Source organism: Paroedura picta, chromosome 10 (genome assembly GCF_049243985.1).
Source record: "Paroedura picta isolate Pp20150507F chromosome 10, Ppicta_v3.0, whole genome shotgun sequence".
Lineage (NCBI taxonomy): Eukaryota > Metazoa > Chordata > Lepidosauria > Squamata > Gekkonidae > Paroedura > Paroedura picta.
This window is the reverse complement of record NC_135378.1, coordinates 43,573,130-43,717,308: the sequence shown is the minus strand read 5'-3', so window position 1 is coordinate 43,717,308 and position 144,179 is coordinate 43,573,130. Positions and strand designations below refer to the sequence as shown.

At 42.3% G+C, this 144,179-nt stretch overlaps 3 protein-coding genes across 12 annotated transcripts; all 3 read right to left on the bottom strand.

The window, feature by feature from the left end:
• Positions 1–14,372: 14,372 nt before the first annotated feature.
• On the bottom strand, positions 14,373–44,617 carry MFAP3L (microfibril associated protein 3 like). Of its 5 annotated transcripts, none has more exons than XM_077353600.1 (3): positions 44,198–44,617; positions 24,259–24,665; positions 14,373–21,684 (listed from the first exon to the last, which is right to left on the bottom strand). In XM_077353600.1, exons 2-3 carry the CDS (start codon positions 24,539–24,541, stop codon positions 20,804–20,806), a joined length of 1,164 nt encoding a protein of 387 aa, XP_077209715.1. In that variant the 5' UTR covers positions 24,542–24,665; positions 44,198–44,617; the 3' UTR covers positions 14,373–20,803. The 5 variants fall into 5 exon arrangements, with proteins under 5 accessions (XP_077209715.1, XP_077209714.1, XP_077209716.1 ...); XM_077353599.1 differs by lacking the exon at positions 44,198–44,617 and adding an exon at positions 43,738–44,133; XM_077353601.1 differs by lacking the exon at positions 44,198–44,617 and adding an exon at positions 43,422–43,559.
• Positions 44,618–59,775: 15,158 nt separating this feature from the next.
• Positions 59,776–87,507, bottom strand: LOC143845325 (kynurenine/alpha-aminoadipate aminotransferase, mitochondrial-like). Of its 5 annotated transcripts, none has more exons than XM_077353596.1 (15): positions 87,456–87,507; positions 86,687–86,750; positions 84,320–84,419; positions 82,599–82,764; positions 80,560–80,692; positions 80,166–80,240; positions 79,350–79,559; positions 77,580–77,645; positions 75,357–75,439; positions 73,948–74,044; positions 73,149–73,210; positions 71,467–71,531; positions 63,379–63,485; positions 62,292–62,393; positions 59,776–59,932 (listed from the first exon to the last, which is right to left on the bottom strand). In XM_077353596.1, the coding sequence occupies exons 3-15, from the start codon at positions 84,384–84,386 to the stop codon at positions 59,888–59,890; spliced, it is 1,278 nt and encodes a 425-aa protein (XP_077209711.1). In that variant the 5' UTR covers positions 84,387–84,419; positions 86,687–86,750; positions 87,456–87,507; the 3' UTR covers positions 59,776–59,887. The 5 variants fall into 5 exon arrangements, 4 of the variants coding, with proteins under 4 accessions (XP_077209711.1, XP_077209710.1, XP_077209712.1 ...); XM_077353595.1 differs by lacking the exon at positions 87,456–87,507 and adding an exon at positions 86,830–86,918; XM_077353597.1 differs by lacking the exon at positions 87,456–87,507 and having other exon boundaries at positions 84,320–84,426; positions 86,687–86,891.
• Positions 87,508–96,133: 8,626 nt separating this feature from the next.
• Positions 96,134–124,054, bottom strand: AADAT (aminoadipate aminotransferase). Of its 2 annotated transcripts, none has more exons than XM_077353593.1 (14): positions 123,849–124,054; positions 114,144–114,260; positions 112,374–112,542; positions 111,434–111,566; positions 108,960–109,034; positions 105,801–106,010; positions 103,302–103,367; positions 102,436–102,518; positions 100,820–100,916; positions 100,003–100,064; positions 99,210–99,274; positions 98,753–98,859; positions 98,295–98,396; positions 96,134–97,127 (listed from the first exon to the last, which is right to left on the bottom strand). In XM_077353593.1, the coding sequence occupies exons 2-14, from the start codon at positions 114,208–114,210 to the stop codon at positions 97,062–97,064; spliced, it is 1,302 nt and encodes a 433-aa protein (XP_077209708.1). In that variant the 5' UTR covers positions 114,211–114,260; positions 123,849–124,054; the 3' UTR covers positions 96,134–97,061. The 2 variants fall into 2 exon arrangements, with proteins under 2 accessions (XP_077209708.1, XP_077209709.1); XM_077353594.1 differs by lacking the exon at positions 123,849–124,054 and adding an exon at positions 123,652–123,797.
• Positions 124,055–144,179: the final 20,125 nt, after the last annotated feature.

The window sequence follows — 144,179 nt, the reverse complement described above, 5'->3', positions numbered from 1 at the left end:
GCCATGAGCCCCTGCCATCATTTGCTGGTTGGGGCTCATGGGAATTGTAATCCATGGACATCTGGAGGGCTGCAGTTTGACTACCCCTGGTTTACCTCGTATGGCATAAACTCTGTTCTAAGTCTAGGTTTGCAGTGCTTGTTTATTTCATCATCTTGTTTTTAATTAAGGCCTCACCCACACTTAGTACATCCTGCACATTCCATAATTAACTTTGTATTTTGTACAGATTTCCTTGATCTATAAGATAAACACATGTCTTCCTTCCAAGCAGATATTTTGAGGTGATACATGGCTTGGTTTCATCCAGGTACATTTATGCATAGCAAGAAAAGCCTTTATAAGGGGTTGTCTTGACCTTCCATAACTTTGTAGGGCAAGACTAGCCATGGTCTTGCCCATCTTGCTGCCAGTTAGAAAGCATTCTTTCTCAGTTAAGAGGGGAATATGCCAGCCCTTTGATGTGTCAATGCCTCTTGATTGGGAGGTCCAAATCCGGTGGGCTTGAGCCCCAAGACTTAACACCCAGATTGGCTAAAGCCTGGAGCACACATGGAGTGCAATCTGAAGAGATGAGCTGTTCCTTTGTTGGCATGTGTGTTTTGGAGTCAGTTGGAATTGAGTTTTAGTTCTCATCAGGGAAGCTTTGTCTCCTGTGTATTTTGCCATAAGGATGACCGAGGGGAATGGTGTGAAAGAGGGTTGCAGATGCACTAGGGATGGGAGCATCATGCAACTAACACTACCAGATATGCCATGGGTCATAAGTACCTAGTTAATAACTGTCCTTTTACATTGCTTAGAACACCTAGATTCTGTTCTAGTTTTAGTTTCTGCCTTGTTTAATTAGACAGAGTTGGAGATATACTTATGGGTGTCATCTGATCCCAGTGAATATTTTGTAATTGCGTTTCAACTTTTTAATGAACATCAAAGCGCATATTCCTTGTCTAATGCTTATCTATATAGTACACTTTTATTCTGCCCTAGCTCAAAGAGCCCAGGACAGCTTGCTTGCTTATTTATTTGTATTCTGCCTTCCCCCGAGGTGCAGGGCAGTTCACATGGAACATAAACAATACATGGAACTTTGTCTCTTCATAACATAACATATAAATGGACTGTAACAATCAATAACATACACAACCAATAACTGAAGGTAATATTCTAATTCATAACAGTTCAAACAGGTCCATGGTTCAGATGTATGGGTTCTTGGGAGGGAGGTTCAGGAGCCCTGCAGATGTTACTGATTCTGGTCAGCCTCAACCAAATGCCTGGTGGAAGAGCTCCCTGTTGCAGGCCCTGCAGAACTGGTCTCTATTTGGTTTTCTATATTTGTTCTATATTTGGTTCTGTGTTCACTTTGTTCCTTTCACAACAATTCCATGGTTGCTATAGCCCCTTAACAAACTGTATAGAGATGAGGGGTTGAGCCTGGGTCTACCATGTGTCAGTTCACTACTACCACATATTTATTTCCCATATCATATGTGTTGTGTATGTGCTACAACAGAGAGCGAAAGCTTGGATCCTAGCGCTAGCATCAAGGATCCAGCTTGCTATTGGATGTTGTAGTTACCCAATCAGAGGACTCCACTTAAGGCCAATCACAGGCTTTGGTAGAAGCCTCTGAAGTGTGTATAAGTTTGGATGGTGGACAGTGTTTTAGTTCAGTTGTGTGTGATCAGTAAAGAGCTGATGTTTTGGCATATGAGAGACTCGGTGCCTTATTGAACCCACTATTCAGTAATATATAAGTAATTTTTGTGAGAAATACCCAAGACTAAACCAGCTTAGATACTGCAATAACAAATCAGACATTGTGGGTGAAGGGGGGGGGGGGAGAGACAACTGTTTAAGTTTGTGCAACAAAACTGCAACAGGAGCATGTAACTTTCATTGTTTCCAAAACTGTTTCATTTTACTTTCAACATACTTTATGCCTTGAGCATATTTGCAGGAGATTCTTTCTGCTGTTATACAATGCTGTATAGTTTAAACTATGTCTGCCTGCAGCTATTTACAAAACAGGGCTTTGTATCCATTGGAGAAATGTGACTCAGCAGAGCTTTCACAGCCTCAGGTCTTCACCCTAAATGCTGAAGATACTCAAATCAGAATTTTGGTTATGATTCAAATATCTAAGAAGAAAATAAAGCAACCATCATTCACTTTTCTTGACCCCACTGAATCTTACCTTATTAACTACTCACCAAATCCCACTTAAATCCCTTCATGGCCCTTCCCCTTCCTCTTCCTGCTCTAGCTGAATGTAATGGATTATGCCTTATTGTGTGTGTATATTGCTTTTCCTGCCAAATATTCAACTATTGGGTTGGATCCAATCTGCTTTTCCACTAGGAAAGGAAGGGCTCTTTGACTACCAAAAAGGGTATGCTGGAGATCACGGTGAAGCTTCATAATATCAGAGATAGTAAAGGGATAAAAAATGGTATTCTTTTTGAGACATGAAGAAATTAGACTATATTGCTGCTTCTCAATGCCCAGGTCTATGACACTTTTTAACTATTCCAGTTCCAATCCAAGGACAAAGGACTTAGATATTTTCAGGTTATTTATTATTAACTCGTGTTCTTTGCTTACACTACCAACAACCTTTGTTCAGTATAGCCAGGATCTGTTCACTGAGTTTGAAGAAGTCCATAAACTTTTCTTGGTCTGAAGATTCCTGTTAATTTTTAATCCAAGGGTGCATTTTTAACGATTATGCTTTAGAACAATTTGTTTTATTGGAGAAGAAATGTAATTAGGAGATTTTTCGATATAGGAGACAGCCAAGTTTCCTGTGTAAAATAAAGACCTCTAGCAGGTAATAAGAATGTGGCTGATGAGCCCTAGGAAACTGCTTGTTTTGAAGATAAGGCAACTCCTGAATCCATGACTCAGAGAAGCTGGGAAGGAGTGTGGTTTGCCACTGTATCAGAAGGATGAGCCCAATAGAATGACACTGTTTTCTTTGTGAGAGGGGGGATGAAGGCTACATAAGCGTGGGCATCAGCTCTACCCACTTTTCTTTTTCACCATTGGTGAGGGAGCCAGATGGAGGATGGCAGGAAGGTGCAGACAAAAGTGCCATGTGGAGGGATAAATAGAGGGTATCCATAGTTCAAATAGAGCCTCTTGTGGTGCAGAGTGGTAAGGCAGCAGACATGCAGTCTGAAAGCTCTGCCCATGAGGCTGGGAGTTCAATCCCAGGAGCCAGCTCAAGGTTGACTCAGCCTTCCATCCTTTCGAGGTCGGTAAAATGCGTACCCAGCTTGCTGGGGGGTAAACGGTAATGACTGGGGAAGGCACTGGCAAACCACCCCGTATTGAGTCTGCCATGAAAACGCTGGAGGGCGTCACCCCAAGGGTCAGACATGACCCAGTGCTTGCACAGGGGATACCTTTACTAGGCTTGTGCGATTCTGCGCCTGCGTGGTTGCACCCGCTGTCACGTCGCTGCCGGCACCGCCCTCCCCCCCCCACGGCGCGGTGCTTGCTGCGCCCGGAGGGAACGGCCGCCAAAGCGGCCGAATCAGACAAGCCTAACCTTTACCTTTACCTTTTTATAGTTCAAATACACCCCAGCGTACCCCTCCTCGCTTTCTAGTGCACTGCTTGGTTCTTTCAGACCTTCTTCTTGCTCTTGCTTCCTCTGCCGGGTATGTCTTGAATACCACAAAATGTGCACGGAGGAATTTGGAGGGAGGGGGAAACAATGAGGGCAAAGGTAGTTTTAGCTCATTCAGTTTAAACCTGCCCAAGTGATCTGTTCCCCTCCCCAAATAATTCTCTTGGAAATTATTGCCAGTCAGGCCTCTTCTGTGCTGTGTGAGGCCAGTCTGCTTCTAGTCAGCTCCAGCTGAGTCCTACTGTTAGCACAGTGTTATGTCTGCTATATTTTTTAAACTGTTTTAATTGCTTTATGGAGATTTTAAATTGTATGAAAGTTTTATTTTGTTAACCGCCGCGAGCCAGTTATGGGAGTGGTGGTATAAAAATCAAATAATAATAATGATAATAGAGGGGGCAGGGCTGCTGTACTTCCCTGGTTTCTGCCAGCGTTGTGTCCTCTGCCCTTCCTCCTGTTTTTTCAATGTTGAAAGGTGGACATGGCCAGAGGAGACCTCACCCTACCCTCTGTGCACACACATGCATGATTTTCTGTTTCTAAATTTTGCACTTAAAGGAAATTAATAAGAGAGCTCCTGGAGATGCAGCTGATTTCCAGAGGACACAGGCCAGTTTCTTAGGGGGTTGACTACACTGGAGGCATTGTGCTCCATCGAGGTCCCTCCCCTAAGGCCCACCTCCCCAGGCTCCACCCCACAACACTTCTGGAATTTTCCAACCCAGAATCGGACCTTCCCTTTGTCTGGCAGCTGGCTCATTTTGCTACATATAAGGGTACAAGGATTTTGCAGAGGCTTAAATGGACACTTAAACGGACACGGCATGAGCCAGCTGCACAGCTGGTGATTTTCACTGTAACATTATAAGCCTAATTGTAGACCTGGGATGACCTGGACATGAGATGCGGTTTCAGTTGTGTTATGAACTTTGAAGTCTGCAGCCAGTGTGGCAAGATAAGATCAACAAGAATGCATCTCTTGCTTTCATATGATGAATGTTTTCAGAGATAATTGCTGATGGCAAGCTGGAGTAATTTGCCTAGGGATGGCTTATTCAGTATCAAGGAAAGGGACTTGAGATGCTGACAACAACAGGAAGTAAAGTTGAGGGAGGAAATAAACCCTGCAATTTCTTTGGAAATTGTTTGGACCCTTGTTTGGCAGTGCTGTTAATGTGCATTCTGCTTATGCCCACTGGCTAGGAGCCATTATGTGGAGTATCATTGCATACTTACAACCCATTTATTTTACAAGACATCAGTTAAATTTGGGTTTAACCTACAGTTAAATTTACACTTGCTTTGTTGTTGTTGTTAGGTGCGAAGTCGTGTCTGACCCATTGCGACCCCATGGACAATGATCCTCCAGGCCTTCCTGTCCTCTATCATTTCCCGGAGTCCATTTAAGTTTGCACCGACTGCTTCAGTGACTCCATCCAGCCACCTCATTCTCTGTCGTCCCCTTCTTCTTTTGCCCTCGATCGCTCCCAGCATTAGGCTCTTCTCCAGGGAGTCCTTCCTTCTCATGAGGTGGCCAATTTATTTGAAGTACTAATCACAGATGGAATATTGTTATTGTCAGTCTTGAAACTATTCCAACCTTTCGTCTTGAAACTATTCCAACCAAATAAGAGGGGCTTCAAGTTCTGTTTGGTTTGCAAAGAACGTTTTATCCAGAAGAAACCCATCTGCATGAATTTAAAGGAAATAGGAAAAGTCACTCCTTTACCAAACATTTTTTAAATAAAGGAATTGTCCCTATTCTGGATGGTTTTCCTTGCCATACCCTGCTGGAAATCACTAGCTGCCAGTTGTCCCAGATACTTAAATCCCAATACTGTGTTCACAAACACGATGAAACTTTGGCATTTGTTCTATGATATACATACTTTCGAAAACGACACACATCCATGTGTCAACACCCCCCCCCCCAAACATGCTATCATTTTTATTTTATGGAGAGAACAAGCTTTAAAAATAAATAACTTCTCTTCAGGGGGGAAACGATACTGGCAAACCTGAGTAATACTGCATAATAGTTGTTCTTTCCCTATCACAGATGGAGATAGAAAAGATGAATCATTAAATATGTTTGTAGCAACATAAAATGATGTTTCTTTTCTCCCTTCTCCTTCGTGGCTGCTTTCCTTTAATTGCTTCTCAGTGTGTTTGTGATTTTTCTTGAATGGCAGTGGTGCTGAATACTAAAGAGCCAGTTTTTGGTGCAGTGCCAGCTGCCATTCACCAGTCCTGCAAGTTCAGAAAACACTCAGCCAGATTTTCTGGGAACAGTCTGTGAAGGAGCTTTGTTTTGGTTTTCATTTTACCTCACTATAACGTTTTAAAAATTAGAGTCCAGTAGCATCTTTAAGACCAGCGAAGCTCACCCTTGGATTTTATTGTGCTACTTCAGACCAACACGACAAATGCTGTCAGGGGCTCATGGGAATTGTAGTCCATGGACATCTGGAGAGCCACAGGTTGACTACCCCTGGTTTATATAATGTAATTTTTAACTCCTGTTAAATGTATTATTCGTTAACCATTCTGATCATACTTATAGAGAGCCAGTTTGGTGTAGTGGTTAGGAGTGCGGACTTCTAATCTGGCATGCCAGGTTCGATTCTGTGCTCCCCCACATGCAACCAGCTGGGTGACCTTGGGCTCGCCATGGCTCTGATAAAGCTGTTCTGACTGAGCAGTGATATCAGGGCTCTCTCAGCCTCACCTACCTCACAGGATGTCTGTTGTGAGGAGAGGAATGGGAAGGTGATTGTAAGCCGCTTTGAGCCTCCTGCGGGTAGGGAAAAGCAGCATATAAGAACCAACTCTTCTTCTTGTTCTTCATAGTATTTTCATTTGACTGCCATTGGAGAGTGAGAAAATGCCCAACTCTTCAGAGATGAATTTTGACTGCCATACTTATGCCTAAAAAAGAGATTATGAAATGCATTCGTTAGTTTTTGCCATAATTTGTTAAATAATTAGATTAAATAATGGTTAAAAAGGCATGTTAGTTATATTCCAGCCTGTTTGTATAGAGCAGAGATGACATAACAAGCAGTTTTACTGCAGCATGTTTTAGACCTCTTAGATCAGCAGTATCAGATCTCATTGCCTCTTTGTTATTTAATCAATCAAAATGGCCTCAAAAATGTTTGTATGTAGATCTCTTCAGATTTGTCAACCGGTAGAACTATCTCAGCTTTGCACTTTAGTGAAAACAGATGTAAAGAAATCACTTGTGCAACCTTAAAACAGAGTTTGACTAATCCATGTAAAAAAATGCCCCTAAAATACCAAATGGGTATTTTTGGAGAATTAATTCAGCTATACGTGTGTGTAGCTATTTCTCAGCTATCTGAAATGGCTGAGACAAAAAACCAATCCTGGAAACATTTGGAATTTGGGGACTGCTGGACTGCAGTTGAAGTGCATTTAAAGAGTTCTCAGTCCACCATTGAAGCTCACTTGTATTGGTGCTGCAGCTTACAAAAGGCATTTAATTTTTCCCTTTAAAGTTTAAATGCCTTTCCCTCTCCATTGGAAATTATGGAGGATGGGGGCACCTACTTTGGGGACTCATAGAATTGGATCCCCTAGCCCAGTCTTTCTGAAACTTGGGTTATTTTGGAAGGGAGACACCAGCAGATATGGTTCCTCTATCTCAAAAAACACAAAACAAAAAAACAAAAAAAAAAACAGACCCCCTCCCAGTGTTCCAGATATCCCCCGATTGATTCTCCATTATAGATTATAGGCTATAATGGAACTGAAAAAAAAATCAGCATTCCTGAATCTTTACTGGATCTGAATACCATACCAGTATTGGGATTTGGGAATATCAGGAAATATCAATATTTTGGGGGTTCTGCATACCTGAATTCGAAAAATACTGTTTTTTTCCAGATCTCTAAATTATATCTTCCTAATCCCATTGAAGTCTATGTATCTCTACCTAGGATTGTATTGCCAGCTTCTCTTGCCCCCTCCATGGACACACTCCCACATTTCATACGTTACATTTGACTTCAGAATCTTGTCGTCATGTTTTTCCCTGATGATATTGTGGCACGTTAAGAGCTCAGCTGTTAAGTACATGACAGATGTATTCTTTGTGAGAAAAGGACAAGAAAAGAACTGCTACTGTGCCACTTAAATTGCACTATCAGCTAAATGTAGACATCTTTAAGAGAGAAAAAAGACTTCAGAAGCTGTGAGGCTGTTCCCGAGAGCATAGTGGAAGCTGGCAAATGGCATCTAATCCCTGCATTTTCAGTGCCTGACTGGCAGCACAAACAGAGCCCCCAGGCTGCTATTCATGGCTGACAGAGCATGGTAGCCTAAGAATGCAAGGTTCACCATGCTAGATTCCAAAAATGCTTTCTCTTGTCCAATGTCATCTTACATACAGCAGCCATTTAGATGCCTATAAACAGGGTGTGTAAGATGAACTCTAATCCAGTTACTGCCACTGGCACTAGCATTCAACAGGTTATTGCTCCTGAACATGGTACTGCTTCCCCCTCCCACTGTTTGATCAAGTCAGGTGGATGGGGGGTGGGGGAGTGAGAACATCCAGGCAGATGGTGGCAGTGCTGGTGGTGGCACTGCAGCTGAACAGGCTGACTGGCAAATGGCTGCCCTGCTGATGGGGGGAGGGGAGAAAGATGTTATTCCTCTCCCAAGCAGTCATCCAGATACTGAGCAGGTGAAGGAAAGAAGGAGAGAGCTGCAGCTGCATTTCCAAAACAAGCAGCAGCTATGTGGGAGTGGAACAGTGTGTGGCCCAGTGAGGCCAGGGGAGGGGGGGGAAATAATGCCCTCCCCCATACATCTCATGAGTATCTGCTTGTAGTGTATCAATTCTAAAGAAGGTGGCAGGATCTCCCAATTTGATTTGCAGGCATCCTCAGCTAAAACTTGGCTTTCATTAACAACAGCAGCTCTTTTACTGGAATAAATGGGTGTACAAAACAAAGCAGCTCATGTTTACCTGAATATCCAGTGTAAAGGACAAAACATCTGTGTAGGCACATAGCAATGAATCTCTACTAACTGAAACTAGGTTGCCTATGCTGTTAGCTAAAATGCTAAGCGGGAGGGGATATGGCCTTAAAAAAATCTAAAGGGGAAAAATGTTCTATTAGAGGCAAAGTGATAGTATGTTAAAAGAAATCTGTCTGCTTTGTTGTCAGGGACAACCTTCATCCCTGAAAAGCATTGCAGTCATGAAATTGGCCTTCTATGCTTAGTCCTCGTACTGAGCCACTACACAATTGTGATCTGGACCTCATAAAAATGTGGCTGGCACCCCTTGTACACTACATGCACTTTTAACCTTGTGTCTGCTTTATCTGCTGGTGGGCAGTTAGGGCTATAAAAAAAAAAGACAAGGAGAGGCTAGTGTGTAGGACTGGTTGGTTCAGAGAAGAGGGTAGGGATGCCACTTCCTAGGGGAGACCTGGGAATCCCTTGGAATTAAAGGTTATCTCCAGTCTGCAGAGATCTGTTCCTCTGGAGAAAATGGCTGGTTTGGAGAGTGGACTCCATAACATTATACAACACTGAGGATTCTCCTTGTCCAAAGTCCTGCCCTGTTCCACCCCCAAGATTTCCAGGTATTTCTCAACTCATAGCTGGCAACCCTAGAAGAGAGCCCCTTTACCTGCATGTGCATCTGAGGCAAAAGAGTACAGCATATTACATCTTTAAGCCCAAGGTGCTACAGCCTCAAAGTTAATTAATCCCCGATAATAGCTATATGATTGATGACAGACAATCAGGAAACATAGCAAAAGGGATGTTATTACAGGAAAAAATAGCCAATTATGTTTCAATATGTAACAATATTACTGAGTATATATGAAGGTACTTAAGGGTGAGGACTATGCTTCCAATAATGCTTAGTGACAATAATATTAGTGACTATTATGTGCCACAGAACTAAACCCAGTTTATTAAAATTTTCAATCAAATTTGTTTTGTGTCTATGCTTTTGTATAGGGCTCCTGAAAATTTCACTACTTTTTAATATACTATATCTTAACTGACTGCAGAGACGTGGAGTTTCATCTCCTGGAAGAAGCTATTCCTGTGAAATTGCAATGTGATTTTATTTTCTCAAAAGCATTTGTTTGAGGCTGACAATGAATCTACTTGAAGTAATTTAATGTGCACTTAATCCAAATTTCATCTTCTTGCTGTGAATGGAAGTCTTTTATATCTATACATGTTTTGAACTGATATGAAATTAATTCAGAGAGTATGAGGATCAGTGAAAATCCCAGTCAAGTAAAGATATTTCAAATAAATATGCTATTTTATTTTCAGCTCTGCAGTACATTTTGTGGCTGCCCAAATTATTTCCTACTTGGATATTTCCACAATCCATTCACCTCTCTAAATAGCATTTTAAATACAAGCTTTATAAATGATTAAGAAGCTATCTATAATTAAAGGAATGTACCTAAGCAAAGGTATATATCCAAAGGAGAGTACCAAAATAAGCATTTTTCTTATCTCTGCTTTTGCAGACTGGATGTATGTAACTCTGGATACAGAATAACAGAGTCAACAAGTCACCACCAGTAAATTAACTCAGGATAGTCAGTCTCTTGCTGAGATTCTTTATGTTCTTCTCTTATCTATAATTACTTTGGGATATTTCAAACCAAATGGAAACACAAAGAGTGTTCCAGCTGCCTAATACTGATAATAGATTAGCAGCAGTATGTTTACTATGATGAGCTCTGTAAGCAAAAATTTCATGTGCAATACAAATAATTCATTGCTTTTTCAGCTGAGAAAAATAATTCTTGCACACAAAGTACAGAACCTACTGAGGTACAACAGGAAATGATTTCAACAGAGGAGAAGGAATGGGGTGGGGGGGTGCATAGCTGATTTGAATGTCCAAGGTTGCATTATAAAAATATTACTCTCCATTTTAGATAGTTGTTTTTGGTTATGGTGATTGCCCAAACTTGACTGTCAGAAAAAGCTATGACCCGCCATCCCACTGTAAGCAACATGTATCTAGACTACTATGCCCTGACCCCTTTCTCAGCCTAATCAATCCAAATAGTACAAGTTTGTTCTGACCTTCCTCCAAGGAGCTCAGGACAACAGACTTCATTCTCTGTTCCCCATTTTATCCTGACAACACCACAGTGTGGTAGGTTAGGCTAAAAATGAGGGGATTTTAATCCAGCTCTCACAAGTCTGATCTCACCTCACAATATGATGGCAGATGTAGGTTGTGATTTTACAAACATCATGTAGAGCTGCCAAGCTTCAATCAAGAGATGGTCCTTCAATTTTAAAAGCTTTTCCCCACACCATGGAGGTGTTGCTATGCTTATCCTTAATTAAATTTAATCTGACACATGAAGATCTTAAATAAAATTGGAGAGAGGACTGCTCCTTGTGGTACTCTGCAAGTGAGTTGTTGGCAGCTTGATGATCTCCTATTGCTACCCTCACATGGAAAGGAGACTGATGGAAAGCAGAACATCATGACTCATGTTTTAATCCTGTGCCTATTGGAATCCAGTGACTTACACACAAAGCCATTTCTGCCATTGGCTGGATTTATATTGTAATTTCCCCATTGGCAGGATTTATAACCAGTCAGTTAATGTGAAAGAAGGCAACTTTTAACCACAGATAACATGTGGCCTACAAAGGTAGCCTCTTCCTACTTAGCTGTACTCCATTGCACTCAAGTGACTCATCCATGGTGGTCATTCCATGGCAAAAGCTGGGAGTTCTGGGGTTGGGGGCTGGGGTCTTTGTAGGCCATATGCGTCAGAGGAGGGGATTCAGTTGCATGGATGTCAGAAAAGCATGTGGGGTGGGGGGAGTAGAATAGTAAATAAAGGGATCTCCTACTTTAAGGAGACATAGCCTTTTCCATGAGAAAACCAGCCTTCACAGAAACATTTCTCAAGTGAAATAAAGTGGGTGGGAATACAAAATTATTATTGTCTAGAAATGATGAATCCACAACCTTCTAGCTACTAGCAAAGTTGGCAAAAACATGTTCTACAAAGGGATTGCCAGCTTCTTCAACCCACAATAGTGAGGCTGCCCCCAGTCTAAGCACATTGGCTATGAGGCTTTCAAACTGTCAGCCACTGAATGGTTTGTGCTCAAAGATTTTTAATAATCTAGTCTTCAGTGGGAATCCTTTGCCCATAGGGTTCACTGGACAGGAGTTATTGTGTGGGAATAAGTCCCAATTATTTCAGTGGTATTTACTTCTAATAGTTTTTTGAAAAATCAGCTCCATGTGTGGCAGCAGTGAAAAAGGTAAAGGATTTAAAATAGGATGATCAGTCTCACATAGTTTATTTGTATAGTTTTGTGGTGTAGCCATATTTGGAATACTGCATACAGTTTGGAACTGTACTCCCCTGATGTCTACAATCGCCATATAAGCTCTGTGTTGCAATGGGAGGACCTTTTGTGCTCTCTCAGGTAATTGCTTGGCAAGCTTGTCTTGAAGCTAGTAGGGAGCAGAATTAATTACATTGTGTGTGTTTGGGGGGGGGAGTATCTCTATATGAGCTGGTCCTTTCCCTTGAGGTAATTTCATAATTGGGAATCCCTGGGCATATTCAGAATAACAGCACAGGGAGCAGCTGGTTGCATACTGTGTAGGAGAAACTGTTGGCTGCTTTCTAGATACTTTGGATAATCCTTGGAAGTGTTCCAATGGAACAAGATATGGGAAAGGACAGATTTGTATTATCTTGCAGTGCTGCTTCTTTAGCTACTTTGCACATGTTGCAGGGGAATAAAGACCTCTGCCCTCAAGGAGGCATCGCCTTGTTAAAGACCAAGGTTGTTCAATGTGGTTGCATTACAAACCTCTTTTAGAGTTCATGGACAGCCAGCAGGTACTGGTGTTTCTAAACAGCCCAAAGTTACAAGCAATTTAACATCTCCTCCCTTTAGAGAGACTCTTTTTGGCCTTAAGAAAAGAAATCTAATTTCTGTGTTTAATGGTTGCAAAATTAAGACTGTATCAATGTTGCCTAAAATTGTGTCAGTAGCCCATCTCCCTATTATTCATATTGCTGTTGAAGGATTTCAATTTATTCCAGATCATCAGAACACCATAAAAGATGATGCATGTTGCTAGCTAGTCTGAGCCGGTTAAAAGCTGGCTTTAAATCCTGGAATATTTGAAGCAGTAATGAAATGTGTAGAATCTCTTGAGGGGATTTTCACATATGAGGCTTTACATAGGGCTTTACTTCAATTACAGGGCAATGCTAAGAGATCTTTCCCCACTGAATAGACCTCTGTAGGATTCTGAGTAGACCTGCTTAACATTCTTGGTCAGTCATACGTGTATAAAACCTGTGTTCGCTAAAAATCCATGATATCCAAAACCCACATGTCTGAAATAAAGACTCCAGTGTTGTTCCATCTACTCTGGCTTCCAATTTGCTTCCAGGCTCAATTCAGGGTACTGGTGAAGGTGAAGGTATCCCCTGTGCAAGCACCGGGTCATGTCTGACCCTTGGGGTGATGCCCTCTAGTGTTTTCATGGCAGACTCAATGCAGGGTGGTTTGCCAGTGCCTTCCCCAGTCAGGGTACTGGTATTGACCTTTAAACAACTGTATAGACTGAGACCAACATACATTAAGGACTACCTGGTCCCATTCAAACTTACCTGTTCAATCTAGTCTTCCTCATAGGACCTGCTTCAGTTGTTCCCACCATCTGAGGCTAGATGGGGAGCAGCCTGAGAAAGGACCCTGTCTGTCATGGCACCAAAACTTTGGAACTCCTTCCATCGGTCTGTCTGTCTCTCTGTATCAGCATCTTTTGCCACCAGGTAAAAGCTTTTTTGTTTCATCTGGCATACTCCCAATAAGGGTTATTGGCCCCACACCTAGCATTGCTTATATACTTCAATTGAATTTTATAATTTTAACTGGATGTTTAATTGTTTTTATGTTTGTTGCTTTGTGGCCCCAGATTGAGTGGAAAGGTGGCATAAAATGCTTTAAATTAATAAATGAAACACTAAATATGTCCATCAACCCACATACATTTATCTATTATTTCCACAGTGCTCCTATCTTTAAAAAATGGGATCCGTTACATTGGCATATTACGCATGCAGAGTTTACTGCAGATTTTCTGAGCAGTAACCCTTTATGCTTGACTTTGGATTCTGTGCCTGCCTTATGCACCATTCTTTTTCCTGCAGCATATTTATTATGCAGTTACAGAAGAAGAAGAAGAAAATTACTTTTCTAAATGCACTCTTCTAAATCTTCCTTCTGCCATTTTTCCATTCTCATTGCCTTGCTCTAAGCTTCTGTTTTCCTCCTGGGAGAAAACATTCAGGCAACTATATGGCTTCTCTATTTTTGATGCCCAAAGTGAAACTGACAGCCATGTAGCTGTGATGGGTCATTTAGGGCAAGAAATCAAAGATGTGCTTACTCTCAAGCACAGAAGCACAGGTCTGACTTCATGTTGTTAAAAAAATGGGCAAACATGAATATGTTATTTCCCCTCTTCCCAGAGTAAATCTCTCTCTTCCATAGCAAGGCATCCTCCATAGCCTTGCATACCCTGCATACCCTTGATACCACCCCTGCTAGAAGGGCTGTGGGATCTGAAGTTTGCACAAAGATAAGAATGCTATTGTGGTATGTTTGGAAAGACTCAATAAAGACGCTGAACAAACACCAGCACTTTCACAGCGGATCCTGTGCAAATTGTTTATTGAAATAGTTATAACTGAACAATAGAGATTGGCAACCAGCAGCTAGTCGGCTAAAACAGACACCAGGGGGAGATAATTTGTTTTTTTATACTCTCCCCCCCCCCCCCTTTGTAGCTTCTCTCAGCTTTGTTGAGTTGTGGAATCAGTCAAAAGAGCCAAGAGTGGGACCATAAAGGATATTTCCCACATGCAGCCCTTCCTTTTCCTCTCCTTTTGACTTTCTGAGTTAGGAAACAGGCAAGAAAAATAAGAGGGTAGGGGGAGTGAAAGACAGAATAATTTCCATGGTGAAAGAGGTATATTTCCTCTTGGGTAATTTCCATTGGGAACAAAGGTGTATCAGGGACTGGAAGAATTTCTCTTCTCTTGTGTACTTGTAGGGGAAGGGGCCATTACTTGGCTTGCTAATGGGCTTAAGAAGGATGGGGTGTGTCCCCTGCACAGGCCTATATAAAATGACCAATCGAGACTGTACAAAGACTAAATTTTTGCCACTGTAGCATAATTACTGTTTGTGGTTTATCACTGTCTCCTTGAAGTCCTAACACATAGCAGTCTTAAATTTATTGATAAAATGATGTACCTGCATAGTACAACATTGGTTTTTGTTAGTTTTGTTTAAATGCAAAAGTAAATATCTGACATAGAGTCAGAACAAGCTGTTTCTTTGCAGCTAATTTGCTTTAGAAATCATACAACCTATGGATTTAGAAAGTTAGCAGGCGCAGCTCTTATATATTTGTTTGTTAGAGTAGCCTAGATAATTATGGGTAGCCCTCTGCAGTCAGGCTTGAATAGCAGCTCTTTAAATACACTACACTTGATTGAGATGTAGCTCACATGCTGCTTTAAGATAGAAAAATCTGACAGCATCTTACAGGACATAAGATCTGAATTATTGATACAGAGTAGAATGACAATAGAGTACTGAATTACCATGGTATACTGAACCCACACTGATGATCCAGAAATGTGGGTAGGTGCTGAATTTTAAAACACAGTCTCTGTAAGCTCTGATGAAGACAACTCTGCTGGCAACAGAGGGCATGCACATATTTTTAAGGAGACAAAACAATGGTGAAGGAACATGGACATGTTGAAGAAAGCAGTGGTGTAATTGAAAGCAAAACCATGGAAAACCTTTTAAGAATTTATTTATCTTGGAATGGACGAAAATAATTATTTATGTAAGTATTTTACCTGCATCATGACTATTTGAATTTATTATTACTCAGCATAATGCCAGTCACTCTTGGATAAAACAAATACAAATTAAGATTCCCTTATATCTGAGGCCTGACAACATCTGTAGAATTTTAAACAAGCTTTCAGCTAGTAAACTGGCCAGGGAAAGAATACTGCTGAGATGTTAAGGGCTAATTTATGAAACAATGTTGTGCCAGTATTCTACAGGACAAGATCATGTACACAAGAATCTCTGGAAAATACTGAAATGTTCTATTAAGTAAAGGGATGTGATAAGGACAGGAGAAATTCCAATGTTCATAATGTTGGAAGAGGGTGGTTTTGCAAACCGTTATGAGTGTTGTTGTAAGGAGATATTAAGGGAGGAAAAGCTAACCCTTTTCTGAATAATTAGCCAGGATAAAGAATGGTGGGCAGTCAAGGGTTCAGATACCTTCAAGAATATGCGCACTTATGGGAGTGGAATAATAGGAGCAGAGAAGGAACCCCATACAAAGGTTCTTTAAACTTGTTTCCTTGACCAGCTGATTAAATTCTCTAGTCAGATAAAATAAGAAAGCTCATAGAACTGTTGTGCAACATCTGTGTTTATAGCATGTTGGGGGCCTTTACAGATGATCCAAATGATATTCAGTCCTAATGGCAATGTAGAATTGAACATTCAATGGACACATTGTACATCCCTAACACACTTTGTCTTATCTTTTACTAAAGCACCACATTGGAAAACAGCCTAAGCTAGAAGTACTACAGCATACATCTGATAGGTTCCCCAGACAAATTCAATTAAAAGAATTAGCTTTATGATGTGGTGCCTGAGAAGTCTCTGCAGCATTTACTTGCTCTGCTGTAGGATTCAGAAATCATCTTGGATTGGATGACAATGCTTACTGCTCGCTCTTCTGTATTCTTGCATGGAAGGGGAAACTTTTAATCAAGATACTGTAAAAATAAGCCCCAGTCTAATTTTGAAGCATCCCTAGTCTAGGCCCATAGTAAGTGTCTGATCCAAAAGGAAGGGCTTGTCATCCTTCTGCTGGCTATTGTGATTTAAAAATAAAATCACATTGATGTAATACCTTGAAGCCTTGACTAACTAGAGAGGGGAATCATTCTCCGTGCTACAGTGGGGAAACTTATTTCCAACACATTTCTCTAGTATTTCTTTTGAATAAGAGGGTAATTTGTACACAAAAGTCATTTGGGATCTCTTTTTTCATACAATTACAAAATAAAGAGATTGCTTTAGTACAGCTTCAACAAAATATTTTAGTGCACAATGGCACTCTGGCTTTAAAGAGTTACATGGGCTTCAAGAAGATGACTCCTAGTTACGGCTATGAAATAACTACAGTGTGTGGCTGAAATGAATAAGACTACTGGTACATAGGATTGAATCCTTTGTGAAAGAATAAGGAAGCAAAAATGAATCTATTTAACAAGTATCAACATCTTTCTAATACAAGAAAGCAATTTGTCATATTTTTGCTAGATTTACTTCACATGAATACAGTCATTTGTACTGGTGTCTATTAATATTTATTGCGACTACATACATTCTGTTTAGATCCATGAATACCCAAGTAGTGGGTGCAATCAGGTGGATATTGAGTTGTACATGTGACACCTTCAGAAGTTATGATACTTTTTTAAAAAGTGACTTCTTGCTCTGTCCTTTTTAGTAGCTGCTGAAATATAGTGTGTATTGTGCATTTAAAAAAAAACTTAAATTGTGGGTATACATCTTAAGCCCTCCTAGGAGCCTTCCAAGTTTAGTGCCAGAAGGATTTGTGGCCAAATTCACATGCCACTTTTCAGCCCCTCTCCCACGGTTGATGGGCCAATGTTCAAATCAGAAGGGTAGTTGTAAATGTTCTTCTGCCAGGTTTGTGAATCAGCTGATGGCCAAGTGAGCCCCTCCCCTCCCCTCTTCTCTTTTTTGTTTTGTTGTGTAGCATAACTGTTCTCAAGTGACCTGCTGTCAAATTAGGCACTGAAACTAGATGAAGCAAGCATATTCCCTGGAGGGAAAGATGGAAAAGGAGGGAGTGCAAGGCCACAAGGACTTTGTGTTTATTCAATCCATTGCTCTCTCTTTCTGAATTTGAGTAAGATGTATTAGAGTAGATACAAAATGATCTAGATGTTTGAGGATTAATATTGTAGAGAAGCCATCTACCTCCAAGAAATGTTTGGGAAGTAGAGCTTGTAGGAGCTTTGGCTGTCTGCATGACAATGATCAGAAGCCAGAGTGAAATAGAGTTTTCTTAAAAATGTATAGGCTGAGATGAGCACCTCTGCAACCCTATTGCTATTGGATCATTAATATATTAGCCACAGTATCAGCTATAAGGACTTCACATCATGGTGCAGGAGGGGGCCCATGTTTATCTTCCTTCAACAGGAGGCTCCTGTACTCCTCCTGAGAGACGGTTCCATGTGGCTGAAAATTATGTTCTCCTGAGCCAGTAAGCTGTTCTGAAGATGCACACTGGTCCTCCTGCCTTCAGTCTGGCATCCACTTTATGAAGTATAATGGCGGGGGCGGGGGCGGGAGAGAGGGAGCCTAGAACAAGTCCCCTTCCCATCAAAACTGAAAAGTGTCTCCCACGGAATCCCATCTGCTCACAGACATGAAGATAGTTGGCATTCTGCCTTGTGGCTAACTGATCTATTGAGGGCTGGCCCCACTCCTGGAAGGCTAGCTGTAATTTAATTTAATGGTCACCGAGGGACCATTCATGACATGTTCTTACCTCTCTGCTCAACATACCAGCCATGCTGCTGCATTGTCCTTCTGATTTGATGGCATACAGGAAGATGTTTCTCTGAATAGCCTACATGGAACTACACAGAAGACCACTCCACAAACTACTATTACAGGAAAGTGCTACCCTGTTTTGTCCCCCCCCCCACACACGCACACGCAAAAAGCACATTATAAAAGGTCGGGTGGTATGCCAAGATGGCACAAACTTTGATTCTTACATCCTGAGTGATTGGAACTGTAGTTGCTATACTTATTCACATCTATTTATTAAGTGAGGTTATTTGATCTCTACCAGACCAAGTATCAGCTGCCTATAAACTCTAGTGCAAATTTATGCCTATTGACCTCACAGAGCTCTAATGGCTTTTTTCCATGAAAATACCCATTAGCAATTAATTCATTTCCTTTCCCCATATATTGAAGATTGTTTCTTTACATTATAAGATTTCAGTTGCTCTGAGCGAAATGCACATTAAATGTGCATTTAATAATATTCCATGGCTCTTGCACAATTCACTCTTGTAAACAATCTCCTCTACAGAGTGATGCTATTATTATATAAATGAAATGTAAATCATTACTTCAGCTTCTAGATGCAAAGTTTAAGATGCTAATCTGCCTACTCATTCATGATCCTGAAGACTGTGGAAGGAGGCATCACATATGGCCAAGTATCTGCAAACTCCCTGCAGAGGAAGAATACGGCTGTTCTAATTAGCAAAGCAATTGCACAACCATGCCCTTGCTGATACAGTGCTTCCCATTTCTTTGTACAGTGGAACTCTTTAGGGACTTTGCTGTAAATATATGGACAGTTCTTTAACCTCATCTGGATCAAGCAAGAGAATCTACTGACCCCAACTTGATATGAACACTGTGGGAAACAGATGTCAGTGCCTTGATAACAGGTTACTATGCATGTGTACAAACATCAAATACATAAGCAGCCCTATCAGTATTGTGCACTCTGCCTAGCAGTAGCTCTAACAGGGATGGCCAAACTGTGGCTCTACAGATATTCATGTCTTGTTAGCAGGGGCTCATGGTAATTGTAGTCTAGGGACATCTGGAGAGCCACAGTTTGACCAATCCTGCTCTACAGGGTCCTTGATAGAGAAACGTTTCCCTCAATGCCTGTTCTTTGAGCTCCTTTAACTGGAGGTAGTGGGAACTGTACCTGGAACCATCTGCATGCAAAGTATGTGCTCTGTCACTGAGCTATAACAGCAAAGTCTGCACAATTACCTGTGTTCATGTCCCACTGAAATTAGTAGTCCCTCTGTGTTGACCAAATGCAATGTTCCATTTACACATTACAAAGTCCTTGTGTTTGTTAGCAAACAACAGCAAGACTTTGTAGCATGCATGCAACGGAGGTTTGTGTCTCCCAGATGCTCTTTGTGACCATGACACCCAGGGAGAAATGGCTTTAGCCACTCCTTGCCCCCACCCCCCATGGAACCACTACTAACTATATGTGGGTTTTTTTTTTTTGTTCTAAAGTTGCTTATCCCTGCAAGTGCTGCTTGTTAGGTGGGGATGAGAAAAAGGTCCTCTGCATTAATTCCCTATTCTGATTACACAAAAATATCTGCCCTCCTTTGCTCTTAGTCATCTAAGCATAGCCATGGGAGTTACACTGATTGTTTGCATTGTGGCTTTCTGGACAAACCCCTTCCTCCCAACAACAAGAAAAACAAACAAACAAACCTGGTTGTGTATGTGAGTGAACATTTTCTGTTTTTTCTCCCATCTCTTAAGGAATAGAAATGGATGTTTTTCACATGCCTTTAAACACAAACTGCCTGCCTTCCCATGAAATAAATGCATTTAGTCTTCTTTATCCTTCCACTGAAGTTCAGAGCAGACATTTGTTAAATGACATCCCTCAAGGATCTTGACTCAGCTAGAAATGCTCCCTATTGGACACTGGTTCAAAAACCATAGGAGCAAAGTCACAAAAATGCATGAGAGGGAAAGAAGTGACTGCGAAGAGCAAAATGAAGAGCAGCCCCCCCCCCCAGCTTATATAATAAAGCAATCCTGCAACCAGACATCTGAAAAAGTCATTCCATTGACTGTGGCAACCACAGAAGCTTTAGAACTGCACATGATTCCCAAGTGGCCACTGAAAGCAACACTGGCCTTAAAAAATTTCTGAGGTAAATGTTTTGTGAACTGACAAAAAAAAAATCTCCTGACCCAAAATAAGAAATTAATATGAGTGTAAGAGTAATTATTTTGTCCAGCTTTTAAACTAAGTTCTACAATGAGGAAGAAAATGCCAACTAATCCACATACATGCATTTGCTGTGATAGTCTTCAGGTAAGGCTTAGTGGCAAATACATTATCTCTTTTTTAAAAGGAGTGCTCCACCTGATTTCTTGCTATGCATAGATCCTGCAGGAAACAATGAAACAAAAAAAACCCTCCTATCATACATGGCTTTCATAAACAACACAAGTGTCCTTGTCACTTTGCAGAGCTGGGTCAGTAGGATTTGGTTCCACAGGAGGCTGGGTGTCCAAGGTGGGATCAAGAGCCTGCGCTGATCCTTCAACAATCTTCACTTCTTCAGTCTCTTCTTTAATTTCTAATGGGAGACTTTCTTGTGACTGATCATCCACACAATCCTTTTTAGTTAACTGGTGAATGGATACTTTGATGGCTATCTTGAGTGGTGGTTCATGCAGAGAAGATGCATCGGACTCAGCCGTGAGAGAATCTCTATGCTTCAGAGCACTAGGAATCATGTACATCTCTTCTGTATCGGTGGTCTCCTGGCCTACAGCTGAATGCCTTACAAAGTTGTGCCCCTGTTCTTCAAGTCCTACCACCTCCATAATTTCTTCCATGATTGTTCTGCAGTTCATGATGAGAGGGGGCAGAGGCACGCTCCTCGCCAGTTCCTCGATATAGCGGGCAAACTCCATGGTCTTGAACTGTGTTACTTTAGCAAGCTCAAGTGTTTTTGCTGAGGTGATGATTGGGATGCGTTTAGCAATTTCAAAAGCTTTCTGCAATTTCTCTGCTCCTTCTGTCCGGAAGAATTCATTGATGGCTTTCTCGGTCTTCTTCAAGTGGCTGCTCATCATGCACAGCCTTGTAATGTTTAAGATTAAAACGACGGTAAAAGCTACAAGGCATACAATCATGTAGTAGATCCCCATATCACCTGAGGTGAAGACAACCCTCAGAGTAACCGTGTTATTTACTCGGCCATAGATGTTAGAAGCAACACATGTATATTTTCCTCGATCATCGAACGATACACTAGTGATGTTTAGTTGACCGTGGTCAAGAATCCATTTTCCTTCTGAAAAGAAGGCAGAAATCATCAGTACATAAATAAAATAAAAAACTTTGAATAAAAAAAACCCATCAGTACAAATAAAGAGTTCTAAAAATTTTTATCGATGATAATCTATTCTGTGCTTAAAAACAAAGTATTTTACTTGGAAACAGAATTGGTCATTGATGGGATGTGGCCAGAGCTGATACCTACAGGTGTCATATATTATCCAGGAAGTGTTGCTTGATAATATAGTTGGTTGTGTTCCCGGGGGAAATCCCACAAATCTTTCAAGTTTGTTCAATTGTGTAGGAGAAGAAAAACCTTAAAAGCATTATTGTTAGATTCTTCAAGCTTAAAAGGAACATTGAATTTTTTAAACCCCTGCTTTTGTGTAAGCAAGAAGAATTTAAGTGCTTTGAAAATCAAGTGGGAAAATGATCCAGGCTTGTAAATAGTTATTAGGGACTCAGCATGTTCATTGCTTATTTTTAACTCTCTGTGTGTGAGTCATGGCCTTAGGGTGACTGCTTAAGTTGGTGATGTACCAGAAAACTTTCTTCTGCATTGTGGCTCAGGAAAAAAAAAACACCCTCTCATAAACAAGCAGAAAGCACGGTTCCTACAACTGTGGCATGGCTGTCACACATATACAAAAAAGAGTTTTTAGGACCAGGGTAAGTATTTGGATACAGAATGTGTGAACAAGCAGAGACAAATTCTAGAAAAACATTTCCCTTGGTTGCCATTTTCAGTTTGGGAATCCATCGAGCTCTTTAATCTGCCTACTGAGCAGGGCCCACACAAGGCCACATCTTGTAGCAACCAGCAACCCAAAACAAAAAAATGGAAACCGCCTATGATTAGTGGTATATGCTGTAAATTGCTAGCGTACAGGCACTTCAGTACACTGTTAATACTATGCTTGTGTTACAAATGTTTACATATGCTATGGTGTTGGGAAAAAATACAAAAAAAGAATACAAAAAACAACTTTATCCACAGTTTAATGGTGCTCAAACTCAATGAAACCAGCATGCTTAAGAGCACTCTACTCTGATTCAGATTTTCAAAGATGAGCGTTGCCCCCCTTCCCCCCAAGGATTGGGATAATTTTTTAAAAATAATAATGTAGGGAGTAGACTTAAAGGTGTTTAAGCAATATTCTCTGACCCTCGGTCAGAAATCCAACAAGTTAGACTTCTGAGCCAGGACAACAATGGAGATCAGGATGGATAAGCAAAGGTCTTTTGCTGTCTTTGCACTGGCTGCCCACATCAGGAAAAGCATTACTGCTCTTGGTGCTCTCACTCACCCTGCCTGGTGATTCAAAGGACTCCCCATCAGTCTTAAGGGCAGGTACTCTGTTAGTGCTTAGATTTAAGACTTGCAAATTACAGATCTTTTGAACCACCAGTGCTTTGAATAATCGAGCAGAATCATTCAGATGGCAGCAAAATCACTCTTGGTATAAATCACAAAAGCCTGAGCTTTGTGCCTCCCACACTGCTTCAGAAACTCCATTTTCCATAGTTCAGCTTGTTCCTTTCTTTGTCTTCAGATGGCAAATGAGTAAACACATTTCTGCTGTATGTATTTAGTTACATACAAAGAGAAACCAACCTGCTGCTAGCCCAGCCAGCTGCATTTTTCATTGTTATGTAATCAAATAGGTTGCTGAGGTCAGTTGTTAGTCAGAAGCTTTGCATGTTGATAGAACAAAATCATTAAAGGAGGCAAGCCACATTGTGAATGCTATTTGTATCAAACCCCTGCAAAGTAATCTTAATTTATATTTTAAAGAGACAGAGGCATAAATGGTCTAAGGGAGGACGTGCCTCTGTTTCCCCAACAGACACTCTGTGAGGTGGGTGAGGCTGAGAGAGCCCTGATATTACTGCTCGGTCAGAACAGTTTTATCAGTGCTGTGGCGAGCCCAAGGTAACCCAGCTGGTTGCATGTGGGGGAGTGCAGAATCGAACCCGGCTTGACAGATTAGAAATCTGCCCTCCTAACTAGGGTTGGATGCTTTGGCTCCCGAAGTGGCCGGTTTCTCCTGGCGCAGCCAGCGCTGTGCCTTGGGGGGAGGGGAGTCATTGGCATCAGCATGCCGGCGGGTGCACAAACGCAGGTGCGGAGCTCCTGGCTGTGCCGGAAGAGACTGGCCACTTCGGGTCCAAAGCACCCAACCCTACTCCTAATCTCTACACCAAACTGGCTCTCCATGGACAGAAGATACCACTGCAAGACAGCAATATCGGTGGAAGGGGTCATCATAGAAATGAAATCAAAGCCCACACAAGGCCACATCTTGTAGGAAGCCAAGGCTGTGAAATATGCCAGTGTGTATTTAAAGCTGGCAAGGCCTTGGCTGAGAGAGACTCCCTTGTGGCTCAACCACAGCCATAGACATGGAAAGGAGGATTGGGGCTGTGTTAAATCCCTTTGCATGGGGAGCTGATGCCCCAGATTTACTCAACAGCAGTGGCAAAACAGGGACAGTGGATTTAGACCCCACAAATCCCACCCTTCTAAGACCTTCAAGCTCTTGGATCAAACAAGACAGGATATAGCCATTACACTCTCTCAAAGCCTTACCTCCACTCTCATCTTCTTTCAGCAGATGGCCATTGGAGTTGTACCACTCATATTCTGGCCCAGGGTGACCCTGAACATTGCATTCAATCAAGGCACTGTAACCTTCTTTCACTGTAATGTGATCGACTCTGTAGATGACCACAGGCACAGATCCTAAGAGCATGTCAGTGTGGTTTAAAGTGCTGTTGGAGACATCTTCAGCAGCTGTCAAAGCTGCTAGTAGAATGAAAAGGCACAGGATAGTCCAGTAGTACAGAAAGGGATGGTTGTTGAACATATTCATCTGTCTTCAGGATAACGCTGAAGTGAGTAAATGCTGGGTCAGGAGTGATCTATAATGTATTGTCCTGAAAAAGCCACTGGAAATATTAGCCCCGATCCATTAAGACTTCAAAGCCAAGAAAATCCTAAAAAACAAAACAAGTATAATCAGCAAATTGGGGAGGGGAGCCGAACTATAAGTCTTTCTTTCTTGTTATTAATTTTAGATCCTGTTTTGTTCAAATTAATGACTGTATTCCATTAAATTTAATGAAGGAAACACAAAATATCTTCATCTCCCATTTTATGTTTTAAGATATTTCAGATGGCAAAAGAAAAGAATATTGATTGCTGCTGACATTGTTCCATTTTGCAGGACTCCTACAACCAGCCTTGTTAAAATCAATACAATATGACAGTGATGAACACTGCAAGGATCATTGATGTTTTTAACCAATCAAATTATACCAAAAACACTTTTAAATGCATATGTAAAAGTGTCTTGAGTTTCATGGTTCACTGAGGCTATTTTGCACACCTCACAAAATGTACACAAATTAGTAGCAGAATACCAAAATACACTTTAATTTATTACAACCTTTTAGCAGTCAATTACCTAAAGAGAAACTTTGTACTGTAGATGCAATTAAGGCAATGGTTTCATTAAATTCAGAATAGTTTAGCATCTGTTCCACTATGTGTGATCACATGGACCATATTTTTGTCATAGCAACACATCTGTAAGTCATTAAGTAGTTAATACCACTGACTCACCTATCATAACTTGCAGAGAGCAAAGCACTGTTGCGTAAAATGAAAGGTAGCTAACCTGTGAGGCTGCATTACGAAATGCTGAATTTAAACGCACAAGTGTAGGAGGTGGTAAAGAACAGGCTGTTAGTGGCAGAGCACATGTTCTGCATGCAGAACATCTTGGGTTCAGTTGCTGGCATCACTGGTTTAAAGGATCTTGGTTAACAGTGCTGAAAAATACCTCTCCTTGATTGATACCACGGAAAGCTTTGCTCTGCTGTAGTAAGCAATACTGGGATAGACAGATAACAAGCAGTTTCATAATCATGCTAACTTATCCAGCTGTAAGTACTGCAGTAAAACATGTTTAGGCTTGCCAAATCTGTCCCATCTGTGCTATACTTTGTCAGAACTCATATCCAGCCTTGTGCATTGCCACAAGCAGCCATCAAGCATTCAAAAGCCTTGCACTGAAAACACAGGAGCTCCAGTGACAGTACAAATTCTTCTTCTTCAAATCAAAGGATATGAGTAGGAATTAGGATTGCCAAGCTCCAGGTGATAGATGGAGATCTCATGCTATCACAGAGAACGGTTCACCTGGAGAAAATGGCTGCTTTGTCATTATGCCCCTCACCCCACTGTCCTGAGGTTCCACTCCCCCCCAAAAAATATCCAAGTATTTCCCAACCTAGACATGACGACACTAGTAGGAGTAAACAACCCTAGCCTTTTTTGTTACTATCATGGGTTTGGTTAGCTCTGTTCATTGCTCAGATGTCCAGTGAACATGCAACAACATTATATTCTGGGTGACGACACAAATGGCAGTAGGAAACTGAATCCCTGGTTAATTTACAGTTTAGTGTTCCAGATTAAGCTAATGTGGTCCAGGTTGATGAATTTAACTCATTTTAGGTATAAGGAGACCTATTTACTAGGTCGAATGTTTCAACAAAGTATAAGAACAATATTAAGCTCGCCGCCATCCATTCTCTCCTTCCTACGACTGCATTAGGGCATTCCAACCCAGGCTGAAGTTGTCTCCAGGACTTGCCTCTCAACTAGAGATGCTGTTCATTGCAAACATAACATTCAAGTTCCTGGATGTGAAAGAAGCACAAGGAAAAGCTACTCTCATTTCATGCAGCATCCATGAATTGTTGCATATGGATCCTCAAGAGTCCTCTTGATGGATACGCTTCCAGTTTCCCTGTCCAAAACCAGAGAGAACAGGACAACAGCAGAATGTGGATCAGTGCTGAAATGGTAAGAAGCTGGTGACAGGAACTCAGTGTTGGACAGGGGACAAGGAGCTTAATTCTGGAATTTAAAAATCTTGTACATATGTTCTGTATGCTTAGTCATACTTAGTCTTATGCTGGGAATCAATCTGTTAGTACCCCATTTAAAATAGCTGTAGTTTATACCTGACACATCTTGTCAGGTCTTTGAACAAGACACAATACATCAACCAGTGATGCTGCTGTTGGGCATCATAAAAATGCACTATAAATAGGATATATTTTAAGAAGGCAATGACTACACTAGAGGTTTAATTGTAATTCCACTCTGGGGATTCTTACATTATAGATTTGCAAGTTTTTTCAGCCACAAATCAGTACGATCTAAATTAGAAATAATTGCTCTTTGTAGCTACCAGAATATTATGACGGCAATACTCTTAACTTGTAGGGGGGGGAGGGGGGAGAGAAGATACATTTTGCCTTTTAAATTACTACTTGTAATGTATAGACTACATTTTGGGGAATGAATGATGAATTATTTTTGAAGAATTCCAGTAGTATTTTAAGTATTTGAGTTACCAAAGTACATAGTGACTGAAAATGAAAACAGAAATTAAAATGAATAGAATCAGCAGCACTGAATTAAACTGTTCTGTCTGCCACAACACATGCCATTCCTCAAAGTATGCATCTGATACAAGCTCAATATCTGGAAATGAACACACCTTTATGCTAGTGTTGAGTGGTGGTCAGTAGACAAGCTTTTATGTTAGATGTGTGAGAGCACTGAAGCTTATTGATTAAGCTTAATCAAGATTCTAACTCTATGGCTGCTTTGTGGGGTAGTCATAAGTGGACTTTGTGTCCTGAAAATACTATAGGTATAGCAAATCATGCAACAAACATAACTTTTAAGTGGAGACAGTGAAGACCGGAATCTCAAGACTACGTGCAAACTACAGTTTTTCTGAGTCCCAAAGTAGTATAACAGAGACATCCTGAACACATGTTCATTCGCTGTTTCTTCTTAATGGTCAAACAAGCTTTGCAAGTTTTTTTTGTGCACCACCTGTTTGCCCAGAAACCTAACCCAAACAGAAAATGATGGACACCCACAGTTCTTGTCATCAAACTACTTTTCTGTACAATTATTTGAATACCAGTTGAGGTTACCAGATTTCACAAAAAGGCATTGAAACAGGAAGGGACAACACTGGAAATGATTGGGTCTTTCACAGTTTCACCGAGAAATCAGTAATGAGCAGAAGGGAATTTTTTGGGGGTATCTATTAATAGCTACCAAATTTCATTTGCTTTCTGATTTCAAAATTTCCTGGTGCGTATGCTGAAGAAGGAAGCAGAGGCTATGAAAATCACTTGAGTCAGTGTTTCATTTTTCCCTTTGTGCTACATCCTGCCCTGTTGTCTTCTGAAAGTCTCTCTAATCAGAGTAATGTGATTGGACGGAGGGCCAATTCATATGTTACTGGGATGGTATAATAGCTGCCTGGTAGACAGACCCTCTTTTTCTGCAGTCAATTTCCACATAGCCACATGGGAGCTCTGATCATGTTATTGACTGTGAAGGCTTCCTAGAAGCACTGCCCCACCCCATCACCCCAAACACTCAGTTAAAGTGTACATAGCATTGAGACTTGACACATGACTACCTCTTAGTGCACTGCACAGAAAAACATACTGGTTAATGTAGCCCTGTGTAAATATATCTGTAGACACCTCCACCATTAAAAATCACTACAAAAAAGAGAACTGTAATTATATTTTAATGGTAATACATCCAAATAAAAGTGGACTGCACATGTCCTGTGATTTTTAAATGAGGAGAAAATGCAAACATCAGAATTAAGTGATGCAGTACAGTGGGTTCAAAAGTTCAATGAAAATTTGCCAGCTGATGGGTGTGAATTGTCCTGTCAAAGATGACATTCTGGGGGAGATCAATAGGAACAGTTCACTCTCGTTGCTGGCTGTGCCTCGTTTTCAGCAGCTATGAGCAAACATAGTCGTTAAATTTCTATATTTTATTTCTGGACACTCTCCACTTTACTAGCTGTACTAGAAGTGCAGTGTTGTAATATGCAGCTTGGTATCAGAATATTTATGACAGCACACTGAATTAAAATTCCCATCATCAAAAATGTATGCAGGCACTATAAAAGATTCCTCCTTTCTTTCCCATTGTCTTTGCCTGAGCAGAGGAGGGGGGTCTGTGTGCGTGAGAAACAAAGAGCTGCTTCTCCCCCCCTTTCATTCTCACTCTTCTTTCTTCTGTCTACACAACTTCTGCCCTTTCTTTCTCTACTTGCAGCCTGAAGCGTCAATAAGAGCTATGTAGGTACATGTGTGTGTGTGGGTGTATGTATATATATATGGATAGATAGACAGACAGACAGACAGACACACACACACACACACACACACACCTTTCTCTATGACTAGCTAACTGTCTATAGTCTAATCAGGAGTTCCTGGTCCATTCTGCGGATGAGCAATCAGACACCTTGGGTGATAACTGAGACCACTCTTCAGAAGGAATTTTTAAAATTTATTACCAAAAATACAATTTCTGTTCCTGAGCATACAAGGACATTGGAAAACTATATTAAACACAAAAAGGTGTTACAGAAGTAAGAAAAGAAATTGAGCAAGATACTAAGGTGTGCCATCATTGGTGTTACTCTAGCATTCCCTTTCCAGGAATGGATGCAGGACCACAGGAACGTGGAAAAAGACAGATTTCACTCCATTTGCTTGCCTTGTTTCCTGAACCTTGGCATGCACACTTCTGACAGGGTGTCCAGAACTTTAAAATTTTCCTAGGTTTATAGACAAACTAGACAAATATACCAGAGGTCATCATATGAAATTTAGTGATGAGTATGCAAAGCAAAGCTAAACACAGGTACAGATTTTATTACAATGTTTCTATGAAGCAGTGGGCATTTGTAAATGCTTGAAAATAAACATATTTTTATAACTAAAGGCACACAGGGCCTCTAGCTATGTTGCAGGGCCAGATATCTGGTCACCTTAGGTTAGGGCCCAGTGTACATGAGAGACTGCCTCCCTGCCCATGCCCCTCAAAGAGCTTTACACCAACTGTCTAAAGATCCCTGGCCCTAAGGAGACCCACCTAGCCTCAACCAGGAGACCCACCAGAAGACCCACCTAGCCTCAACCAGAGCCTTCTCTGTCCTGGCCCCCACCTGGTGGAATGAGCTCCCAGAGGAGATCAGGGCCCTGGCAGAGCTAAAACAGTTCTGCCGGGCCTGCAAAAGGGCATTTCGTTGAGACTGAGTGAACCAGCAACATCTACAGGGCCCCTGCTCCCTCCCTTCCTCCCAGAAATCCACTCATGTGTTCTGCTCTGGACCTGTTTGCATTGTTATAATCCGTTACCTCTGTTATAGTTTTAATGTTAATATTATTATTGTTATTATGAAAAACTAAATTCCATGTACTGTTTTCTAAGTTTTATGTAAACTTCCCTGAACCTCAGGGGAGGGCGGTATATAAATACAAATATAAATAAATATATATATATTCTATAGACATTCATGACATTTGCACAAGAGCACAATCCAAGCAGCAACTCCAGAACCAATGGGCCGACGAACAGGTGGAAGTGCCACATTTTTTTTACAGTGACAACATACTGTGGGCATTTATGTCCAGTGTATGACATGCTGAGAAGGGAGATAAGGCATCCAAGGTGGCTGGGCTGGCAGAGCAGCAGGGGAAGAAGCCTGTGGACCGAAGAGAAGAGGAAGGATGCATGTAGGTAGGAACACCTAACAAGAGACTGATGCTGTTTGCAGTGCTGGGGGGTGGGGGGTGGAGGAGTCTGCCACCTTTGGTCACTGTGTGAAATGCCCTGTAATTTGAAGACAGATTCTTGTTGAGGCCTTACATGTGTCATGAGCCTCTTCCTTTGATCTTCCCACTCAAGGATGTGTGGTTTCATTGCTTTATCCTTTATGTATTGATTCCCCAAAACTGTTTCTGTATTTTAAGTATTATATACAAATTTCACACCACTTTTCACTGCAAAATGTAGACTCAACACATTTTACAAATATATACACCGTACACAATATAAATTAATCTTATTAAAATTAGCATATATTGAACTACAGGTCACCAGATGGTAAATGACTTTCCTTCATGGCTGACTAAAATCACTTGGATAGTCTTCCACAATCCACAAGGCATCTTTCCTGAATTGTCCACTAACCAGATTTCTTCTGCTTTGCTCCAGTTTTTCCCCAAACTGGGTTTGAAATAATAGTTAGGGGGAAAAACTGCAGTTAAAGAAATGTTTGCGTACTTATGGTGAACAGGAACATATGGGTTTTTGCAGCAATAAAATGTTTAGCATTATAGTGATACAGCAATTGTGAATTTTTTAGAGTTTAAAAATCCCTTTGCTCATTGGGGTGGGGCAGGGGGCTGAAGCAAGGAAATTGCAGGGGGAATGTCCTGTTGAAAATTCCTCTTCATTTGCAATAGTGATGAGGGTCAAGAATCACAGATATGTAGAAGCAACTGAACCCAGAAGACGCCATCTCAATTCTCTTTTGAGACAAAGTGATTTGGAGGAGTGTACTTTTATCATTATCAACCACTCAGACGTTATTTTAATAGGGATTGCAGATTCAAGGAACACATGCCTTTGAGTCTTCATCAAAATAATATACAAGGCACTTGGACAAGCTATTCAGAGTCAGATTTGTATACTGGAAGACTCCCCTGCTGGGCATGGATCTAACCATGAACCTTTTGGATGTTATATTTTTAGTGGGCATTCAAAAGAACTATTAATTTCCACATCTACAGTATCCAGTGTTAATGAAGTTTATTTTTTTTTAAGCAACAGGCTTCAATAAAGGTATTTAGTGTGTGAAACTGATTTAATGGATTTTGTCTACTAAATGCATTTGCCTGCCTTTTAAGGCCTGCTTTCCTGGTGATGTTTGAATTACACATAAACAGCATGCCACTGAGGTGAAAGGTTTCGGTAAAAAACAATTATTCAGGGCTCCTTTTTAAATTCATTTAGCCTCTTGCTTGGTTTCACTGAATGTACTCTTTTATGAGGCTACTGAATGCTACAGCTACATATATCATCTGGATTGATTTAGCAGTTGCATTTATTTAGGAGGGCAGGCAAACTGTGCTCCTTAATTGGGTGCACCACACTATTACTCCAGAAACAGCTGTATCTCTTTAGCACATATTTACTTAACTCATTACATAGATGCACCAGGCTATGGTCCTGAGTGCAGCTGCCTTCTCAGCGTGGGCACACATACATATACTCAACCCAGGCTCAAATTTCTTACATTGTAAGGAATAAAGCTGGGAAGAAGGAGAGAGAGAGAGAGAGAGAGAGAGATGAAATTGGATTTATCCATCTCAATCATCTCCTTTCCTGTAATTTCCCTCATAGCTCTGCTGTTTTTTTTCCTGTGCTCGATCTGTAGACAAAGATCTGCCATTTGTGCAATTAGGCAAATGGTCTTTTTGGAGAAAGTTGGTAATCCTAATCCCCATATGAGAGGATTCTTTGTGGTCCCTTGGTGGCTAGGAAATTACAGATAGTGCCTGCTTAGATGCTTTTCTGTCTGCCTTTAGTGCTTCAGGGTCTGGCATTATAGAGGACACAGGTTTTCCAGTATACTATACAAGCACAGAGAAAATCAAATTCTGTGCCTGTACTTGACTTCTATATCCTGAGGTAATGTCCTAACTGTGTGATACACAAATCCAGCGCAGATCAATTCAAAATATGCTTGGGGAAAAGAGTACTTGCCCCCCATTGCTTCCCCCAGTTAAGTGGAAGTTTGGCCTTGCTTCTTCCAGTGTTGTCTTTGAGAACACATCAAAGCCTTTGAGGTCTACTCTTTCCTGTAAGCTTTGTTTGGTACTGGCAGTGGCAGAAAGCAGAGAAGCAGGGAAGGCTTGTGACAGGGCATCCATTGACCCCAGATGTATAATGATCAACCCTAGTTTCTGGATGAAACTGTTGTTAAGGTACTTGCACATAATAAAATATAGCCAGTTTCTTTCAAGGGGGCATCAGTGATTGTGTCAGATGAGCTGTATTCATTTTCCACCAGCGTATGTCTTTTCCATAAGAAATAATGTCTCAACTAAAGGCTATAACAAACATAACACAAGAAGAGTAAATATGTAGTTCATAGCATCTCGCTGCTAAATTTTGGTGTGTTCAGCGAAATAATTAGTTGTTGATAAATTGTCCCTCCTCCTCTCTATTGTTTTAAATTCTTATAAAAGAGATGCAAGGAGATTTACTATCACCTCTGTTAGCTAGAACTGGTTTTGAAACAGGTTGTCAGGAACTATTTATTAAGTATAATTTGGGCAAGTTAATACTTGTGATATAAAGGAATCCTTTCAAACTACTAACTGGGAAAATGAAGGAAATCTTTTGAGTTTGACACTGTGGACAGACTGAAGAAGGCAGACTGCAGACTGGCACAATAAAATTAATGAGGCTTGCAGAAGGACACAAATAGCTCTTCCTTTTCTGGCAGGATCACAGCCAGGACTTGGGAGTAGCCATGCTGGTGAAAGTGACCTGTTCTGCAATTTGTAACTGTATCAAAAGGTTACTTTGTTCACTTCAATTTATTTATTTTTAAGTTTATTGACCGCCACTCCAGGACCATGCCTCCTCATGGCAGTTTACAAACAGCCCAATAAAAGCAATAATAAAAATTACAATCCCTAGCAGCCTAGTCCAATTCTATTCTCTCCCAACACACCAGCCCACTCCCAGCACACATTGCCCACCAATCTCGAGAGGGAGCATCTCCTGCCCTAGATGGTCAGAGATCCTGGATGGATGTTACTGATGGATGTTACCAAGCCTCATATGATGCCTAAACAACTTACTTCATACATACTTGAGGCACTTCTTGGTATTGATTACAAGCCTAAAAGATCATCAGGCTTGGCACCAAGAATCCTTTTTGATTTGCACCAACTTTATTACTACAATGACATCTTCATGTTGGATCTAAACTTACATAGTTGCAGAATGGAACTTTCCTGCCTGCTTCTTCCTACTGATCCTCCCTTGAGCTGTCCCTCATGCACTAGCATGAGGAGAAAATTGGGGGTGGGCAAGGAAGAAGAGTGAGTTGGTATAAAATACCCACTCCAGTTGTATTAGCAGAATTTTTATACTGGATCCTACCTTCCAGAATATGAAAAGATAGACCTAAATAAGGTCTACATCTTCAAAAATAAGAAAATGAAAACTTAGTGACTAAAGGGTTCAACTATCAGGGTTTTTGTTTCCGGCACTAACCAGCTAGATGCTTCCGGAGAGCTCACAAACAGGCCTGAATGTTTGATCCCAGCAACAATTATCCAGAAGTTCTAGTATCATGAGAAAGAACACATTTTCTATACCCATTTCCGTACATATTTTATGAAACCACTATCATACCACTATCAGCCCTTAAGTAACCTTTTTTTCTAAAATAAAAAGCCCATGTTTTAGCTAGTCCTCTCGGTGAAAGTGCTCTAATCCCTTGCTTATTGTCAGATGACCCTTTCTGTACGCTTTAAAAAGCTTTCCACATTATCCTTTTTGAATTGGGGTCAGAACTGTACATAGTATTCTAAATGAGACTGCACCATAGATTTGTATGATTATGATCCTGGAAGTTTGGTTTTCGTTTCCTAATACTCTCTTATATTTCACAAAGTCACCCCAAACACATTTTTCCTGCTACTACTAAACTACAAAATATCTCATTAATGTACAGGTTAATTTCAAGCATGTACTAATGCCCACTGCGTCATAGAAATATTGTAATAAAATCTGGACCTGTGTTTAGCTTTGCTTTGAATTTGTTGTTGTTAGGTGTGAAGTCGTGTCCAACCCATTGCGAGTACTGCTCCCATAATAAACTAGTGGGATTGTTGAGTTATTTAAAAATCTGATTTTCTCCTGGTAGAAAAGGAGAGAGAAGGGATGCCCATTTTGGTGTTCTACTTGGTCTCAATCGTATGCCTGGTGGAAGAGTGCTGTTTTCATAGAATCATAGAGTTGGAAGGGACCTCCAGGGTCAACTAGCCCAACCCCCTGCAGAATGCCCTTTTGCAGCCCCTTTGAACTTTGGGAGCACTGAAAGGGCCCGGATCTCCACTGGTAGCTCCTTCTAATAGGCTGGGGCCTGTTTTTTATATTGTTAAAAGAAGTAACATAAGATTTAACATAAGATTACATTTTTTTTCTCTAGAAATTCAACCTCCATTCCCTGTTCTTCCCCCACGGCTTCAACATTTCTGGAAATCTTACATCTGTATTACAGGTTTCTCTCAGCACTTTGGTGCAATGAGTGTCACCCGCACTCACTGTTATGAAAACAATTAATTACACTGCTTAGTTTATCCAGTGTTTGAGTACCTATCTACTAAAACACTGTATTCTACTTTGATCAGGAAGTGAAAATAATACATATGTATTTCTTTAAATGGTGTTGTTTTCCAGGTTTTTTTTGTGCCACTTTTAAACTGCTGAGCTTTTCCTATAAGCATGGCACATGAATGCGCAAAGAAAAACCATTCCATTATTTTGCATGTGCTAATACAGTAGAGCCTCTTTCATCCGAGGGCTAAATGGTCTGGGGGAAATCCAACATTTTTGGACAATGAAACCTTTGTACACCAACATACTTTAATCCAGTCCCCAAACATAGTGGTTATAACACTGTAAACAGAATGCTTCTCTGCTCTTTTCTGTACTTATGCTGAAGTAGCTACAATGGCTTCTTCACAAGTAGGCTTTAATCAGAAATAAATCAGAATAAAACCGCAGCCTTAGCTGATATACCAGGAATACTATATAAGCCTGTTAGATTTTTGTGGGCCCTTAGAAATGAGAGATCTGCAGGAACTATTTTCCTTCTCCATTGCTTTGGCAAGAGACTTATTTTAACCCCTTCCAACTGCAAACAAGCATCATTTATATAACCATTCGTTTAACCTGCCCCCTGATACTTTTGGCACTGTTTGGGGTATTAACCAGGTCTAGAGTTCAATTTGATAGGCTTTCATATATTAGTTGTCACCACACAGAATCCTGACTTTATTATATACTGATGATGTTAATCATAAAGCTGGTCTAAAACTGCTGAAGAGGCATGAATAAACTGCTCAGTTCAACTGTGTTACATTGTCTTCCCATGCTGTGTTGATATGAAAATAGTTAAGACCTTTCTCTCTCTGAGGAACAGAGTATACAGAAACACATGAGAATTATGTGCCTATTAGGGCCATGCTAAGTCCTGGAAGTAAGCCCTATCAAATAAACGGGACCCTGAATGGTTTAAATTGAATTGCTCCATAAGATAGCACATGAGCCAGATCAACGTCTTTTCTTTATTTCTCTTTTCTAAGAGTTGGGTCCAGCTCTGGTACAAGTGGAAACTCAAGAAAAAGACAGCAGTAGCAGCTCACAGTAATCCACTTTGGTTTCTGCTTGTACAGGATCTTGAATAGCCTATTTCAGGGCACTCTGCTATACAGCAGGCTTTCTTAGGCAGGGTTTCTTAACAGCCCTGGAAGCTCAGAAGCTAAGCAGGGTCAGTGCTCAGCCTGGAGATCACCAAGGAAGACTCTGCAGAGGAAGGCAATAGCAAACCACTCTTGTTTCTCACTTGCCTCAAATGTCCCTTGCTGGGGTTGCCGTAAGTCAGCTATGATTTGATGGCACTTTACAGACACAAATTCTGCTGGAGGTTTGAGGTGGTACCTCGATGAACAACAAAGTTTAATTCTGGGTATGTGCTTTTGTGTGCAAGCACACTGCATCAGATACATTCCTGCTCATTTTTCCGTTATGAATTACAGACTGATTCGGCAGCCAAATGCATCTTTTATCCATTCAACATTTGTCATATACCAATTAAATGTAGGGGATGGCTTATTACAATAAGCTAATTATAACAAAGAGGAGCGAATCCAGCGACTGGCATACCCCTTTAAAGATCTTCCCCCTCAGCCTTTAATTTTTAATAAGTCTTAGAAAGCAGACCTCACTCTGCAGGGTACATTTATTGGCCAAGGGAGCAGAAGATGCAGAGGCTCCCAGGAATAGCGTGGGAAACGTGGAAACGGCACCAGTCCAGCTAACATTGTAGATATAAGCTAGTTTGCCAGCTAAGGGGGTACATTTGGAAGAAGATGTTCCCTAGCATATGCAAGAACAGCCAACTACGACTGGAAACCTAAGGGGTGCTTTCTTGAGAATAAGCCGCTTTGAATAATATAACTTCTGAGTAGACCTGCTTAGGATTGCTCTCCATGTATTCTCCTGATAACCATTTGCCAGGGAGCAATAAAAAGTGGCCCCTGTTAGAATCTGAATACTGGGTTTGAGGAACCTTTGATCTAATACAACAAAGGCAGTTATTGTATCTTCATTAAAAAGAGGGGTTAACTTGGAGATATACCAACACCTGAAAAACATACTGAGAAAACGAGTATTGTTTTCTATCAGGTGAACAGATTTGGAAGACATGGCTTTGAAGGAGATATTGCTAGATCTCAGGGGTGTTTTACATGAAATAAAAACATTATATGTTTACATAGGGAATATCAAAAGGCTAAAAGACAAAGCCACATAATTGAGTATTTGAATTTTATACTGCAATCCTAAGGGCAATTTCCTGGGAATCAGCCCATTAAATAGACTTTGGCAGGATCCTGAGTAGACCTGCTTAGGACTGTTCTCCTAGAGCAGTGGTTCTCAACCTGAGGGGCGGGACCCCTTTGGGGGTCAAAAACCCTTTCACAGGGGTCGCAGCAGGGTGAGCAGCTTGGCTGGGTGGAGGTGCTGCCACTTTTGCCACTCCTCCTACAAGTGCCCGTGCTCAGCCACCAGCCACTCCAGCAGTACCTTATAGAATCAAAGAATCATAGAGTTGGAAGGGGCCATACAGACCATCTAGTCCAACCCCCTGCTCAACGCAGGATCAGCCCTAAGCATCCTAAAGCATCCAAGAAAAGTGTGCATCCAAACTTTGCTTGAAGACTGCCAGTGAGGGGGAGTTCACCACCTCCTTAGGCAGCCTATTCCACTGCTGAACTACTCTGACTGTGAAATTTTTTTTCCTGATATCTAGCCTATATCATTGTACTTTAGTTTAAACCCATTACTGCATGTCCTTTTCTCTGCACCCAACGGAAACAGCATCCTGCCCTCCAAGTGACAATCTTTCAAATACTTAAAGAGAGCTATCATGTCCTCTCTCAACATCCTTTTCTCCAGGCTGAACATTCCCAAGTCCCTCAACCTATCTTCATAGGGCTTGGTCCCTTGGCCCCAGATCATATTCATCGCTCTCCTCTGTACCCTTTCAATTTTATCTATGTCCTTCTTGAAGTGAGGCCTCCAGAACTGCACACAGTACTCCAGGTGTGGTCTGACCAGTGCCGTATACAATGGGACTATGACATCTTGTGATTTTGATGTGATGCCCCTGTTGATACAGCCCAAAATGGCATTCGCCTTTTTTACCACTGCATCACACTGCCTGCTCATGTTTAGTTTACAATCCACAAGTACCCCAAGGTCTCGTTCACACACAGTGTTACCTAGAAGCGTATCCCCCATCCAGTAGGCATGCTTTTCATTTTTCTGACTCAGATGCAGAACTTTACACTTATATCTTTATTAAATTGCATCTTGTTCTCATTTGCCCATTTTTCCATTGTGTTCAGATCTCGTTGAACTCTGTCTCTATCTTCCGGAGTATTTGCCAGTCCTCCCAATTTGGTGCCATCTGCAAACTTGATGAGTAGTCCTTCCACCCCCTCATCTAGATCATTAATAAATATGTTAAAAAGTACCGGGCCAAGCACCGAGACCTGAGGTACCCCGCTACTCACCTCTCTCCAGTCCGATGAAACAGCATTGACAACAACTCTTTGAGTGCGGTTCTCTAACCAATTCCCTAGCCACCTAACTATTGCAGTCCTTCAACTTATCTATCAGAACATCATGGGGAACCTTATCAAAGATTCAGCGCAGTCTCCCACCAGATGTTCCAGGTGGTGGCGCAGCTTTGCGGAACAAGAGGCAGAACTGAACTGAGAAACCCCGGAAAAAAAACAATTTATATACAATCATGAACAATGGATCTTCATGCCATTGATCAGTTTCGGTTTAATTTCTGTGAAAGAACACTTACATAATTTTATGGTTGGGGGTCACCACAACATGAGGAACTGTATTAAAGGGTCGCAGCAATAGGAAGGTTGAGAACCACTGCACTAGAGTTTCATGTAAGGAATGTATATATGACACATGAACTGGCAATGAGAGCATTCAGTACTCTTGACTTCTATTTCCTATTTTCTTCATTGTAAAGCCTACATTTCATTGCCAAATAAGTTAAGACATGTACCATGAAAATTGTTGTGAAGATTATAAGTGTATGCATGGCTGCTCCTTGTTTCTCTAAGCCATTTCAAGTATCTGGATAAGCATCTCCTGGGACTAGCCCAATGAGGAACACTTTTAATTAAAAGTGCTGAAAGATAGCTGGCAGTTTAAATTAAATGCTTGGGACTTCCATAAAATTCTTATTAAAGCAACTTATTTGCTTCCAGTTCTTCAGAACAATATGTGACAAACACAAAACCCAAACCATCAAGTTAGAACGGGGCACCAGGGATCAGTAAGGCTTTCTTAGTTGAGTTCATAAAGTAAATACACTTCTGGATATTGAGCTATGTATTGTTTAATGACTCAGACAGCAAAGCTTGGTAGCATTTTAGGTAGTCCCTAAAATACATTTTTGTGCAATTGGTGGTTTTGTTTAGGACTTTGGGGATGGTTCTAGACAAGAATGCTTTTACAGTAACAATAATTCAAAAGTAGAATGTTAAAAAATATAGTTCTATAACTAAAATTATAAAAAATAAAATGGGTGGGGGATAGTTTTGACTGCAAACAGCAATAAAAGGCAAAGTCACACAATATGATGTCACTAAAGCTAGCACAAAGATGTGTGATGATGGCTAAATGTAGGTCGCCATACCGGACAGCAGTTCTAGGATACAAAAAGATGTTTTGGAGGATGTAGCCACTTCTATATAAATACTGCAGGCAAAGAACTCCCATTGCATGTCTGATTCCCAGTCCTTGAGGTAGAGAGAGATTGACCTGACTAACTGAAGGCTAATTCAGGAATCCCTTTGCCCTACCAACAAACAGGAAATACCAAATTAAGATGATAATTAAAGACCCCTTTAAAACGAGTCAAGGAGAAAAATATAAAGATAAACTAGCCCTGGTAAGCACAGTGTTTTGGCAGTCCACAATGAACATGATGCTGCATCTGCAACTGCATTTTAAATAAAAATAAATGTTTCCACACTTCAAGACTAATTTTCTCCAAAACCCAGTGTAAATGCAACTGGATGACAAAGATGGTCTCTGCGTTCCCTCAAAAACTAGATTGAACAATCCTTTGATGTTTCCTTAAAAGAATTCCGAAGTTTCAAAAAGATTGGACCTGGGGGTCCAATTTATGGGCACCCAAAGGGGGTGCACCATCCAACCTCCATTGTTTCTAATGGAAAGGGGGAAAAGATTATCTGTTCCTGTCTTGTCACTGGAAGCAATGGAGGAACTTTCTTTGGGTGCCTGTATGGCCTATTATGCACGGCCACTGAAACGGCGGCATGGAGAACGCGGAGGAGGAAGAAGCGAAGCAAACCGCTTATGCACGGGACGGAACACAACGGCGGCAAAACCCAGAGTATCCAATTATGCACTCTGCTACTCTGGAGCCACTTCTGGTTGTGCCCTGGTTCCGGGAAGCTCCACTTCCGCATCTCGCTAATGTGGCTTTTTCGGCGGCATACGTGACTCTGCACCCGGTTGCTGCCTGCAGTGTGCATAATTGGTGATTTTAGCTGCCACCGTTCCACCCCGAATGCGGACCTTCCACTCTATGCATAATGGGCCGATAACTGGACCCCTTGGTTCAATCTTTTTTAAACTTTGGGATTCTTATGAAGAGAGGCTCCTGCAGCTATGCTGCTAATCTGGTGCCTCTCCTTCACCCCCCCCCCCCAGATCACAGAATGGACATAAAAGGACATTTTTGGTCCTGTTAAACTGCCTGATCTTCACATGGATGATTCACGCCCAAATCATGGTTCGGGCACTTTAACTTAAGATGTAGTGTGATTTAGACCAGATTTGTCCAAAAAGTGTCTGAATCAACATTAATTCAGATACTTTTCAGGTAATTCAGGTACTATTTGGACTGAATTGTATATGCCTAGCTATGTCTATTCATGTTCCTGAACTAATTACAAATCATAGCTTATCCATTTGTGGTATATAGCCAACTTTTCTACCAAATGTGTCACATACTAAATTCAAAACAGTGATGCCTCTGAGGTTCAAAATTTTCTGTACACAATCTGAACTGGGCTGGTAACTTGTAACTCAGCAGAAGTGAATAATTATTCTTTGGTTCAGACTGTAATTTTCTCCCACCCACTCACCCATTTAGCTAATAGTTGTGGCAAATGCTGAGGTACCAGAGGAGATGACAGTAAAGGAGGCCTCCCTCCCTTGCTCTCCCTCCCCTTACCTCTGAGGCTGGCAGAATACTGCCACAGGAGCTACACAGGCAGCAGTGAGACTAGGAAATGTAGTTTTTCAAGGACAACTAATATGGAACACTGGTGCTCTGGAAATCACATGTCTCAGTTCATTGACATCTCAGGATGATGCCACAGAAGTATTCTTCCACCAGGGAGGGAAGGAGATGACCATGGAGGCCTTTTTGTTCCTGTGACTGACAGGATCTGAACTGAGCTTGAAATCAACTAAACAATTTTCAATTTGTTAAAACAACAACAACTGTGATTTGCTAAGCCCTGTTCTGAATCAAACTGAGTTTGGGGAATTGTGTGCATCACTAATTCAAGATATGTGATCATGCCACCATGATGTGCCTACAAAAGTAGCCATGTTCATCCATTAGGAAGAAAAACTCAATATGGTAAGATATTTATCAGGGTCAACTCAAAACCACAAAACAGTGATTTTCACAAAACTCTAAATGTTAAATGAAAAGAAAAGGGAAAGGACAGCATGGGGAAGAGAGAGAGAGAAAGACACTGCTGGCAGGGAATGTGGTGGGAGCCCACACTGCAATATGCCACAGTTGGAAGAGGGTGACTCAGGACACTCTGCAGGCTAATTAATTGTGCCCAGTGCAACATTTCACAGGTTGCACCAAAGAATACCAGAACAGAGAAGAAATGGCCACTTCTCTTTAGGGACATAAAAAACAGCCATCATTCAAATCTGTCTCTGATGGAATACAAACAGCAAATTTCCTACCTTTTCTAGTGGTGGCAGCTCTCTGGAACTCCCTCCCAAGGGGTGTATGCCAGGCTCCTCGATAGCTGCCTTTCAGGAGTGTGCCTCCTGCTCCCCCATCTTGAAAGAACTGCAGTTTGCTTTAATATTTGTTGTTGCTTTAATATTTTAATCATTTTAGCAGCTATGACCATTTTAGGATTTGAAGCTTTGAGTCAGAACAAAGCCATGATTTAATATTAACAAAATAAGGCAAGCTTCTATAATGCAGTTTGGACTAGTTTGTTGAGCCAGGGAGCAGGCAGCAGGAAATGAAAGGAATGCTTAGCTTATACATGTACCTGAAAGTTATCCCCTTTGAATTCAGTGGGCCTTAGATCTGTGTAGCTAGACTATCCACAGGATCCGGCTGAAAGGAGTAGATGCCTCTGTCTCTTAGGGCACAGCCAGGCCTTCCTTCCCCCATTCAGGTGCGCTGCCAACCATACGTTCCATGCAGCACAAGTGTCTCTCATCATGTATGGTAACTAAATTCTAAGCAGACAGGTTATGGGGCAACAATGGGGAGAGCATACCAGCATAAAACTGCACAAGATGGTGAATAATCCTCCTCTGGGTGCCCCATCATACCTGAGCCTGGGAGTCACCTTGCCAGTTGTTTCCATCCTACATGTTGCAATTCTTCCATAATCTTGTGTTTCACCCAGATTAAAATGAACCTGGATGCCTCCTTGCCTATGGCCATGTCCACATACCATTTTGAAATTAAATGCACTTCCAGCCCTGGGCATAAAAATGAATGGCACTAAGTCGTTTCCCAAATTTTATTTCTAGCAAATCACACTTGGAGGATTAGCCAAGCACCAGTCCAAGTCTTCCAGTTCCAAAATTTCCTTCACTGAAGAAGGACTTTTCCTTTGCTTTTTTTTTTTTTTTTTAGGGGAGGGGGAAAAGAGACATTTATACTTACACATTTACATTTGAAGGATAGGCCTGGTCTTAATTTTTCCACTCCGCAGCTCAAGGTCGCAAGTGATGTCCCCCATCCTTCTCTTTCTTTCAAACCAAAGCTCTGAGGCTGTCAAAAAGACCCACCAGCCCTCAGCCCATCGTATATTCCAAAGGGAAGGCAGGATAATTAATCCTTGTCCTCTGACTAGTTAAAGCCCCAGCCCCTTGGAAAGACTCAGGGGAAGGTCCACTAGTGAAGTCTGCCACTGGATCCTATACCATGCCAGGACTGCCAACTAAAGGCAGGACTGCCAACCTCCCCACAGAATATCTTTAAAAGCTCTGTGAATTCGAGCCCTAGTCCAGGAACCCTCTAGGAGCTATGGTGATTGAGGAGGAAATCTTCTGCACATGCACAAGCACTCCTTTGTTTAAAAATCACTCCAGGGTGCCCAGGGCGCCCCCCCCACACACACACACTACTGCTGCAACCCCATTCTGCCCACTTTAGACAATGCTCTTTAGAAGCAAAAGCACATTACCTAAAGCTGCCAAAGCGCACTGGAAGTGCATTATCCAACGTGAGCGGAGCATAAATGGTAGAAGAGTCCTTTCGACCTTCCCGGTCCGTCTCGCAGCATCCTTCGGACCCCACTCCTAGGAAGTCGGCACCAAGCGCACCGCCCAGGCCCCCTGCCCCTCTCCAAAGACCCCCTCCCCGTTCGCCACGTCCCCCCTTCCCGTGTCCGGGACCAGCTGCCCGGCCGGCGCCACGGGTCGCTTCCCTCTTGCCCTCCGCGGCAGGGCGCCCCCGCGCTGCGCGGCCCCTGCAAAGGACAAGCGGGCGCGAATGCTCACCGAGGCGGCTCCGCTGGGCTGGCGGGCTGGGCTTGGCGGGGGCTGCGTCGGGCCGGTGGCGGGAGGCGGCTAGTGTGGCCCCCTCATGCCGCACGCGCTTCCCCCTGCAGTCGCCGGCCAGGGCTCCCTCGCGCAGCACAGCGGCAGGCAGGCAGGCAGGCAGGCAGCGCTCTCCGGCTCCGGCAGGCAGAAGTAGGTCAGGGAGGCACTGAGCATGCTCGAGGCTGAGCCAGGCTGCTGTGAAGCTGCGCCGGCTTGTCCTTCGCTCCTTGCCTTCCCCCGCGCGCCGAAGGTCAGAGGACCCGCTGGACCGGGCAGGAGCGGCGGCGGGGGGTGGGGCGCGGGGGGGGGGGGGGAGGCTCAGCCTCCGTCTTTCCCGGGGAGGGGGTGGAGAGTAAGGAAAAGCCGAGAGCTATTCCCGGAGCCGCGCTAAGTTATTAGCCGGACAAGCCGCATTTACCTGCCGGCTGCTTCTTCGCCGCGGGTGCGTTGCCGTCCCCGTTTTGGCCAGCAGAGGCGAGACTGCACCTTCGACAGGACCGGTGGTCCTTTATGTTTGGTTCGCAGGAGTCCGCTTCTCTTCGCCCCAGGGGCTCTGATGGCAAACCGCTTTCTCGACCGCAGAGCGCGATGGCCGTGTCTTCGTGCAGCGGGTCCCCAGCGTTTCTGAGTCCCTGCAGTTCTCTGGGATTTTGTCCATGCCGGAGTCCCAGTTTTCTCTTTCCTCCAATCGCCTAAGGAAAAGGAGAAGGCAAAAAGCACCAGTCACGTGGCCGCCAATTTGAGGGGAAATTCCTGGTCCCTCCCCAATCATTTCACCAAGAGATGTGCGCAGAATCCTCCTCAGGTTTTAGGATTGCGCTGGGAGCCGCAGTGATCCACTGTCAGTTCTAATTGGCTGCTGCCGCCCAGTCGCCCTGCAGTTCCTTTATCCTTCGATTCCAGACTTCCTCAGTCACAGACTACTATTTCAATGGCATTCTCCTTGCGATGCTGTTGCTGCACTCTGGGCAGCTCCTTTGTGCCCAGGGGACTATCACTTCTCTTGTCTTCTGTGCTGGATGCTCCATTTCACTGCAGCCACCACACTCCTGCCTTATTCAGATCACCATTCTGCACACCTTGGATAATGCACTTTCAATACATTTTGGGTTTTGTTTATTTATTATATATTTGTATACTACCCTCCCAGAAGGCTCAGGGTGGCTTACATAAAACAGGAACAATACAGATAACTCAATAATTGGGACAGTAATAATATAATGGTAACAGTAAACAATATATTAGAATGGTAGAACAATGGAAAGACCCTTGAATCAACTATGGCATACTGATGGCCCTGTGAGTTGGATAGATCAGCAGTGGTTCCCATAAGAGGGAGGTTAAGGGGCCAATAAGAAGGGGGGGGTGATTGGCTAAGGTTGACCTCAACTAAGTGCCTGGTGGAGGAGCTTCCTTTTGCAGGCCTTGTAGAATTGTTCAACTTCTGTTAGAAGTAGATTTTCCTGTTTCACAGCTGAAAAAGCTAATTGAAACTGCATTATCCAACATGTGTAGAAAAGTTCTTTTTCACATGCCATGCCCATGGCATTGTTTTAATTAGAACCCATAGTCTCTTTGTAATACATTTAACATTGTGATACATTGTCATTTTACTAAGCTTTGTAATTATCCTTTAGGATCTGTTCTTCCTTAAAGACTTTCATTCCACTATGTATTCAAATGGGTACCTGTGTTGGTCTGAAGTAGCACAATAAAATCAGAGTCCAGTCAGGCACCTTTAAGACCAACAAAGATTTATTCAGGGCATGAGCTTTCGAGTGCAAGCACTCTTCCTCAGACTATGATCTCCTTCCATGACAGGGAATTTATAGCAAAAATCAATTCTGTTACATCAGTAGACAGTGTCACAACCAAATACAGCCAATGATAATCCTTTGACATTGTTTTGAATGCTACAGTAGACACATGCACAACCTACATGCATGTTCATACATCTTTAAGGAAGAACCAATGTATATTTATGTTGCAAATTATTGTTACAAATGAAATCAGAGACCAGGACATGGATAAATGTGTGATTTATGTAACATAATTGCCCAATGCCATGTGGAAAAAAAATTTTTTTTTTAAGTGTACAGTGTACATGGATTGTACACACGTTCACTGTAACTTGTGAGCAGGTTTATTGTCAAAGTCTTGGGAGTTCATCCTGCAGAGGTTTGGGAAGTTATGTGAGTCCAAATTGCATAGGAACATTTAGACAGTGTGACTAATAAAACTCGATTTGAAATATCTGCCTGAAAGATATCTACCTGTCTACCTGTCACCAGCATCATCTCTCTCTTTCCCCCCTCCCCACACAATAATAGAGGAGCTCTTATTATGGTGTTCTGATTTTAGATTGTTTTTAGTTTTTTAAGTTGATCTGAGTCCTGCTTTGCAGGAGAGAAGTGGGGTAACAGTATTTAAATAATAGATATACTTTCCTTGCATTTGATATTGTATCCCCTGACCTGGATAGCCTGGGCAAGTCTGATCTCGGAAGCTAAGCAGTGTCGGCCCTGGCTAGTACATGGAAGGGTGACCTTCAAGGAAAACCAGGGCTGTGATGGAAGGAGAAGGAGGGGAGGCGACGGCCACCCACCTTGGAACGTCTCTTGCCTGGTAGCCAGGCAAGGATCTCCTGGCTATATTAGGATCTCCTGGCTATATTACCCACATGCCTTACGATAAATAGATAAATCCTGACCAGGTTGCTTGCTGCCTGTCATCAGCCTACAGCAGGGCTTCCCTTTGCTGCTCTGTGGTTGTGGAGGACTGCATTATCAGCATGGGGCAGTGCCCTCTGGAAGCCTGGCAGCCAGGAAGCTGATAGGGATTTTTTTTTCATGACACATTATAATGCCTTTTTCAGGGGCTTTGCCTTGTGCTCCTGGATTAACAAGCCCTTAATCCTTTAAATTCAATCTGCATGGCTGTGCACAAAGGCTACTACAAAAGAGGGAGGGAGAATCCAAAGGTACCACTAAGATATCTACATCTCAAGCCATATGCATAGCTTTATATTGTATTTCAAGAAATGTCTGATTGTGTCCATAGATTACTAAGAAGCATCCCAATAAATGTTGATCTTTTATCGTAGCAGTTTAGAAAGTGTCAATACACTATTCTTGCCTGTTGCGTGGAAATCAAACTATTCCATGTCAGAGGTAAAATTCTGTGCTAAGATGCTTTCTCTTTCCTTTGTGGTCTGCAGTGTGAATGGAAAACAGGACTCCAGTAGCTCCTTAAAAGAATAAAGATGTTTATGCTAGCATAAGTAATCACATTGTTGAAGTGCCACTCCGGTGTAGTTTGGTGCTACACGGCTACCCATCTAGAATTTTAGAAATGTGTAAGAGAAGAAGCAGTTGTTAATAGTAAAGAGAGATACATTTTGTTTTTGTCGAGGCCTCCAACTGGTATCTGCTGACGTTCTGTGATGTATTGTTTGCCAGTTGAGAAAGCTACACTAAAAACAACAGCCATAGATCATTAGCTTTCTCATAAGGGTTGCTTGCCATGTGTGGCATGATCAGAATACTTGACTTTATGCTACATCCGTGGAAACAATTTGGTATTCTCTGTCCTGTAACTAAAATAATAGGATGCAAAATGCAGCGCTGAACTGCATCAGAACTGGTGAGTGAGATATAGGGCATGCTATGTAACCTTCAAAAGATTCAGTCTTCCTTTGTCAGGGAAAGCAACCAAATTATTCATGAGTTTGAGGGAGAAAGAGATGAAATGTGTGGACTGGAGCTTGTCAAAGTAAGCAGGGGGAAATCATAGTTCCATTCTTTGATATCAGGGCCATGTCCTGTTTAAAAACATAATCACAGAAATTTTTAACATCACTACATTATTTGCAGTGTGGTCCCTGAAAATCTGAAATGAACAGGGCAGTTCTGTTCTCCAGTTAAGACTTATGGGCAGGATAGGATTTCTGCTCAACAGTATGCTGATGGCAATATTTATGCTGACCTAGCAAGAACCCTGAAAGGCTGCTCTTGAAACCCTGTAACTAGTAGGATACATACAAGTTACAGAGGAAAAGTGGTTTATAATGCACAGGTGCAGGACTACATTTTGAAATGTGTTCATTATCCTCCCAAATATAAAACAAGCTCAGCAAGCAGTCAGAGGGAGTAGATGCTCTCTCCTTGGTGTGCTGGCTTTCTGCCTGCATGGAGTTATTTTATGCTGCGGGGGAGCATTTGGAATCCACCATCTTCAAAGCTACCATCCATATTATGACTTCAATGACATTCTCCTGCACAGACCCCAACTACTGCAAGGAGAAAAACACTTGGTTTGGGGGATGTGGAGGGCGGAAGATTAGAAGGTAGTTGGGATTATATGCTAATTTTGAGGTTTATTTCTCCTCTTCGATGGTATACTGTTGATGCCTGCAAAAGAAATGGTACACATTTCATCTGGAGCCAGTGGAGAGCTTGCAACATTTTCCCCTTCCATCTCCTCTGTCTCTAAGGCCAGGACCCCAATGGAGATCATGAATCCAATATCTAGGAAACTCTGAGCATCTGTGAGAACTTCGGTGAAGGAAATTTGGTGTAAATAGGGGCCATTCCGCACAAGTTCAAAGTAGCAGAAGGCTTGCAAATGGTAAACGCTACTAATTTGCCATTCCGCTTGACGTCGCACACAATCTGCAACAGTCCTGCAACACTAGCGCTAAAATCGCTTCGTTGTAGCGATTTCGGGTGAATCCAGAAAAGTGGATTCACCCTCAGAAAATCGCTACACTTCTGCCAACAACCTGCAACACTTGTGAAAATGACCTGTGCATTCTCAGTGTAGCAGCTGCAACAAAGTCCCTCTCCCTGGCTCTCTTCTCCGAACTTCCGGCGAAGCGATCACCATTTTTTTTTCCTCGGAGCAAGCGGAGAAAGCAACGAACCAGCAAGGCTTCATTCACCCAGCGAGGCTTCTCCGGCTACAGTCCCTCCACAGAAGTGCTCTAAAGCTCCCCTAAGTCCCCAAGTACAACACAGCCCCTTGTTTGCAAGTTCCCTTTATTTTCAGCCGAAAATCGCACCCGTGCGGGGAAAGGATTTTTTTTTCACTCGGGGGAGCGTGGTAATGATGACCCGCCAGCTCACATGCCTGCTAGATGGGTCTCTACGTTAGGAAGAATCAAGGCATATTAGTTGCAACGTGTGTGTGTGTTTTTTTAAACCTGTGCTTAAAGGGAAAGGGTTTTTTCTGGAGCATGATAACAACCGCCCATTGGCTGTTTGTTTGATTGACAGCCAGGGGCAGGAACAAGCACAGAAAATATAGATTCCTTTCTAGTGATTTTTGCGAGACCGGAAACCTGTGGGGAACGAATGAAACACTACTGGATTCCACTACAAAGGCAGGTATGCAGAACTCCGAGATTCCACTATTTAAAGTAGTGTTTCCGCTTTGTGAAACCAATTGGCAACATTGGTCCTTGTGCGGAAAGGCCCTAAGTATTTTGCATAAATGGAGTTTCCAGTGAACAGAGATCATGTATCTTAAGATGTATAGCATTGGACTGCATCACTCCCCCACATGCAGCTGGGTGACCTTGGACTCGCCACAGCACTGATAAACAAAAAACACAAGGGGAGCAAAAAACAATGCTAGGTAAAACATTCCAGACACCAAAAAGATCAAATCAGCCACTGGGCAGCAAAGACAAAGCATTCTGTTCTAAAGAATGTAAGGGAATAGGTAATCTCCCCTATTTAGCCTCCTCCAAAAAGAAAGAAAGAAAGATGTGTGCAGAGCACTCAAATTTCTAGGGCCAAGCATGCCTCTTGCCTCATACCCCCTTCCATATATCTACTGCTTGAACTTCCTTACTCAATAGAAGACAGTAATGCCTTTCATGCACAGGACACACAATTTCCTGTTGACAACAAACTCCCAAATGCAGGTCATTTCCTATCACTCACTGAGGAAAGCAGTAGAAAGGATGGCTACATTGACACACAACAGTGTTTCTTAGCCCCTGGGCACTGATACATAAGTGGGTCACAGGGCCTGTGAAAATGGGTCCCAGGCTATAGAAACGTAAATGATGATGATGATGATGATGATGATGATGATGATGATGATGATGATGCATGCTTTGTTTTTTTAAGTGGTTCACTATGCCAAGTACATTTGAACTTGTGGGGTGCCATACCAAAAAAGGCTGGGAATTGCCAATGTACAGCAGGTCATTTTATTGCCACTGTTAGCAATATGCTCCCCCTTCAAGGATCGCTGCCTTGTTGTGGCAAGGGGGCTTGCGTAGTTCAGTGAAGCTATGAGCTATGCCGTGCAGGGCCACCCAAGACGGACAGGTCATAGCTGAGAGCTCTGACAAAAGGTGATCCACTGGAGAAGGAAATGGCAAACCACTCCAGTATCTTTGCCATGAAAACTCTATGGACAGTTCCAAAAGGCATAACGATATGACGCTGGAAGATGAGCCCCTCAGGTCGGAAGGTGTCCAATATGCTACTGGGGATGAGCAGACGGCTAGTACGAGTAGCGCCAGAATGAATGAAGCGGCTGGGCCAAAGCCGAAAGGACGCTCAGTTGTGGAAGTAACTGGTGGCGAAAAGACAGTCCGATGCTGTAAAGATTTTTATTCCATAGGAACCTGGAACGTCAGATCCATGAATCAAGGCAAGCTGGACGTGGTTAAACAAGAAATGAGAAGACTGAACATCGACATTTTAGGAATCAGTGAACTAAAATGGACAGGAATGGGTGAATTTAATTCAGATGACCATCAGGTATACTACTGTGGACAAGAATCTCGCAGAAGAAATGGAGTAGCCTTCATAATCAATAAGAGAGTAGGAAAAGCAGTCTTGGGATACAATCCCCAAAATGACAGAATGATCTCAGTTCGAATCCAAGGTAAACCATTCAACATCACAGTGATCCAGGTCTACGCCCCAACCACTGCTGCTGAAGAGGATGAAGTTGATCAGTTCTATGAAGCCCTACAACACCTTCTAGAAGCAACGCCCAAAAATGATGTGCTTATCATCATGGGGGATTGGAATGCTAAAGTAGGAAGCCAAAAGATAGCCGGGATAACAGGCAAGTTTGGCCTTGGAGTACAAAATGAAGCAGGGCACAGGCTGGTAGAATTTTGTCAAGAGAATACAATGGTCATAGCAAACACTCTTTTCCAGCAACCCAAGAGACGACTCTACACATGGACATCACCAGACGGTCAACACAGAAATCAGATTGACTATGTGCTCTGCAGCCAAAGATGGAAAAGTTCTATCCAGTCAATAAAAACAAGACCAGGAGCTGATTGTGGTTCAGATCATGAGCTTCTTGTTGCAAAATTTAGGCTTAAATTGAAGAAAGTAGGGAAAAGCACTAGGCCACTCAGGTATGAACTAAATCATATCCCCGACGAATACACAGTGGAGGTGACAAATAGATTTAAGGAATTAGATCTGATAGACAGAGTGCCTGAAGAACTATGGACGGAGGTTCGCAACATTGTACAAGAGGTAGCAACTAAAACCATCCCAAAGAAAAAGAAATGCAAGAAATCAAAATGGCTGTCTGAGGAAGCTTTACAAATAGCTAAGGAGAGAAGGGAAGTGAAAGGCAAGGGAGAAAGAGAAAGATACACCCAATTGAATGCAGAATTCCAGAGAAAAGCTAGAAGAGATAAGAATGCCTTCTTAAATGAACAGTGCAAACAAATAGAAGAAAACAATAGAATGGGGAGGACCAGAGATCTTTTCAAGAAAATTGGAGATATGAAGAGAACGTTTCATGCAAAGATGGGTATGATAAGGGACCAAAATGGTAGGGACCTCACAGAAGCAGAAGAGATCAAACAAAGGTGGCAAAATTATACAGAAGAACTATACAAGAGCGAGCTTAACATCCCTGATGACCACAATGGGGTAGTTACTGACCTGGAGCCAGACATCCTGGAATGTGAAGTCAAATGGGCCTTAGGAAGTCTGAGCAACAATAAAGCTAGTGGTAGTGACAGCATTCCAGTTGAACTATTCAAAATCTTAAAGGACGATGCAGTAAAAGTGCTACACTCAATATGCCAGCAAATTTGGAAAACTCAACAATGGCCACAGGATTGGAAAAGGTCAGTTTACATTCCAATCCCAAAGAAGGGCAATGCCAAAGAATGTTCAAACTACCGCACCATCGCACTAATTTCTCATGCTAGCAAAGTTATGCTCAAAATCCTACAAGCTAGGCTCCAGCAATATGTGGACCGAGAACTTCCAGAAGTACAGGCAGGATTTCGAAGAGGCAGAGGAACTAGAGATCAAATTGCCAACATACGCTGGATCATGGAGAAAGCTAGGGAGTACCAGAAGAACGTCTACTTCTGCTTCATTGACTATGCTAAAGCCTTTGATTGTGTGGAGCACAACAAATTGTGGCAAGTTCTTAAAGAGATGGGAATACCAGAGCATCTTATTTGTCTCTTGAGAAATTTATATGCAGGTCAAGAAGCAACAGTGAGAACTGAACATGGAATCACTGACTGGTTCAAAATTGAGAAAGGAGTTCGGCAAGGCTGTATACTGTCGCCTTGCCTATTTAACTTGTATGCAGAGCACATCATGAGAAATGCGGGATTAGAGGAGTCACAAATTGGGATCAAGATTGCAGGGAGAAATATCAACAACCTCAGATATGCAGATGATACCACTCTAATGGCAGAAAGTGAAGAGGAACTGAAGAGCCTGTTGATGCGGGTGAAGGAGGAGAGTGCAAAAGTTGGCTTGAAACTCAACATCAAGAAAACAAAGATCATGGCATCCGGCCCGCTCAATTCCTGGCAAATAGAAGGGGAAGAAATGGAGATAGTGACAGATTTTATTTTCCTGGGCTCCAAGATCACTGCAGATGGGGACTGCAGCAAAGAAATTAAAAGACGCTTGCTCCTGGGGAGGAAAGCTATGGCAAATCTAGACAGCATCCTAAAAAGCAGAGACATCACCCTGCCAACAAAAGTGCGTTTAGTCAAGGCTATGGTCTTCCCAGTTGCAATGTATGGCTGCGAAAGTTGGACCATAAGGAAGGCCGAGCGTCAAAGAATTGAGGCTTTTGAACTCTGGTGCTGGAGAAGACTCTTGCGAGTCCCTTGGACTGCAAGGCGAACAAACCGGTCAGTCCTCGAGGAGATCAGCCCTGACTGCTCTTTAGAAGGCCAGATCCTGAAGATGAAACTCAAATATTTTGGCCACCTCATGAGAAGGAAGGACTCCCTGGAGAAGAGCCTAATGCTGGGAGAGATCGAGGGCAAAAGAAGAAGGGGACGACAGAGAATGAGGTGGATGGATGGAGTCACTGAAGCAGTCGGTGCAGACTTAAATGGACTCCGGGGAATGGTAGAGGACAGGAAGGCCTGGAGGATCGTTGTCCATGGGGTCGCGATGGGTCGGACACGACTTCGCACATAACAACAACAAAAGCAATATGCTTTCTTTTTTTTTTGAGAGAGAGAGAGATGAGCCAAGGCAGACTACAGAAAATAAATGAAAACTGGAGAGTACCAATGCTATACTTGATGGTTTCAGCCTTTCATAGTTTATATACCATCAGTTACTCTGACAAAGAACCTGGTTCTCAGCATGATGATTTATAAGCATTCTGTTATTAGAACTGGACTGACAGGAAGCTTCTTATCTGGCGAGTTGGGTTTAATCCCTCGCTTCTCCTCATGCAGCCAGCTGGTTGACTTTGGGCTAGTCACATTCCTCTTAGAGCTGTTCTCACAGAGCAGTCCTATCAGAGCTCTTTCAGCCCCACCTACCTCACGGGGTGTCTGTTGTGTGAAGTTGAAGGGGACTGTAAGCTGCTTTGAATCTCTTTGGGGCAGTGAAAAGTGCAGTATAATATTTCTATAATACCATCTCATACTTACAATTTTGTAAGTCATATCATGGCAATAGCTGGCAGCCTGGACTGTCTCTAGACTCCCAGGTTGTAGGTGGTATGTTTTATCAGGGAAGAGACTTGCTGTAGCTGTAATTCTACAATCAAGATCTTCCGTGATAAGTTATGAAAGTCAGTTCACATGTTCTATATCTGTAGTACATCAGAATCATTTGCACATGTGGAAGAGCAGTACTGACCAACCTCCCCTGAGAAAGCTTTCTCATTTAATATTTCAATGAAAGCATATCAAATATTACGTTCATGTATAAATGGGCTATGTATATGCTGGCAAATAAAATAAACATGATATGTAAAAATCCTTTCCCAGTATTTAATAAAAAACATTTGTGATGTATTTACGGTACAGCAGTATACATATATTTACTTCTAAACTATGTAATCGAGGGTAATTATCAAGCATACTCTGAAATGGAGCCAGAGTAAACCGGGGGAATTTCTCTACAAACTTGAAAGAAGTTCCAGCATTATAGAAAAATCAGAAATCTTAAAAGGGAATAAAAAGTGGGAATAAAACCCCCTGAAATAACAGAAGAAGAATGCTCGATGAATTATGTTGCTGATGGGTGGAGGGATGCTAAGCAACCACAACAATATTGCTGAGTTTTCCAAGCCTTGGTTTATATAAATCCAAGAGGAAGATCAGGAATGGACTGGGAAGCTGTCCTGCCCACATACTCCACTGTCATGATCTCTGATGGAACAGGATTTACCATGGAGCTACCCAGTGGCTATACCAGAAACTCACTACCCACACAACTTGGCTAGACTCAGTGGTGGGTGATACTGTGCCACTGCACCCAGCACTGCAATGGGGGCCTCTTGCAACTGGACTAGACTTTGACCATGGAGAACTTGCCAAGGGAATGGAGAAAGAAAAGCTGAAGACAGGGGTAGATAAAGGCAAGTTGGCTGATGGGTAGAAGGAGAAAAGTTAGCAGTAAAGAGGAAAGAATCTGTAAGGGCTACCAGAGAAGAGAAAGAAAAATTCTGAATGAGGGGGAAATTATGTTCTCTCCTCTCTACAAGTTCTTGGGGATTTCTCACTTGTAAGACTCTCTAAAAGCCTTATATAACTAATCATTCCATCCACGGAAACTTAGGATTGCTATTGAAAAAGCAGTATTTAATTCTGAAAAGATTAATTAAAATATATCAGTTTTAATGCCGAGAAATTACAGTTATTGATCTATATTTCAGGCCATTCTTTTGTAGTTTTCTCTTTTTAAAGGATTCACCAGATTTACATAATGGTCCTGGAAGGACATGGGCCAGTTTCATACCAAGCCTTGGTTTTTAAAAATTTAATGATATAAGCTTGCCACCTGCTGGTGATGTGATGTATGTTTTCTTAAAAAAAACCTAAAACATTATGAAAACTCCTTTGCTCTCCTGTTCAACATGTTGGGTATGCTTGGGTATGCTTGTCATGTCCACACAGGACTTATGCATGAATCATTAATATATATATATATTAATTTGTCCATTTTTTATTTTGTTAATGCACTCTTATCTGCAAGGGAGGGGGAGGCAACTGTGCTCAATTGCAGAACATCTACTTGGCTTGCTGAGGGTCCCAAGGTCCAATCCTTGGCATTTCCAGTTAAAAGAATCAGGTAGGAGGTGATGTGAAAGACCCCTACCTAATACCTTGGAGAGCTGCTGCCAGTCTGACTAGACGATACTAAGCATGATGGATTTATGGTCTGATTCCTTATAAGGCAGCTTCATGCATACATATGTACCAGTTTTGCATCCTTGTAACTTCTTGTGATGGATCTAAGGTAGCCTTTTTCAACCTTTTGACTGTGGAGTAACCTCTGAAAAATTCTGCAGGCTTCAAGATAACAGTGAAGTGATATTAGCTGGCCATACCTCCCTGCTACACTCCCAGAAGTGATGTGTCACTGGAAGTGAAATGTCACCTCCTTTCTCCTTCCAACACCCCCCCCCCAATCCACCAACAGGTCAACCATAATAGAGGAGCCTTGGCCAGCAAAGTTTTGTATGGCTGGGGCCCCTCATCTCCTCACCCCCTTCTAGACTATCATTGACCATTGAGGGAAGGTGCAGGTTGACCTGCCAAAATAAGGTGGAAACCACTCCAAGTCTGGCATAACCCTGGAGTTACACGTAACACTAGTTGAAAAACACAGTTCTGAGGCAATAAGGTTATGTATAAATTAAACAATTCTAAATTAATACTCCCCCTGCTTGAGGATGTCCATGGCATTACTGACCAGGAAAAAAACTAGGTTTCTCCTATGGCAAGGCAATGGCATCGTTTGCAAACCAAAATCTAAATTCTGTGCAACAGCCATTTGGCTACGTCAGTTGAATGTGAAAATAAAATAAAGGAAAGTGCTACCTGTGTTGATCTATCTACTTTGTCCCTACTGAACAGAAATCTATCTTTATTTTAAAATGGTTTTAATATGGTTTGAAAATGGTTTTGACTTTATGTGCTATATATAAAATTTTAATAATGTATGTAATTTTGTATTAAATAAGTCTATCCTTCTTATCTTTTACCTTCTGTATCTTTTTAGTGTGACTAGCATTATGCCATATTTAATAAACAATACTTTAATTAAAATTCCCCTACACAAAATGGGGAATAGCATACCAAGTCCATGGAGTGCTAATGTGAAATTTTAGATCACTGCTGAAACGGCCCAAGAGAGTGATAGCTGGAGTTCCAACCAAGCCATAAATACATTTTGGCACTTCTTTGTTCAAACAACAGGCAGCTTTGTTCACTTGGTGCAGCTGGTCCCTGGGCACGGATGCCTCCACTTGTACAACTAGACTTTAGAATTACTGGCATTTTCAGTTTTTCAGAAGTATGTCTAAACCCATCAAAATAAATTAAACATATGGTTTTCCAAATGAAAAATGGATAGGTGAAAAAGGCTGCTTTTGTGTGTAGATTTTAACTGATCCACCACACTTCTTGAATGTTCCTGCACAATCTTTGCATTCAGCCTGCAAAGTTTCTGGGTACAAAATCCCACTTGATACTGTGGGGGACAGTTTCTTCTCCAAATGCTGTTGGTGAGAACTTTGAATGACCACTTTACTATTGGGTATGAACAGATGCCCCCATCTTCCCAGAGGCTGCTATAAATTTGAATAGAGCCAGGCAGCCAGAAGAGCATTGACCTGAGATTTCTCTGTCATCATAAATGTACAGGTAGACAGCCTTTCTTGTTCTTTAGAAGGGTGTAAGCAAGAGGTCAGTGTTTAGCTAGCAAGAAACTTTCACTTTTCTTTCCTCAGTTGCTCTGTAGTTTCTTAAGTTCCATTTCTTTTGTTCTTCTGTTTGCTTGGAAAAGTAAACCTTTTAAGAACTGGATCTATCCTTTTATTATTATTATTATTTAATTTTTAGACCGCCCTTCTCCCAATAGGTCTCAGGGCGGTTTACAACATAAATAGTTAAAACACAATAAAATCCCCATAAAAACCCCAATTAAAAGTTACATATAACATATCACATAACATATAGCGGTGGTGGTCACAATTCTGATCTTAGTTCAGCCTGGTGGAGAGAATAATGTTCAGAAGAGGGTGGCACCAATACAATACATCTAACCATGATCTCAGTGTTAGAGATCTCAATATTGGAGGGGATCCTCTGATGGATTAGTGGGAGAGCTGCCCTGGCCTCAACCATATGCCTGGCGGAAGAGCTCCGTCTTACAGGCCCTGCGGAAAGCTGGTAGATCCTGCAGGGCCCTTAGCTCTTCTGGGAGCTCGTTCCACCAGGTTGGGGCCAGGACTGATGGAGAAACTGGCCTGTTACATTCCTATACACAGTGTGTGTAGAATATTTTGTGCCCAGGGCAATGGTGACTTGGTGACATGTGAATTCATCAGTTCACCATAAGGTGGAGGCAAACTGAAGCACTTCACACACATGCAAAGCCATGGATTGATACTTCACCAAATGTCTGCTTGGGATCAGTTATGTTGGCTTTTCAGGTGCTGTGGGACTCCCGTGCCTGCCTAACTTCCAATCTTTCCAAAAGAGCAGCCCCACTGAGTGGAGCTTGGATGTGAGGGTGTGCCCAGGTGGACTCTGCAGCTGGTGGAACCTGTGCCCCCCTGTTGCCCTCCAGCCTGGCTGACCTATCTGAGCCAAACTGAGTTTTGTGCTCCCTGGCAGGACAAGGTAGGTGCCCCAAGTCTGTGTTGATGAGTGCCTTCAGAGAGGAACAGAGGGAAGATGGGATAAACTGCAAGTCTACAATAGGAGCATTCTGTCTCCGGGGCATGGGCAGAACATTGGGGGTGGGGGGTTAGGCTTCAGCTCTGTAGTGCAGGTCATCACCCTTCCCACCAGCTCCAAGAGAGTGCTTAAAATGTGGAATTCACTGTCAGAGGATGTAGTGATGACCACGGGAATAAACAGCTTTAAAAGGAGATTAGATGGATTCATGGATAAGTCTATCAATGACTACTAGCTATGGTGTCTTGGGGGGGGGGCTTTCATATTCAAAGGCACTAAGCTTCTGAATCTCAAAACCAGGAAGCAAGATCAGGGGAAGATCTCAACCTCTATGCTCTTGTAGTTGGCTATCCAGGGTAACTGGTCGGCCACTGTGTGAGACGGAATGCTGGACTAGATGGACTGGTGGTCTGATCCAGCAGGGCTTTTTAAAATGTTCCTATGACTCCTTAGTGCACTTCAAAGTATCTTACATCTCCAGGACATGACAAGGGTTATTTCTTCTCCAGCATTAATCAGAATGCTCAAATCCCTTATGAGGGAGAGAACAAAAGAAAGCAGCACAGGAATGAAGAAGAAGAAGAAGAAGAAGAAGAAGAAGAAGAAGAGTTGGTTCTTATATGCCGCTTTTCCCTACCCCAAGGACACTCAAAGCGGCTTACAGACACCTTCCCTTTCCTCTCCCCACAAAAGACACCCTGTGGGGTGGGTGAGGCTGAGAGAGCGCTGATATCACTGCTCGGTCAGAACAGTTTTATCAGTGCCATGGCGAGCCCAAGGTCACCCAGCTGGTTGCATGTGGGGGAGTGCAGAATCAAACCTGGCATGCCAGATTATTAGTCCGCACTCCTAACCACTACACCAAACTGGCTCTCAGTGTTTTATGAGAGAGCCAGCTTGATGTAGTGGTTAGGAGTTGAGATGTGCCTACAGTTTGAAGTTCTACAGTTGGGAACACAACCAAAAAGGTTCTGACACACCTCTGCTCAGACAACAAAAGTTCCTGTGGGAGGGTCTCACTGATTAATCTCAGGACCTGAACTGATTGATTTGAGAGGTTACCTTTAGATATGGGTTATGCATCTGTTCTCATGTCAGCTTTCTTTCTGACTCACAACACTTTTACTTTGTATGGATGAAAATTTTTGTGTATTTATCTCTATCCAGTCCTTCACTGCCTCCAGACACTGGTTCAGCACTTCCTCTGCTTCCCTGGATTTTCTTCTTTTTTGTGTATGGTGTTGATAGTGACTTTCAGAACTCTGGCTCTTTCCATGAGGAAGAGAGCTGAAGAAGTTACAGGTATCCTTGCACTTTCCTCCACAGGTGAAAAGCAACTTGAGAAATAGGAGTCTGAGCTGGAGTGGAAATCATTTCATGACCTGGATCTACTGCTGTGGCCACTTAGAGCTTAAACTGGCAGCGACCACAGTTTAGAGAGGGCCCACTAGATGGAGCCAATGCAAAAGTATTGTGTTAGGAATGCTTTATTTCTCCATTTGCACTGAAAAACATATGGCTCTAGTCAACAGTTGCTCTACAAAAATATAAGATAGCAGTCTAGGCTAGGGAGAAAAGCATTTTCTTGCATCTCTGTCCCAAGACAACTTGCCATTTTGCCTTAGATAATTCTCTTTTTAGTTCATTTTCCCTGGCTGGAAATAAGATATAAATTCAGCAGTTTTGGCATAACGCTTGGAAAATTGATTTGTTTTTCATGGAAACACCAGGCTGTATTACTCTAAAGAACTGTAGGCCATTTTAATACTGCTTTTACAAAAGCAGCTGCCAAATACTGAAAATAATGATCCACTATGGAAGGGATGAAATCAATGATTTATTTAGCAGCAGACTCAGGGAAATTAGAGAGACCGGTTCTGAATGACAGCCTGCGAAGATTTTTCCACAACTACTGCTTTGTCATAGATTTCATTCAGTTTCTTCCCTTATAAGTTCAGCCAGCCTCTGGAACCCCTACATAAAAAAAAAATCCAAACATTTTTAAATACAGAAAAGAAGTGTCATGGGTCAACTTGAGAAGCGAATGAACTCATAATGCATACACACAGCCTTGATACTTTCTTCTTTCAGTGTTTATCCATGAAGATAAAGTCTATTAATTTTTAAGAAATACAGAGAAGAGCTGTTTTTTGCACCCTGCATTTATTACCCAAAGGAGTCTCAAAGCAGCATACAATTGCCTTCCCTTCCTCTCTCCACAGCAGACACCCTGTGAGGTAGGTAAGGCAGAGACAGCTCTGAGAGAACTGTGACTGGTACAAGGTCACCCAGCTGGCTGCACATGGAGGGGTGGGTAAACAAACCTGGTCCTCCAGATTAGAGGTCACCACTCTTACCACTATGATAGCCAAGCGGCCTACTCGGGGTTCTTTTTGCCCAGTGCAACACTCCCAATTTGATCCCACTGAGAGGAAAGCCTTTTTAATATTTATTTACTGCATCAAAGAAATAGACACAGGGGAGTTCCCAAAATCTGCATGTCAACAATAGGATTATATAGTGTTAAACACCTTTTCTTGGAGGCTGGGAGAGGTGATGACCTTATGGGTCAGGCCAATAATGTGGGGTCTCTTCCCCCCTCCCAGGACCACTCTGCAGCTCTCAGGCCAGCTCACCATAAGCTGCTGACAGGTCAAAAAAGCTGCTTGCATGCCTCTCTTCTCCCACCTGCAACTGTTCACATAAACAGTAATGACATGCTCTTCTTCTGGCCTTGGGATTGGGTCAGTTCAACACACACAAAACATAAACAATAGCTACTGGAAGGCTCCTTGTCAAAACTCACATTCTATAGAGACAACAAAGTGTCTTTTTCTACTGCTGAATCAAAAACATATTAATACTTACTAGTTTAAGCAAAAGTTATAGAATTTGTCTCCCCTTACCCCATCACCTCTACCAAGCTGGCCCATATAATGAAAGAAGACAGGTTTGGTTTGCTTGGGGGGAACCAACTAATTCAAATGAACAATTGTAACAACAACAACAAAATACACCTGAGTGGTAATGCTATCAGCTAATTAAACTTTTTTGGGAGTGGATTAGCTGTTTTGATAGTAAAAGAATACAAAGAAGCCAATATGCCTTCAACATTTGCTTATTGTAAATGTACTCAATACAGTAAACATTTGGAGGCTTTTCAATTAAGTTTCTTTTGATAGAAAAACTCAGCCAAAGATTTGTTGTTTTGAAATACTCTGCAGATGCAGTACCTCAAGCATCCAATGTCCTCATCCTGTTAACAATAATACTGTAGCCACAGAAACCGTGCTCTCACAAGTATCCCTTGGGGTTGGGCAGATGTTAAAAGATCACTACCCCCCTAGGAAAACGGGGAAGGCGGTGCTCATTAAAACCAGATAAAAGTGTCTGAACTTCAAAATATTAGTTCTTATTCAAAATTTAGAGGCAGCAATCCTCTGAAATCCATTGTTAATAATAACATGGTCTCTATGCCCTGCTTCTGGGTCCTCCAGAGCAGTGGTCCCCAACCTGCGGGCCGCGGCCCGGCGCCGGGCTGCAAAGGCCATGGCGCCCCGCAGTAAAAAACTTCCCAGGCCACAAGCTTGCGGCCCGGGAAGCTTCTTACTGCGGGGAGGGCGGGGAGAGGGAATCAGGGCCGATCCGCGCCTGTGCAGGCCGCGCCCGCATGGCCCGCGGGTGTGGCCCAATCAGCGGGCGCGGCCCGCGGGCGCGGCCCGATCCGCGGGCGTGGCTCACGGGCGCGGCTCGATCCGCGGGCACGGCCCGCAGGCGCGGCCCGATGCGTGGGCGTGGCCCCCCGCGGGCACGGTCCCCGCGGGCGCGGCCCAATGCCCTGCCGGTCCCCAATAAAGGTTGGGGACCACTGCTCCAGAGCAATTGATGGGCTGCTATGTGAAACAGGATGCTGGACTAGATGGATCACTGGTCTGGCCTAGCACAGTTCTATTAGTGTATATACAAATAGCCAAATCTGCGGATATCTATATCCGTGGATCTGGCACACTTATACTGAATTAAGATTTTCCTGCAAACTCTAGGGATTAGCCCAGGGTTGCAGAAAAATCTGAAATGGTTGAAACAGGAACAAAAGAGACAAAAAGGAAGACAGGAGAAGGAAGGTGGCTGGGAGTGGAGGGAGCTGTTCTTGGCCCTGCCACAGCTGCACTGAATGCCAGGAGCTGCTTTGGGCCCTGCTGCAGCAGACAGTGGGAGCTGCTCTGGGCTACAAGGTGGGTTGGTTGAGCTGGACTTGTGCAAGGTGGATGGGATTGGTCCCCCATGAATTTGGTGGGCCCTGCAGCAGCACAAACTAGAACAAACTACTTGCCTGGTCCATTTGATCTGAAGAAGCATAAGAAAAGGAAGCCCTGATGTAAGAGCAGGGTTTTGAAGGATCCAGCGTAAAACCTCTCCCAGGAAGCAAAACCACCTAAAATATTACAAACATTTAGCATTAGCATACATCAAGCTTTTAAAATAAGTATCCAGCATAAACCCAAAATTCTCAATGTATTAACTCTATTTAACGTCATAAGTTCACCTACTAAAGGGGATGGAAGACAGGAGGTATGCAGAAACACTCATCACAGATGTGTGTAAGATAGTCAGGCGTGCAAATTTAACTAGACAAGTGAAAACCCTTATGGGAAAAGTTACTCTGTGATCTTTTTTCTTCTACTTTAGATGCCTTTCGGTAATGCAAGTCACAGGGCAAACATTTTTATTATTCATTATAGATATTGATGATGAAAAGAAATGAGGACAGAAATGATACAATCAAGAGCCATTCCTACAACAGCCCATGCAGTTGTCTTAGGTCAAGCTTTTAGGTTTTCCAAGTGAATTGTGTTTTCATTGTTTAGACTTTGATTTTATTTCCACCAGCATTTCATTTTGATTGCCAGCATTAAAACTCTTTTCTTTCTGAAGATGCTACTTTGACAGTAGAAATGCTAGAAGTTGAGATGCATAAAAAATCCTTGTATTTCTTTTGTGCTTGCCTTATCTTGCCTTTATCAATTTTTGCAGATCACCAGTCACTTTCAGCCTAATAGCACAATAGTGTGGCCCACTGGCTTCTTCATATCGTCTCCCATCAACAGCACACAGACAAAATCACAAGGGAAACTTTTGTGCATTGGGTTGGATTCAAATTACCCTTCCTTTGGAGGAGGGCTCTTCAATTGGTCCAGTCCATTAACGTAAAATAACAATGCCAGATTTCTTTTTAAATTCCCTCTCCACGAATACTGTGCGAAAAACTGCAACATGGTGCACAGTAGTGTGAACTCACTATGGGGCTAAGCACACCCACCTGCATGAAGGACTGCAGACTTTCCCATGGCTAAATGCAGCAAACCTTTTCTTACAACAAAACCACATTTATTTCAAATCTGTTAACAAAATTTCCCTACCCCTTTCTCCAGTGCTTTTTTGGTGACCATCTCATGTGTATCAGAAATCCCCTTAACTTTGATCCATAAAAATAGTCCGGCTTTAGGAGGATGCCATTCTGCTAAACCTGTAAGACAAAGCAGAGCACTTGTGAATGTATTCTGATGAGATTATTAAGCATTTGAGTTGGCAGAGGAACACTTTGGCATGAATGACTCTTCAACCAGGTGTTTAAACAGTTTTTTAATTGTCAGTTCTGGTTCTCATATTAAGCCAATTAGTAGCAGTTTGAGATAATTCTGCATATTTACTTATTTTTAGCTCACCCTGTTCTGGACCACTTCACATGAGGTTAGCTACTGTTCGCATACGGGTCAAGTGGACATACTGTAGCTGGGCTTATGGTTGTCATTTACTATCCTACTGCATCCTTGTTTGCCTAGAAGGTTATGTAGCACACTTCTATTGAAATTGCTCAAGGTTCTTAGCACTACCAAAAATTCAAAAAATCAGATGAGTCTAATGCAGTAGCATTACCTAGGACATTAAATGGAAGAGGTTAGGATAATCATGTAATTGTTGATTAACCTACATTTTTAGAAAGAACATATCCATTGTCTATCTAGGAGGAAAAATCTATTGCAACGATCATAATGCTAATTTAATTGCCAGACTTTTCTTGGAATCTCAAATGATGATTGGTACAGATAGATGCCTCTAAGGAGTGGGATCATAGATGTGAGGTGATGGAAGCAATAAGAACTTTTTGAACACAGCCTGCAAAGATCTTTATTTACTTTCATTTCATGAAGCACAAGAGCATGGGAAGCAAGCTAGTATCAGAACATTAGCAGGAATGGCACAGAAGCAAATATAACAAAAACAGAGCAAAGACTGTATAAGTTGTACAGTCACTGGGTTTACCTTGGCATTCCTTCCCAAGTAATGGACAGAAGCTAAGCTGGAGCTTTGGAACATAGGCTGGTCAATGCAGATGTCACTCAATTTCTCCCCATTCCCCAGTCCTGGGATTGCATGCTTTTTATACTATGACCATTTCCACATGGGAGAAAAAAGTGCAATTGTAAACCATGCATTTGGCCACTTCCTGACAGGAGACCCCTTTCGCATTATCCTGCTGTCTTGTCACAGTTTCCCCCCCTCCTGACGAGGCGGCGGAGAAGCCAGAAGCATGGACAACACAGGATTCTCTCCACTCCTCAGGCTGTCAATCAATGTAAACCACCAATCCCCTCTCAGCAGTGGTTTTGGGACTCAAACGTCCAGAAATTAATTGTTTTAAAGCATATTTCCACATTGCTACAGGGACCCGCAACAACAACAAAACATTTTTCTTGATTTCTTTTCAGGATTCATGAATATGTCTTGTGTGTTCACAATACAAAATAAAAATACAGAACATGGACACCATGCTAATGAGAGGTCAGCTTCACAACACACACCCCTCTTTCCCCTTGACCTTCCACCAGAAAACAAAAACATGAATGTGTTTTAGATAGGGTTACTGACTGCTCCCAATATATAATGTGCACTTTGAAGAGAACATGACATTACATTTTATTTTCACAGATACATGGGCATGTTAGTTCGCGTTCCCATTGAAACGTGGACCGTGCCATTTTTTTTTTAAAGTTTGATCCGGAAATGGAGAGGGGAGGTGGGCAAAAGGCTATCGAGATTGTCACAAGTTTCTTCTTTCAGAAAGGCTTGCCCCAGTTTTCACCTCATTGTATGCCATGACAGAAAGGGGAAGTGTATTCTACTGCTTTTCTTCAACACGGGGCAAAGGGAACAAAAACTCGCACCAACCCCTGCACAGCCACGGGTTGCTGCCAATGTGATGAGGAAGTAGCATTAAAACCTGTGAACAATGAGAGGCCCGGCAGGGGAAAATTTCTTGTGCAGAAATTGTTTATGTGTTGACACTTTTAACTCTTTTCCTCACAGATAGGGTTTCTCTTTGACCCATTCTCTTTGACCCATCCTCTCTTTGACCCATACGGCCTGACGTGGGAATCGGTCGAGAACGTGGCCATCTGGGCGGTGTACCGTTCACCCACTGCCCCGCCCGATGCCCTGCTGGGCCTGCTGGAGGCGGCGGCCGCCTGGACATTGCAGTTCCCCAAATTATTAATTTTGGGGGACTTTAATGTCCATGCGGATTCGTCGGCTCCAGGACTTGGCCTGGACCTGGTGTCGGCCATGGCGACACTGGGGTTCTCGCAATTTGTTGCTGGTCCCACTCATCAGGCTGGCCACACCCTGGATCTGATCTTTGGTGCTGGTGTTGAGATCGATCTGGTGGCTAACAACATCGTTCCGTGGTCTGACCACCATACCCTGAAGGCTCGCCTACGGATGCCACCCCTCCCCTGTTTGGGTGACGGACGCATTTTAGTCCGCCCACGGAGACTTATGGAATCCGAAGGATTCCTGAATGCTCTACGGGACCCGATGCCCTCCGGTGTCTCGTTGGAGGCCTTGGTGGAGGACTGGCAGTCCCGCCTGTTGGCCGCCATTGACGAGATAGCTCCTGAGCGCCCTCTCCGCCCTCGCCTCAAGCAGGCCCCGTGGTTTACCGCGGAGCTTTGGGAGAGGAAGAGGGAGGTGAGACGGCTAGAGCGAGTGTGGCGGAAGACCCGCGACGAAGCTACAAGAACATCTCATCGCACGCTTATGAGGGCGTATGAGATGGCGGTGAAAGCGGCAAAGTGTGACTACTTTGCTGCGGAAATCGCGTCCGCTAGCTCTCGCCCAGCCCAATTATTTAGGATAGTTCGGACCCTTACTGCCCTCGAAGGAGGGCATCAAAATAGTAGTCAATTGGAACTAGGCTGCGAGGCTTTTGCGAGCTATTTTGCGGATAAGATCTTGTCGCTCCGTCGTGACCTTACTGCCACAGTTGATACAGTTCGTGAACTAGAAGCTCCGTGGCCGTTACGGGGGATCAGGTTTGATGGCTTCAGGCGGCTCTCTTTATCCGAAGTGGACAAATTGCTAGGGTCGGTGAGGGCGACCACTTGCCCCCTTGATCCCTGTCCGTCGTGGTTGCTTAAGATCAGTGACCCACGGATAGGTGTTCCCCTGAGGGAGATTATAAACCTCTCCCTTACATCGGGAGAATTCCCTCAGCGGCTCAAGGAGGCAGTGGTTCGCCCTCTTCTGAAAAAACCATCGCTGAATCCGCGGGACCCCGCCAGCTACCGCCCGGTATCGCATCTTGCATTCCTGGGCAAGGTGGTTGAGAGGGCCGCCGCGGACCAGCTCCTAGCATTTTTGGAGGAAACTTCGGCCCTTGATCCATACCAGTCTGGCTTCCGTCCTGGCCATGGGGTGGAGACTGTGCTGGTTGCCCTGACAGATGATCTCCGGCGCCAGCTGGACCGGGGCGGGTCGGCCATTCTCGTGCTATTAGACCTGTCAGCCGCATTTGATGTGGTTGACCACGAGCTCTTGGTTCACCGCCTCGCTGATACTGGGATTGGAAGGGTGGCTCTTAAATGGCTATCCTCCTTTCTAGAGAACAGATCACAGAGGGTCGCTGTGGGGGAGGAGTTATCCGACTCCTTTGCACTCCCATGTGGGGTGCCACAGGGAGCGGTGCTCTCCCCCACGTTATTTAACATCTATATGCGTCCCCTGGCTCAGCTGGTACGGAGTTATGGGCTTGGGTGTCACCAGTACGCTGATGATACCCAGCTCTATCTCTTGATGGATGGCCGGCCAGATCTCCCCCCAGAAAAATTCGCCAGTTGTTTGGAAGCAGTGGCTGGATGGATCAGGAAGAGCCGCCTGAGACTCAACCCCTCTAAGACGGAGGTCCTTTGGCTAGGCCGAAGGGAGCAGGAACAGGAAGCGCGTCTTCCCTGCCTGGACGGGGTACAATTGTCATCTGTGCCCCAAGCCAGGAATTTGGGAGTGATTCTGGATGCCTCACTTTCCACGGAGGCCCAGGTCACTAAGGTAGCCCGGACGGCGTTTCTCCATCTACGCCAAGCTCGGCTACTAGCGCCCTACCTGCCCCCGGAACACCTGGCCACTGTGATCCATGCAACGGTTACTTCTAGATTAGACTTCTGTAACTCGCTCTACGCGGGCCTACCCTTGTCTCTAACCCGGAAGTTACAGCTGGTACAGAATGCAGCTGCACGGGTCCTCACTAAATCATCTTGGAGGTCCCATGTTCAGCCTCTGCTGAAGCAGCTGCACTGGTTGCCAGTTTGTTTCCGGATCAGGTTCAAGGTTTTGGTACTAACCTTTAAGACTATACGCGGCTTGGGTCCTGCATACTTGAGGGACCGCCTATCTCCTTATGCCCCCCGCAGGGCACTTCGCTCTGCGGGTAAGAATCTGCTGATGATCCCAGGACCCCGGGAGGCACGCCTGGCCTCGACAAGGGCCAGGGCCTTTTCGGTCCTGGCCCCTACCTGGTGGAATGAGCTCCCTGAAGAGCTGCGGGCCCTGTCGGAGCTCTCTGAGTTCCGCAGAGCCTGCAAAACGGAGCTCTTCCGCCAGGCGTTTGTCTAAGGCCGGGTGATGGCCCGGGGCTAAGATCGGACCCCTCTCCCCGGAGGGGGGAGGCCAGTACTAAACTGACCTGGTTCCCCAGAGTGTTCCATCCTATGCCCAATTATCCTCCGTTCCCTTCTGCTCATCCAGTGGGCCTGTACGGGAATAGTTTTAATCGCCATCATTGTGACTTAGTCATTGTTTTAATGGGGTTTTAATGGGGAATTTTAATGGTTAATATATTGTATTTGTATTAAAATGTTGTGAACCGCCGCGAGCCGGTTTCCGAGAGCGGCGGTCATACAAATCAAATAAATAATAATAATAAATAATAATACGGGATGAGTTCACACATATGCTTCCATGCACTGTTAACATGGTCATCTCTATTCTGCCCATTTGTCTCCATTAAGTGAAATCATCTCCTCTCAACCTGAAATCTGAGGAGTTTCCTGTTTTGTTCCCAGGAAACAAGATGGCCTGTAATGTGTTAGGTAAGTGATACTAAATTTCCTTATCATAGCAAGCCCAATTATCTAAATATACACAAGGCATGTCTACCTGTAGGTTTCATTCACCCTTTCATTAATTTTTCCCAGACCTAACCCATGTGGAAAATTTTTACATCTAGCTAATGCTATCAGAAAAGTCTCTAAGGGCTCCTGGATAATTAAATTGTTCCTTTAATGGACCAGAAAATTCTTTTGGTTAAGCTTTCACTTAGCAAATTCTTGTTCTTACTTGATAGAAGACAAGCCTAGATCTTGCTGCAACAGTACCATATTAAGTACCTTAATAAACACAATCCACGTATTTTTACTTGGGAGTTAGGCCCTCACACACAATAGGAACATACAGTGTGACTGTGATTATAATTTATATATTTTATGCCCCGTTAGATGCTTTTGGCCTTCAAAGCATGACAAGAGGGACAGCTTGGTTAGGAGTGCTGACTTCTAATCTGGCGATCCAGATTTGATTACCTGCTCCGCCACATGCTGCTCTCTCAACCTCATCTACCTCACAGGGTGTCTGTTGTGAGGAGAGGAAAGGGAAGGCAATTGTAAGCCACTTTGAGACTCCTTCAGGTAGTGAAAAGCGGCATATAAGAGCCAACTCTTCATCTTCATCTTCTTCTTCTAAACCTTTGTAAAATTATTCTCTGATGACTGAAACTAAAAGGCTCATAATAAAACCATGTCATTTTCTAAGGACAATTCCATGTGGCAATTTCCTATACAAATTCAGCTGAAGAGATTTTTACGGAAACCAACTGAAATGAGAGAGCTCAGTGTAGTTAGACTACATGTGTCTGACTAGGGCCTTGAGAGAAATTGCCTCTTGAGCCATGAAACCCACTGGATGATGTTGGGCCACTCAGTCAAACGTATCTCGCAGAGTTCCTGTGAGGAGGAACAGATAGAAGAACTGTGCACTGCATCCTGAGCTTCTTGAGGGAAAAGAGGAGTAACAATGTCATAATAATAAATGAATAAAGTAGTGGTGGTGACTTCTGCTTACAGACTCTGTTTTGTATAGGGCTTCTCAAATGGTTTAGGCCAGCGGTCCGCAAGCTTCTGCTTGCCGCAGACCGCTGTGGTGTAGTGGGGGGAGAGGGCGGCCTGGGAGCCTGCGCACGTGCGGCAGCCGCAGCGCAAACGCGCATGCTCGGACTGCCGCGTATGCGCGTTTGCGCCCGGTAGGGGTGCAAACGCATGTGCGTGGCAGTCCGCGCATGCGCATTTGTGCTGCCGCCATGCCGATGGCCGCGGCTTCCCCTCCTGGCCCCTCCGGGCCACGAGCAAATTGGCTGATAAAGCGCTTCGGGAGGGGAGGGAAGAGAAGCTTGCCGGGCCGCGAGCTAATCGGCCGCTTTGGCGGCCGATTTGCTCGCGGCCTGGTGAGCTTCTCGCTTCGGGGAAGGAGGGAAGAAGGAGCCGTGGCCCGGCGCCGAGGCCTTCGCGGCCCAGTGCCGGGCCGCAGCCCGCGGGTTGGGGACCACTGGTTTAGGCTACTGCTCTGATCTTTCCTTGCACTTTTTGAGAAACCATAGATATGAACTGCATAGCCTTTTGCTAGGGGCTTTACGCACCGGGATCTTTGTAGCAAATTGGTCACTGAATGAAAAATCGCCATTTAAAATAGTGGAATTCGTCGTTATGCATACCTGCCTTTGTAGTGGAATCCAGTTGCGTTTTGTAGCATTTCCCACAGGCTTCCGGTCTCGGCAAAAATCGCTAGAAAGGAAGCGCTATTGCCAAGCTTGTCCTGCCCCTGGCCGTCAAGCAGCCAATGGGCATCTGTTAGCATGCTCCCAAACAGCCCCTTTCCCTTTAAGAAAGTAAAAAAAAAACAAAAAACAGACCCATTGCAACGAATCTGTGTTGATTCGTTGCAACGGAGAGACCCATCCAGCTGCCTGTGTTTGAGCTGTCGTTTGATCGTTGCCACGCTCCCTCCGAGTGAAAAAAAAAATCCCTCCCCCCCTCACGGGCCCGATTTTCGGCTGAATGAATGTGTAAAAAATAAAGTGAAAATACATCAGCAAACGGGCTTCTCTGTTCTTTGTGCTTAGTGACTGAAGGGGAGGGACTGAAGCCGGGGAAGCCTCTAAACTGAAAGAGGCTCGCTGGTGCGTTTATCCCCGCTTGCTCGGAGAAAAAAAAATGGCGATCGCTTCGCCGGAAGATCAGAGAAGAGAGCCAGGGGGAGGGACTTTGTAGAAACCGCAACAATGTTAACGCACAGGTTTTTTTCGCTAGTGTTGCAGATTGGTTGCAGGAGTGTATCGCCTTCCGGAGGGTGAATCCACTTTTGGGGATTTCCCTGAAAGCGCTACAAGGAAGCGCTTTTTGCAGATTGGTTTCAGGTGTGTGGCAGATTGTCGACGACATTGTGCATAACAGCAAATCAGTAGCATTTTCAATTGGCAACCATTGTGCTATTTTGAAGGCGTGCAAAAAGTTTTCTAGTCTTGTAGCAATCCTGATCAGCTGTACAGTACTAATGGAGACCAGAACAGCTTGAAACATCTAATGTGCCTGGACTCTGGGGATCAGGAATGCTGCATCCCTAGAAATTTGACCTGGAAACATTGGGATATGCATGTCAAGTACCGAAAAATGTCTCCTTTGTACAGCAAATGCTGCTAGATGTAAGCTTAAGTGGTGACTTCCCCATGCCATATTAGATTACAAACAAGTCCAAAAATAAGAACATAAAGCCCCATGATAACACAGAGTGTAACAGATTAGCCCCCCCCCCGCCTACCTTAGAGAGCTTTAATCTATTGACTCTTGCGGGTGTCTGGCGCTGACACAATATATTACTTTTGATGCTGGCAACTTGATGAGCATAGTACAACACAGGGGGAGTGTGGGAGATATACTGCAAATGTTGTTTTAAGTGGCCCCTGTTTGATAAAGGGGCCAAAGGCCACCCCAAATCTCACTCCTACATAGTGAAAACCATCTTGGCTTTTGTGTTGTTCCTTCAAATCTGTGTGGAGATTCTTGTGAGTTTTTTTTAAAATTCTGGAGTTGTTAGAGCTAATGGCCCATGGGACTGAGTTCACTGACCTGTCAGCCATTTATCTGCAGCAGCAAGCAATGCATCTCTCTGTTTTCTGTACAACTTTGCCACTCTGGAAGTAAACAATCGATTTATACGTTCATAGAGAACAAAAGTGGGGGTTGTGAGTCAGTCTTAGCACTTCCATTAAATCTTACCCTGTAAGTCATGCACAACATCAATATAACAGGAAAGCATTACAGGTAGAACTATTTATTAGTACCTTAGATGGCTATTATGGACATGTCAGATGAAAGCCAGTAACACTTTACTGGTGAAGCAATAGCTAAATCTGTTGCTTCTGCAGTCCATTTCATTTCTCAGACAAAATGCATTTACACCAATGGGACCAGAAGATTGGGAATGCTACTGATATTTGTTCTACCATTGTATGACTTTTCCTAATGAATGTGCTTTGTTCAGCATGCATTTTGATATTTACCATGGCAGGGGTTTCTTTTTCCTTTGCATAGACATTATTTTTTAGCTTGTCCAGAAACAAGACTATATTCAATGCAGAACAACGATTTTAATATAATAAAGCGGTCTAAACTGGTTGTTTTTTAAACTGTTTTATTTGGCTCCGTGCAGAAGACCTCTTGGAGAATACACAGTTAAGCTCTGTCCATAATCTGTAGTTTAGTGAAATGCAGTCAGTAGGCTTAAAAATGCATAATTCTCTTTTGGGTTGTGGACCCTAGAATCTATTGATAATATCCTTAACAGTGCTTCCCTAACCACTGATTGTTGTTGTTAGGTGCGAAGTCGTGTCCGACCCATCGCGACCCCATGGACAATGATTCTCCAGGCCTTCCTGTCCTCTACCATTCCCCGAAGTTCATTTAAGTTTTCACCTATTGCTTTAGTTACTCCATCCAGCCACCTCATTCTCTGTCGTCCCCTTCTTTTTTTGCCCTTGATTGCTCCCAGCATTAGGCTCTTCTCCAGGGAGAACCACTGATACAACCTTCTAAATTAACTGAAGTCAACCTGACTTAGAAATAGGGATGGATTTGAACCAGCTCACAAACTGAAGTTCCTGATATATTTTGCCTGATTCCTGCCTTGTGAAGTTAAGTTTGTGACAAGTCAACCAGCACAAGCTTTCAATGAAGTTTGAAGCTGTTCATGGGGGTTTGTTGTGGTTTATGAATAGTTACACTTCCAGACAGTCTCCACTGATTCAAGATATTTATCAAATATAAAAGCAAGGGAGAAGCGGAAGTTTCCCTGGCTTGTTCCTGAGCTGATCCATGGGCACCTGTAACTGCAGCAATGCAGGCAAAATAGGACTAATATCAAACACATAATCCCAGCAGTAGAAACTGAAGGGGGGGGATGTTTTCAAACTCAGTAAACCAGTTCAGCATGCAGAATTCCCAGCATATTCCAGTACCACCGTGTTAATGCATGATTAAATGGACTAATTTATCTTACAAGAAATCCAAGCTGGGAGAGGGGGGATTTTGCAAACCCAGCACAAAGGGATTGGGTTTTTTTTTTCTTTGTTGGAAGCAATTGATAGGGATGGGCACAAACCTAAACATTCCAGTTTGGTTTGGGGCAGCCCTCAAACCAAACCCCAAACTGAACTGGAATTTCCCCTAACTGAACTGGCCAGTTTGGATCTACCTTTCTCATACTTTCAGGCTTGGCCAATGCACATCTAGAATTTTTACAATTCCATTACCTATCTGTATGGTCCAGGAAACCCTTTTGTCCCCATTTCTTCAGGAGTTGTAATAGGAATACCTGCAAGAGACAGTATGAAATGTCTAAATCATCAATACCATAAATAAATTTGTAAAACTTGTTATGTAAGAAAGTTCCAGTGTGCTAAAAAAAATTCCCACTCCTGATTTAAATGATATATTACTGTTTCTATTGTACTCATATAACCTGTGGTTAAATTCCAGGAGGGAAAAATATAGTCAGAATACAGAGTATGCAATATTAATGGAGACTTTAATGTCCACTGGGCTTGGTGAATTCACTTACCCCCCCCCCGACATCATGTATATCAATATTCTCACATGGTTCTCTACATGTTATATGAGCCACTAAGCTGCCACTAAGCTGATATCCCCATGTCAAACTCTCCCTTCTTCTCCATGAAACACGGAGTTCTGTGTTCTGTGTACATTTTGTTTCCTTGACCACATTATTGGGTGTCTCCTGGGACAGGGATATGCAGAAGATCAACATATCATAATAGGTAAGTATTACACATGAGTGAGAGGGTAAAAAACTGGCTACAGGGTTGTCAATTAGCCCCACATCTTTTGCAACCTCTTAAATCCTACAACCTTTTTATTTTGGAGAAATCCTATTTATTACAATGGTCCACATAAACATGCTTATATTTGCAGCACAATTCTATCTATGGTCAGAAATAACTTGCACTGAGACAGGATGTATCCCTAAATAAGCATGCATAGGAATGCAACCTTAGTTCTGAAAAAGCCATCACATATATGACTAAAGTTTACCTGTGTAAAAGTGCTTGGCTGCATTGTTGAGACCTGGACGTGCAGAATAATCTTGTCAATAAGTGGTGCGGGTCCTGTTATGAAACCTAGTCTAAATCTGAAGAGAGTACAAACATTAAGTCACACAGCCTAATACTGTATAAATTACTGCTTTCAGGATCATGACATCTGACATGTTTGAACTGTTATTTCTTGCAACAATTGCAGTTTCCATGTATGTGTTGTGAATGTATCATCAGTGAATAGACAATGGATTCATGAGATGTTAGTGGCTGAAGAGCATATTACATTATGGCATACCATAGCCTTCAACAGCTGTTGTAGAAATGACATAAGGGTCATTTAACTGGACCATGTGCTTACTTGTTGTGTTAGATTCAAATTCAGTAGGACCTTGAGACCAACTAGATTTTTTTCAAGAGTCAAAGTTCCCTTAGTCAGATATGAATTGGAACTGAAATCTCTCAAGCTTTATATCCCAATCAAAAGGTAGGAGAGGTGTTTCATAGAAGGATCTCATGATGCAGAGGTACAATGTACATTGTTACCAGTTTGGTTAGAGTAGAGGGGAAATGCTTTGGGAGCGGAAAATTAGAATCTGTAGTGAGATAAGAATCCTTTGTCCATAGTTCATCCTGGAAATCTCACATTTTAATTTCCCCTTGAAGCTTCCCTGATTGAGGATTACCACTTTTAGGTCAGCAATGGAATGATCTGGAACTTCTCCAGCTTATTTTAGTGTTGTGGTTTTTAATGTTGGCTTTGTATCCATTTATTCTTTGCACAGGGGCTGTTTGTCCATTGCAGAGAGTGCAAGATCATTGCTGATGTTTGATTGCATATATAACTTTGAAAGATGAAAAAAAGAAGCTTCAAGGAGAGATTACAACATGAGATTGCTGAACCTGAATTCATTCACAAGTTCAGAACTCCTTCCCCAGTCTTGCTGTATAAGATGCCTGAAGAACACGGAGGGAAGGAGTGCTAGTGTACTGGCACCTTGGTAAGGGGTGGGGCCATAGGGGTGAGGTGATTGCAAACAACAGACACAGAAATGTTGCCCACCCAATCTACTGCCTCAGGCCATCGATTATTCACACCCAATTTACCTCCTCTCCACTCATAGTAAAGCTGGCCATGATGGTAGCATTAGTCCAGATACTAATTAATTTACTGACTCAATGCTTTATCAACCTTATTTTACTGTTTTGTTTGGTAAAATGTCCACAGGAATTTGTTTCACAAAGCTCTGAAATCATAAGGAATTCTGTAGTAGTCTGTAGGCCATAACAATTGGTAATATTGAACAGATGCTAGGCTTACTATAGATATTCTGTTCAGTTGTTTCAAAAGGGTGATGAGTATGTAGACGTTGGGGAACCTGAACCGTATTTTGATGCCTCACTCACCCAGAAGAGATAACTTTAGAGAAAGTGTCACATCTGATGACTCGACCATCAACATCCAGTGAAAGAAATGATGGGGCGTCTGTCTGAAAAAGACAAAAAGATACCTTATGATTAAAAACAACACTTCCATCCATAAGCAAAATTTTTGGTTTCTTTGTGTAGTTCAGATGAAAAGTGACAAATTCTTCCCTGCAAAGTCAGGTAAGAGATATTTCTTCTGCCCTCATGAAAGAGACATGTTCTCTTCTGCTGTATAGTGCTCAAAAACCGTGATGGACTGATGATGTTGTTGACACTCATCACTGTGCTACTCTTAGGTCAAGCATATGTGGAATTTTCTAGGCCAACCTTTTGACTATGGAAGAACCCCTGAAATATTTTTCAGGCTCCTAGGAACTATAGAAGCGGTGACAGAAGCAATATAGAAGAACACAAAAACAATATGGCAAAGCAAAAGACACAATGTGGCTGACTATGTCCATTCATTCATTCGTTCGTTCGTTCGTTCGTCAGTCAGTCAGTCAGTCAGTCAGTCAGTCAGTCAGTCAGTCAGTCAGTCAGTCACAGACCAGGATATAAAAATTAGACGAAGTGAAACATTATGTCTTAGAAGTGCAATGAAGAAAGGGTGAATATAAAGTCTCTTTACTGTTCTGCTATATCCTTGTTTCAATTATATTTCATTAGTAGCAAAAGCCAATAAAGCATAGAAAACAGAAGGAACCAAGCTCAAAGTGGCTGTTTTAGTTTGTCTTGCCTAAGTGATCAGTTTGTACTGCAGCCTGTAGTGCATCTGTCCTCTGGACTGTTCAGACCTTGAGGAACCCTGGAAATGTTGACATATCATTTCAGAGAAGTGGGCATGGAAGTAAGTTGTGGGAGCCAGCCGATCAATCAATCATTTACTGTCTCCATTGTGGAGAAGGAAACCTGGATGGTAGAGCAACAGGGGAAGTAGGCTCCAGTGACATCTAGTGATGTTAGTGCCGAGCGAACGTCTGGGAAAGGCTGCATAAACCTCTGGGAGCTCTTGTTAACCCCAGGGTTCCCTGGAACCCTGGTTGGGAATCTCTATACCACAGTCTAGGCCTATACCGCAGTTTCTCCCCCAGAAAGATTCAGCAGACCAGATCTGGTTGTACTCCTACATGTGTACACTCCATTTCACATTAACAAATAGAAGAAGAAGGAGAAGAAGAGTTGGTACTTATATGCCGCTTTTCTCTACCAGAAGGAGTCTCAAAGCAGTTTACATTTGTCTTCCCTTTCCTCTCCCCACAACTGACACCCTGTGAAGTAGGTGAGGCTGAGAGAGTCCTGAGATCACTGCTCGGTCCGAACAGTTTTATCAGTGCTGTGGCGAGCCCAAGGTCACCCAGCTGGTTGTGTCTGAGGGAGCGTGAAATCAAACCTGGCTCGCCAGATTAGAAGTCCGTACTCCTAACCACTACACCAAGCTGACTTGAGAAAAGTGGATATTCTAGTGGGACATTCTAGTGCCATCATGGTTAAAATTATACAATTTAAAATCTAAAATCAGAATGTCTTTATCTGAGGGACTGGTGTAATATGCATATCTTCCAGTGTAAAACATGGATCAACATGATTCAATCGTAACACTGCTCCTTAATTTCTATATGTTGGAAATTATATAAAAAGGATCCAAGCCTTGTTTCCATTTGTGTATCTCTTCATTCATAGCACAGGCAGTCCTCTGCTGCACATCACTTTTGCCCAGTGCCAGGTGTTTTGGGGCTCATAGAAAGATGCTCGGCTTGCATGAACTGAAGTGTTGGAGGCACATGTTCAGCAGCAGAGGATAATCTCTGCCATAGAAAATGGTGCAGCACGAACAGAAGCAAGGCTCAGGATCCAAACCATTAACATTGGCAGGCAGTTCAAACTAGGACACTAACACAACAGCCCACAATCTTACTTGTGAAGTCACGTGCTTGCCAGCCCAGTGTTTCTTGCTTCTGCAAAGATGGGCAGAGCAGATGTCTTCTTCCTTTCTGGAAAAGTTGTTATCAAGCAGACGACCATGTCTACCCCTTCCACCTCCCAACTACTGTGCTTTATCCACTCAACTTCTAAGACAACTTTCTTGCCTTTGCTCTTGAGTCCCTGACAAGATTTAAAATCTAAAAGTCTATTCCTTTTTGTCGAGGGGGAAAAAAAAGCATGCATCATAAAGTACCAAGAAGAGAATGGGTGTGTTTTTACCTTTTCATACTGGAGAAAATAGTATGGATCATCTTCTATTATAAGAAAGTTGTATTCTTTTGCAAGCTAAACAAACAAACAAACAAACAACAACAACAAAAAGGGGCTGTGTGAAAAGTAGCACTGCATTCAAGAGATTACATCAACAAGTTAAAGAGAAATTGTTGTTGTTATGTGCGAAGTCGTGTCCGACCCATCGCGACCCCATGGACAATGATCCTCCAGGCCTTCCTGTCCTCTACCATTCCCCGGAGTCCATTTAAGTTTGCACCTACTGCTTCAGTGACTCCATCCATCCACCTCATTCTCTGTCGTCCCCTTCTTCTTTTGCCCTCGATCTCTCCCAGCATTAGGCTCTTCTCCAGGGAGTCCTTCCTTCTCATGAGGTGGCCAAAATATTTGAGATTCATCTTCAGGATCTGGCCTTCTAAGGAGCAGTCAGGGCTGATCTCCTCTAGGACTGACTGGTTTGTTCGCCTTGCAGTCCAAGGGACTCGCAAGAGTCTTCTCCAGCACCAGAGTTCAAAAGCCTCAATTCTTTGACGCTCGGCCTTCCTTATGGTCCAACTTTCGCAGCCATACATTGCAACTGGGAAGACCATAGCCTTGACTAAACGCACTTTTGTTGGCAGGGTGATGTCTCTGCTTTTTAGGATGCTGTCTAGATTTGCCATAGCTTTCCTCCCCAGGAGCAAGCATCTTTTAATTTCTTTGCTGCAGTCCCCATCTGCAGTGATCTTGGAGCCCAGGAAAATAAAATCTGTCACTATCTCCATTTCTTCCCCTTCTACCCCTTCTACCCCTTCCCCTTCTATTTGCCAGGATAAAGAGAAATAGTGATTCAATATTATGGCACCAAAATGAGGGAATTCCCTGTTCAGAGAAGTTTATCTGTTCCCTTCTGTCATTGTCTTGTGCTGACAGATGAAAACATTTTTGTTTCGTTTGGCATTCTCTCACTAATCCTCCTTCTCAGGTATGTGTTTTGATCATTTTAATTATTTTTATATACATATTTTTAAAGTGAAATGTTTTTGATTGTTTGCTGCCTTGGGACTCAATGTTAGGCAGAAAGGCAGCATAAACATTATAAAATAAATACAATTAAGTTAGTGGAAATTTGGACTTGCAGAGCCTGAACTGGTGACTTTGTGCTGTCTTTAGATATTTTTAGGATGTGCTTCACGGCCATTTTCTGTCCTAGTGTTTTTAAATGTTTATTTCTCAGGGTGCAAGTGCAGAAATTTTCTTGAGTAGAAGAGTTAACTGGGTTGAATTATATTTGTAAATTTAGAATGGTAACCTCCGTGAGCCACAGAAAAACATTGGGTTATAAACATTTCAATCAATATATAAGTAAATACAAAAATACTTTTATTTTCAATTTAAAATACTTCTAATATTTTCAATAAAAATTAAAGGCCAGGGCTGAAAAGAAGGACACAGTCCAGCCACTGGCAACAGCCCTACTAAACTGGCCAACCTCTCCAGGGACCATTCCGCACACCTTGGATAATGCACTTTCAATACACTTTAGAAGTAGCTTTTTTCCTGTTTTGCATAGGAAAATCCAGCTGCAAAATTATCTGTGTGTGGAATGAGTCCAGGTGTCAAGCCTATTGCTCTGGGATGTTTCTTCCATCTGCTGCTGTAATTCATCGTTTGTTCTGATACAATTTTTGCCATAGGCAGCTGATGAGTTCTAACCGGTTGAAATGCCATCTTTGCTTCTGTTTGCAAGTGACAATAATCTCCAGATCCACAGATTACCTGGTAAATCTCCTTTTTGCGCTCTGCTGTCAGGGAACTTCCAGAAGGATTGCCCCCATTTGGGACTGTGTACAGAAACTTAGGAGTATTGCTACTAGATTTGTGGGTATTTTCAGGTCCCCATCTGGAAAGAATGTCCTTCAAGGCTTTTGGAAGAATGCCGTTCTCGTCACTTGGGATGCTGATAATGTTACAGCCCAATGGCCGGAGCTGTTTGTGAAAAGACAGAAGGTGACTTGTGCAACTCAACAGAAATTGTTAAAGCCAGGATATTTTCCAGCCATAGCTGGATTTTGTGCATTTTAGGATTGATTCTGAAATGTCACATGCAAGCAGCTGAAAAAAAAAAAACATGTTGGTGACAGAGGCATGCATGCAAAGACACAGTCAGGAGAACTCAAGGAAAGTAGCAGCTGAGGAGAGAAAGATGGCTAGAATGGGACCCACTTCCTGAACCTTTTTTGAGAATTTTAGGCATTCAAATCTGAGATTCTAATTGGCCAGGCTGAGCTTGGTGTTGTCCTGTTTGACCTTTGCTCAGTCCCAACACTAATCTTTAATTTGGCTTGCTGACAGCTCAAAAGAAAGAAACAAAAATGGCCTGTACAAAGTCCCGGGCTCAACCCCCAGCATCTACTGTTTACAGATCTTGAGGGGGAGATGCTGGGGAAAACACTTCTATGCCTGAGATCCTGGGAGCCATAACCAGCTGCAGTACACAAGGTGGATGGTCTGAACTGGTATAGATCACCTTCAGGAGTCCATAGGTTCATCCAGGCACTTCTGCCTATGTATGAGGCCTTAAAAATTACTCACCCCCACCAATGTCCCAATGTAGTTTGGGTCATCCATAAGGATATTATCTCCTGGGTTGATAAGCATATCAAAAACCTACAAGATAGGAATGAAAGATTGTCATTTTGCCAAATTGACAGAATCAATTCTGTTCCAGATTTTAGTTAGGACTTCACTTATCATGTTTTGCTATTGCTCAAAAAAGGAAACTATTATTACATAGCAGAGCATAGACTAATGCTGACGTATATGAGGAATGATCAAATCTTTTACCCTAATGAAACAAGGGAGAGTAGAGTTCTATTCTTGCCCAGCTAGGCTTAGATGCTGGGGTGGAATTTCCATAATCCCTTTGTTGATCACCAATTTAATTGCCAAAAGACAAATTTTATGTTGGTTTATATATTGCCCAGACCTTACTAAGTCCATCCTGGCTCCCTACAGTGATACATATCTTCATTTGTCCACTTTCAGGAGCATACTTGGCTGTTGGTGGGTCATGTAATTTCATCTGTAAATCTTCTAGCCATGACAGTAGTTCTTGAATTCTGGGAAAAAAAGAATGCATTATACTTTTCAATATTCATTGCACATAATATGCACCTTCAATTTATCTTGACATTTGTAGAATGAAATTGTGATGAACACAAGAACCTGTCTTGTACCTGAGTCAGACCATCTACTCTGCATGACAGTAGCTCTTCAGGGACTCAGACTTTCACTTCAGCTATTGCTTGAGCCTTTTTACTGGAGACTCCAAGGATTGAATTCAGAACTATCTGCATAAAAAGCAGATACTCTGCCAATGAGCCACAGTCCCTACCTAATCAAGAGGAATAACCAAGCAGAAATAGGTTCTGAAGTCTTTTCTTAAAAATAGATAAACACTTCTTTCCCTGTGGAGTAGGCCTATATTACAATTTTTTCCCGAAGGATAAAGGTCAGTAATTTGTGAAAAAACCTGAAGGCCAATCCGTTAGAGCCATTCCCACTAATATCTAAGAATCGCCAATAGTATTATGTTTTCCAGACGTTATGAAACTGGATGAAATATATTTATGTGCTCATACTTGTCACATAATGCTGTATGTCCCTAAGGCTAAAACAGAAGTTGCATCTCTCTCAGTCACAATCTAGATCAAGAAGAGGAAATATAGCTTTTTAACCGTCACACAGTTTTGCTCATTGAAACAGGGCTCCTCACACTTAGAAGCAGTTTTAAAGAATAAAAATGTCTTGTTAGGAGGTGGGGTTGACACCCCATGCCAGTGTAGTATAGTAGTTAAGAAAAGTGGCTTCTAATCTGGAGAACTGGATTTGATTCCCCGCTCTTCCATATGCAGCCAGCTGGGCCAGTCACAGTTGTCTCAGAGATGTCTCAGCCCCACCCACCACACAAGAGGATGGGGAGGTTAGCTGTGTGGAGAGGGAGGTAAGCTGCTTTGAGACTCCTTCAGGTAGTAAAAAGTGGAGTAAAAAACCTCCTTCAGTTCCATGAAACCCCTATGTCCTCAGAAGTGAGAGGGAAGCGGGTTATGCGGAACACCCTGATCATTCTATTACTATCTAGTCATCTTCCATGCTGGGTCAGGAATGAAGATTTAGCATGTCCTTGTTAGATGACTATGGATGGTAGGAGGGACTTGGCCATCCCAGGGCCATCTTGGTACCTTGGGAGCTATATGGGTTTGGGGTTTGATGGAATTTTATGGAATTTATATTTTCATGTACCTGCCTTGAGTCTTTGGAGCAAGTCAGAGTATAAAGTTAATAAATAAATAAATGATAATGATGATAATAATAATAATAATAATACATTATTGAAATACATTACACTATACAAAAGTTGCAATGAAAATGTGGACTAGATTACAAGAAACATGTCCTGGACCTGGAGTGTCAGCCCTCAGAGTGGAATGATAATCCCTGGGCTCAGATAAAATGCCGTGAATTTGGACTGACAGCCCCCAAAGTGGAATAAAGGCTTCTGGGGCTGTCATTCCAGTTCCCAGTCCATTAAACCAGCTGGTGGGGGAAGGCGTTAAACTTACTGGGAGAAGGGAAGAAGCTGGAAATATGCTTATGTCAGCTGGAAGTGATGTAGGCATGTTGGGGACAATGCTCCAGTTTGTGGGCAAAACCTCTATGGTAGAATTAGCTTAGTTCCCTCCAAAAGCCAGAGTGTCACTGCTCAATGTCATCCCCATGCCTATGTCACTTCTGGGTGACCTAGGCACATGGTGTTTATTTCTGGCTTCTTGCCTATTTGTGAGGTAATTCCCTCCCCCTGCTGGCCAACTGGGCAGCAGTGAATAGGAGTGTCAGAAACCAGGGGATTCTCCCCCCCCCTCCTCCACAGGAGATATGGCATTCCTCGATGGGAGTCTTTCTTCTTCCGGGTCTGAAATAAGTTGAGAAAAATGAAACAAAATAATGTATGATTTTGATGAATACCCATCTGCAGCACCATACTGGAGAGCGACCTTCATCAGCTCTTCGCCTATTTTAATGGTGGTTCCATCAAAAAGTGTGAAACTTGCTGTTTTTATCGGGAAATAATCAGCATTTGGCAAACCTCCAGCAAGCATGATTACGGAGGACATCCTCTTTGCCAGCTCCTCTGTTGTTAAGAAAAATAAGAAACACACAGTTTAATGAGAAGCCAAATATGGTAGTAAGTGTTGCTTTTTATCATCTGTGAGATGCTAATAGTTTTTTGTGCTTAGTAAATAGGTACAAATTCAATTTGTTAGGCATAGGAGAACAGTAAATATGGCAATCACTATCTATGGCTATTGTGTACTCATTCTTATTGTTCTGTCAGGCAAGGACATATATTGGGGGCCTAGTTATGGGGTTTACAACATAGTGGTTTAAGGAAGAACCTATGCAAAGCCCAAACATGGGGTGAGTGAGTACACTTCATCAGGATCTGCAGTCCAGGCCTGCAGAACCATCACTCTAGTATGGTCTATTTACATAGTTTCCTGATATACTCAAAGGACTGTCTCATCCCACCAGTTAAGATCTGCCTTGCAAGCCAGTTTCCTTTGCACCCGCCTACAGAGGCGAGGAAGTTGGTAACCAGAGACAGGGCTTTTGCAGTAGTGGCATCTCACTTATGGCAGCACCCTTACCCTTGAGGCTTGCCTGGTGGATGCACTACTTCAGGCTCCAAGCTAAAACATTTCTGTTCCCCCAGGCTTTTAAGTAAGGGCTTGCCTTTAGCCCTGTATTTGTCTGGAAACTGCTATGTTAAGCTGTCAGTGGTCTTTCTATGGTTTATATTTTTCTGCTTGACTTTTTACTCCTGAATTTTAATATCTTTCAGTGTTTTGTTTATATTTTTATATTTAGTTTTGTTTATAATCTTTTTATATTGTAAGCTAACTCAAGCATATTTCCAGACAGGCAGCATAAATTTTTTTTCTGAATAAATACATTCAAATAAATTCATGACATATGAGATTAGATATACAGCTTAAAATCATATGTACATGTGTGTGTCTGTAGGTGTGGAGGTAAGGAATTCCATTAAATGAAAAATCTTTTCTGGCACCAATACATTTTACTTTGTCTTATTTTTGTGGTCATTTTATTTTCCACAGTAAAATGGACAAGAATTCTCAGAGAGAATGTTATAGTCTAGAGCAGTGGTCCGCAACCTTTTACAGGCTGCGGACCGGCGGCAGCAGGGAGGGCGATTGCATGCGCGGCCGAAAACGCGTGCATGGAAAAGCAAATGCGCAACACATGCGCGTTTTAGGCACGCTTGGCACATGCGTGCATGCGCGGCCCAGCCGTGCATGCACATTGTGCGTGCATGGCCCTGCTTCCTGCTCCCCCTCCCTCCCACAATAAGAAGCTTGCTGGGCCGCAAACTTGAGGCCTGGGAGGTTTCTTACTGCGGGGGGGGGCGGGGAGAGGGAGCCGCGGCCTGGTGGTTGGGGACCACCGGTCTAGAGGAAGCCAAAGGTGTTTTAATGGCATAAGATATACTCACAATGAAAGAGTATTTTGATTTTGAACTGTGGATTTAAGTTAGTAAATATATGACAGTGAACTGATACCACACTGTGGCTTAAGATGGTCACCTCAACATTTTTTGTGTGTGCCTTTCATGCATGGAAGCTCCAGCAAAGCGGGCAAGAACTGTGGGAAATACAGCTACTCACTGGTCATCCTTGCAGGATTGGTTTGCCTTGCTGCACTTATTTTGGACAGGAAACGAGAGTAATCCATGTTGGTGAGGTTCACGAGAAAACAGGAACAGAACTTGGATATAAATGGAGAAACATTTAAATTTTTTGACATTTCTGACATCTCTTTCTTAACACAGAGAATATTTTAATACTTTAGACTCATCTGCTCTACTTCATAAATCACCAGATTTCTTTGAAGATGAAATGTTAACTCTGGGGGTAATACACAAATGTCATGTAATTCTGTAGAATTCTTTTAAAGGGGAAAGTTACAATGTACTCCTAGGCAGAGTTACTCCAGCATAAGACTTGAATCCACAAGAGATTGTTTTACATTTGATAAAGAATAGATAAAATATAAAACCAAATGTTTTACAAAACACAATTCCAGGGCGCCTCAAAGCCTGAAAAATTATTGTAGGGGTTCCTCTATGGTCAAAAGTTTGAAAAAGGCTGTTCTACATAATGTAGACCTATATTTTCCTGCATCTAGACAGTGCTGGCTACTGTCTTCAGGAGTGAAGCATTTGGGACTTTTTTGTTTATACATTCATAATTTCCTTCCTCTGCTGACATTTAAAACTAAGAGCCAATCTGCATGTGACATTTGTCATGTGTTCTCCATGGGAGCAGGCAGCCATATGGTAGCTACCAGGCCCCATAGAGAACTTCCTTTGGCCGCGGTGCTTTGGAGCCCCAATTCTAATTGCAACCGCAGCTTGGGGTAAGGAAGGATGCTTGCCCCCACATTCCCCCAACTTGAAATGGTGTCTGGAGGCACTGGATGACTGCACAGTTTTCTCCTCAAGGCTTCAAAATTCCAGAGAATGTTTCATGAGCAGTTAACTGTGCATAGAACTACGGTCTAAGGTACTTAACTAAGAGTTTTTACAATTCTGAAAGAAATGTGTAGTCCAACAATGAAATTATTTTCAGAAATCAGTGAACCAAAACACAAGTATTGATTTAGGACCTTGTACAGAGCTGCAATTGAAGCCTTGAACTCCTAGGTATCCTTATTTCTATGGCATCAACTATAGGCCCAAGGATAAACCAAATGAATTTTATTTACATTAAAGGAATAGACCTATATATAAAGGACTAACAGGAAAAAGAGGAAGATGAACAAGAATAGCATCAATCTTCACTGTAGCCCCTGTGTGTCCATCCAAGATCCATAACTGATGATGAAATCGATCACTGAGAGGAGTCTGACAATTTGGATGTGGATGCTTTATGACTGGGTATTTATTTGTTGGGGAAGATATGGGCAGGACATATAGAAACTAAAATTTATAAAACAAAATATACTGCTTTTCTGGCCCAGCAATAGCCACCAAGGTGCCAGACAATTTAACTGATGAGAGCCAGTTTGGTATAGTGGTTAGGAGTGCGGACTTCTAATCTGGCATGCCGGGTTCGATTCTCCCCCACATGCAACCAGCTGGGTGACCTTGGGCTCTCCACAGCACTGATAAAGCTGTTCTGACCGAGCAGTGATATCAGGGCTCTCTCAGCCTCACCCACCCCACAGGGTGTCTGTTGTGGGGAGAGGAATGGGAACGCGACTGTAAGCCGCTTTAAGCCTCCTTCGGGTAGAGAAAAGCGGCATTTAAGAACCAATTCTTCTTCTTCTTAAATCATCAAAGCATTAAAATCACCTCCTCTCAGACACACACTCCTCATTAAAACAATTAAACACAAAGTTAAAAATATGTAATTTTTTTAACCCCCCCCCACCACAAAATATATATCTTCCTAGGTTGGGCTTGGCTAGGACAAAGATTTAAAAACTACCCTTTAGTCTCCTTTGTGCATAAAGAAAGAAAGAGGCAATCTTTAGCCTACACAGAAAAGAACCACTATAGGTGTATGAAAAAACAATACAAATATTTCAAGATTTCCCTGAAGTAAAGAATTCAAAGACATAACATGTGCTCTGATAGCAAAAAATTACCCTTCTTTACTTTCACTGAACTGGGAGAGTTCTTAGTGACAGTCAGATGTTAATGTCTTCAACATTTCTGGCAGAGTCCAGTGTCCACCAACAGTCCCAAAAAGTTATCAACACTGACCATGACTGCTTTGGTAGTAGTCAGGAGGGTAGCTTTGTTGGTCTGAAGCTCCAGTGATGCCTTCAAGACCAACAGAATCGTATTCAAGATATAAACCTTTGCATGCAAGCACACTTCTTCAGATATAACAAATATGGATTCTTTAGGCTGATCCTGCATTGAGCAGGGCGTTGGACTAGATGGCCTGTATGGCTCCTTCAAACTCTATGATTTTATGACTCAAACTTTCTTCTGCTATACTGTTGACTTAATAGAGCATACTTACTAGGTAGTGATGACTTCCTGGTCAAGAGTGATCTCATTCACTCACTCATTCATGTTCCTGGTATCTGTTAGAAGAAAATAGGTATCTTCAGAAGAAAACAAAAACACAGTAGGACAAGGGGGAAAGATTACTGAGTCTCTCACTGCTCTGTTTTCCTGCAGCTGCTGGTGTTGAGATTCTGGCAGATTATGTGGATTTATAGCCTAGACCAAAGTGCGATTATTAAATTCTAATGAAACACTTTCCAAGCAAGGGGCGGATACCATTGTCTCAGCCACTCAGAGAAATCCATGTCCCTAATAGGTCTTTCTGAGAGGTGTTCATGAAATCATGTGTGTGTGTGTGTGTGTGTGTGTGTGTGTGTGGGGTGAGGTGGGGGTGGGGAGGAGGGTAAGGTGGGGGTGGAGCAAATGACAGAGCTTTCCCCTCCTAATTTCTCCTCCTGCTGTTTTTCTTTAAAATCATTTTTGCTGTTTTTGAAGAATGCTGTACAAATGTAAATATGAAATTTAGGAACTGTAATCTGATGTTTTAAAAAGAGCAGAAAAACTCTAGAATACAGATCGTGAACTATTGTAATGATACAGAAATATTCCTCTCCTTTGCTACTATAAAATAGTTATGCATACCTTTTTGCATAGCCTTGTGCCAAACCATCCACTTTCAGCAGTTTTTTCCTGAATTAATAATTTACTAAGAGTTAAATTATAAACATACGGGAGGGGGGGGGAACAAAACTGTCCTGAGTTCCAGGACATCAGAAGCCTACCTTGGAAGTGCAGAAATATAATGAACAAGCAATTTTGTTGTTTTTTTTGAATTTCTGAAAAGTTCTCTGGAAGATAAATATTTTTTCTTTTTCATTTGAACAGGTGATTTTCTTTTATCTGAACTGGTGAGTTAAAAAAACGCAGAGAGGAATAGAACTGAATATGAGAGACGGAGCCCTATTTTGTAATGAGAATACTTCTGTCTAGCAAAGCAGCCCTTCTGTGATTACTGTTTTACTAAAATGCTTCACTAGTATATTTGGTCAATGACCTGGTATCTAAAATATTCTCCCTACTCGCAATAGTTTACTAAGTTGCCATCAGTGGTGTTATTCAATAAAGTAGTGTTGTTCTCTGCTGGGAAAAATGAAGCAAGGTAGAGATGCTGGGGGTAATTGGAATTACTTTTTTTGTGTGCATAGAAATAGTATATAAAGAGTTCTGTCACATGTAAGCACTGCTCTGTGATTGCCTGACTCTAAACCATGGACCTGTTTGATGATTACCCTGTTAAACTGTTATCTTCTGTTATTGTTGTTACTATTACCATTGTTGCATTTTAGTTTATTGACACCGAAACTGAGTTCAATGTATAGTTTCTCTACATTTCACATGAACCAGCCTGAGTCTCAGGGGAGGGCGGTATACAAATGTAATCAAGAAATAAAAATTATAGCTCTGCCTTCCCCAGACATTGAAATCAAAGATGCCACTGTCATTTTCTGCCTCATGACTTCTAGTATTTTTTGCAGGAACTATCACCCAAATCCTAGCATGTACCAACATGGTGACTGCTGCTGTCAGCATCAGTGTAGAAAATTAGCAGTCTGCGTCCAGTGTACCTGAGGGACCACCTCGCTGTGTATGCCACCCAAAGAGCTCTATGCTCTGCCACCGACAACTGGCTGGTGATCCCTGGCCCCAAGGAATTGCACCAGACCTCAACTAGGGCCAGGTCTTTCTCTGCACTGGCCCCCATCTGGTGGAATGAGCTCCCAGAAGAGATCAGGGCCATGCCGGAGCTAACTCAGTTCTGTGGGGCCTGCCAAATGAAACTCTTTCACCAAGCATTTGGGTGAGGTTGACTGAACCAACAACATCCACCAGGCCACCAAACTCCTCCCCATCTGAGCAGCCAATGGGATCATAGTTAATCAGGTTAATATTGTTACCACCAGCTACTGGAATATTGTTGAAACCATTGCTGTTACTTTTATTTCATTTTACACTGTTGCTGAATTGTATTATACTTACTCCCATGTTCTTTGTAAACTGCCCTGAGCCACAAGGGAGGGCGATATATAAATATAATAAATACATAAATAAAATTGTCCACCTTTTAATGGCAGCCACAGGGTGTACATGAATTTAATTAGGCTTGCAGCATTTGGAAAGAACATTTTTTCTCTATGTGAACTCCTAGGGGCTTTTCGCACGCCTTCAAAATCGCACAATGGTTGCCAATTGAAAACGCTACTGATTTGCCATTATGCACAACGTCGTTGACAATCTGCCACACACCTGAAACCGATCCGCAAAAAGCGCTTCCTTGTAGCGCTTTCAGGGAAATCCCCAAAAGTGGATTCACCCTCCGGAAAGCGCTACACTCCTGCAACCAATCTGCAACACTAGCGGGAAAGTTCTGTGCGTTACCATTGTTGTGGTTTCTACAAAGTCCCTCCCCCTGGCTCTCTCCTCTGATCTTCCGGCGAAGCGATCGCCATTTTTTTTTCTCCAAGCGAGCGAAGTTCAACCCACCAGCAAGCCTGTTTAGAGGCTTCCCCGGCTTCAGTCCCTCCCCAGAGCTGTTTAGTCACTAAGCACAAATAACAGAGAAGCCCGTTTGCTGATGTATTTTCCCTTTATTTTTTACACTGTTTTCAGCCGAAAATCGGGCCCGTGAGGGGGGGGATTTTTTTTTTTCACTTGGGGGGAGCGTGGCAACAATGAAACGACAGCTCAAACACACCTGCCAGCTGATGGGTCTCTCCGTTGCAACGAATCAACACATATTCGTTGCAATGGGTGTTTTTTTTTTTTTTAAACTTTCTTAAAGGGAAAGGGGCTGTTTGGGAGCATGCTAACGGCTGCCCAATGGCTGCTTGACGGCCAGGAGCGGGACGAGCTCGGCAATAGCGCTTCCTTTCTAGTGATTTTTGCTGAGACCGGAAGCTTGTGGGAAACGATAGAAACGCAACTGGATTCCACTACAAAGTCAGGTATGCATAATGACGAATTGCACTATTTTAAATGGCGATTTTTCGTTCAGCAAACAATTTGCTACAAGGATCCCGGTGTGGAAAGCCCCCTAGTCATCCTCTCTCTCTCTCTCTCTCTCTCTCTCTCTCTCTCTCTCATGTGTGTGTGAAACACACACACAGTGAAAGAAAGAGAGAGAGACCTAAGATCACCTGGTCAGAATCATAGCTAAGACAGATTTGACCCTGAATCTCCCCACTCTCAGCCTGACACCTTGAGTCTTACTGTGAAAAGAAATTTGATTACAAGAGATATGGGCCCATTCTGCACACATTCTGCACACTTTCAATGCACTTGAGAAGTAGATTTTCCTATTTTGTACAGGAAACTCCAGCTGCAAAAGCACATCGCAAGTACATACTTGGGCAGAATAAGCCCAGGCCATAGTTTCCTGGTATTAGACATTACACATAAGTGATATGGATTCCATTCTGGGGCCTCAAAAAAGAAAGAGAAGCTGACCTGTTTGATGGAATGTCTTGAAGTCATTTTCTGAAAATAATTTAACAGCAAGTTGAGTCCAGTGTTTGGAAGAATATATGCATATGTCTATGGCTCAAAAATAAAAAAAGATTGGGATATTTGTTAATTTTGTTTTTAGCTCACTAGCTTAACATGAAAATTGCCAGGTGCAATGGGGCAGTCTAGAAATATAATAAAAATTAAAGTCAATCAGGTATCATTTCCCCCTTGTTTTAAATCTGAAGCCTGACTTTCTAAACTCCAGATAGATGGATCTGCAGACACATAGAATCTTACAGTTTTAAAATATTGTTTTATTTTAAAATATTTGTACCCCTCATATTCCTGAAGGGCTTAAGAGAGATAACAGAAATGAAATAATTACACAAAATCAATTCAAACAAAAGGCTCAAATACTGAAAAAAATACTAGCTCTAATGTGTAAATTCAAGTAAAATACCATTTATCCTCTCACATCTCAAATCACTGAGCAGCAATAATGTACAGAATGCACTTTGACAAAGAAATGTTTCACAAGTTCTCCCAAAAGAAACCAAGGAAGAAGACTTGCTGTTCAGTTTCAGGCTAATCATAGAAGAAAAAGCTAGGTCTCTGGTGAAAGCAAGGGGGGACAAAACAGGAGAAATCAACAACAAATGGCATTAGATCTTGGTAAAGCATATACTGAAGGCAGGAGAGACAATCCATCAGGTCTCAGAGTCCCAGGTCAGGAAGGTCTTGAAAAGGAAGAACCAAAACCTTGAATCAAATCCAGGAGCAAATAGGCAACTGGTGCAATAATTTATGCACAGCTGTTGTGTGCTAATAGCAGGTAGAGAGCTTGTTATAACTGAGCTCTCATGTTTTGAGCCAGATGAAGCTTTTGAGTTTCCCTCAAAGACAGCCTAACATACCTACTGTTGGCCTTGAGGTTACAGTAGCATGAACCAGCATGACCAAATTGGCTGGCCTGAGAGAGGTCCATTTATTAACCAGATAGAGCTGAAAGAACAAAACCTTTGCACCAGCTTGAGTGTGTTTTCCAAGACATGCATGCATGTCTTACTGCAAATTTTCAGAGCAGTAAGTCTTTAATCTTGAATGTGCCCACCTTATGTACCATTCAATATCCTGTGGTGTATTTTTTGGCAAATGCAATATAAAAAACATACTCTTCTAAATTGGGGTGGAATGTTACTTGTGGTGTGCTGGTGACAAAGTTTTTCTTTTTTTTAAAGAATTATGCAATTGCCCTACAACAGCTGCACAGTACTGTTCAGCAAGTACCTTCCATTTATAGCCTCATGGTTTGGGTTTTCCATTTGCATTTCAGTATTAGTTCCTTGAATGAAAGAGAACAAAAAGGAACAGAGGCAAAGAGGGAAAAATAGAATCAATGAAGACTTGGGGATATGAATGGCGAACATTCTGGACCTAGGCATCTAATTCTGTACTTATGAATTTTCACTGTTGAGTTTTGGTGGACAATCCAAGCAAATTGTCCCATACTCTGCAGGCCGAGCTAGTCAGTTCTCCTCAAGATATGTCAGAGGAAGAACAAATTTTTAAAAATGCTTGATCAAATGGATGCAGAATTTTATAGAGCAAATGCCTATATGACAATAGGAATAGCTATGGGGTAAGGAAATCAAGTTTATATCCAGTCATATTTTAAGAGAAACATGGTCTAAAATATATTTGGATGGTATATTCCTCCAAAGGATATTAAGGTAATGGACAAAAATATAGAAGAAAGTGGTAGATGGAACTTTTTATCACATGTGGTAGACTTGCAAAAAAAAAAATTGGGGGGGGGAGGGGAACGGTAATACAAGGGAAATCCAAAAAGGATTAAAATTTAAATTTCCCATGGCCGCTTTGAGTATGGGAATAGTACTGGAGTAATTATCAGAAAGATTGGAAGAGATATATGAATATATGGTGATAGCAACCAGAACTATCTATGCAGCAAAATGGAAATCTAGTGTTTGCCCAGATTTAGAAGACTGGAATAATAAAAATGGCTAAATATGCAGTAATGGCAAAATTAATTCCATATTTGAAAAATAGATCAATTTTAAAATTTGAGAAAAGACGGAAAATAGAACATAAATGTAGAATAAGGAATAATCTAAAATGGTATATAACTGTATAAAGAATTTGAAGATGAATAATAAGATTAGTTTTCTGTATCATCTCCTCTAATATGTGATATACATCATGAATCTGTTTTGGATTTTTGGTATATTAATGATTATAGTTAAAATCTTTAATATGTTAAGGTGGATATGTACATGTAATAAGACAGAATAAGTAGTAATAATGAAAATTAACAATATAGTGATATAATAATTTAAGTAAAATATTTGACAAAATTTTGATCAAAAGATGAGAACAACTTTGTTTAATGTTTATCTTATTTTTAATATATCACATAATCTATAGTAATTTTTAAATGTTAGGATCTGATATATAGAATTCCCCTTTTCCGCTTTGTCTGCTCCTTATTTTTCTAAAATAAAAATAATAAAAAGAGATACCAGAATCTATGCCCTGAGTCTGGCCAAGCTCGGGTAGTTGAAGTGTTAAATTGAGGTGGAATGTGCTATGCTTATACCTTGTGGACCAATTCATCCAGCAAGCTCCCCTTCCCAACCCAAGACTTAAATAAGTGGAAAGGGAAGCAGCTCCTTTTCCTCCAGCATCAGCATTTGGGGCTCATCTTATCCAACCTCAGTTGGGGTCAGAATCCTACAAAGGATTATATCCACTGAGACTGTGAACTGACTCAGAGATGGGAGTACTGGATAAACTGCATCTCAGCTGGGCTATTTCAGCGTGAACCCAGTTCCTCTGCTGCTCCTGCTGGCTAGAGAGAAATTTGGGTGGGTTTGTGAGCAAGATCCTGTGCTTAGTTGCTCTGCATAGAAGGAAGTTCTGATAGAGGTGCTCCAACTGCAGGTTCCTCAAGGGCAAGTTCCAGCATCTGGAACAGGTTGGTAAGGGGTGCATACCCACAGAAGAGTCTCCTGGAACTCTCCTGGGACCAGTAGGACCTACCAAACATTCACATCTAGTAATACATTCTAAATTATCCCTTATAAAGTGTTTGAAAGCTGACTTTATCCAGCATCAAACTACACCTGCCATCAGCCCCGATGACTTGCCCTGCAACATCTTACTATTGAGAGAATCATCATTATAGAATAGCTTTAAAAGTTGGAAGCAGTCTGTTAGTGCCCTAACTTTTTAGGCAACCAAACATTACTGATTTCCTTTCACATAATAAGAAAGCAATGTTTTATGTTGCAACAAATTCCTTATAAAAAAATTAAAGCTCTTGTAAACATGTCACTGAGATATATTTTCCTTAAGACTGTTGTTTTCGTGTGGACAGCCAATATAAATCATTTTTAATTGGATGGTGGTATAAAAGAAACACTCAGGTAATATTTATCTATCAGAACATTGACATGATTAACAAATTTGTGCCTGTTCTAAACAGCTAATATGGCATAAACATCAATATCCCAAACAGTGATGGATAGTGCTTCAAGAGAGTCTTCTTGTTAAAGTTTGATCGTCTCTGGATAAAAGAAGCTACATAACTGCCAGCTTATTACTACTTTTTGTGAATGTATATGAGCCAGGACCACTGGTGGGCCCCGAGTTGATGACGTCTTCCACCATCATGTCCTCTTTGGCTGGGATGCTCTCAGGGGTCTCGGAATGGAGGTAAGTCAAGCAGACAGCTTAAGCTCCCCTTCCTGACATGGGAGTTAGCCTCACATCAACTTTCTCCCTGGCTACTGGATTGAAGCCTTCTTTTATATTCCACTACTTCCTTCCTTTGCTCCTCCACATTGCAGTCATAAGGCTTCCACAACTTCAATCCCCTGCCCCTGGTCCAGCTGTCTTCTGTATTTCCTTGGAGTGAGTATGACCAGTCTGGTTAGTTCTGCTCTATTGTGGCTCTCATGTGCCCTCATGCTGCCACTTGGCTGGGATTGGCTACTCCTTGTTTCCTGGTTGTCCTTGTTGTTGCTGGTGCTTGGTGGACTGCTTGGGTTGCATGAGTGTGGTTGCATGGCTGGTAGCCTGAATGTTGGTCCTTGCTCCTCCATCCAGACTCTAAGGAGTCTGGACCTGCTGGCTAGGCATGGGTCATGCCTCTATTGCATATTCCTCATGGATTCCAGGTGGCTGTGGTAACCCCCATGGACCCCAATTCACCTCTCTTGTATCTTTTGGCCCCAGTGGAAAGGGCCTAGGCCCTCCTGTGGAATCAGGACAGACAGATCTTGACAATACGTTTTTGGTTTAGATAGTAAATTATTAGGGTGTTTGTTCATGTATTGTGGCACCATTTTGTGAGGAGAGAGGCTGAAGTCATTCAGACTGAGGTGTAATATTTTCTATCAGCATACTAACTTGCCAGAGGCCTGATCAATGCCATGGTTAGCTGTCACCATTACATGTAGTCAGGTGTGGTATTTTAGCTATGAGCTCATTAGGAGTCCAATGATACAAGGGGCCAGTTGAATTCTATCTGATAATAACATTTCTGATTCTGGTCTGTCTAATCATGCTGAGTTATTCACATTTTGGGAAGACCAAATTGTCAACTGGCTACTACCAACTCTTTGCTTTCCTGCTTCTCTGCTTCTTAATATGTAGTTTAGGCTGGCTGATTTCCATCTTATCCCTCTTTCTTGCATAAACCCTCTCTGGACCCCTGACACTGACCGATATAGGAAGGTTCAAAGGAATAGCTACAAATAATAGTGGGAAGTCATTGTGAACATATATACCCAGGAGGACTAGTCAATGCGTTCTAGAAAGTGAAACTGAAAAAACATGGGGGAATCTTGAAAGCTTTACAAAGATGTCTGGCAGAAAGAGATGAAATGCAGAGTGGCACTGGGGACAGAAGGGTTAGGCCAGGCTTTCTCAACCAGGGTTTTGTGGGGTTTCATGACAGCCCTAGAAGAGTTTCCCAAATGGGTGGGAGTAAATTAATTTTTAAATGTGTTAATTTATCAGGCGATGTGTCCATATATGGTCATGTCAACCCACCCTCCCAAAATGGCCAATGAGGGGTCTGGAGGGGGAGGGGAGGAACCTCAGGTGGGTGTGAAGTGCATAATCACACTACTGCTTGGGTTTCTTGAAGCCTGAAACATGTTTCTCAATGGTAAAAAACATTGATAAAGGGTAGATTAGACTGATGTAGAGAGGAGCTAGATTTTGGTACCTGGTTCATATTCCTTTTGGTAGCATGATGATGGATTCTTTGTGTGGTGCTGGTATACCTTTAGCTCAATGAGACAAGTGTACAGCACTGACTATTTATACTTGTCTATTTGTTTTTGTTTGCCATGCTGACATTTCATAAACAGCACCTCAGGAAGGTACCACGTGCCAGTATTCTTATGTTTTTGCTTCTATGTGGGGTGGGAACAGGTGGGCACTATAAAATGCATATGTATGAACCTATGATGATAAACCTATATGCCCAATGGGTTAGTTGGCCATTTGCACATACAAGCTCAGGTTTAAAAAATTCAAAATGGCACTATTACATTCAGAAGCACATTTAGGCATGCCACCTTGGGGTTACTGGATGATGCTAAAAATTACAACTCATTTTAAAAGAAGGAGCAAGTTTGAAAATGTAGGCAATTATGCGACGGCATCATGGCAATGAAAGCCCCATCCTGGAACTCTAACAAATATGTGTCTGGGAAGAGGAACACAAGAATAACCAGGAAGTGTCTGGAACATCCCATTTCTTACGTGTGCAAACAAAGGCATACATGATCAAGTATAAGTTAATTTACAGAAGGATAATGTCATACTTGGTGGACCTTCACACTTCAGCTCTATGATTAGAACTTCCAGGGACAGAGTTTCCTAGGTTTGGTTTCTTTGGAAAAGAGAGCAAGGGGATGTATGGTGTCTCTGCAGTATTTTCTTTATTTACAAATATACAAAGAGTACACAGGGGGAGGCAAAGAGGCACCCTGTTCCTTACAAAACTGCCATCGCTTCACACATCCACCAATACACAGGCCAGCAGTCAGCTTTGAGAGGCATCTCATTCAAGAGCTATCAGGAGTCAATCAGCTTCCTTTCAAGAAACAGGCAGACCTGTTCAAGGACAACAACATTCTTTTGTCCAAGGCCCTCATTGTGTTCCAAGAACCATTTTAAGTAAACCTGTAACAATACTGCCAGTATTCAGACAGTAATCCTGCAACAATATCTTTAAAGGCCAGGGCTTGTAGTGCGGGATTGCAGTCAAAGGTTTTGTGACAGTTAAGGGCCCAGAATTATTGTCATGCTGTTGCTGGACTGATGTTTTTTAAGGTCATTGTGTACAGAGAGGGAACCTATTTTGGAACCTTTCCAAGATTTTTGTGGACTTTGTCTCCTAAGCTTAATCCTCTCCTCTGGTGAAAGTTTGTAAGCAGGCACTCTACTTCAATTGATGAGGATATGGGAAGAGATTGGGTATGTTCATGGTTTAACTGGGGAAAAAAACAGTATACTAGTTGTACTTTATTTTTTTCTAATTCATCTAATTTCATCATGCTTATCTTCTGATGGAATAGGAAAAGACAAAAAAGTAGCAATTCTGTGAAGCCAGAAATATAATTGAGCTCTTTCCTTTCTCATCCACTGGCGATAAGACTGCAGTGACAGCCTTGTTAATCTAAACCTGGCTGCACTTATTACTTAACACAATCTTCTAGGACATTTATATGCAGCCTGAACACAACTGCACCAGGACAAAGAGTTACACATCCATTTCATCAGTGTACTTCTAAGAAGAATCGGAGGCTCCAGGGTGTGCAGTTTCTACTGAAGATTATGCTGGTTTCTTAAGGCTTTTCTATTTGGTGAAAACTTGTAGCTTCTTTGATAAGCTCTGCAAGCCTTTGAAAACCCTACAATAAAAAAAAAACTGTATTCCAATAAAGGTCTTCTGAATCTGAATTAAAAACAATAACAACAAAACATGCCAGTAGCGTACAGTTGCAGTGCCCCAATGTGGAGGAATAACGAAGGACTCAAAGCCAATGATTCAACAACAAATTTTTGAAGGCTTTCACGGCCTGAGTCAACAGACTTGTGGGTATTACAGAAGTAAATAAAATGGCCAGCAACTGTTCACATATTCCACACTTCAGCAGGAACAGAGATTCCCATCTTGCTGAGTTCTACCTCTGAAGATGCCAGGCACAGTTACTTGTGTAAAATCAGGGACTAAAACTACCAGGCCAACACCCACAACAGCCAGACTCAGCAGTACTTAGTCTTTTACCCGAGACATCAAATTAAATGCATAGGTAATTTAAATGCCCAGGTAATTTACCAGAACACTGTGGTGAACGGGCAGTCTGTGTGAGCCTTCCATATCCCTATGCAGCCATCCCTCCACCCGCCACCTGGATGACCCCTGCTCTAGAGCCTTAGCAGCACAGTATAGCAACAGAAAGTTGGATAAAGGATGGGAGGGAATTGGCCTGAATTGGCCTCCTTGTACTGCTTGTGTGAATGGCGAGGGACTCATGCTGGCAAGGGGGTCAGGGAAAGCAGGCAGGCCGTTGTTGGTGTTATTCCTCAGATCAAACCCTTACCGTAAAATCCTAAACCAAGTTACACTCTTCTAAGCTTACTGTCTTCAATGGACTTAGCTCTTAAGTTGACTACTACCTCTAAAAACATTTGAAAAAGGAATAAGATTGCTAAAAGGCTTGACTTATTATGCTAAACACTAACAACCTAGCATAACCACCTTCGCATATTTGCCCTGTGTGGATATGGTAGAAAGCAAAGCTCTGTTACTGGACAACATTATACAATGGTCCTATGAGCACCCAAATGGAATAACTTTCAGTAAGTGACAAAGTCATTCCGTCAAGTGTACACAAACAGGCCCATGATGCACAAACTAAAGCAACAAATCTGGCAATATGGCAGAACCTAGAGTGCATTTTCCATTGGGGGGGGTGTTAGGTAAGACCCTGAAATGGAGGTTTAGAGGATCCTGGTTGAAGAAGAACAGAAATTTAGTGACAGCAACCCTGACCAGACAGTTCATCTGCACTCACCTGATCAATCTGGCTTGGAGAAGATAATGAGAAGGAAGCCCGGACATATGAACTAGGTTCAGAACTATCGATGTTAAACGCTCGCCCAGGAACTAGCAGTACCTAAAGAGGAATTCTTTGTGATCAGCCATAAGTTTTCTGCAACCTCTTCCACAAATTGTAAAAGTTGGCTTATAGCCCACGTGACCCAAAAACGGAGCAGCTGACAAAATGGGACTTTCCTGCCTCTCCTCCCAACTGCGGCCAACTGAACCTCCCCCCCCCTTTTTTTGTTTGTTTGTGTGTGTATTCATGAACAGTATTAAGGACTAGGTGAAAGGAAAAAATTAGCGGAATTCCTCCCCACAATGTTAAAAGTATCCTTCCCTTGTTGGAAAGAGATGGTAGGATACAAGCCCTTGTTATTAAGAGCATCTTTCACACAGTATTATGTTACAATCAGGAAGTATTTTTCATACTTGTTTCTCCAAAGCTTTTTCCATTATTAGGTGCTGTGTGTCAGAAATTCCTTTAATTTTAATCCAGAGAAACATTCCAGCAGCAGGGGCGTGCCAGTCTGCTAGGCCTAAAAAGAGAGAGAAACACATACCAGGGTGAAAGAAGATTTACTTTTAAGGAGCTATTATATTATATTATAATCACACTGATTATAATCTGTTGTTAAAGTGACACTCTCTTTTCCAATCTCCCACCCCAGAGATTTAAAAGCTTTCAGAAATGTTAGGCATAAAATTGATCTGAATGCTGTTCTTTGTGGGTTTGTTCATGTACTTATATGTGTATTTCGGGAAGCCCGCTGTTTTCTTCCTGATGACATGGTTCTTTTAGTAATATACCTTAGTCAGGTTTTATTTTAAGTAGTTGTACATCAAACATCACTTCTTGACCGTTCAAGGGCTTAATACTCTCTCTGACCTTTTAGCCATTTGTCTGCTGCAGAAAGCATCACATCTCTCTGTGTCTTGTAGAATTCTATGACTCTGGAAGACAATCCCCCCGCCATCTTAATTAGAAGACTCAAAATGAAAGTCCTGATAGCAGAAAGAACACATCTGAGAAGCAGTTTACACAGAAACTATACTTGGATGTCATCCAATTTATGCTTCACATAGATTTGACTCACTTTTGAATTGTGCTAGTAAGTGCCAAACTAGGTAAGCTGTGGCCATGTGGCCATTCCATGGATCCTGAAGTCATTTTAGAGAAAAATGTAGCTGTTTAGAAATTGCCACAATTGCCACTGATTCTGATTGGGCCCATGACAAGGGTGCACCAGAGGCAATCTTGTTTCTCCCCTTCAGGTCTTTTAAAGGATCAATACAGCCCCATCCCCATAGCTGTTTTGGTACATTAAAAGGCACAGACACAAACTCTTTTTAAATGTCTAAATTCTCCTCTGCAGTGAAGTTGGTGGCCAAGGGTTTGAGTTTATTGGGTTTAAGATCAACGTATTGATGTTACATCAGTGGTACTAAGGGACAGAGGTAATTACATACCCACCCACACATTATTTTTGTCATCATATAAAGAAAAGTAGGATATACGATAAAAATAAACTTAGCTCAATATCCACCCATCCATCCATCCATCCATCCATCCATCCATCCATCCATCCATCCATCCATCCATCCATCCATCTTTTATATTGCCCCTCACTTGGGAGTCAAAAGAAATCAGCCGTCTAGTATACTAGATATATTTGTATTACCTGTCTACATGGTCAAAGAAACCTTTTTGACCCCACTGTTGAAGCAGCTGGGATATCATGAGCTGTAGAGATAAAACCTCTAGTAAATATTATGCTCAAGTATCAAACAGATACTAACAAATAATCAGGATGGCACAAATATTAGCAGACACATGTCTAAATTGACTGTAACTTTTAAAAAGCCCGAATCCTAAGTTCACAAAGTGCTCTGCTAATACACGCCCTGTCAAAAATGATTAGGCATGGGGCTGCCGAAGAACTGCGAGTGATCTTCAGAGACCCAAAGCACAGACTGCACGTATTGATCCCTGGTGCGACCTAGTTTCCCATTCTACCATTCTCAATTATCCTGCTAACTCAAAGGAGCAGACAAGGGCCTAGTTACAGCAAAACTGTATATCCCAGAGCAGGCTGTGTTGCTAATTGGCTTTGGACATTTCCAAGTGCTGGAAAAGTTTTTAAACTTTTGAATATAGTTCTCCTAAATGTAATTTTCCTAAATATTTCATAAACTATTTTTAACATGCCACTAAATAAAAGTACTGGTGACATGTGAAGATCTTTCTACTTTAATCTCCATTTACATCTTTGTCATATCTCCTTTAAAAAATATTTAACCTTTGTGAAAATCATACTGCAAGTATGAGAGTGTTAGGAAACAAATGGTAAAGGATGAACATCCTTTCTTCATGTGGTCTTAGTAACCGTGTATGGCTCTGCAATTCAGATGGCCAAGACAATTACTGTCTATGCAGAAGTGTAACACTGGTATTTCTTACACAAAAGCACATACAGGTGAAAGCCCTGACATACGCACCTGAGTGAAAGTGCTGGTATGCATTGTAGAGACCTGTATATGCAGAATAATTTTGTCAATGAGAGGTTTGGGTCCAGTTAGAAAGCCTATTCTTAACCTAAAAGAAAATAACACAACTTCAGAAGACTGGGTTCCATTAATATTTAATTAAAAGTTAATATGACATTATATTTAAAAGCTCATCTTCTCCTTTGACATTTAACTTGGCTTTGAACTAACAGTAGAGAATTATATATGAAAGCAAGAGGATATCAAACCAATGGATTATCTGCTAGTCTGAAAACATTTAGCAACAGCATTTTTTCAAGTATAGGGTGGGTGAATGTCTAACCTTAATGTACTCTCAGAAAGAGCAACCTGGATTTTAGTAAATGAATGGAGAGAAGGCTGGAATGGGAGATTTAAGAAAATAGTCATAAACCAGCTATACAATAATTGTAAAAGAAGAATAATGGGAAGGGAAACACTCCCTCTGAGCCACAAGGGACTTGAACAAGGCTTATCTTTCACTTCTCCCCTCATTTCTGTTAATGGATGTATGGCATCATAGCTTTCTGGCCCAGTAAATGTGAAGTTTTTTTTCTCCCAGACTTCCCCTACCATCTCACAGCCCAGTCAGGAAAGCTGGGGCAGAAAGCTACTTCTGCTCTCTTTGATAGGTGCCACCAATTCAGGGTTTATATCTGCCTCCTTTCTCTTAGTGTAGCCTGAGGGTCATCTCTAAAAGGAGAACATTTTATTAGAACCACCAAGTAGCAAGGCTGTGAGTAAGGAAGTATGCGGCTCTTTAGTTCAACAAACTACAGGTTCTAGGTACAGCTAAGCAAGACAAAGAAAAGAAATATCACTGGCTAGTTACTTACAATCCTTGAGTATCTGGTCTATGCCAGCTGCATGGTGCCCCACCCTAGTTATACCTACAAGCATCCTCTGGGCATAATTGTCCTCTGTCAACTCTCATCACATGAGCAGTCATACTTTCCTCAACAACAATCACACAAAGGAATAGCTCTACTTTTCAGCTTCCCCATGGACTCCCAGGTCCTCAGCCAATCCAGGTTTCAGATCCTGGGGTTCGCCTCAGCCGAACATGGTCTCTCCAATAAAGAGATGAGAATGTACCAAGGAGCCAGCATGTTTTCCCTTTAGGTTATAACCGAGCCTCTTTATCTGGAGAAGTGTATCTTTCCCACATTCTATCTATCACAGGGTCACCAACCCGCTATTCCATTATCTACACAGTCACAGCATCTCTTGCCTATCTGCTCATCATCCAACAAGAGGCTGATCAGCTGATCTGTTGGTTTTTGAAGCACGTTTTGTTCTCATCAAGCTGTTTCTCTTGAGGGATTCCTCCCCTTTCTCTTTTAGTAAATTTATAGTAATATTTTTCTGCCTGGTGGAAAGTTCCCCAAGAATGTAGAAACCTCTACCTTTTTTGTAGATGGCAACATTGTGCCCATCTCATCATCCACACAGGGACCAGCTAGTCAATATTAGAAAAACATTTGCAAAGTCAAAGCAATAATCCAGATTTCTATTTCTGATAACTTGATGGAGCTCTCCTAAAGCACCATTTTCCACTAGTGCTGTGCTCTAAGCACAGATGACCTTACCCAGAAGAGAGGATCTTAGAGAAAGAGTCGGTCCTTACAACTCGGCCATCAATATCCATTGAAAGAAAGGTTGGTGCCCAAGGCTTGCAAAAGAAGACAAATAAATAACTCCATTAATGGAACTTGTTAAAAATGCTGTTTTAAAGAAGTCTGATAGATAAAAAGCCCAATGTTTAGAAAGGCCAATTATTATTATGTATTATACATCCATGATCAAGCTTTAATGCCCATAAATGCAACAATACAAAAATTATTCAATATACTACATCACAATGAGGCCAGCACAAATATCCATCACTTGTACAAAGAATTTCATTTTGAACATAAATCTACTTACAGGACTATTTAGATTGCTCATAAACAATTTTTTTTACACATTTCACATAATAAGGTAAATCTAATTAAAAAGTATGGAAGCTTCTGTCTTCCTAGTCTCCACGTCATGTCTCTTCACATATTCAATGTCCAGGACTCCCTGGGAAACTCTTGGAATACTCCCCAACAGATACTGGGCCCTCCTGTTTTGCATGCAAGCTTTATCCAGGAGACAAAAATACCAAAACATTAATTTCCAGGGAAACTTTCTCCCTAAGTCAAACAGGCACGAGCTATCTGCAAACAGATGTTGCTCCCCAAAAGAGGTAAACCACAGCAGAGACTGAGAGATACCTCTTTATGGGAGCAACAGTCATTTGCAGATAGCTTGCATACTTAGGGTAAACAATTTTACTGAACAGGAAAGTGTAGATGCAAATCACTCTGCAAGATGTCAGGTATTTGGTCTCATCAGATGTACGTTAATGAAAATTTTGTGTCCTATTCTAATGCACTAACAAAAGTTATAAATATAAAAAATGAGAACTCACCTTACTAAACTGAAGGAAGTAATATGGATCATCTTCTATTATTAGGAAATCATACTGTCTCGCTAGCTAAAAAAGAAAAAATACACACATATATATAGTTTATTAAATTAGAATGGGTTGAAGCCAAGGACTTCTTTCCTTCAGATTTGTCATTCAAAGTATGGGTATCCTTAAACTAAACTCAATGTTTTTGATCCTACAAAATATTTATCACCATTTTGTTCCACATTTCCATGTTGTCTAGAAATGTTCAGATAGGATGGAGGAATTCTAGTTTTGTTTCAGTTGTAAGCTTTTTTTTAAAATTGGGGGATAGTAGTGGCTCTGATTCAGATAACTGGATGCACTCTCGTATAAAACAGTATCTTTTGCAAATACTGGGCCTTAATTCATTTCAATGAGGAAGATTTCATGAATGCAAAAAGTGAATGTACCTTGTTCCACGGGTAAAAACAGCAAAAAACTTATTCATTTTCTGAAACCACTGGGCAGGGGAGAAGGGGAATTCATGCCTATCCATAAATTCCAGGAATTGTCAGTGGGGCCACAGAGTGCTGCCTCCAATGCAGCCTTCCAGGCCTTATAGGTTTGGGCGACAGATCCCAATGTTCTAACAACCATCCCAAAAGATTCCCAGTGGTTCAACTAAAGAACTACCTGCTAGAAATTAATGGAGAAAGTGGCTTGGATTGAGGAAGTTCAATGGACATTTCTCAATTCCTGCATCTGGAACAGTCTGATGGATTAGACCAGCAGTCCCCAACCCCCAGTTCGGGGACTGGTACCGGTCTGTAGATCAGTTGGTACTGGGCCATAGCTCCTATTCCTCCCCAACTGCTGCCTCTGGGGCTGCCCTGCCACCCTACCGCTGGCTCACCTTTGGTGCTCTGCAGCAGCTGGCATGGCTGGGGCTCCCCCTCGGTGTAGCACTGCACAGCTGCTGCTGGCAGCGCCCCGCAACGGGCGGCGGGAAGGCAAACGGAGCAGAGGCTCAGGCGGCGGCATCCCTTGGCAAAAGACTACCCCCCCCCTGGACCTCAGTAAAATTGTCAAATGTTGACCGGTCTCCGGTTATAAAAAGTTTGGGGACCACTGGATTAGACTACAGAGCTGCAATTGACCGTGTTTAATTCATGAATACTTTTGCCATATTTTTTGAAAAGTATATATTTTCCCTTGTCCTATTGCTGTAAGACAAGTTGTTAACCGTACGCAATAGATTCCTCCTCTGCTCTAGCAATAACACTTGCTTGGATAGAAGAATGTGGAGCTCAAATAAAGACAAAACAGTTTTGCATCCTTATCTCATCAATACCCTGGGCCTTGTGGATATTTTACTTTATAGTGAGAGTAGTGGATAACTAATGGGTATCGTTACAATTATGGCTGAATAAGATCACTGATTTACAGGGTATTACAATAATGCTGTTATCTTGGGGAAATCAGTCCTCAATTCACAGTACTCTTCAAGCGAAGAAAGGAGAGATTGTTGCCTCTCTCTTTTGGTTCTGGTGTCCACTTCAGACATATCCAGTGAGGGTTGCAACTGTCTTTGTATATAGAACTGTCGGGAATGGCCCGACTTGCAGACAAAGATCCTCTCCCCACAGGCAGAGTAGCAGTCTCTCAGGAACAGGGGGCAGCGGCCACAGACCCATACGTGGGAGAGACGAAGGAGGAAAGTGAAAAGAAAGGAAACGAAGAACGCCGACAGACTGGTCGCGCCCGGCTCAAAGTGAGGGCAGAACAGATAATGCAGAACAGGTGTACCCGGAAGAACTGGTGGGAGGTTCTTGAGGGCTCGGGAGGTGGGGACAAGGAGAGGAAGAATATTTAAATGGGGCAGTCGGCGTCTGTGAGGAGGCGGGGTTCAGCATAGTGAGGAAACTATTCTGAACCCGGGAGTCGTGAATGCGAGTAATTCAACAGGACTCCGTTCTGAGACGCTGCTTATCCTGAGAACTATCTTTCCTGTCCTGGTCTTCAGCTCCCGACATCGTGGCGGAGAAGGAACAAGAAACCCCGGACCCTGACAAGAACACTACAGAAACACCTTGCTGCTCCATCAAAAACTCTTTAAATAAAACCATACTCTTCTCATACACTTGCATTTTTGCTGGTAAGCAACATGTAGCAGATTGACCTGATTCAACATGACCAGTTTTTTTGGCATAAGCTACAAACTATTAAGCCTCTTGTGGCGCAGAGTGGTAAGGCAGCCGTCTGAAAGCTTTGCCCATAAGGCTGGGAGTTCGATCCCAGCAGCCGGCTCAAGGTTGACTCAGCCTTCCATCCTTGCGAGGTCGGTAAAATGAGTACCCAGCTTGCTGCTGGGGGGTAAAACGGTAATGACTGGGGAAGGCACTGGCAAACCACCCCGTATTGAGTCTGCCATGAAAACGCTAGAGGGCGTCACCCCAAGGGTCAGACATGACTCGGTGCTTGCACAGGGGATACCTTTACCTTTACCTTTACAAACTATTAAAGTGACTGATATACCTTATAGATCTCTTTCTTGCGATCTTCTGTCAATGAAGTTCCAGTGGGATTGCTGCCATTAGGAATTGTGTAGAGAAATTTGGGGAGACGGCTGTTGGGTTTTCTTGTGCCTTCTGGACTCCATCGAGAAAGAATTTTTTCCAGGTCTTTGGGAATAATACCATGCCGGTCACTGGGAATGTTGATGATGCTACAGCCCAATGGTCTCAGCTGTTTTAATCAAAACAATTAGAAAAGAGAATGATGTGTATTTAAGCAATCCATTTTGCAATTCACAAATTTAATTACAGCAGTTGTTATAATACTACAGTGCTGCTAATTTCCCCCAGTAAATCAACCTTAAGATTTTAAATTCTCTAACAGTGCAATCCTAAACAGAATTATACTCTTCTAAGTTCACTGAAATCAAGTTGATTTCAAAAGTGTATCTCAGCTTGGAATGGCACTCTAATTCCCATATTCTATGGGTAATATGTATAAATTACACATTGAAAAGAATGAATAATTAAGCCAAAGAAAAACAATTGTGAACTGATCCATGACAGTAGTGCATTTTCTTCCTGATGTGATTCCTCCCTTGTCTGTTTTCACTTTACATCTTTATGGTATCCAGAGTTTCACACCAGGGCTCCCAACAGCCAGGCTTTGGCATGTGACTCCCCTATTACAAGCAGAAGGGATGTGGACAGGAAGGGATGTGCCAGTGTTTGCCTCTTGTGGCCCTTCCTTGCATACCCAGGGAATTGTTGATTGCCACTCTGGGATGGTAAGTGAATTTCCTCCAGGCCAGGCTGGATTCTGGAGATTTTTGGTGGTGGTGGTGGGATCACTTGGCCATGAAACTGGGGTCACTGTAGGTGGGCAGGTAGTTGTGATTTCCTGCATTGTGCAGGGAGTTGGACTAAATGACCCTTCCAACTCTATGATTCTAAGCATCTTGTACCTCCTGCAAACCTGGCAGTCTGAGATCTATTTCTTGAGAGTGCCCCTGGGCTAGTTTCTTTATAAACTAAAGAAAAAAAATAAGATGTATATTAAAATGTGATGGGTTGATTGGATAAATACAAGATTACTCTGATAGCTTCCACTTCAGCATAAGCGTGCTGGTGGAGTGGGGTGGGGTGGGGTGGGGGGTTGTGTTCCAGTAATGTGCAGAACACCCCAGAGTCTATCTCTCACCACTGATTAGGAGAGACTGCCAGGACCATAAACTCTTCTGTCCCAACAAAAGACAGACTAATGGCTCCAAATGTAAAATATTCAGCAATCGGACTGAAATTTCAATAATATTAATAGAACAGCCAGAGAAAATAGAAAGGACTGGGCAATTATAGTAGAGCTTTAAAATAAGGAGTCTGCAATTTCTCTTTCTGCACTAACTAGCCTTTCATTTATTAGCTCATAAATAAAATGCAGCTGCAAAAGTTTTATACTGTCCCCTGGAATAGGCAATGAAAAAATATTGCCAATAATATACTAAATCAAGTAATGAATCATCCCGACACCATGATTTGTAGAATCAGGGAATGCTGAACTATTATAGGCAATATTGACAGGGGGAAGATTTATTCCACCATATCATCCATTCACGTATTTCACTGAAATGCATGAGGTGCCTGAGCAGCGGTTAGCACAAGGCTGGTTTCCCCATGACGGCAGGCTCTTTCCTCCGGCAGCCCTCCCGGGGTACAGGAGTGTGGGCAGAAAAAAAACTGCATCTAAACCAAGCTGTGCCCTAAGACTTTTCCTAGCCACTTTGGTGGTCCCAGTAACTAGTAAAACCTCAGCCACAACTGCAGAAATGGCTAAATGTTTTCTGAACATGGGAGAGCGAATAGTGGGTTTGCATATCTAAACCAGCCCACATTTGTCTTTCCTGAGATTTCCCCATAGGTCTCATCTCCTGGAAGCACAGTGGGCCACAGGCTGCCAGGCCACCTTCGTTTTAAACACAACCTATTCATTCAATTAAGGATTTAGAGATATAGCTACACCCAATCAAGGACTCAGATGTTCTTCACTAAGGGCTGGACTATACAGAATGCCAATGGGGACTAGCAGCCATACTACAGCTGTGAAACACCAGTGACAATCCCTCTGAAGAAATGCAGCAGGGGGCCCATTTGGATATAAATAAATAAGTAATAAAAACATATTTATTCTTGTACCCCCCCTTCCTGGTGGTGGGGGGGGGGAGATGGACTCCTGTCTCCCTCCCAGGCCTTTTTAGCTTCCAAAAATAGTACAGAGGAGGGGAAGTTAGGAGCCCCTCTCGTTAGTCCATACTTTTGATCCAAATCGGTCCCTACTGCACTTTTACACAAGAGTTGTCATTGGGAACTTGAAGATGAAGTATGGTGCACGTCCCCATTTGCAAACTCACATAATGTGTAATTAGAACCTAAAGCATTTCTACATGGGAACTGCTTATGAAGTTATTCAGTATATGTCAAGTCCCCAGAAGTCACATGCCCTGAAAATGAGCCCGTTATCCTTGCCCTCCACATTTCTGCACAGTATAGGAATATAACAGCTGGGGAGATTGCCATGCAATCTGAATGTTCAATGACAATTTGGTGCTCAATGATGTACCACAGTCCCATGAGCAACAAAATACCCTGTGCAAATATGATTTTACTGTGCATTTCTAGTTCTTGGATGAATTAGGAAATGAGAGATCTATATACATTTAGGGATTCAAAATTATGAAATCTGGATATTCATTCATTCATTTATTCATTCATGATGTTTCAAATTTCCTTTATTTCAAAATATTTCATTTTACATTGAGTTCTATATCAAACAAAAAAGAAACCAAAAATAATTTCCATAACCAAATCCCATTATGTACAAATATGAGTACGGAGCAGTAAAAAGGAAATTTACATAGTATCGAAAACCTAATTAAGACTTCCTCTCTCTAAGTCTTCAAAATTTCATCTTCAATAAACATTTGTAGTATTTCAGTCTCAAAGGAAGAATACCAGCTTCTTAAGTCTATGCAGAATGAAAAAATAACTAGGTTTTTATAAACTGATTTATAGAGTTCCAGAGCTTGAGAAAGGATGAAAACTAAGTTACAAGATAATGCAGAAAGTGCACATGAATAAAACCAGCAGTCTTTACTGCCACAGATTTCCAGACCTATGGAATACTCACAGCTGCTAGCGTCCCAGGGTAGCTAGGTACATCTAAAAGGACTGTGTCTCCAGGATTAATCAGCATCTCAAACACCTACAAAATATATTTTACAAGGCTGTCTGTATGCTGTTAGTAAAATGCAAGTTCTGCTGTGGAGTGAAAATATAGTTTTAAAATATCCCAGGATACAAACCATTAACATGGATTACTAATTTTATAGAATATGAACCATTTAAAAGAACCTCATAAAGTATATTTAATTCCTCAGAAAGAATCAGCTGAAAAAGGAAGAGACAAGCAAAAAGGGAAACTTACTGCAGTGCATTAACTCCCCCTCCCACTAAGTTAATTATAATGAAGGTGAAGTTACAGAACATAAAATCCTACTCAATGGTACCACCATAATCCATTTTTTAGTTTCTCGGAATATAAGTGGCAACAGAATGGATGGTAACACTAGCAAATGGTCCCATATTTACACTGCAGAAATGCTCATTTGATGATAAACTTTGCCTATTTCACAGATCATTGGCCGAGAGAGTAAATATTTAGTAATTATGTAGAAGCTATTAATACAGGACAATGGCCTTGTCAGACTCAAATTGCACATTGAAAAAAATTGTTTCATGGTGTCCAATGCCATAATTTCTATTAAAGTATCATAGTGAGAACTATCCCACAGAGATCAAGCTCCACTTTAGGATAGACAACGTCAAGAATATCTCTACTGGGTTCTTTCTGAAAGTTTAGTCCTCAATGGAGGAGGTGCTGGGTGCAGAATTATATCTCTACTAGAAATTAGAGATGTGGGAGAGTACGAGAAACAAGGATTCTTGCTTGTTAAAGAAATAAAGCAACAATTGTTATGTTTTTATTGCTTAACTGAGTTAGAGCCAGGGGCTGACTCTATGGGTTGTATTTCTGGGTTGAATCTTCTTCCAGGATCCCTTGTGTGGGAGCTTCAGGGCTGCCTTGGGTGTTTATAGAGGTTTTATGATCATCCATAGCCCTTTCTCTCTACTCTTCCTCCTCTCCCCAAGCTGTAGAAGACCCTAGAACAGGGGTAGTCAACCTGTGGTCCTCCAGATGTTCATGGAGGCATTTGCTGGCTGGGACTCATGGGAATTGTAGTCCATGAACATCTGGAGGACCACAGGTTGACTACCCCTGCCCTAGAACATCCTCGCTGGAGCCCATCTAGCCCTTCTTCAAGGCCCAGGGATCCCTACCCCTGCCTCATGAGGCTTCAAAAGGGAGTGCAATCCTGTGCTGGTTCTGGGCGTGGTCCAGTTGTTATTTATTTATTTGTTTACATTTATATACTGCCCTCCCTTGTGGCTCAGGGCGGTGTACAGAAAAATGTTAGGTGAGCAACAATACCAAATAAATTTGGTAATTACATCAACAGATGCAATAATCAATCCATGCCTGCTCTGCCTCAACTGACTGGCTGAACTCTAAAGCACCTGATGTGATGCTGTGCTGCCACAGGCCAAGGCCATCAAGTGTAGCTGACCCACTGGGCAGTGCCACTCACCCCCCTCTGTCCTGGCCACTGGAATCAGAAGTATACAGAACTGAAGCTGCAAATGCTTCTGAGGCAGCCAAGTCTCAGAAGTGTCCTGATGTGGGATGCCTGCTTCTGGACAATAAACATCTCCTTAAGATGCTAAATTGTCCCCAAAGGGACAAACCCAAATGTAACCTGACCTTCCTAAGATTGTTATACATAAAGAGTTTTGTATCATTGCAGACCAGCCTTTCTCAACTCTTTTGCCACTGAGAAACCCCTGAAACATTCTTCAGGTTTTGAGAAACCCCAGAAGTGGCATGATCATGCAGAATATGATTGGGAAGCATAACTGTGTACACGCCCACCCAGGGCCTCTCTGCCTTCCACACCCTCCAGGCCCACCACTGGCCATTTTGGCAGGAGGTAGGTGGGCTGACATGACTATATATGGTCATACCCAATAAATGTTTAACAAGTTTTATATATAAAAACTCCCACCCAATCAGGAAACTCTTCCAGGCTATGAAGAAACCCCAGGGTTTCATGAAACCCTGGTTGAGAAAGCCTGCCACAGGCATATGTAGAATAACTCTTCATGGCACACCTGAAAATACCAGTTTCCCTTCTGGGTGAATAAATTCAGTAAACAGGACATTAATCAGTTGTGGAATCCATAGAAATTGCATCAGAAGCCCTAAGACGACATAGGGTTTACTTTGCAGGAAAAAATTAGTATTAACTCCTCTTTAAAATCTTACCTGTAAACATCTTTAACACATTTTTTTAACCAACCTTAGTGCATTTCATCTCTGAGTGGTATACAATGGATATCTTTTTGCAAGGGAAAACTGCCAGTGTGCAAAGTTACTACAAAGCAAGGCATTGTGCCCCACTGAGGAAGGGAAGCAATTAATGAGGAAAAAAGGAAGAATGACTTATTAAATACCAACCTTAATATATTAATAGTTTGAAATCTTACTTTACATAAGCCTTCCTGGCTGCCAGTGGTGACACATACGTCCATTTGTCCTTCTTCAGGTTTGTAGTCAGCTGTTGGAGGGTTATGGAGGCTCTTCTGTAAATCTTTCAGCCACAACAACAACTCTGGAATACTGAATGGAGATTCATCTTTATGTCAGTGAGCATTTAAATATGTATGATGTGTTAATTATTAAACTAAATGGCTGTTCACTTTAAGCAGTTTTAACCCAATCCAAGTATTTTTCGGGTAACCTTGTTTTCTGATTAGTATCAAGGTCCAAGGTATGTGTATGTATTATTATTTTATCCAATGCAGGTATTTAAACCAATTATTGTGCATGTTAAGCAATGGACTCACTTGCAAATAATGTAACCTCAGAGCTAGAACATGATCTAACATAACCCATTGACTTCTCTAACTCTGAAATTATTGAGTCAACAAAAAACGAAATGCTACTAGTGACTATACCTCCTTCTCCACAACTTTCTGTGATGCTTCTTTTAAGGAACTTGCTATTACAAAATCATGAGTTAGATGGTCTCCAATCCATTTGAATCTATGGACACCTTTGGAATTCTGGCAGGTGGCAGGTATAGCCACAAAATAGTGCCCATTGTGGGAAGCAGGGCCAACTATACATCCACACAGAGGACGCCCAAGTGCAGAGAATGAAGAGTACATTTTGAAAGTACACTGGGAAAGAGGAGTCAGGGAGACAATACAACTAACATTTTAATGGCAGCTGTTCCTGAAATGTTATTTTAACTTGCACAAACAATCAGATCTCCAAAGATCAATCAGAAGCTCTACTGGGTAGAAGCCCACCTGGCCCTACCCACTTTCTGAAAACACTCTGTGGATGCTAAGAAGGGTGTTAGTGGTCACTATGGCACCCCTGGCACCACAGTGAGTTAGATCTATGTTGCCTGTAAAGTACCCCGCTGAGCCAGAATACTGAAGGGCTCTCTTCATCAATTCTTCCCGAATTTCAATGGTTGTTCCATCTCCAATAGTAATGCTGGCGGCTTTGAAAGGAAAGGTGTTGGGATTTGGTGCCCCTCCAGCCAGTGAAATAAGTGACGGGGGAGACCTCTGCATCAGTTCCGCTAAAAGAAAAAACAAACAGGCTAGGGATCACTAACATTTAAGGCATAAAATACCTTTTTAAACCATGCTTTTAGTTAATTAATAAAATAATTATTTTATTCCTACTCACTCCATTGAGTAGTGTGAGAGGTAATCAAAGAATGCAACAGAATAGAATTGAAAAATATTAACAATAAAAAGCCCATTATAATTTAAAATATTACAAGTTCAAGTAAAACATAAATAAATGTTACAATGAACCCTACCTTCCAATGCTTGGAAACTGTTATTCTAAAGTTAACCCTACTTTATATCTTTAAACACTAATTTATGGACAATTATAAAATTTCTATGCCACATATCCACCCATTTGGGGTCCTTGAATTGTGGCCTCTTGGAGGAAAAAAAAATAAGGCTTGCATTGGCATAAGATAGACATTAGGGATGGCCATGAATCGGGTTCATGAACCACAAACTATCATGAACTTTTAGTGACCAAACAAACCAGTTCGGTTTGTGAGATGGTAGAACACCCCCTTGCAAACTAGAGACATCTCACATGGAATCGCCAGCTGACTCTCCTCTCTGCATTATGCCCCCCCCAGGATGGTGCCCCATCCTCCATTGTTTCCAATGGACTAAGGTCAAACCAGAGAATATCTGCAGCAGAGACCAAAGGTGGTGTGTGTGTGTGTAAGGGGGGCATTTTTTCAAGCCCAACAGAACCAGTCCAATGTATGGAGTGCTAAGTAGTAGTACCAGTGCAATCAAAAAGTGCTCAGCATAATTCAGTGACACTGTGGCAATACAAGCTTAATGGGACTGATGTTTAACATCACTCCGGGGAGGGGGATTTTTTGCAAGCTCTATGCAAGAAAATCGGAACGGAACGCAAAGGAATCTGGCAAAGGAGAGGAAAAAAACCCTCTTGAAGCTGAGAAGACTAGTTTGAAATGACAAAATGGGCAATTTTTCTGGTGGCAGCCCATAGAAACCCACACAGAGAACAAAAGAAAACAGTCCAAGGCTGGAGAATTCTGCCCTCTGCTGCTTTGAAATTTGGCAAACATTTTGGTTGAGCAGAGACTATCTGTCTGGAACTGTATCCTTTCACAAACCAGCAGGAACCTCCACGAACAGCTTTGTGAACCATGAACCAGATCAAATTGGTAATGAACATTCATTTGTGAGCCAGTTCATGCCCATCCACATTTTTGGCAAGGAACTGGAGCGGAGACCCAGTGTTCCATGTAAAGCAACCCAAATTAAAGATGTGACTACTAAACTTATTTGTTTTGTGGAGCCTCAAAATATGGACTGGGAATGTTTCTGAGGAAAAGCTCTTTATTTATTAGATATTATCCTTCTTATTGTGTCAGTATTTCTGTGGAGAAGATGAGTGCCAGGTTTCAAGCCCCACAGAATGACTGAAGTTTGGCTGAGGCTGTTAGTCAACACTGAGGGCACAAATTTGGCATTCAAATAGCTATCTCAACTATGCCAGCTCCTTCTTTTGTTCTTTGGCATCACCTCCTCCCAGTAGACCTATCCCACCAGAAACACATACTAAGAAGATGAGGAAAACCTGAGCTGCATTTCCACCAAAGACGACTGTACTTACTGAGGAGTCTTATTGGAGAGGCTTTTCTTGCTGCACTTACTGCAGTTATATATCGTGCATAATTCATGGCCACCAGGCCTATAACTAAAAACAGCTTCTAAATGAACTGAGCTCAGGCTGAAAGAAAAGAAAATGAAAGGAAGCATCACTTTTTCAGAGCAATGTACAAAAAACCTTCATTATAAATGTTCAAAAGGAACACCCACAGAATCATAGCTTTTCCATTATAAAATTGACTGTATTCCACTGCCTAAATAATTCTAGTTATACAGTGTTCCTACAGTTACATTAGTTATGCATTCCTTATATATTAAAAACAAATTATTAACTTAGCTATTTGTCATATGAATAGCTACTAAATATTTACCAAGTGTCCTTAATTCAGGCACAGAGAATGATCAAACTAGGCAGAGTACGATATACAATGTACCCATGCTCAGAAATGGTTTCATTTATTTCTTATAAGGCAGGGATCCCCAACCTTTTGGCACATGGGGGCCACATTAGTGTGCCCAGTGCCTAAAATGGGCCACATCTTAAGCCAAAGTATAACAAAATTATTAACCTACTGAGGGTGATAGCAGCAGATAAGCAGACTGGAGGGCCACACAGAAAAAGGTTGGGGGCTGCATGCAGCCCGTGGGCCTCTGGTTGGAGACCCCTGCTATAGGGTATCAATTCAAGTGAATCCAAAAGTTCTTATTAATACACTCATCTCATCTCCTTTTTAAAATTATTCTCATATCCTAGAGTAGTAAGCCAATTCTCCTGTGCAGTATTAGTGATATAAAGCACAGGGAACAAGCAACCACGTTTCTTTCAAATAGCTACATTTAATAACATTTTAAACTCAGAACTCAAGTAACATTTTATCTCAGAATTCAATGGGAAGGCAACAGTCTGTCCCTAAGACTGCCTACATCCCCACACACGGTGCATCAAGCTATTAACAAAGGAGGATGATAGATGACAGAGCATAAGATGTGTTATACACATATCAAGTAATGCATTTTGTAAGTCTTTGATTCATTTAACATGGTAACAACAGTGGCTAGACTAGGATCTGAGAGATCCAGGTTCAAATCTCCACTCTACTATGGAAACTTGATGAATGACCTGTGGCCAGAGTTGTGCTTATTTCAACCTACTTCACAGGGGTCTGAAGATAAAAGTGAGGAGAAAACAATATTGGCCAGTCTGGATCACCATTGGGGATCACCATAGCACTATAGCTGAATCACAGAGTTGGAAGTCGCCATCTAGTCCAACCCCCTACTCAATGCAGGATCAGCCTAAAGAATCCTTGGTAAGTATCTGTCCAGCCGCTGCTTAAAGAGGCAGAGTTCACTACCTCCTTAGGCAGCCAATTCTACTGCTGAACTACTTTGACTGTGAAAAGTAAGGTATATATGAAGTAAATAAATAGGCAATTAGATGAAGTGTTAACATTAACAGTCATATCAGGAATACAGTCATATTTATTGCACTGAAAAATAGGTACTAGGCAAGAACATGGTTTAATATTAGATAAAAATACAAAACACACATAAAAGTAGTGAAACATGAAGAATTTGAACTGGGCAGTATTCACTGCACTGCAGCATAAAACAAAAGCACCATCATTCAGTACTTTGAGCCTCACACTGTATGACTGATTCTTTATTTATGACTGGGGAACAAGCCCTATGAGGAAAGACTGAGGGAAATGGGAATGTTCAGCCTGGATAAGAGGAGGCTGCGAAGGGACATGGTTGCTATCATTTGGAAGAGCGCAGGGGACGATTCTTGTTGGCAGCAGAGGACAGGATTCACAGTAATGTGTAGAATGGTACCAACTCGATATTTATTTAATTTATTTATTATATTTATATACCGCCCTCCCCGGAGGCTCAGGGCGGTTTACATGAAACGTATGAACAATACATGAAACAATCTATAACATATGAATAATTGTAACAATAATGCTAATAACTGATAGTTGTAACAATATAAACAATGTAAGCAATGCAACAGTGCAAGCAGGAATATCAGAATAGGCCTCCTAAGGAGATGTTGAGCTCCCCCTCACTGGCAGTTTTCAAGCAGTGGCTAAACACAGTGGTCCCCAACCTTTTTATCACCGGGGACCGGTCAATGCTTGACAATTTTACTGAGGCCTGGGGGGGGGGGTAGTCTTTTGCCAAGGGACGTCGCCGCCTGAGCCCCTGCTCCAATTGCTTTCCTACTGGCGCCCCTGACTTCCTGCCATTCGCTGGAGGGCACTGCCAGCAGCAGCTGTGCAGTGCCACGCCGAGGGAGAGCCCGAGCCATGGAGGGCGCTGGAGAGCACTAAAGGTGAGCCGGAGGCAGAGTGGCAGGGCAGCCCTGGAGGTGGTGGTGGAGGAGGAGCTGCGGCCGGGTACTGACTGATCTACGGACCAGTCCCAGTCCCAGTCCCCGAACCGGGGGTTGGGGACCACTGGCTGAACAGAATTATCATGGATGCTTTAGGCTGATCCTGCATGGAGTAGGGGTTTGGACTGAATGGCCTATATGACCTTTTGCAACTCTGTGATTCTAGTTTCAAGCATGCATCACCAGGTATGTGGTTGCCACAGCCAGTTTGATGGTGATGACAATCTGCTTATAGTGGTCAACTGTGGTCTCCCTCCTGTACTAAAGAAAAGATCAGTACTATCCAAGTGCATAGTGCTCTTTGAATAGATATGCATGTACAGATCCTTGCATACAACTTCACACATTACTATAATCTACCTAATATTAATTGGTGACCTAATTTTAATTGTTTTTTTTTAAATATATTTTATTTTGCTTTCCTGACAGACTCAAAACTGAGTGCCTACAGGCATACAACAAATTATATAAAACAATAAAAGAAATAGAATTTCAAAAGACAAACATTACAGTAACAGTGAAATAACATCTATCCAAACAAGGGGAAAAATCACCATATTACCATACAGAAATCCTGCTCTTCTACTCCTTTCAGCAAAAAGCAATTTGAACACTACCTTGTACACAGTGCAATCCTAAATAGGATTATTCAGATGTAAATCCTAGTGAGTTTAGTCATGCTTATTTCCTAGTAAACACACTACGGATTTTACCCCACCTTTTAAAGACCAGTAATGATGGCACCCTCATACCTTCCTCTGGCAGACTATTCTATAAAGTTGGGGCAATAATGGCAAAAGCCCAGAAAAGGCTATAATCTTAAGAGACCTAATGGAGGGAAGTACTATAAGAGGCTGATGAAAAGTCTTGGAGGTGAACAGGCTCATAAAGAGATGGTTCTTGAGAGAAGCACTTTCAAGACCCATTAATTTAAACCAAAGGGACTGAAGCACATATTTAGAACACTCACTGAAATTAAGGGTCTGAAATCCTAGGCTGCCCTTAGTACTCAGATGCATTTTGAATAGAAGAGTCAAACAGTATTCAACAAGGGTGGGCAAGGATGATATCAACAGGAAAATGTTGATTCCCAAGACTGGGGTCAGACATGCTGTACCACCACAGGTTTTTTTCTTTCCCCACAAGTTTAGGAGGTTCAAAAGTGGGTCTAAACGAGTTTGAAGCACTGGCACCACCTTTGAGTTCTTTGTCTCTGTACACCTGAAACCATCCTATGATGAAAGGCTGTTCCAGGTATTATTCATCTCTCAGCAGCTGAAGGACAGATGGGTCTTTACCAAAGGTTGTCATTTGAATGTCAGGGAGTGGTTCATTGAATGTTTAGACCTTCATTTTTAATATCTTGCCAAGACTTGATTTTCCCGTTTATCATCATGCCATATTTTAAACAAATCAGTTTACTTCTTGTGTTCTTAATCATAATGCGCTTCTATTGGAAACATAGGCACAGAGTTTGAGAGACTCAAGGAATTCCAGCATGTCAAAAGTTCATCTCTAATTATATGACTTTTTACTTGAGTTATAATCTTTTAGTCAATTTCTAAATTGACAAAGAATTAGGTAGGCGATCAAGATCTACTGATTCTTACTATTCTTTGTCTTGGGTTTTTAATCCAGTAATGAATTCAGATTGGTAATATAATTTTAATTAATTAATTACTTGATTGATTTTTACCCTGCCACCCTCGACAATGTCGTCTTGTGGCAGCTTACAACATAAAATAAGAATACACAATAAAACACCTAACCCAACAACTAAATCTCCTCTTTTTCTCATCTATTAATAATTTAAAGCTTATTCGTTTTATTTTTTGCCATTCCATATACATTAATTGATCTGTCTTCTGTCATGATTATTTTTGGCTTTCCCCCGTTAATTTTTTGATGTTATTTTCTTTCCTTTCAATGGATTTATCCCTATGCCCCAGATAGGATTTGGACAGAACTACACGCTATTTTAATGTCTTTGATTATTTTTACTAACAATTTATTTTAATTAATTAAAATTGGGCTTATGTTACCAGTCATTCCGGCAAGATGGCTCAGGGCAGTTGACAACATTATAAATTAGATACATTTAACACAGTAGTTAAACAATTTAAAATTTAAAACAGATTTAAAACTGTCTCATTCAAATTCTGCTACCATGTCAATATATGAGCCATTGCCTACAGATGTTTTTCTTATCCCAGGGGAGGGCTCTTGCAGGAAGTGGCCAGCTTGATGATGTTACTGTTCATTGGACCCAACTGAATGCCTGGAGGAAGAGCTCCATCTTGCAGGCCTTTTGCAACTGAACTAGCTCTTGTAGGGCCTGCAGCTTTTCTGGGAGCTCATTCCACCAGGTGGGGGCCAGGACTGAAAAGTCCCTGGCCCTGGTTGAAGTCAGATGTACTTCTCGGGGGTCAGAGATTGGCAGCTAGTTCATATCATCTGAGTGCAATGCAATGCCCTTCAGGAGTATCATTTTAAAAGAAAGTAATTGCTGATGAACCATTTTAAAACTGTTTATTGAAATTAACAAAAGTTGGTGAAAATCACAAAAAATAGAAGTTTCATTCATTCCAAAGATTTTTTTTTAAAAAATAGAAAAACCTACCATATTGTTTCAGGGAAGAGATGCCATTAGTTTTATGAGAGGAGCCTCTCTCCCCTCATGCCATTTTCTTACCAAAAAACTGTTGTGCCCCAACCTGCTTTGATTTCCCCCCGTGTGGGTAGAAAAAGAGCTTAGGGGAGAGTAGTAATTTGCTATAAAGACCATGAGGAGAAAGACAGAAATATCTTTACAACTGCAGTGGTTCTGCTCTTTCCAGCAGCCACTTTGGGGGAGGTAAAAAGAAATCAGAAAAGAAGATAACCAAATCAATGTAGTATGTAATCCTGCCCTGAATCATGGTGTCTTAAGGATGAACCATGCAACCACAAATCAGGCCTATGCACAAAGAACATTCAGATGGGATTTCAATGGGTTTTGAAGCATCATGGATATCTTATTGCTTTGTCTTGTTGCTAAATCAATTTTATGCATGTAACAGAAAGTAGTTTTCTGCCTTCTTACTTTATCACTCTCCCTCCCCTCCAAATTGATCTGGATATGGCCTAAGGTAATTAAGTGAAGCCTTTGCCATGTAATACATTTTGAATTTGCCACTCACTCAGGACTGCTTTCAGGTTGTATGTAACAAACCCTTATTTCAGCAACAGTTTGGCACAATCCCCATCTAGCATCTAGCAGAGTTCATTCTAAAGATAAATGTAGAGTTGGAAAGCAGGCAATAGGAAGTTGAATATTCTACCTATTTGTTTTATCCTTCTAGAAGGTACTCTAATTCTCTTTTCCTAACCCCTTGGCAGAGCTAAATCAGACTGAGAGGTGTGACAAATATGTAGTACTTATCCATTCTATTTAATGAACATCCATCTTTGTTTCTCTGGCTCTATTAAGGATTGCATTTTAAAGTGCTCCATCTAACACAATCAGTCATAGTTGTGTCACAACATGTCAGATTGGAGAAAAAGCTGCTCGCTAGAAAGAACAATAGAAAAGCAGTCTTTCAAAATGTTTTAACTGGATTTTCCCCCATTTACTGGTTTCTTCTGCCTCCAGAGCACTTGTCTCCAGTGATTTCCCCCCTATGGGCTATAGGGCACTATAATTATACCCCTTCCATCCTTAACTAAACCTTTTCAAAAAGTAGCACAAAAATAACATTTTTATACATAATAGCTTCATTCTGACATCACACTGAGCAACCACAGTCCTATGACAGCAGAAATAACTAATATCCAAAATTAAAATGGGAATGGGATGGGAAACAGACGCTAGCCAAATTTTCCACGCAGCACCATTTCTTTTCAGTGCATGTAAAACTGTCTTGATCCATAAACACAAAGGGATTTTCATACAGGTTAAAAAGGGCATCCAGTCACTTCCTGATCATTTATTGTTATTTTACTGGGGTTTTATTGTAAACTGACATGAGCTGGCTTGCACCAGTAGTGGCGATCAATCGATCAATCTCACAATGCACGTAACATTTATTCAGCACTAGCAATGATTACAGAGGTGATCCTAACGTATTCATAATCATATCCATTCAACAGGGAGGTCAAGCTCCATTTCAGTGGTTCTACAAGGATATGATAGTCACCTTGGCATAGTGGTCAACAGTGGCAGCCTCTAATCTGAAGAACCAGGTTTGATTCCCCATTTCTCCACATGCAGCCAGCTGGGTGACCTTGAGTCATAGTTCTCTTAGAATTCTCTTAGCTTCGCCTACCTCACAGGGTGGCTATTGTGGGGAGAGGAAGGGTAGGCAATTGTAAGCCGCTTTGAGACTTCTTTGGGTAGTGGAAAGTGGAATACAAAAAAAGTTCTTCTATGATCTTTGGCTGAAGTAACTGGTGGTGGTTGTGCAACTGCTCCTTTCTATGAAGTTCTTACTGTTGGAACTGTTCTTTATAATTTTTCTTTGTTTCAGTTCTTTATTCTCAGGTTGGACATTCAGCTTTGGATGTTACCTAACAGACCACTGACTTGACCACCAGTACTGTACAAGTATCCTTGGCTGATTATACCCTTGTAGTTTTGCTGATGTCCTTATGAGGAAAGTCTGAGGGACTTGGGAATGTTCAGCTTGGAGAAGAGGAGGTTGAGAGGGAACATGACTGGTGTTGTTAACTATCTGAAAGGTTGTCCTAAAGGAGGGCAGGAAGCGGTTCCTCTTGGCAGCCAAAGATAGGACTCACAGTAATGGATTTAAACTACGTGTAGAATGGTACCTGCTAGATATTGGGAATTTCCCCACCCCCAAATTGAGAGAGGCAGTGGAAAAGGCTGCCTAAGGAGGTGGGGAGCTCCCCCTCACTTGCATAGAGATTTTACAAAATGCTATAACTTCCATGATTTAAGTAGACCAGATTAAAGCAAACTGATGCAATGCCAATGTGCACCTGCCCCGCTATCCTTTCCTCCTACCAGCAACTACCTGCTGATGGGCAGTAATGACAGAGAGACGTCTTGCTACATGTCTACCACAGGCCTACCCATTCCATGTTTAGCACTTAACAACTGGACCTCACTGGCAGCAGCAAAGGGGTAGGGAAAACAAGCAACAAACATGGAGCCCACCAAGATTAGTCGTAGCATTACCGGCATTTAGCCCAATCTTTTCCTCCAGGGCTTCCTGAAAATGGACTAAGTACACAGCTACCCTCTTCTCTACCCTCTCCCAGCTCAGGCCAATCTGGCCCAGCCAGGTGGGACTGTGCTATTCCTACCAAAGCCAGCAGGGGAGTGAAAACCCACAAGTTATGTTCATTGTTGTTTCAATAATTTATCATTTCTGTGGGTACAATTACACCTACTATACTCCCATTATTTACAGCAGAGAGTGAGTGGAGGCATGTATGTTGAAGAAAAGCTGCACGCGTACTGAAGTTTTTAGTTGCACCTTTATTAAATTCATAGACAGACAACATTTCCATATTTGCTGGAAGTGTGCATTCATGTTATGCTTCTTTTTAAAACAAATGACTGGCAATTTTATGGAAATGGTGCACTCTCATATACATATAGACACATAACTGATAACGTCTTCTCTTATGCCTCATGTTATTTGGTGTTTATTTTTTTAAAAAATCCTTTTCTCATTACGCACTCCAGGATTTTCTCACAGGAGGAAAAGATCCTTGGTATAGCTGAGATTTTCTGCCAGAAAGCTTGTAGAAAATGACTAGCCAACCTTTTAAACATGAAAAAAATGCACTAGTTTTCCCGTGAAGCTGTTGGTGCACCAATAAGTAAAATGGGATGGGGAGAAAGACAGAGGTTGTACTGCAGCCAGATGTCCTGGGAGCAAGCCAACAGGACACTGCCAGCGCTTCAGGACCAGCAGATGGTACTGCTGTAAGAAACCACCATAACAGCGCAGACTCTGATGGCTAAATTGCCCTACCTGATTTTACACGAGCAGCAAAGGGTCCATGGCTCAGCGGGAGACCATCTGTGTGACATGCAGAAAGTCCCAGGTTCAATGCCTGGCATCTTTACTTTAAAAAGACATCTACAACCCGAGACTCTGGAAAGCGCCAGTTGTATTGATCTTGACAGACCATGGGTCTAATTCAGTACAAGGCAGTCCAACAGTGCTAAAATGGCTGAATGCAACACTGCAACTTTAAACTGGAGAACGTTTCTTGCAAAGATTATCCAAGGGTTTGTAATTCCAGGGAACCTATCTCTATTTAGGGTTGCTAAACTTCAGGTAGAGTGGAGAAAATGGCTGCTTTGAAGGGTGGACTCTCTGGCATTATAACCCATTGTGATTGTGATGCCTCCTGAACCCAAACCCTGACTCCCCAGCTCCACATTTGGTTTGCCAATCTCCAGGTGGGGCCTGGAGATCTCCTGGAATCCCACTGTTCCCAGAGTCCACACCTATATCTCTAGGATGTTCTCAATCCAGAGTTGGCAGTTGTGGCTACTGTACACTGTCCTTTTTGGGAGCTCATTTTCAGCAGTAGTTTTGATAGAATCATCGAGATGTAAGGGGTCATAAAGGCCATCTAGTCCAACCCCCTGCTCAATGCAGGAGCAGCCTAAAGCATCCATGCAGGGACAAAGGAATCTGAAACAGCACTCTGTCAGCAGATACATCCTAAATGGATCCATGCACCATTTGACAATTTTGGGTGTGTGGCAGCTATCCACTCAGCCTTTGCCTTGTCGACAACCGTCAGCGCTCCAACTCGGTGAGCTAAGAGGTAAGGCTAAAGCTCAAGCGTTCAATCTAAAAATATTCATTGCTGCACTCAGCAGAAGAAATCGGGATACACTTCCGTTCAAAAATGAGTGAACAAGCACGGTTGAAACAGCGCGTGCTTTGGAGCATGAGCAGAGTATACAATGGGTTGTTAGCTGTTTCGAAGCATGTATATTTCGCCTTTCGGGAATGCCCGTGGCGGAGGACAGGGAGAAATGATCGTTGCGGAAAGAGGGCGGGGAGCCGGGCCATGCGTCTCCTCGCGTCTCCGCCTGTGCGGCTGCGCTTCGCCGTCAAAGAAAACCCAGGAAGACATTCTCTCTTACGTAACGCGGAGCCGCTCGTCCGCCGGAGCCTTTGTGCTGCTGCTGCTGCTGCTCCGGCTGCTCTTGTTGTTGCAGAAGGCCGCCCCGAGAGGGACGCGCCGACCCAACCGCGGCTAAAAGCCACTTGATTATCACAGGCGGGGAACGAGGCAGCGCCGTTGCGGTTGGCACACACGCGCACAAGGGCCCGTACTAACCTTGCTTGGGAACGGCAGCCGCTGTCGTCGCTCGGCAGGTTCTCGGGTCGTTTCCTCTGCTACCTGCTGTGCTGAGAGAGGCCTCTTTGGGGCGGCGGGGACCTTTGGCTCCCTCTGCCTGCCTCTCCAAGCAATTCCCCGGGCGCGTTCTGCTGAGCGCCCACATGGGCTCGTTTCTACCGCAAAGACGTTGCGTTCCAAGAATTCTGGATACAAGAGCAAATGGGAGGCTGCTGCACGTGGGAAGGTGCTGCCCTCTTCTCATGTTAATATGTTGACTTCCTATCAGGGCATTTCAAGCCGCACAGTCCTGGAATGCCATAGACATAAGAAGGGATGCTAGTGAGCACGTGCAGAATCCCACCCCCCTAATATTGTTTAACTTTATGTTTTCACTCCCTCACATAACTGGAGGAGGATCGGCAATTTGCAGAAATCGTGTGACTGCCGTTTCTATTAAGCATGTATAAAAGTAAACATATGTATGTTAGTAGCATACTGTAGAGGCAAGTCAGCCATACATAATTTAAAAGCCACTGTCTAGGCTCTTTAAATATACCCAGTTTCTTAATCTCAAATCCACAAGACAGTTTGACTGAAACCATTTTGTCTGTCAATGTGCTGTCAAGCACTTTGTTTGAATGAGTGGAGTGTGAAGATAAAGGTGTGCCGTGTTTTGACGAAGGCATTTAAATCCCCCACTCTGCCCTGGAAACTTGCTGTGTGACCTTGGGCCAGGCACATGCTCAGCCTAACACTTCACAGGTTATTTTTATGTATTTTATTTATTTTGGAATTGATATTCTGCTCTATCTTCAGAAACTCAGAGGCTAAAACTGAGGAGAGCACAATGTAAACTTTGGGTTTCCACTGGGGAGACAGAAAGTGTATACATGCAGAAAATGAATAAAATATTCCAAAACAGTGTGTGAGCTTTATCAAAACTCTTCATCAGCCTGGATGTTCAGTATAATCTGTTTTTGTCTATTATTATCACCTCAGTATTGATTTGGATCTAATAAAAAAAACATGCCCATGTTCTGTGGTGCCATGATTTCACTAAGATAATTTTTAGGCATTAATGTCCAAGGCATACCAGCCTCTATGTGACCCAAACAAGTTTCACTTCCATTCTTTTACCCATTTTATTTGCAATGAAATTTTTTTAATTGGTTGATTGTGGCCACTCAATTTTCTGTGCAACACTTTACACCAGGGGTGTTATGGCCTGGGCCATATCAGACCATCCAGGGTTCTTATCTGGTCCACAAGCAACTGGTGCAAGGGAGAGAACTGGAGGCTGTTTTTTTGGGAGGGGAGGGGGAGGCAGAGCCACTCCGATTGTGCCTTCAGTACAGCAGAACAACCTTGTCTGCAAAAGTCAAGCTGAACCCCTTTCCTTCAGTGAAGGTCTCAGTGGTACGTTGGGAGCCACTGCAGCCACCCTCATACCAGTTCAGGGTTCCAAGGCGAGATATTTCCTGATATGCCTAAATCCTGGTATTGGGATTCAGAAATAGCTGGAAATGCCAAGGTTGTTGATCACCATGAGTCCGAAGCTTTTAAATAGACTGAGATCCCTTTATCAGCCTTGGAGTCAGTGTCTATGTAATGTTTCACTGCCAGCCATTTGAACCGAACAGCTTACAGTGGACCCATCAAGCTGTTAGGTTTGCATGGCTGGCAGCCATTTCAGCAGTCAGTTTCACTTCCCCTTGCTAGGAAGGGGTGTGAGTGTGAAATAGACAGCTGATGGGTATAGCCGGAATATGCCCCAATAAAAGCCAGGAAATGTTGGCATTTATTCGGGTCAGCTATACCAGTAACCGAAACAAATAAGAGAATCTGTATTTGGCTTAGAAAATATTTTTAAAAACCCAGGAAGGTATTTTTTGGTTTTTATTTTTGGTTTGGTGAACTAGCACTGTATCACTGGCTCCCCAATCTGCCCATGTGTTTTTTCTTCCCGCAGGGCCTTGCAGTGAGGACACACCCAACTCAAAGCTTACTAGCAGCTTGTAGTATCTCTTGTACCTGGCATTATGCTTATCAATCACATGGCCTGGTCCAAAATAGTCACATTGATATCAGAACCTACCCCCATAACAAATGAATTTGACACCTCTATTTTAGGCTAAGAGCCGCTTGTGGCGCAGAGTGGTAAGGCGGCAGATATGCAGTCTGAAAGCTCTGCCCATGAGGCTGGGAGTTCGATCCCAGCAGCCGGCTCAAGGTTGACTCAGCCTTCCATCCTTCCGAGGTTGGTAAAATGAGTACCCAGCTTACTTGCTGTGGGGTAAACGGTAATGACTGGGGAAGGCACTGGCAAACCACCCCGTATTGAGTTTGCCAAGAAAACGCTGGAGGGCATCACCCCAAGGGTCAGACATGACTCAGTGCTTGAACAGGGGATACCTTTACCTTTACCTTTACCTTTATTTTAGGCTAAGAGCCTCTTGTGGCGCAGAGTGGTAAGGCAGCAGACATGCAGTCTGAAAGCTCTGGCCATGAGGCTGAGAGTTCAATCCCAGCAGCCGGCTCAAGATTGACTCAGCCTTCCATCCTTCCGAGGTCGGTAAAATGAGTACCCAGCTTGTTGGGGGGTAAGCGGTAATGACTGGGGAAGGCACTGGCAAACCACCCCGTATTGAGTCTGCCAAGAAAACACTAGAGGGCGTCACCCCATAGGTTAGACATGACCCGGTGCTTGCACAGGGGATACCTTTACCTTTACCTTTATTTTAAGCTACATTTAGGTCCTATGTTTTGCAAGATTCTAGGTACGTTTTATCTTGCTTCCATATAAGTCATGTTCATAAACATGGCATTGCATCTGAGGAAGTGTACATGCACACGAAAGCTCATATCTTGAATAAACATTTGTTGGTTTTAAAGGTACCACCGGACCCTGAATTTGTTGCGTTGCTTCAGACCAGCAGGGCTTCCCAGTTGAATGTGCAAGCTTAGTTCTCACTGACCACTAGATGTCACCTGTGCTCTTTCCTCTGGAACTTTGAACAACAACAACAAAACGACAATCCCAAGCAAAATTGTGTCAGTTTATTCCGTTTGATAGTAATTGCTTCGCTGCAGGCAGTTTGTGGAACTGGAAGGAACGAGTCCCGGCTGAGCTATTATCAGTCTGAATTTCACTGTAAGGGTTAATTCTAGTCAGGACCCATTAGTGGTTAGTAGTGAAATAACTAAACATGGAGCATGGAAGGTGATATCATTAGGGTTGACATTTTAAATGTATGCTTATGAAAGGCTTGCTTTGAAATCAGTAAGATTCATATTATAAAGTCAACTATGTCAAAAACCACACAATAGCTATCAGGCAATTGCTGCTTCTGCTAAACATTTATTCAGAACCAGCAGCATGCTAGAGAGTGCACACCATCCAGTTGGCGTTTTTCTTCAATAGGGCAACACCTGTATCATCAACCATCTTTTGCTATTCATTGGAATCCCATTTGCAGTTTTGCTGAGCTACATAGCAGATGAAAACCACATGCAAAAAAGGACATTTCTGCCTTCAGAAATGGGCTACAGTGTGAAAAGACAGTTAGGGATTCCACAATTTGAAAATCTAATGATGTCGTAATTTAGGTATCACACTCATTTTATTACATTTGCATAGATCTGTGCATCGCAGTAAACTTGAAATTCTCAAGATACTTTCCCACATCTGATTCATCAGGACTAAAGAGTAATATTTAACCATTTTTCATTTCTTATATCCTTCAAATATTTTGACTTTGACTATTATACTAAGAAAAAAATATAGTGTATTTTTATCCTTCCTCATACCTTCAATACAATATTTTCATAGGAACTCAAAGATAACTTTACTCTGAATCCTTCTTATTTTTAACAATTTACTTAATTATTAGCCATGTAAGCTTGTTGAGTGACTCGGGGTCAGTCACATGCTCTCTGCCTATCCTACCTCACAAGGTTGTTGTGAGGATAAAATGGAGGAAAAAGCAACAATATAAGCTGCTTTGCATCTCCAAAAGGGAGAAAGTAAAGTACTGACTAAAGATACATAAATAAAATAGGTTTGCCCCGCAATATTTGTGACAGACATGAGTACAAATAGGAAGGGTTTATAGTTCTTTCAGATATCAAGATGTGGTTCTGAGAGACATTTCATAATGTGGGTGGACATACGTTAATTTTCTACATGCTGAGTATTTAATCATGCAGTTCTCCATATGCAATCCAAACTAGTTCAGTGCCTATGATCCAGAGAACTTAAAAAAGAATGTATGTCCCTCTGAATAGTTTTGTGATGTGTAATCTTGCCCTAAACTGACATGTAACCATACATAAAGATGCTGCTAAAACTTTTAAAAACAATGCTGTACAGCTGATTTCAAGTGACTGATCTAGTTCTAATGACCCTGTCCTTTAATTAAAAGCAACTGAAATTATGGTATTTAGTACAATGAACGATTCATCACAAGACTTACCCTTTCCTTTGCATTTCTTTTTCTTTGCTAATTTTAACTTTCCTTAGCTACCTGCCTTTAGGCTCATGTAGCACATCATGGATTATTTGGGGGTGAAGAACAAAATCTGGCTTTCATGGAAGAGCATGTGACCCACAACCCAGTCCTCTACTTTGGAAATAGTCTTTCTTGTATTCAGTGGCATGTCTGATTCAGCCCCACGCCATGCAATATTGCGAGCTGCTTTTGAAATGTTTCAGTGCTTTGCAAGCAGTTCTGAGAATCAAAAGTCCAAAGTCTCTTTGGGCAAAAATAACTGATTATGTAGTTCTATTGGCTGTGTCCATGGGCTAGAAGAGTAGGTCAGAGCAAGCAATGATCTACTTTCTCTCCGCTCTGAGAATCCATTACATAGCTGCAAAGTAAACTATGTCTCTTCCCACTTCCATTTCTTTAAAAAGGAGGGCAACTAAGACGATTGGGGGTTAGAAGACCTTACTTATGCAGAAAGGCAAAAGAACCTGGGACTTTTTAGTCTATTAAAAAGTGACTTAGATGAGACATAAGAGAGGTTTATTAAATGAGGAAAGTGTATAGAGAACTTTTTCTCCTCCCATAATACCAGAACTCAGGGGCACCCGATGAAATTGATGGGGAACACATGCATGACCAACAAAAGGAAACAATTCTTTCTTCACTGAGTAAATTGTGGAATTCACAACCAGTGAATGTGGTGATTAGGGGGGGGGGAGGGAACCTTGTAGCACTTTTGGGGCAGAAGCCTCCAAAGAGCCCAGTGTGAGTCTCCCCTCCTACTCAGATCAGGGAGGCAGCTTCTGCCCCCCCCCCCAAGCCATTTTAGTGGGCCATTTTGCTTCTGTCTGCTTCTAAGCAGGTGGAAGCAAAATGGACTGGCCTGAACTTGGCAGGTTCATTTTGAGGTCTGGTTCATCTGAGTTCGGAAGTTTGGGGACATCCCGAATCCTGAGCTGGAATTTTCCAGTCTGTGTCCATCCCTAGAAAGATGGCCATGATGCTTTTAAGAAAGGCTTTTTTGTAGAAGATTTCTTGCCTGCTTGCCATGATAACAAACTCTGAATACCATTGCAACATTAGGGGAAGACACAGTGCCCTGTTTGTATGACCTTTAGAGCAACTGGATGGCTGCTATATGAACTATGATGCTGGACTAGATAAACAATCGATTTAGAAGAAGAAGAAGACGAGTTGGGTTTTGTACTCCACTTTTGACTATCCAAAAGAGTCTCGAAGTGGCTCACAATTTCCTTCCCTTCCTCTCCCCACAGTAGACACCCTGTAAGGTAGGTGGGGCTGAGAGAGCTCTGAGAACCGTGACCAGCCCAAGGTCACCCAGCCGGTTGCTTGTGGAGAAGGAGTAAGGAATCAAACCCAGCTCTCCAGATTACAGGCCACCACTCTTAATCACTACACCAGCAGGGTTCTTCTTACATTTTTTTTCAAATGTTGGTAAGTTTTTTATCTGGGAAATAGAAATTTGCCATATGTGCAGAGTATCACAGTAAGGACTTAGAAGTCCTAAATTAGAAAATTGCAGCTGTCTCCCAGATAAAAGAATCTGTTATTTCAACCTTGTGCTTCCATTTTTGGACCATTGTAGCTACTGTCTTTTACTCAGGGGCCCGTAAACTCTGCTTATCATCAGCATTTTTATTGTAGAATAAGCCAGAACAGACATTTTTCAAATCAAATTTTTGTCTTTATGGTGAGGCCAAAATTGGATGGAGCAAAGATCAATAATGTATCCAGCTAATACACTAAAATATAAATGAAATGAATCATAAGAAATGAAATTACTTTTACCGACAACCTAGAGATCCTGTCTTACAAACCCACAGCCCTGTCAATTTGGATTTATTAGGGATCCAGAAATACTGTCCAAACCTTAATACATGCAGTGGTCTTTTAGGATGGGGATAATTTCTTTTCTAAGGACTGCAGCCTATGTTTTCTAAGCTTTTGGTAATGAGCAATTTGATTTGAACATATGTTTATTTATTATTTAAAACATTTCCATCCCACCTTTCCATCCAATTAGGGCCCTCTAGGTTGTGAACAGTTAAAAAGAGATTTAAAAACAACTGTAAAATACATATATATGAAGCAGCAGCTGAAGGATAAAGAAGAAGGGTTCATTTTTATGCCTCACTTTTCACTCCCGGAAGGAATCTCAATGTGGCTTACAATCACCCACCCTTCCTCTTCCCACAACTGTGGAGCTCTGACAGAATTGTTCAGTGAGAACAAGTCTAACAGGTCTGTGACTGGCCTAAGGCTGCATGTGGAGGAGGAGCGGGGAATCAAGACTGGCTCGCCAGATTAGAGGCTGCTGCTCTTAACTACTACGCCAAACAGGAAGGCAGTTCAATAAGGGAACCCTAAATGAAACAAAGAAGTTTTTACTCATTTGGGAAAACAAAGATGGGGGAGGGAAAGATGAATCTCTCTGGGGAGCGAATTCCACCATTTTGCTCTCTTGATTGCACCTAACATGTCCCTCAAGCAGAGCTCCTGAAGATGACAATTATGTTTGGGTAGACTGTCCATAAGGTATGTTGGTCCTAAGTCATATAGAGCTTTAAATCTTGTTCAGTAAACGAAAACAATTCTGTTAATTGGTTTTACTTGGACCCATGCTGCAGGACATCAAACTAATCACATTTAAAAGCACAGAGTGAGATCCCATGGAAGATTTATGTGCACACTAGGGTCCTCCTTGCATAAACAGAAATGTACTAAAAGGTCTATGCTCATATTAAATTAAACATATATTCCAGCTTGCATTTCTCCTTGGGAAAGCTATTGGTCTATACTGCAGTATAAGCAATTGCAATGGTACAACTTCTCTCAAGCAAGCGGCAACTGCTTAGCGAGAGAAAAGAAGAGATAGAGTCAGAGAGAAAGGGAGAGATAGAGTCAAATGTCTCCATGTGTGAAAGTGGATGTCTATCTATATGGAAAACCAATAGAACCAGACAGACTGAGCTGTGAGAAGCCATGTCTGACCCTTGGGGTGACACCCTCTAGCATTTTCTTGGCAGACTCAATACAGGGTGGCCTTGCCATTCCCTTCCTCAGTCATTACTGTTTTACCCTCCCCCCAGCAAGCTGGGTACTCATTTTATTTATTTATTTAGATTTTTATTTATTTAGATCTTTATTTATTTAGTTTTTTATACTGCCCTTCCCTGCGGCTCTGGGCCGTTTACATAAAACATTTTGAAACATTAACATAGAACACTCTCAAAATCAATATAACAAAATAATAATAACATACCAACTAGAACAGTATTTTAACAATAACTTTGACACTCCCTCAGTATGTTCGGTCCCTCAGTCTGGGGGGGGGGGGACACCTGTAGATGTTATGGGTCAGTCGGCCTCACCAAATGCCTGGCGGAAGAGCTCCCTTTTGCAGGCCCTGTGGAATTGTGGAAGTTCTGGCAGGGCCCTGATCTCTTTGGGGAGCTCATTCCACCAGGTGGGGGCCAGGACTGAAAAGGCCCTGGCCCTTGTCGAGGGCCAAGGATTCACAGCCTGTTGGAAATGGCAGAGCTTAGCGCTCTTCTGGGGGTATAGGCAGGGAGGCGGTCTCTCAGATACACTGGGCCCAGACTGCGTATGGCCTTAAAGGTGATTACCAAAACCTTAAGCTTAATCCGGAATTCAACTGGGAGCCAACCAAGTTCTTGGAGTGCTGGCCGGATATGAGATCTCCATGATGTCTTAGTGAGAATTCTGGCCGCGGCGTTCTGCACCAGTTGTAGTTTCCAGATCAAGGATAAGTGTAGGCCTGCGTAGAGCAAGTTGCAGAAGTCCAAGCTAGAGGTGACCATTGCATGGATCACTGTGGCTAGGTGCTCTGGTTCCAGGCTGGGCGCTAGTAGTTTGGCTTGGCAGAGGTGGTAAAATGCCAGCCGTGCTACCTTTGTGACCTGGGCTTCCATTGTAAGGGAAGCATCCAGGATCACGCCCAGGTTCCTGGCAGAGTGAGTCATTAGGAGCTGAACACCGTCCAGGGTGAGCAGGCGCGCTTCCTCCCATGGTCCCTTCCTACCCAACCACAGGACCTCCGTCTTTGCAGGGTTGAGCTTCAGACGACTCTGTTTGATCCATTTTGTCACTGTTTCCAGGCATCTGGCTAAAGATTCTGGGGGGGGGGGGGGGAGTCCTCGGAAGGATGGAAGGCTGAGTCAACCTTGAGCTGGCTGCTGGGATCAAACTCCCAGCCTTCAGACAGGATGTTGGCTGCCTTACCACCATGCACCACAAGAGGGTCATTATTGAAAGATGAATGTAAAGGAGAAGAAAAATGGGTGGTAAAGGTAACAAATGCCACTATCGGCATCCAAGAATGGCTTTTTTAGTAGCATTGTCATGATAAGAACACCTGGAACACATTTGACATGTCTGTTTCTCAGCTTTGGAAATCACCTTGATTGGAGGTCTAAGTCTGGATGGTATATTGATTTGGACAAGCATTTGATAGCCAAAAGGAGCTCAGTTTACCTTGTGGCAGGAATAACACAACAGTGGGCTCTTCTGTATTTAATGATAAACTACGTTTTAACTACAGAAACGATTTGCATACTCCAGGCAAAACTTACAATGAGTAAAGGAAAACACATACACTTGATTGATCTTTGTTGAGTAATTTTTAATTTTTAGGTGACATTCATTGCATGTACAGCTGCATTTGTCCAGGTACTGGTCCCTGGTTCATTCAGAAAGTGGATGCATACTGACTTTTTCTTACAAGCAGATGCATGCACACACATGCAGGATTTACATGAACACATGAACAGGGCTAGAGATATCCACTGCTGTGGACCAAGTATAGAAAAGTAGTAAAGTACAACCTATTAATTTGCATTAAACAATTGTCTTTAAGTTTCAACAGATTACTTAAGTTTTTAAAATGCTGTTTTTTTATAAAATACTGCAAATTTCTTTCTGCAAGTATGAAAGAAAGGGTGAGAATTTTTTTTTGAAGTAAACAGGAGAACATCATCAAAGAACATAAAGAATAAAACCCAGGGAAAAAAATCCATAGGACCAGTTTTGAAAGTCAAAGAATATATTGCAAAGAACCAAAATCATTAAGAAGGTGTGCCTGTTAGGATGAAACAGAAGTTATATGCAAGCAGGGAGCATTGCCAAGCAAATCCAAATGAATTTCTTCTGGAACCATCATAGAGAACTGATGATACTGAACCCAACCAAGTCACAGGCAGAACCCATTAAAGATTCCCATTAACTTAAATGGGCCAGGCCAGAAAGAGTGAAAATGAGAACTGGGAAGGCGTAAACCTAAGGGAGTGAGAAATACTAATCACCTAGGCGATGGTAACTGATTTGTGGCACTATATTCTCTGTAGCATAGCAAATGCATTGTGAAGCGGTTTTGATCTGATGCATCTTGCTGTTGCCCTGGGAAAATGACAGTCTGTGGTGGTTTACAGTCGAAGATTCATTTATCTCACAAACAAAACGTTCTGGGCAGAATTTCTTCTTTGAACTTAGCATTATTTGCTCTATAGCTTTCCATGACAAATTAAAAGCAGGCAGACTGATCACCAGTGCTTTCTTTAGGTTTCAGCAAACAGACAGTGTTTTTCTTCCACTGGAAAAATGTTCTCGAGCTTCTGGTAGCTGAAGGACAGGCTGTCCACCCATACCCACAAGCACAGATATGTCTGTCAGTCTGTTGGTCTGTCTAGCCACAAGTCTGCAGAGTAATATGACTTTTTCTTTTAAGTCCTAATTTTGGAGAAGATTATAGTAACATGTACATAATTAGAAGGGGGGGGGGAGCCTCCAGAATTTAGAAGGCATTTTGGGTGCCACAGCAATTCAGAATTGTGCACAGACCAGGGAAGAGGCTAGGAAAAGAGGGTGAGAGCGAAGTCAGGGGTGGTGGGGGAGAGGGGAAATGCAGTGCTGATCTGAGCCAGGAAGATTACTATCCCAACAAATAAGTGATCCTCATAGATCTACTAGGTCTTCAGTAATCAAATCCAAACTCAATCAAATCGGGAATCTTTGGATTCCCTGTGACACCTTGAGGAAGTGTCTATTTTTCGCTCCATTAAACAGAGACTGTTAGATCTTGAGTGCCATAAACTTTTTCCATCTCAGCCCACAGTATATTCTGTTGTTTTTAATATTCTGTTTGATGTTGAGATTTTGTATTGATCTTACACTTATACATTAAAGGGACTGATTGACTGATTGAATCCAGTGCTGCAGCAGAGGGCTGGTGGAAAAGAAAAATTCACCACGGAGGATGGAAAAGGAGAATGGAAATGGGAAAGCAGAGAGTCCATAGCAGCTGGGGTGGCTGCAGGGAAAGAAGAGAGTTTGGATGTGGAGGGACAGGAGAGGAGAAAAGGCCTGAGGTGGAGGCTGGGGGAGAAGCTGATGCCAGTGTGTGTATGTGGGAAGCAGGAAGGAATTGACAAGGGGAGAAACTGGACTGCTTTTTCCCTGGATTTTAAGGGGTGTCCTGGCCACTCAGTGACTGTTTCCACACCAGCAAAAAACAGCGCAATGACTGCCTTAATGTTCCATGGAATCACAAGCAGTTTACCCTGAAATCTCATTATTCAGGTGCAGGTCCGAATGCATGCCCTGTTTTCCGTGCATTTTGTGAATGCTGGTAAAATCGGATCTCTCCCCCTTCCCTGAGAGGGAATTCACATTTACCCAATGAGCAAGTTCAAGAGTCGAGTTGGGTTCTTCCTCCATTTCCCACCTCAAATTATGATGTATCAATTCTGACTTAGTTGCGTATCCTCCTGCTTTCCTCCTCCCCTTTGTATTTTTTTCCTTTTGAACATGATCACGTTACAGTGGACCTCTGCAGCAGCATAAGCAACAACGTCCTGGGGATGCTCCAGAAAGTTGAAAGTCAACTCCCCCCCCCACCTCTCTGTCTCTCCGTCCAGCATCTAAACACACCTCATGGACACTTCATACATTTTGTGCAGGAAAACATCTATGGAATGGTGGCCTACGGACTTTGTCTTCCTGCATGCACTGTGACTAAGTGCACATCAGTGCAAGAAACCTTCTCCCCCCTTGCTTGGGTGATTTGAGTGCCATGGGAATTGAGGGTTGGGGGAGTGCACTTTAAAAATTTTCTTTGTGTTGATTGTGTTACAATGTGAGCTTGTTATTGCTGCCATGCTCAGTTCCCCCCCCATTTACCTGGCCCAGGTAGTGGGCTGCTGAGGGACACTATACTCTGCTACCCTTGACTGCCCTTGCCTGAGCCCCAGGCACTCACTTGCCCTTTTCTCCAGTGGCGGTAATGTGGTGTCAGCATCCAGGAGGAGTCACTAGGACAAGCCAGCAGGAGGCACATTCTGGTACCTGGCCACACTTGGCCAGATGAGCAGATATTTGTGGCTCCTGCATTTGAGTAGATTCCCCCACTTCATTCACAGCAATCCTTGAAGCGTTAGGATATGATAGCATTATTGTGCATGCTCAGACAAAAAGAGGGGGGGGGGGAGGATGGGAGGTGGGTCCGCCCACTCTCCTGATGGAGGTGCAAAATCATGCCACAAGTGGACTCCTGGCCAGTTATGGAGAAAGTCACAAATGTTGAATGCCAGGTGCAAATTTGGGGTCTGCATTCAGAATGGAATGCGGTGAGAGTGCACCAGTAAATCACAAGTGCATAAATAGTCTGTGTGTGTGTATCAGCCAGCTATCCTGTTTTTGCTGAGCTTAGATACTCTGGTGCTGAACTCTCACTGCCCATATGGTCCATCTGCGTTTGGTCGTGGTGTTCTGGCTGCCTTTGCAAGTTGGCTGGCAGAGCTGTCCTTGCTTTTCCCTGGTGTTACCCATCACAACTTTCTTTTTGAACAGCTGCCTCACCAGACTCCACTATATTAAAAGCCAGACAGCAACAATATCTTTATTTCTTGATGCAAACTCCAAGAACAGAAAGCGTGTAACAACTTTTATTACTATCCACTTAAAATAACAGTAAATGATGCACAAGATTTTGAATTCTCCAGAGCCATGCTAATGCTGAATGCTAAAAGGAGAGGGGAAGGGAGAGGGAAGGTCCTTTGGGCCCTAGTTATGACTTCTTGTAGCATATTAATAATATAAATACCATTGTGGCTAACCTCAGAGACTTCTTAAAATACTTCCTTTCCATTTGTTTTTGCAGTATGGACTTTTTTGGGGGGGGCAAAGCCAATATGGCATGTAGAAGTTCGGATGAATGCTAAGCTCCCATTAGGGTGCTACCCCTGGTCAGTGTGGATTTCATCATTCCTAAGGCTGAAGCAATGGCTTTCACTGAATATGTTGACAGAGTGATACTAGCCAATAGAATATTGCAACTCGAGGGCTATTTATCATCTTTCAAATTCAGTGATGTATATAAAAAAGATACAGGACACAGGGGCTGCTTCATAAGCCAACACTGTAAAAATGAACTTGGCTGAGGTTGTGCTTTTGACGGAGGCATCTGAACTGCATCCAGCCAAAGCAGAAGAGGAAACAGATGAACATGCGGACTAGTAAAATGCTAAATGCACAGCAATGATAATATGACCCAAGAGTCACTTGAAAGGGGTGGGTAGGGGGAGCTGTCCTATGAAAGGACAAAAAGCAGTGAGGCCTTGTTAAAAGAAACTCTGGTCAGATTATATTGATAGTTGCTTTAACCTGTCTGAGATGGGGAGTATTATAGTAGTGTGGTGGTTAGTGTGTCAGACTAGGATCTTGGAGACAGGCATGAACCGCCATTATCTCATGGAAGCTCAAAGGGTGATGGCAAGGAGTTCCTACCTGAACCCTGTGGGTTCTTGGGCAAGAGCATGCAAATAACAAGACATTGTGTGTGTGTATGCATTTCTACTAGAAGATTTTTTTAGAATTATTATTATTATTATTAGATTTATATACCACCGCTCATCCAATGGTCTCGCGGCGGTTCACACAATTTAAAACAATTGTTGTTGTTAGGTGCGAAGTCGTGTCCGACCCATCACGACCCCATGGACAATGATCCTCCAGGCCTTCCTGTCCTCTACCATTCCCAGGAGTCCATTTAAGTTAGCACCTACTGCTTCAATGACTTCATCCAGCCACCTCATTCTCTGTCGTCCCCTTCTTCTTTTGCCCTCAATCGCTCCCAGCATAAAACCCCATAAAAACAATAAAACCCCATAAAAACACCCCTTAGAACAATACAAGATGGAAAGATAGATGGCAATAGATATGCTCTTTGCCAAGTATACATGCAAATATATATATAGCAAATACATTAGGAACAGCACCAAACTCTAAAACAAGCAACCCAAAAAATAACAACACCTAGTTTACTACCTAATACTTGGAAAGCAGCACGAGGTGGCACAGTCTTACTTTCTCACCATTGCAGGCCACATTTCAGGTTCTCTATGTAGCTGCAGCAGTTCATTTGTGTTGGCCTCTGAAAACCCAAGCTAGCTATCTGTTATGGGATTCTAAGACCAGTTATAGTTTTTTGCCCACCTGAATCAGACAATGACAATGAACCCATCATGCTAAGTTTGTGATGGAACCCTCTGGAAACATTTCTCCTCTCTCTAGCTCTCCCTCTCTGGAAACACTCCTCACAGTACCAGTTATCCCATACCATGCTTTGGCCTTGGAAAGGAAACCTGTAGGCAGCCAGGCCCCAATTAAGAACACCTGTGAGATGGAACCAGGCTGCCATGGCACACATTGACCCCTAGGAAAACCCCATGGGGTTGCTTTGCTTGACAAGTGATCTTGAGCCACAGCCTTCCCTACCTCAGAGTTGTTGTGAGAATCAAATGGATGGGGGAGAACAATGTTGTAAACTACTTGGGAACCTGTGGGGGGGGGGAGAAAGTTGGATATAAATAAATAAATAATACATAATGGTTCCAAGATGAATGGGCACACCCATTCTTTTCATTGTTGTGGCAACTTCCCTCAGGATGCATGTGCAGCTCAGAAAAGAATGGAGGTAGCCCTTACTCACATGGAAACCTATGGTTCATGCACTGAAGACCAGTGAAGGTTTGGGTTATAACAGTAAATTAAATCACATTTGGGGTACTTTCCCCTGCCTCAGACCTTTACTCTCCAGGGTGTTAACTGAAAGAGGCACCTCACAACATTTATAATTCTCTGGGAATATTGAAACAACACCTTGGGAAGACATGCTCTGGTGTTAATTGGGCATCTGTAAAACATTTCCTTTCTTGAGAGAGCAGAAGGAGAACTGATAGTGAAAGGCAAGTGTATATGGAGTAATAAACTTGGAATTACAGAAGTGCACGTTAAATGAGCAAATATTTCTTATGTGATCATCATTGTGCATTAAAGGCATAATTGTAGGGTTTATGCATGGTCACTGCACACTATTGATTGGGAGGCTAACAGAGCAATGAAAACAATTCATAGTTATGACAGTGGTCTAATGGACATAATTACCATACATTAATGACATGATGGATATTAAATGGTGGTGACCCAAAAATGCTTTCAGTGACCTTATAGCATCATCACAATGAAAGGCATTGACCTGGAAAGTGCTTCAAATAACATTTTCTAGGTTCTTGTATTCAGTATGCATTAGGGAGCTGAATAATTCCTAAAGTGGTCATTTCTCTTTAAAAGAAAGAAGTTATGCTGCCAAATGCAAAATTTATAAATGCATGTAAATATAAAATTACTAATTTGAATTGGGACTGAATTTTCAAAAAGGAACTGGAAGCAATAAGTACTGAAGTAATTAATCCAATTTAAAACATATCCAGTTGCAAGACTTTTCCAAGCCAAACTCCTATCTCACATCTCTCTTTGACAATAGAATAAAGGTTTTCAAATTATTTCTTGGAAACCCAGGATGCCTGGATTCCAAATGATTCAATGGTAGACAACTTTCCTAGAAAGACAGTTGCTTTGGGTCTCCATTGGGAGGAAAATTACTAAATAAGAATACTGTCATCAATTATCATTGCCCTTTTGGGGCAGTTGAGAGAGTAGATGCAGAGCAACTTTAGGCTTTCCTTGATGACACATCTGTCCTAGACCTCTTTCATTCTGGCTTCATAGACCGGGGATGGTACTGGTAGCTTTGGTTGATATCCTTTGTTTGAATATCGATCGTGGCTGTGGAACTTGGTTGCTGTTTTTGGATTTATCATCTGCTTTTCATGTGATTGTGGGCCCTTGAAATCAGTCCAGGAATTCTAGCTAGTTCAGGGTGCTGTGTGCCCAATTACTAAAGGTAAAGGTAAAGGTATCCCCTGTGCAAGCACCGAGTCATGTCTGACCCTTGGGGTGACGCCCTCTAGCGTTTTCATGGCAGACTCAATACGGGGTGGTTTGCCAGTGCCTTCCCCAGTCATTACCGTTTACCCCCCAGCAAGCAAGCTGGGTACTCATTTTACCGACCTCAGAAGGATGGAAGGCTGAGTCAACCTTGAGCCGGCTGCTGGGATTGAACTCCCAGCCTCATGGGCAAAGCTTTCAGACGGCTGCCTTACCACTCTGCACCACAAGAGGCTCATATTAGGCCTAATTACTATCAGGATCTAAACTGTGTATGCATATCACTGCTGTTCTCCAGTCACTCACCAGGCTCAATTCAGGGTACTGGTCATAACTTACAAAATCCTTCATGGTCTAGGCTCATGTATCTACTGTACTGTCTCTATGGATATGATGTGGTCCAGCAGCTGTGTTCTTCCAGTCAAAGCCTTCTGTAAGTGCCATCCTCTAAAAAGAGGAGATCAGAAGCTGCCAGTCTTGCAGCATTCCTTGTGAAGTAGTCTGCCTTAAAAGTGAAGGGGCCTCCAGCGATTTCAACTTTTTGCAGAATGTATAAAATGAATTGTTCATGAGGGTCTTTTTTAAGAATAAAAGAAATAGGGTCATAGTTAATGTCTGTGAAACTTTAGGTAGCTTTCATAGCTGTGTTCACTGTATAGGTACTGTTGCCCTGTTTCTCTAATTTTGTAATCAAGTTTAGCTTGCAATATATGTTATGGTTTTTATTCTATGATACTGTTCAGATTTTAACTCTGATTTTGTAATCCTGTTTTATTTAGGTTGTTGTGTGAATTGTACTGCTCTTACTGTATTTTTAGAAACTATATAATCTGCCTTAAGTCTCATGGAGAAAGATGGATAAAGTAAATAAAAATATTAGGCCAAATACAGACTAGTAGCCTCACTTTGCATGAGGCATTGATATGGCCAAACATCCAACTGAATTTTAGGCTAGCCTAATTCCATCAGATCATGAAAGCTAAGCAGGGTTGGCTCTGGCTCATATTTGGAAGGCTGACCTCCAAGGAATGCCAGGGTCCTGATGCTTGGGCAGGCAATGGGAAACCACCTCTGAAACCTCTTGCCTTGAAAACCCCAGGGGGTTGCTGCTAGGGGTGTATGCAGTGGCGTCCAAAGTGGCCATTCCAGGCCGACACAGTCAGCGCTGCGCCGGGGGAGGGGAGGCGTGGGTGCCTGCGTGTGTGCGCCAACTGATGCACCAGTGCCCATGCCTCCCCCTCCACAGTGTGGTGTGCCAGTCTTGAACAGCCGCTTTGGCTGCTTTGGACGCTTTGGACGCCACTGCGCCCAACCTTAGTTGCCACTAATTTGCTGTGACTTAATGGGGAAAAATGATAGCAGAGAAGGAAAACATGAAAATTACTTTTTCAAAGAAGCACAAACAACACATAATTAAATATTGCATTCTATTTAGGATGTCTGAAATCTCCATGCCATGGTTGTAGGCACATATTGTTGTATGTTGTGCTATAAAAATCTTTCACAACTGATTTGGCCTGTGCAAACATGTCAGTCCAGTTGCAATTGGCCGCTATAGCATAATGTTAATACTTTGTCCAAAGATGTGTGGGTGCAGATCATTGCAAAAGGCTTTGTTCTCAGAGATCAATAATGTGAAGAGCTTTCTTTGCTAGTGTTTTTTTTTAAAGGGATTTTGGGTTGCTGGCTAAAAAGCTAATGAAAAGCAACCAGGTGGCTCAATGGCTGCCATATGAGTCGCTTCTGGAATTCATTAGCTTTTTCCCCATCACAAGAGCATCTAGGCTTTTTGTAATCAATCTGTTCAGCAACAGTGAAGCTGGGTGTTGCCATTATGCTGCTATAACTATTCCGGCTGCAAACATTAAGTGCTAGAGTTATTGATGGGATTTTAGCTTATTGCCCTCATCCAAACCCAGAAGGGCATATAAAGGAGATAATACCAACTGCTGTCTTGCCGGGGAAATATCTAGCAACTTGATCCCAAAGAACTTTCATTTTCAGAGATTACCATAAATATGGAAATTTATTGCCCAAAGAATTATATTTCTGACTGCCCTGGTTTGAAAGTGTTTTTCATTTTTATTCTTTCTCCCCCACACCCAAACTCGGTAGATTATTTAGGAGACAGCATTCTGTGTTAAGAGATCTTGGCGGGCTTAAAAAAAATGGCTGCTTCTCTTTGCCTGATAATTAAGGGCAGGATGTTGGGGTATACATGCAATTGACAGTTGCCATCAAAGGTTGTAAGGAATATCAATCCTCCACTTGAACGATCTCACAGGTTTTGGCTTTGCTACAAACTCTGTTTTGTGTTGTGTAACCTGTATTGTAGTAGGGAAGATGACAAAACAGAATACCTCATAATTGCTTCTTAGAATCTTGAACTGCTTGCCATATTAGAACATTTTTGGGGATTTTCAGCCTTGCTCAGTCGATCATTCTTATGTGAAAATGCTTCCCATGCTTCTATCCTCTGTGCCACCAAGAAGCTATTGCTACATGGGTGTTAAGTTTGAAAACATTTTAAAAAATGACCCATGAATTTCTTACTGTTCCTTATTGCTATTAGCTGCCCAACGATGCCTGTGCCACTTCTTTCTAAACTGCAGGGGATACTGCATGGCTCTGGTGTTTTGATGCTTGGGACCCAGATACAATTGAAGCTGATGCTGCTGTATGTGCACATGCCTCTTCTAAGACTTACAGTCAAGAATTCCCGTGAGCCTGAGCTGCAGTGCTGAATGCCAAAGCAGTAGTTCAAAATTAAAAGTGGAAGGAAAGAAGACTATTGAATAAAAGGTGTAGTCTTGTCTCAGTGTGTACAAGAATTCCCACTGGACTGATATCTACTGATCTGATATGCTTTGGGTTGCTTGCTAATTCTGGATACATTTGTATGCCTGACTCAACAGTATGACCCATATTGCTGTTTTTATGTTACAAGAGAATGAATGAATGTGTAACTGTGGTTGTCCCCAATCCCACCTTGGATTTGTCACTCCTATAGCTAGATGATCTAGATGTTACTTTGGGAAGACTCCTCCCCCCCCCCTCATTATATTGAAAACACAGGGTGAATCTCTGTGAGAAAGGCTGCCTATAAATTATGTCAAATACATAAAGTCTTACTGATTGACATTTTAATGGTGGTTCCTTACTAGTGGCGAAAGCCTGGACTGGTTGCTGTGTGTATAATGGGTGGCATATTTAACTGTGTTGCCAATCAGAATAAACAGTATACTTTTGTTAAAGGGAAGAAGGGGCATTGGTGGGTGTTATGACTGGACAGATTCCTAGGGTTCAATCTAAAGCTTGGTGCTGGACTCTCATAATGGGAATGTTGCAGATGGGTATAGTTCTACAAATGTTTTCGATCAGGTAGTGCACAGTCATTGTGTTTCTGTGGGAGTTATTCCTGTGTACTATTAAGGAATGTAGGCTTCTTTTCAAAAATTACATGGATGTGATTAATTCTAATTTAGGACTGGATTTGACTAGTTTAGTTTTCATTTATTGGGAATCCTAATTGGGAGTTTAAATGGCTGCCTTTTATGTTTTGTTTATATAATAATATTTATTGTAAGCTGCCTTAAGTGCTGCAAGATAGACAGGCGGCTAATAAATGTTTAAAATACATAATATCTAATGGGAACACTCAGTTGGCTTACATTACTAGAAAGTCTAGAGTCTCCTAGCCTTGTAAACACCAATCAGCTCTGTACCAATTATGTGACCTCTGTGACAAGAGACGAGCTTTTTTTTTTTTTTTTTTTGCAACTGGGATGCCACTGCAAAATACTGAATCATTACAGTGTTTTTATAATCAGGGAAACGCATAATGGGATTCAGTATCCTATGTTTCCTTGTCTTTTATTTATTTATTTATTTATTTATCATACTTCTATACCGCCCTCCCCGGAGGCTCAGGGCGGTTTACATTATAACAAGGAACCTTACATTTTAATTCCCATTTGCGTGTTTGGTCACTTCAAAGACCTTGCCTAAACATCAAAGAATGCCTTTTGAAGTCTCTAGGGGTATGTATGAACAGCTAATAGGATTTTCTCTCCCACCTCCAGGGGATTTGCATAAACTGTCATGGCAGCAGATTTTTTTTTTTAGTATTCTAATGAGAAGTCCTTTAAGGAAGTTTGCTGCATCAGAAGTCATCAATGACTACCCAAAATACCTTTTTACTCTTCCATATCACTTATGGGAAAAAATGTCAAGAGACCTCTGTTGGGATGGATTTTGACCTGCAGAAATACTAAAGAAGATGCAGCCAGGACTTACCCCCAAGACTGCTATGTGGACTCTGGGGCCAGGGGAGGGAGCAGCGTGGTCAGACATTGTGCCTAGTGTTTGGCAGGCCACATGGCTTGATTGTGGGTGGGGCCAGATGGTGGCAGATGTCCTGGTGAGCAAGATGTGTGGGCAGGGCCATGAGTGGGTCAGTGGGCTCTGCAGCCTCCCCACCCACTATGAAAAGGTCAATCATTTGGGTATTTGGCTTGTGTTC

What these genes read in the sequence shown, in the direction of transcription:
- MFAP3L (XM_077353600.1), bottom strand. Translation starts at nt 24,541, where the DNA reads ATGAATATGTTCAACAACCATCCCTTTCTGTACTACTGGACTATCCTG. An exon ending in GAAAGAAGATGAGAGTGGAG is followed by an intron (nt 21,685 to 24,258) that starts GTAAGGCTTTGA and finishes CCTTCTTTTCAG; the next exon opens with AAGGAAAATGGATTCTTGAC.
- LOC143845325 (XM_077353596.1), bottom strand. Translation starts at nt 84,386, where the DNA reads ATGGATTACTCTCGTTTCCTGTCCAAAATAAGTGCAGCAAGGCAAACC. An exon ending in TGCAGATAAATGGCTGACAG is followed by an intron (nt 63,486 to 71,466) that starts GTCAGTGAACTC and finishes TTTGTCTTACAG; the next exon opens with GTTTAGCAGAATGGCATCCT. An exon ending in CTTCAGATCAAATGGACCAG is followed by an intron (nt 59,933 to 62,291) that starts GCAAGTAGTTTG and finishes TTTTTTATGTAG; the next exon opens with GGGTTCCAGAGGCTGGCTGA.
- AADAT (XM_077353593.1), bottom strand. Translation starts at nt 114,210, where the DNA reads ATGAATTATGCACGATATATAACTGCAGTAAGTGCAGCAAGAAAAGCC. An exon ending in CTCTCCAATAAGACTCCTCA is followed by an intron (nt 112,543 to 114,143) that starts GTAAGTACAGTC and finishes TTTTTCTTTTAG; the next exon opens with CGGAACTGATGCAGAGGTCT. An exon ending in ACCCTGGGACGCTAGCAGCT is followed by an intron (nt 106,011 to 108,959) that starts GTGAGTATTCCA and finishes TGATTAAAACAG; the next exon opens with CTGAGACCATTGGGCTGTAG.